We start from the raw sequence: 144,179 nt of genomic DNA, 5'->3' as shown, positions 1-144,179 counted from the left end.
AAGGTCTCTCTGTTTGTATGCATATTTTGTTCAAGGTGTTAGGTGTATGTATGTGTCTTCAGATTCATCCAATGTATGCCAGATACTAGCAGGCTGTGCACTAGTGAATGGAATCATATACATGAGGACCGGAGTAGAACTGTAGAAGTGCTCCACTCCAAAATATAAAAAGGGCCTACCCAGTGCAGAGACTTGTGTTGATACGCTAGCCAGTAGCCTAGCATCATATCATGCATGTGAGACCAGCTACTGCATTCTTGGGAGAAATTAACAATTATGTTACCACTAGTACAATAGCTGCTACAGCATCCTATTGCAAGCTTGCAATCGATCCATCTCTCCCCCCTTGACCAGAGAGCTACCTATACCTTGAAGAAACTACTGCAAGGGAGTATCGTATCGATCATTGGGTGAGAGAAACATGTGAATGCAAGCTCCGGCTATGGTATACTTGTAATAAAACTATATATATATATATATATATATATATATATATATATATATATATATATATATATATATATATATATATATATATATATATATATATATATATATGATACTAGAGCACATTTGCCAATCCGCCGATAACTGGTGTCTTTGTCTCTTTTAATGTGTTTCCTCTTATGCCTCTCCATGAATTAAAATCTCATGTTCTTTTTTATTATTGTTTTCATGCACTCTGTTGGACCTTAACAGTCGATGAAACAACAACAACATCATCATCATCAACAACAACATAGCCTTTCAGTCCCAAGCAAGTTAGGGTAGGCTAGAGTTGAAACCTAGCTGAAAGCTCTAGTTTATTTTTGGTGAATTGATGAAACTCTAAGTGCTAACCTAGTTTATCAAGTGATTATGATATAGGTAGCACACTCCAAGTGGTGAAGCAAATGAAGATCATAACATGATGATGGTGATGCCATGGTGATGATCAAGTGCTCGGACTTGAAAAGAAGAAAGAGAAAAACAAAGGCTCAAGGCAAAGGTATAAATTGTAGAAGCCATTTTGTTTTGGTGATCAAGACACTTAGTGAGTGTGATCACATTTAGGATCGATAGCCGTACTATTAAGAGGGGGTGAAACTTGTATCGGAATGCGGTTATCAAAGTGCCACTAGATGCTCTAACTCATTGCATATGCATTTAGGATCTAGTGGAGTGCTAACACCCTTGAAAATGTTTGTGAAAATATGCTAACACATGTGCACAAGGTGATACACTTGGTGGTTGGCACATTTGATCAAGGGTGGTGAAGTTTGGGTGCAAGGGTAAGAAACTCCACCGACGGAGTGTCTGCCCGTAGAGTGCGGACAGTCCGACGGTACCACCGGCGCCATAGACAGAAAAGACGGAGGTCACTGTAAGTGACCGGACGCTGGTCTCGGTTGGACCGGCGCGTCCGGTCAGTGGCAGCAGAGGGCGTGCGTTTCGGTCTCATGACCGGACGCTGGGTCGCTCAGCGACCGGACGCTGGCGGGGTGCGTCCGTTCAGTGCTGACGTACGCTGACGTAGGGCGTACAGAGGAGACGCTGGCTATGTCCGGTCAAGCATGACCGGACGCGTCCGGTCGGAAAAAATCACGTTTGGAACCTTACTGAAAACGACCGGACGCTGAAGTCCAGCGTCCAGTCACTTTCTAACTGACACGTCCGGTCAGCAGACGACCGTTGAAATCTGATGAACAACATTTGAAGCAGGGGACACGTGGCGTGAATCATGTGACCGGACGCTGAGGGCCAGCGTCCGGTCGATCGGACCGGAGCGTCCAGTCACCCCGCGTTGTACCCAGTGAAGGGGTACAACGGCTCTATTTCGTGGGGGCTTCTATTTAAGCCCCATGGCCGGCTCAAGCTCACCCTCTTGACCATTTGCATTGACATAGCAACCTTATGAGCTTAGCCAAAGCCCTCTCATTCATTTCCATCATAGATTAAACATCTTTGTGAGATTGGGAGAGAATCCAAGTGCATTACTTGAGTGTTTGCATCTAGAGGCACTTGGTGTTCATGTTTCGCTGTGGATTTCGCTTGTTACTCTTGGTGGTTGCCGCCACCTAGACAGCTTGGAGCAGCGAGGATCATTGAGCGGAGGGTGGTGATTGTCTCCGGCTCCGATCGTGGTGATTGTGAGAGGTTCTTGACCTTCCCCGGCGGAGTGCCAAAAGGTACTCTAGTGGATTGCTCGTGGCTTGTGATCCTTATCTTGTGTTGGTTGTGCGGCACCCTATTGAGAGTTTGGCGTGTGATGCCAATTAGCGCGTGAACCTCCAAGTGAGTGTATCGCCACAATGACGACTAGCTTGCCGGCAAGCAAGTGAACCTCGGTAAAAAATCATTGTGTTCATTATTGATTCCGAGGTGATTGGTCTTCATTCTTATCCACACTTGTGATTGATTGGTTCATACATCTATACGGCGGTATAACCTTCTTGCCTACTATTTATATTACCGCAAACTAGTTATCAAGCTCTTTAGTGTAACTAGTCGTGAGAGCTTGTTAGTTTGGTTAGTGTGGTTCTTTAGTTAGCCTTTGAGAACACACTAACTTAGTGTAGTGATATAGCTATTGTGTGGATATACTCCTATCTAAACTAGATTTGTGGTAGGTGGCTTGCATTTTGGTAGGCTAGCGCAAAACTCGCTTCGCCTCATAATTGTCTAATCCTTTTGTTAAGTGTTGTTGTAGAAATTTTATTAGGCTATTCACCCCCCCTCTAGCCATTAGGACCTTTCACCAGCAAGAACCCTAAGTCATGGTTCAGTCACTTCAATAGCTGATTTCCAAGCACTCCTATTCAAACATAGATCTCTAGGTATATCCCAAGCTTTCAAATCTCTTTTTATTGCCTCCCCCCATGTCAATTTCGGTCTTCCTCTACCTCTCCTCATATTATTAGCTTGGCTTAGGACTCTACATTGCACTGGTGCCTCTGGAGGTCTCCTTTGGACATGGCCAAACCACCTCAACCGATGTTGGATAAGTTTTTCTTCAATTGGTGCTACCCCTAGGCGATCACGTATATCATCGTTCCGAACTCGGTCCATTCTTGTGAGACCACAAATCCATCGCAACATACGCATTTCTACAACACTCAGTTGTTGATCATGTCGAATCTTTGTATGCCAATATTCTGCTCCATACAATATAGCCGGTCTAATCGTCGTTCTATAAAACTTGCCTTTTAGCTTTTGTGGTACCCTCTTATCACAGAGAATGCCACAAGCTTGTTGCCACTTGATCCACCCTGCTTTGATTATATGGCTAACGTCCGCATCAATATCTCCATCCCTTTATAGGATCGATCCCAGATATCAAAAGGTATCCTTCTTAGGCACTACTTGACCTTCCAAACTCACATCTCCCTCTTCCTGTGCAGCTCCGCCAAAGTCGCATCTCATGTATTCTGTTTTAGTTCTGCTCAATCTAAAACCTTTAGACTCAAGAGTCTGCCACCATAACTCTAGTTTCCTATTTACTCCCGCCTGGCTTTCGTCCACTAACACTACATCATCAGCGAACAACATACACCAAGGCAAAGAGATACGGGCATAAGGCTGACCTTTGATGAAGTCTAATTTTAATCGGGAAGTAATCTGTGTTACCATCGTTTGTTCGAACCCTAGTCACAACATTGTTGTACATGTCCTTGATGAGGGTCACGTACTTTGATGGGACTTTATGTTTGTCCAAAGTCCACCACATAACATTTCTTGGTATCTTGTCATAAGCTTTCTCCAAGTCAATGAAAACCATGTGGAGGTCCTTCTTCTGCTCTCTAAACTGCTCCATAACTTGTCTTATTAAGAAGATTGCTTCTGTGGTTGACCTTCCGGGCATGAAATCAAATTGGTTTGTTGATATCTGCGTCGTTCCTCACAGGCGCCGCTCGATGACTCTCTCCCATAGCTTCATAGTGTGCCTCATCAACTTAATTCCCTGATAATTAGTACAACTTTGGATATCTCCCTTGTTCTTGTAGATTGGTACCAATATGCTTCTTCTCCACTCCTTAGGCATCTTGTTCGAACGAAAGATATTGTTGAACATCTTGGTTAGCCATACTATAGCTATATCCCGAGACATCTCCACACCTTGATTGGGATACCATCAGGGTCCATTGCTTTGCCCCTTTTCATCCTCTTCAAGGCTTCTCTGACCTCCGATTCTTGAATCCTCTGCACAAAGCGCCTGTTAGTGTCATCAAACGAGTCGTCTAACTGAACGGTGGTGTCCTCATTCTCACCATTGAATAATTTATCAAAATACTCTTGCCATCTATGTCTGATCTCATCCTCCTTCACCAAGAGCTGCTCCCTCTCATCCTTTATGCATTTGACTTGGTTGAAGTCCCTTGTCATCCTATCGCGAGCCCTAGCCATCATATAAATATCCTTCTCTCCTTCCTTCGTACTCAAACGTTGGTAAAGGTCCTCATAGGCCTGCCCCTTTGCCTCACTCACCGCTCGTTTTGCAGTCTTCTTTGTCATCTTGTACTTCTCTATGTTGTCTGCACACCTGTCATGATACAAGCGCTTATAGCACTCCTTCTTTTCCTTAATAGCCTTTTGCACACCTTCATTCCACCACCAAGTGTCTTTCGAGTCGCATCCGCTCCCTTTGGTCACTCCAAGCACCTCTGAAGCAACCTTCCTAACACATGTTGCTATCTTCTCCCACATGTTGTTTGCATCACCTTCATCCTTCCAAGGGTCCTCTTCAATGACCTTTTCCTTAAAGACCTTTGATGCCTCCCCTTCTAATTTCCACCACTTCGTTCTAGCAACCCTAGCTTGTTTGTTCCCACGAGCTTGCACCAGAAAGCGAAAGTCAGCCACCATCAGCTTGTGTTGAGCGAACACACATTCTCTAGGTATCACCTTACAGTCCACGCAAGTTCGTTTATCTCTCCTTCTAGTAAGGACAAAGTCGATTTGACTAGAGTACTAGCCGCTACTATAGGTCACTAAATGGGACTGTCTCTTACAAAAGAAAGTGTTAGCTATCATCAGATCAAAAGCTATGGTGAAGTCTAAGACTTTCTCTCCCTCCTGGTTGCTACTACCATATCTGAAACCCCCATGAACCGCCTCGAAACCTGCACTTGATGTACATACATGACCATTAAGATCACCTCCTATAAAAAGCTTCTCACTACTAGGGACAGCTCTAACCAAGCGATCTAAGTCTTCCCAGAAAAGCCGCTTAGCACTCTCATCATGGCCTACTTGGGGGGCATATGCACTAATTACGTTTAAGACCATATTGTTAATGACAAGTTTAACTAAGATGATCCTATCCCCTTGCCTTCTCACCTCCACCATGCCATCCTTGAGGCTCTTATCAATCAAAACTCCTACTCCATTTTAGTTTGAAGTTGTCCCTGTGTGCCAGAGCTTGAAGCCGGTATTGTCTACCTCCTTCGCCTTCTGCTCCTTCCATTTAGTCTCTTGGACGCATAAGATATTTACACGCGCTCCTAACCGTCGTGTCCACTAACTCTCCTCCTACTCCATTTTTATTTGAAGTTGTCCCTGTGTACCAGAGCTTGAAGCCGGTATTGTCCACCTCCTTCGCCTTCTGCCCCTTCCATTTAGTCTCTTGGACGCATACGATATTTACACGCCTCCTAACCACTGTGTCTACTAACTCTCTTAACTTACCCGTAAGGGGCCCTACATTCCAGCTACCTAAACGGATCCTAGTTGGCTCGACTAGCTTCCTTACCCTTCGCACCCACCGAGGTAGGTGTGAAGACCCTTGCTCATTTTGTACCACACCCGGGCGCTGATGTGGTGTGCCACTAAGGATGCGACGACCCGATCCTTGCTCACTTGACACCGTGCCCAGATCGCGACACGGCGTGTCACGGGGGTGACGACCCGGCCCTTGTACATTTAACACCATACCCGGGTTCCGACATGGCGCGTCGCTAAGAGGGTTACGCCCCAACGGGATTCTTTTGGGTTTCATCTCTATAAAAGTGGCTAAGTTTTTATATTGGCTCGCCACGCCTAACACAACCCTCCTCCTTTACCAGGGCTTGGGACCTGCTATGCTGAGACACCAAAGGCGCCCCACTATAGACGGAGTTTAACAGTTGATGAAACAAACATGCATAATCTATTAAGATGTTTGGTTTGAGGAAAGGAAATCTGGATGATGTGAAGCATGATCATCTCTCAAATTCAGTGAAATGACCTCATTTCTGGTACCTATACTGTCAAATAAGTTATGCTGGATCAACTCATTTCTTCTCACAAGTGAAAAAAATAAGTGAGAAGATGATAGACTACTTCATGTCTCCATTCCTTAAACCAAACAACCCCATATGTTCTTCCCTCCCATCTCTGCCAGAACCTGAGCCTGACACCATCACACCAATGATTGTTCGGCTGCTCGTATAAGCCAGCTTATAAGCCGGCTTTTTCAGCCATGGTACAATATTTTTCTCTCCCAACAAATCAGCACAAGCGGCTTATAGACCAGCCGAACTGTTCATCCCTCCTCCCATGTCCGTTGCTGCTACCTAAGCGGGCAGTTAGAAGTCTAGTTGGATCTAAGGGCAGCGGCGGTGGCAAGTTGTACACCATCATCAGCCTCGACTCCTTTCTCTTGTGCTAGTGTTGACGGTTATCGATGGTGCTTGCATATGTGAGATGGCTAGCTTGGCCATAGGCTTGGTAATGTTTAAATCCATTGCCCTGTCAGTCGGACCTAATCTCACTCATAGTTGGTTGGACGGATCTATACCGTAATGGGTAGAGAGACCTCACTCCTGAAATTGTTAAAGAACTCTGATTTCTCTTTTTAATCTCTGACTAAAACTTGTAACTAGTCTTTCTCCCTTATACTAACTTCAAATTTAATGATTTTTTCAAAAAAAATTCTAAAATCATGCTATATCAAATTATTGTGTTTTTACATCTATTATTTTATTCATCTTTTCATGTGTGTTTTATCTGTTTGAATTTTGAATTTTAAAAAATGGCAACTTCAAACGTCATTTTGAAATATTAAATGATTTTAGCTGAAAAAGTCATGAACATAAAAGTTGTAGGACTCAGTCAAGATCTACAACTTTTATTTTGATCATTTCTTCATATGATAAAGTGGTACTAACATTATTCACATACAAATCAGCGATTTGTAGCCACCCCTTCGTAGGGGCGGCTGGCAAAACCGCCCCTACAAATAGTGGCTAGACGTAGTGTCTGTGTATAATGTGTGGCTGACTAGGCTGCTAGGTCAGCTACGTGTGACATAAGTGTGTCGGTCATGCTTGGCCATTGCCCTTTCTCATGCCGCGCAGGGGTGGTGCGGCTATGGTGGCACCACATAGGGTTGTTGTGACTATCAGTTCAATGCTACACTTCGTTGTGGCATGGTAGCTAAGCGATGGCTATGTGCGCCTACTTTGGGTGTGGCTTGGCTAGCGACAAGGAAGTTGGTTGTGAGTTGTGTGTATTCTTTTGGACATGGTTTTCACTAACAAAGTGGATCCTTACTTATTTATATTCTTCTTCTCTTATGAAAACTTATACAAAAAATAAAATCTCTTCTTCTCAAGGAGATTGAGATGTAACAGATCATTCTAGAGAAAAAAACATAACTTGTGGATTTGTGTATTCACAGTACCAACAAGGTCACATACATATTTTGTTAAATGAAATGTAAAAGATATAAAACAACAAAGTCATCGAGAAGGAAATAAACTGCAGATGCAGGCACTTTTATGTTTAAATCATGTATGTAGAAGACTAGTACACAAATGTTGTCTTGTGTGCATCAGACTCATGGATAGATACGCACATCGATTGATCAGGAAATAAACAACGAGCAGAGGAAATATATAAAAGAAAAGTTATATATAAATTAAAGCGAAAGGCAATATCAAATTTCTTTCTAGTAAAAGAAAATCCCGTGCAGAGATGTATATAATGTTAACTAGCAGAAAGGAAAAAAGCAATGATATATATAATAATATAAATTAAAGCGAGCAGCATCTACTCATGCATCTATCTATCTATCTATCTATGGCTGGCAGCTGTAGTGATGATCAGCTATACTGATGGAGGAGACTCCAAGGTATGCGGCCAGCATCTCGTGGTCGTCGGCACAGAGCTCTGCTAGGTTGATGCCCTCCTGCACTGCCGGCCACCACTCTGGTGCGGCTGTTGTTGCCGGCGACTCTGACTCTGACTCTGACTGATGTGCTGCTGCTGGGACATGGACATGGTGGTCTGCAACTGCATCCGCCTCCGTGTAGTCGCCGCCGTTGCGCGCGAAGCGTCCCTTCACCCGTGGACGACTGTCTGCGAGTGTCTTCCTGCACGCGTACTGCGCCACCTATTCATTTGCATATGTTAGAGGAAGCAGCTATAGCTAGCTGAAACCAACCAAACCAATATGCATGGATATATATGTTGCAGCAGGGCAGACCGTGATCTTCTTTTGGAAGTTGCGTTGGTTGCGCTTGCTCCGGTACTTGTCAATGCGCTCCCGCCGCTCCTCCGCGCTGTACCTAGTTGCCTGCTGCCGCCCCCACCCTCTGCTCCTCCTCCCGGTCCCGGACGATGAGATCTCCTGTGCTCAGCGCCCGGCGAAACGGGGAGGACAGTTGCTGCAGCCATGCCGGACGACGACGTCGTCGGGGACAGGTGGGGGGTGGCGTGCAGCTGGCTGGCCATGGGTGGAGGAACAATGGCAGGGGCAGGCTGCGAATAGTAACGAGACATGTAGCTCGACTGCGGTGGCAGCGGCGATGGAGAAGGCAGGAATGCTCCTCCACTGGCAAGTAAGGCGTCTGGCCGAGAGGAAAGGATGGCATCACTACCTTTGATCTCACCATCAACGCAATAACAAGAGGAATTGGCCCAGTGATGGTGTTGCTGATACATGGCTGTGGCCTATGGGTGCTGCTAATGTATGTCTCGATCGGTAGTATGTGGTGACAGCTGACAGGCAGGCAGGCCCTCTTGGGTTTTATAGACTTGAACAAACACATGCAACAGGAGATGGAGACCAACATACATACATACACAATGAGCCATGTACAGGTGCTAGTGCTGCATCCACGGCTAGCTGCCACAACCTAACAAAAGTAAGCTGGTGCGCATACAAGCACAGCAGCTTTACTGAATTTTGGGCGTGCACTGCACAACCACAATGCAGGCAGGAATTCTCCATGTTATGCACCAAGGAATTGGATCAATGCAGCTAGCACCAAAACCACAATGCATGTGTACGTTCTGACAATGAGAATCTCAATAGATTGTGAGCACAGCACATGAGCAACACCAAAGCTGGACAATGATTAAGGAAAATGGTGGTCATGATTCTATCTAAATTTCTATTCAAGGAGAAATGAGTAAGTTGGAGATATCGCTTATACCTTTTTGGTTCCACTTGATATCTTTAAAATGGTACTCCCATCCCATATGTCCTGTGCTGCTGTTAAACCAGGACAGACACATGCTCAACTTGCAGTTGACCACACCGCAACTAAGGGGAAGGGCCTACCAATACCACTCCATGTATGGGTCCAGGTTCTGGGGAGGGAATCAACATGCAAAATATTAGCCTGATTCTAGCATCCCCCATCATTCCCTAATCAGAGTAATGTGATGCATGGACACATGCAAAGGTAAGCAACCCATGCAGTTAGTTCATTTACATCCAGATTTGGAGAAACAAAGATCATTACAAAGGAAGCTCACCGAATGATGATCGCAATTAAATGCAAAAGCATCCTTGAAAAGACTTGTGTCCCTACAAAGTCCACCGCACTGGCTCTCATATGACGAGCTTCCAAAATCAGAAGTGACATCTCCCAAGATTTTCCATGCAGTTAGTTCATTTACATCCAGATTTCAAGAAACAAAGGTCATTGCAAAGGAAGCTCACTGAATGATGATCGCAACTAAACGCAAAAGCATCCCTTGAAAAGGCTTTGTCCCTACAAAGTCCACCGCACTGGCTCATATGATGAGCTTTCAAAATCAGAAGTGACATCTCCCAAGATTTTTGGTGGGGTAGGAAGAAATGGTATGATACCACCTTTGAATAATGCAGCCTACAGCAAGGCTGAGCCCACAAGAATCAGTTTTGTTTCGAGCAACTATTGGGCACAAGTTTCCTGCTATTGACCCAGGACGCTGTTTTCAGTTGGCAATTGGTTGGTAAAATCACTGGAGTGTCCTCACACCAATCGCAGCACTCCCTGCTCCTATTATGGCCACAGCTTCTCGTGAATCCCTACAGTAGCCCACTCAAGAATTGTGTATCACGTTGACATAGCCATATGCCCTGACGACTTGAAGTGGCCTTAGCCAACCGACAAGATAAAGTCAAAGGGCACCATAGATCTATTGTCCATTGACATGAGCCAAATTGCTTGTGTGCACCACAATTCTTACGACTTCCTTTTACATGCAACCTGCATCGATTTCAAGACACCAAAGCAACCACACATTAAACTATTGACACTTCACTGCATAGAAAGAGAAATACAAGTATTTCATAAGCCAATGCCTCTTTGTCAAGCAACACATCAACGAATCATTCATGTAAGATAATGAAAACAAGTGGGAGTGATAGGATAGCGCGCAGTTCTCCTAGATTTTCCTTTTCTTCTACTAGGTCAACTATAAGAATAGTCACACCACTATAGCATGAGTGGTGATGCAATGATTGTTTAGTTGATGTGCACGGAGAATTTATTGCAGACTACATAGATACACAACTATTGAAATAATTGGTATTCAAGTACAGAGAAGTTCATTTAACTCCAATAGGATGCCTAATATAAAATTGCAAATCACTATTCAAATGAAATGAAGTTAAGAATAACCAACCGGCCATTTCAAATGTAATAACTTTTAGCTGAAGGAGGCCACATAGATGGAGGCTGATAAGACCTCCTGTTCTGGTGGGATGTGTCATATGGAGGAAAGATTTTGGTCCTGCCCCAAATCTTCCTCCAGGTGCAAGTGTAGGGTATGGCTTTTTACCACGATCATGGCCTCTAGAAACTTTTCACATCAAATAGAAGCATGGTCATTTCATGGTTCATGTGCTATGCTGTAATAGCTAACTAGTTATAGTGGAATCTTATACCATTAAAATAGGATATTGCTGTTTGGCCTCCAAAAATAATGCTATCAACTGTTACTGCATCCAAAATCAGGAAACAAATGCTTTTGAAAAGCCACAGCAATGCTAGCGGAGCTTACTACTTTATCTGCGCTTATCTTCCCTTCCAATACAGTCTATCTTTAAAGAGAAAATTTTTAGTAGTTCATGTTTAATCCCTAAACTACATCCATAGAATACTAAGTAGAAATGAAAGAAAACAAGAAATATGCACATCCAACTCAATATTTCCAGAGGCATTTGAGTACAGCATAGCTGGTTCATCTTGTAGTTGATTTGCTATACTATGGCAACATGGGAGCACCATATGCTACAATGTCTGTTTACAATAATTTATAATTTTGCAGGCTCCGCCGTGCCAGGTACTAAAATGAGATTACATTTTGCATAAATTTTTTTTGTGATGAATCCAGTTTTAGTAACCATTGCTTCATATTATTTCAAGGCAATCACTACAAAACATAACATTTTTACTGCTTCAATATTGTTAGGTATAGAGGATATCAGGATGAGTAGGAATAACATAATGCTACTTCAGAGAGCCTACAAAGCCTAAGAATAACATAATGGCCATACATGGTGGTCACGTGCAGGTTTATTTTCAGTTAAGCAAGGAAGAAGCTGCTAAAATTGAGGTGCTATATGTAAGGTGTTTCAAGGCTAGACATGCAAACACTTTCAAATGGGTTTTCTTTTAGTTACATATGCATACACCAACATTGATGATTATACACATTTGTTAGTGTAGAGCATCCTGTAATAAGGATCTAGCAACAAATGCCAACAATATCTATTTCAACAAGAATATATGAAATCATGTTTCACAGGCAGTGAAGAATTAAGCGTCAGATAGGATTGAGCTAATAGTTTAATATCCTCCTAATTTCAGCATTAGCATGACAGAACATTTCATGAGCAAACATGCAGCCAACTGTTTCTGTTCCATTTACAATAAAGTCAACAATACTTGGTAAGAATGTAAATACCTAATAAGAATAAAATTAATGCAGAATTACTAAGCCTGCTACGTGAAAAAAGATAAATCAGATTGTTACTGCAACTTTGCACATTTGCGAAACAGTAAAACCAACACTAGTTTTCCCTGACCTATATTTCTATTTATTTCCAGAACCATACTATCAGTCAATGGTCAAACCTAAAACATATCTACTGCAATATTCACCAGATTTCATGAGCTTGTGTATTAAAGGTAGTGAGCCAGGTGGAACTGCCAGTCCCATTAGTCATTGATCAGATCAGTATGTATCTTAATTTGTCCAAGGTTAATTTGATCAAAGTCACCAAACATGAAAGTAGGAACCAAAAGGAGAGTTTTACTATACAAAACTTGAAAGTTGAGATTTGTAGTGGCACCGGGGAAAGTTAGACCTAGGTTACATATGGACGAACCAAAAAAGAAAATTTTCCACCTTTCAGGTATGGCTCTGTTTTCCATATGTACAATACAACTGATTGGTAAAAGGATTTGCATTTCAAATCAAAACTTTAAAACGAGATTTCTTGATCTTCCCTTGTTACATAATGATTCAGGGATGGTAATTGACAGCAAACTCCTGTCAGAGTGAAATAAAACCTCATGCACGTTTGATCAGTCCTCTTACTTTGCATATTTTCTTCTTGAAACAAACGGACCGAAGGAAGCCCAAGAAAGGACGATAAGCTGGATGGTGCGGCCTTAGTTTATGTCTTCGCTTTTCTGCAAAAGCAACAATAATTTAGACTTGTTTAGAAGATAGATATAATATGAACTTATTTTTTGTGTTCTACAGAATCAAATCCTTTTCACGAAACAAGATGATAAACCCTTTCGGCCTCTCCAAAAGGAAGTTTATTTTACTCTTTAACAAAATATGTAAATGAGGCAAGGAACAAGGAGTATCCTTCTGATTGCCTTTCCCTTATAAAAGAAAGATGACAGAAACCCCATTGTATCATCTCAAGAAACTAGAGAATTAACAGAGAAAAAAAGGTATGCAACACAAAACGGCAGTATGCACCGTAAATAAATGAAACAATTCTGAATATTAAAGAGTAGAAAGATTAGGAGTGTTCCAAATTAAAAAAAAAGATTAGTCAAGGCATCATATCTTACCTGATCTGACTGTGGACATCCCAGCTTTACCACTTGGATAAGGAAATTTTAGAAGTAGCTCATGCATTTTACAACAACAACAACAACAACAAAGCCTTTAAGTCCCAAACAAGTTGGGGTAGGCTAGAGTTGAAACCCAGCAGAAGCAATCAAGGTTCAGGCACGTGAATAGCTGTCTTCCAAGCACTCCTATCTAAGGCTAAGTCTTTGGGTATATTCCATCCTTTCAAGTCTCCTTTTATTGCCTCTACCCAAGTCAACTTCGGTCTTCCTCTGCCTCTCTTCACGTTACTATCCTGGCTTAGGATTCCACTACGCACCAGTGCCTCTAGAGGTCTCCGTTGCACATGTCCAAACCATCTCAATCGGTGTTGGACAAGCTTTTCTTCAATTGGTGCTACCCCTAATCTATCACGTATATCATCGTTCCGAACTCGATCCCTTCTTGTATGACCGCAAATCCAACGCAACATACGCATTTCCGCAACACTTAACTGTTGAACATGTCGTCTTTTCGTAGGCCAACATTCTGCACCATACAACATAGCAGGTCTAATCGTCGTCCTATAAAACTTGCCTTTTAGCTTCTGTGGTACCCTTTTGTCACATATGACACCAGATGCTTGCCGCCACTTCATCCACCCTGCTTTGATTCTATGGCTAACATCTTCATCAATATCCCCGTCTCTCTGTAGCATTGATCCTAAATATCGAAAGGTATCCTTTCTAGGCACTACTTGACCTTCCAAACTAATATCTTCCTCCTCCCGAGTAGTAGTGCCAAAGTCACATCTCATATACTCAGTTTTAGTTCTACTGAGTCTAAAACCTTTGGACTCCAAAGTCTCCCGCCATAACTCCAGTTTCTGATTCACTCCTGTCCGGCTTTCATCAACTAGTACTACATCGTCCGCGAAAAGCATACACCAAGGGATGTCCCCTTGTATGTCCCTTGTGACCTCATCCATCACTAAGGCAAACAAATAAGGGCTCAAAGCTGACCCTTGATGTAGTCCTATCCTAATCGGAAAGTCATCCGTATCTCCATCACTTGTTCGAACTCTAGTCACAACATTGTTGTACATCAGCCTATTCGCTTGCTCGTAAACGATCGTAAATTTCCAGCCGGGAACATTGTTTTTCTCACACCAAACCAGCCAGCAGTAAATAATCCACGATACGATACGGCCTCCCGAACAGGGTGCATGTCCTTAATGAGTCCGACGTACTTCGTTGGGACTTTATGTTTGTCCAAAGCCCACCACATAACATTCCTTGGTATTTTATCATAAGCCTTCTCCAAGTCAATAAAAACCATGTGTAGGTCCTTCTTCTTCTCCCTATACCGCTCCATAACTTGTCTTATTAAGAAAATGGCCTCCATGGTTGATCTTCCGGGCATGAAACCAAATTAGTTCATAGAGACCCGCGTTATTGCTCTCAAGCGATGCTCGATAACTCTCTCACATAGCTTCATAGTATGGCTCATTAACTTAATTCCTCGGTAATTAGTACAACTTTGAAGATTCCCTTTATTCTTGTAGATCGGTACCAATATACTTCTCCTCCACTCGTCAGGCATCTTGTTCGATCGAAAAATATGGTTGAACAGCTTGGTTAGCCATACTATAGCTATGTCCCCCGAGGCATCTCCACACCTCGATTGGGATACCATCCGGTCCCATCGCCTTACCTCCTTTCATCCTTTTCAACACCTCGCTGACCTCAGATTCTTGGATTCTCCGCACAAAGCGCCTATTGGTGTCATCAAAAGAGCCATCCAACTGAAAGGTATTCTCACCATTAAACAATTTGTCAAAATACTCTTGCCATCGATGTCGGATCTCATCCTCCTTCACCAAGAGATGCTCCCTTTCATTCTTAATGCACTTAACTTGGTTGAAGTCCCTTGTCTTTCTCTCACGAACCCTAGCCATCCTATAAATGTCCTTCTCTCCTTCATTCGTACTCAAATGTTGGTAAAGATCCTCGTACGCTCTACCCTTTGCCACACTTACAGCTCGCTTTGCAGTCTTCTTTGCCACCTTATACTTCTCTATGTTGTCCACACTCCTGTCATGGTACAAGCGTCTATAGCATTCTTTCTTCTCCTTAATAGCCATTTGGACTTGCTCGTTCCACCACCAAGTATCTTTAGCCTTGCCTCCACTTCCTTTGGTTACTCCACACACCTCTGAGGCCACCTTCCAAATGTTGGTTGCCATCTTCTCCCACATGTTGTTTAGCTCATGCATTTTAGCAATACTTTTATCCAAAGAAGCATTTATGTCCTTAGAATTCTGTTCTTTCAGCTCATCACTTTCACAGCTTGCACCAGTGCTTCTTGTATGAATAGTTGAGCTGATCTCCTGACCATGGGACGTAGGTTCCACTCAAATAGATGTTCTTGTTTTTTTGTCAACGGATTCTGCTTCATTTTCCACAGTTTGTACTATGTTTTCATCCCTACTTTGCTCTACTTTTCCCTCCATAACTTTCGTCTGAATTATAACATCCCTGCATAATTCATGACTTGAGTAAAATGAAAGATCAGATGGTGCCTCGTCATCTACCCCACATGGGGGACACTCCAGTGGTTCTGAAGTACCTCTGCAAGCCTCATTATCAGCTTGCATTCCATTAGACCTGTCTGAATCCTTGTCCTCAGGCCAAACATCAGCACCAGAAGAAATTTCATCAACCTCACTCACACCAGAGGTGCAATCAGTGTGATATTTCATATAAGACTTGGCCCCTGATCCTCAAGACTAGTACCAGAAAACTCTATGCCATGGGGAAGAGCATAACATGCTAGCTTCGTACTAGTATCAGAGGTTGAAGGAATATTGTCACTGACAATGAGTTTTGGCCTACATGATTCTATTGTATCTACTTCCATTGCATCCTGCACGAATTCAACATGTTTGGCGATAATTTTTGGGTCAGCAAAACAACCTGTACCAGGCTGCACAAAAGGATTGACAAAAACTTCATTGTTTTCGGCCTTCTCAAGTATAGCATTGTGATAATTGAAAGATGCTGGCAAGATAGATTGGACACAATCTGTCAGGACTTCAGTTCTGTCAACTTGTAGTGTCTCTTCTTGAGTTTCAGATGGGATTTGACCTTGATCACTAGGTTGTTCTGACAGTTTAGCAATGACAGACACATCAGGATTATGAGGTTTTTCGTGTGACCCTTCTATTACACCACATATGGGTGAACCAGGAAGTTCATCAAAGTTGGAAGGAGGTCCCCGCTGATTTGCTCCTACTTCAGATGATACAGAATTCCAACCAATCCAATCAGCAAACTTGAATTTTGTTGAAGTCAACTCTTCATTTGGTATTGGTAATAGTCTGTGTACTCTAATTGTTTCTTTGTAAAAGTGTTTCTTCCTCATAGCCTTCAAAACAAGTGACCTGACAATGGTTAAAATGGCACAAAATCGCATCACAATGCAAGCAACATTTGCTGTCTTTTTAAATGGAAAGTAGGTAGCATAAATTGACAGAATGGCCGGTTCCAGGTTGCAATCAGAGAGCTGAAACTAAATAAAACAAAAGGCTGATATATTTTAACAGCAAAAGATGCTCTTTGCACAGGGGTTACTGCACGAGCCAAAACTAACCCAATCAGTAGCATAAATTGACAGAATGGCTGGCTACCATGCATGATTTCTGAGACAAGGGGCTTGGCAAATGAATAGCTCACCTGCAGTTGGTGGACATAGCAGCTTTTGCTCGGTCGATGGGAATGGCAAGTAAATAAGCAGATAGGTTTATGACATCATAGGGGCCTCTGATCTGGGAAGCAGTATGAGCAGCGCTTGAGATGATGAGATTTTTTCCTTTAGTCCAGTCCACCAAAAGCTGAAAATGGAATGTATTATTATAGATATATAAAAGTTGTATGTACCATATGGTGTCTGAAAATAGGTGATCTTCTCAAAGAGAGAGAGAGGCGTTATCACAAATGGAAAACAATGTTGGGTCTTTGGGTAGGAGTAGAATAACATTGACCTTGACTTCAGCTATCAGGTTGCTCTTGGCATTGACGTCAGTAGAAATGAGTGGGGAGTAGGCAATCTCGAAATGCAGCCCCTTTTGCAGGGCAAGCTTGAGCATTGGGGGCTTGATGCGGAAGGGCAGCTTACCGTGCGAGGAGAAATCGATGGAGATGAGATCAAGGTGTTGAGCTGAGAGGGGTGCCTGACAGAGGTGATCGAATGCGGCCTGGGTGAGGGGGCGGGCTGCGACGAGGTCGTAGTTGCGGAGGAGGCGGGAGGCGGAGGGGGCGAGCGCGGAAGCGGTGGCAGCAGCGGAATCGAGGGAGAGGGTGATTCGGGTGTACTGGCGGAAGGGCTCGGAGGCGGGGGAGGCGAGGCGGCGGCCATGGAGAGCGGCGGAGGATGGGAGCGGGAGCGAGGAGAGGGGCGCGAAAAGCTCGGTGCGGCAGCGGTGGGAGTCGGCAAGGATGCCGCGGTGGGGGTGGTCAAGAGCGACGGCGGCGTAGCCGAGCTCGAGAGCGCGCGCCGTGGCGGCTAAGAGTTGGAGGCGGGAGGAGGAAGAGGAGTTGCCATCGCCTCCGTCACCGGAGGAGGAGGACGGGAGGAGGCTGAGGTCGTAGAAGAGGAGCGGCGCCGCCATCCCCGCCCTAACCAACAACTGCGGCGCGGAAAGGCCAGCCAAGGAGAAGGGACGGAGTGAAGGAAGAAGACGAGACGAGTAGCATGGACTCGTTCGGCCCAGGAGCCCATTAACAACCACTAGGAGGAAGCAGGCCAGGCCCATAATAAAAACATTAGGTGCATTTTGTTTTGGGAAACGACAATAATACCATTAAGAGACCCGGAAGGACGAACGCCTCCCTCCATTTACTTTTGCACGCACCGCTCGTCTAGCGACCCTATCCGCTCGTCCCGTCCACTCACTACACCGATTCCTCCCTGCGTCATCGTGCCCATCCGCCCACCCCACTCCATCTCGTTGTTGCTCGTCCTCCACAGCGTCGCGCCCCATCTCCTACAACCTCCTCTGTTCTGCCTCCCCACATTGCCTCATCCGTGCCGCATTCCTCACCAGGCCCAGTCTACCTCGCTCGCCTTCACCTCGCTGCCTCCTCGCTGCGGCCGACCCACTCACCGCAACCGCCTCCACCGAGCTGGCAAGCCGCGACCGCCTCCATAGCAGACGCTCCAGTAAGCAGGCGAGGGAGACAAAATTTGTGTGACGTCGTGCCCGCCGGCGAGTTGCCCATGCCGCTGTCGTACAGCGAGGTCCATGCGTCGTTGTCAACCTCCGCGTCGGCGTGCCTCTATTCGTCCAAGCAAAGCCCATGTTGCAAGAGTATATTTCAAATATTTTAGATGTTTCATCTAGATGTTGCAAGTGTTTCATCTTGACGTTGCAAAAAGTAGATCGGAATGTTGCACATGTTGTAGTGGCTATACACGTATGTTTCAAGTGTATGTTACAAATATTTCATCTCGTTTTCCAGACGTATGTTTACAAGTGTTTTATCTAGATATTGCATATGCTTTCACACATATGAAGTGTTTTCAGGTGTTTTTTTGCAAGTGTTTCATACACATATGAAGTAGTTATAGTGCTGCAGCAAGTGTTGCATCCGGATGATTCGAAAGTAGATCGGTGTTGCATCTCTATCCTCGCTTTTCTGCTGCCTCACCTTTGCCTCGATGTATCCTCCTCCTCCTCCTAGCACCGGTTGGGCATCCGCCGCCCTTTCCCCTCTTTTCTAGATGCTGGCGTAGCCACCTGATGTAGTCACCTGCTACAGTTGCTGGTCGCGTGCATGCGCGTGAAAAGCAGAGGGACGCGAGCGGGGATTCCTCATGTGCAATCGGGCGCCATGGGCCCTACATAGGCGAGCGTGGGATGCAGGTGCGTGGAGGGAGATAGAGTGCAGGCACAAGTGTTTGGATGTGGGTGCCCGTCCAGACGTCCGAGAGCTAGCACTATCATTTGGGAAAACTCGATCTAATCAACTAATACATGAGTTCAATTTGCCACTTATTTGGAAAACAAGGATGTTTAGACTCCCTAAATCTTAAGACCGTCTGATTTACCTCTACGAGCGGTTTTGAAAACGGTTTCCACTGATGTAGCACAATAGCCTTCTTACGTGGTGCCATGTAAGTGTTGATGAAATATGGCCGATAGTCTACTGAGGGGTATGCCCACAGTAGTAGATGAATAGGTGGAGGTGTGCAAGATATGGACTAGATGGTGACAGAGACAATGATTTAGGCAGGTTCAGGCCGTCAGCTTGACGTAATACCTTACGTCCTGTGTCTTTGGTGGATTGTATATTGTGATCTGATGAAACCCTAGACTAAGTCTAGGATCCCGATGGTCATGCCAACTAGGGAACCTCTGCCCCTTCTTATATACTATGAAGGGGTAAGGTTACAAAAAAAGTATCATAGTCGGTTATATGGTAGGATTACAATATCTGTAAGAGTTCTAGTAAATCATATCTTCTACATGCCTTGCGGTGTACGCCGACCAGTGCCGTGCGCCGTAAGTCTTGATGTCATGGGTTGGACCGTCCCTGATGGTGCGGTCCATGTCTCTTACCATGGGTACCTAGGGTTATACCCCCCATAGCTAGTCCCCGAGCGCCTTGTATCCATTGAGCAACGTCGTCTTGAGCTTGTCCGAGCAGTTCAACTTGTAGCCGATCAACCGGAGCCAAGCGTCCGATCAGTTTAACTGGAAGCTGAGCAGTCAAAACAAGCGTCCGACCAGTTTAACTGGTCGGCTGACCTCGGACTTACTCGAAGCCAAGGTTTGCTAGAAGTATGTAAGGAGCTCAAGTTTAAAATTTAAAAACTCTTCACCTTAGGTGAAGTGTGCTCACTTAGGTTTCGTGTGGTGAAGTTGGATGCTTAGCATCCCTAACTTAGTCAGTGTAGAGGAACTTAGTCCCTTGCAACAGAAGTTGGATGGTGATGATCGATGCCGTAGGCAAAAGAGACTTCTTAGAGCCAAACTGAGGGCTTGGATGATTATCATCCACGACTTAGTCGTTAGGATAAGTAGAGGGTTCTAGAGATAAGTACATTCACCATGAGGTGAAGTGTGCCCACTTAGTCCCTTAAGTCCTAATAGTAGGTGAAGGATTCACGTAGTGCCATGGTCAAAAATAGTAGACTCCAAATGCTAAACCAGTCCCCAGCTTAGCTCAGAAAAACAGTACAGTCATTGCTAGATGACTGTGGACACACGTAGTCCTCGAGCCTCCTAGAAGATGAAAAGAATAAATTTTATAGCAGGATCAAAGAATTTTAATGAAAGCTTGCCAACGTCATCTGTCATGTACTTATCAAGCCTCCGAACAGTGCTGCCCGAGATCAGCACCTTGATCCGAACAGCATGGAGCAACTTGATAGCATAAAGATGAGACGTAGCAAAATCTGACCAGCCAAGGAAGTCTTCAGTTTAGCTGGTGACTCTTGCACTGAAGAATCCGAATGTCGGGGAGTGCCTTAGCTTAGCTGGCGGATGCTTGTACGAAGAATCCGAATGCTGAGGAGTACTCAGCTTAGCTGGCGGATGCTTGTACGAAGAATCTGAATACCGAGGAGTCCAACCAACTGGTCGACAGCAAAGTGAGCAGTCGAGCAGAAGTGAGCATCGAGTAGTCCGACCAACCTGGTCGGCGATGAAGTTCATGAGCCTAACATGTCCGACTGTCTAGGTGGTGCGACCATCCGGATGATGATCCTTTTATTCTTCCCGGGTGATCCAGTCTCCGAGCGTAAAAAATAGCCCATTGACCGAACCAGGCTCCTGTAAAATAAATATGTAGAACGTGTAGTACATGATGTATCTTGCCGAGTAGTTATAGATCAATATTATGTTTGTTTGGAGTTTGTTCATATTTTAAATATGAGTAACTTTCTTCCAAGTTAGTTCTGTATCGCATCACCAGTCCCCGACTTGTCCATACCCCATAGCGTAGAGTGCTTATCACCCGTTTACGCGTAAGAGTACAAGTGCATCGTCGAGGAGCCACTACCGACCACCCATAACGCAGAGGGCTGGCGCTCAGTGCACGTGTAGGTGTGAGATCGAGAACAGGTCTCCTTCTAGATAACACAAATGAGAACATGGCTGGTCGATGAGTTGGTGGAAATATCTTAAAGATATTACGCAGTGATGAACGAGTAGGAGTATCTTAAAGATATTAAATATGAAGATTAACTAGAGAAAAAATCAATTGGAGATGTGTTTATATTTAATATAAACCGTCCTGAGCAGTTAGTTTGTGATTGAGCCCTTAGCCTCGGCTAGCCCATAGACCATAACGCAGAGCACTGGAGCTCAGTGCACGTGTAGGAAGACAAGCGTCACCGAGGAGCCGCTGTTGACCACCCATAACGCAGAGGGACTGACGCTCGTGCAGGTGTATGAAGAAGCCAGGAGACAAGTGTCGTCTCTAGAAAACACAAGCGTAAATGTGGCTGTTCGGGGAGTCATTGAGGCAAAAAACGTATGTCATCTTTAAGATGATATACATGAAAAAAAAGTTGTTTAAAGAATAATCATGGAGAAAACAACATTGAAAAACATCATGGCGAAAACTTTATTAAAAGTTCATATATGCAAGGGTGACTTAGCTTTAGCCATAACGTCGGATCAGCGGCGTATGCCGTTATCTGGTCGGCGTTGATGAAACTACCCGGTCCTCTAGCTTTCCAGCGTATCGTCATGGTAGTGGTCACGGTCGTCATAGCGTCGTTCTTCGCATCAATCATCATTGCGACGCGATAGACGGTCGGAGCGAGTAGTCTGGGCGACGTCGTCCTTATACCGTTGGTCGGCCTTAGGCCGATCAGATTTGGGAGGATCATTGACGTAGCTGCATTCAATGACTCGATCGGCTCGGTTAGCGACTCGCTTGGTGGCTTGGACGGCTCGTTTGAGGGCTCGGGCAGCTTTCGTACCAGAGTCCGATCCCACGTTGAAGACGGGTCAGGAGGACGTTGATCATCGTAATCGTTTTTGGCTAGCTTGCTTGCATCATCTTCACATCATGGTGACGTAGACCAATAATTTGCTTGCTTGCATGTCCGATGCCGGTTAGCATGTCGAGTCGGAGTAGGAACGCCACACAGTCGCGCCGTCGTGTCCTTGGCAGGTCGGCGAAGTCGGAGAAGATGCTGATGTCGAGTCCTTCATCGGTTGCATGTATCGTCTGATAACACAACGCCGCTTTGCATGCAGCCTTGTTGAAATCCATCGGCTTGCACATGGTGCTATCGTCAAGGCCTTGGAAGCGAGTCTTGAACCAAACAACGATCGGGAGTACTAAAGATTTGGAGACTGGCTCCTGCAACGAGGAGCAGCAACCCGAGGATGTCCCAGATTCCATGGAGCCACCATCGGCTTCAGATCGGAAAACGCATCTGAATCTTGCACAAAGCAGGAGCGCCACGGGAGACGCACGCACGGACACCGCGCTGAACACGATCCGGCACGTGATCGTGGTGAAGCCTTCCCCAGCGGCAGCACGTACGAGCAGTTTGGAGGCACGGGGCCGTCGGCCATCGCGGAGAAAGTCCTGAGGCACGCCATACGGTTCGTCATGGATCAGCATGCACATCTTCTACCTAACGCGTCACAGTTGATGAAATATGGCCAGCAGAGTACCGAGGGGTATGTCCACAGTAGTAGATGAATCGATGAAGATGTGCGAGATACGAACTAGATGGTGACACATGACGCAGAGACAGTGATTTAGGTGGATTCAGGCCGTCAGCTTAACGTAATACTTTACGTCCTGTGCCTTTGGTGGATTATATATTGTGATAGGCAAATTTTGCTACAGGACATGCAAAGTGACCCCTCTTTGCTAGCGGACATGCAAAATTTGACGATTTGCTGGTGGACACTCTGGTTCCTTACAAATTTGCTGGTGGACACCCCATCCAATAAAATATTAATTTCTAGCTGCCGTGGAGAGAGAAGGACGGTAAAATGTCCAATTTGCCCCTGCCCTTTCTTCTACACCTCTTTCTTCTTCCCCGTCTGCTCCGAGCAGCACCGCGTCCTCCCTTCTCCCTCTCTGAGCAGCACCTCGGCCCCACAGCGCCACCGTCGACGGCGGCTGCGCCCCTCCTCCGAGCCGCACCGCGTCCTCCCTCCTCCCTCCTCCCTCCCCCTCCGAGCAACACCATGGCCAAGCAGGGCCACCACCGGCTTGGCCACCGTGGCTGCTGCTGCTGGGGCGGCGCGGCCACCCAGGCTTCCTCCCCGCGTCCACCGCACCCGTGTGGACCGAGCCTACACCCGCCAGCCGCACCCGCCCTCGCTCGATCTGTTCATCCCGCACGCGTCGTGTCAGAGTTGCGGCGCCATTGACGGCCTGCACGTGAAGCTCGCGACCCGGCTCTCTCCTCCTCTCCTCCGCCCCTATAAAGAGCGCCCTCGGACTCCTCTCTGCTTGCTGCGTCTACCTCGCCCTCCCGAGCTCCCTTCCGCACCGCAGCGACCACACGTGCCACCACGGCCGCCATTGATGACCGGCTTTTAAGTTCCGCGACCCGGCCATCCTTCCCCTCCCCGCCCTATTTAAGGGAAGCACCGGCACCGCGATCGCACGCCGCCACCACTCCTTCCCTCCTCGAGCCTCCTCTCTTGCTCCAGTGCCTCGAATCGCCGCCGCCGCCATGGCCGACCACAGCTCGAGATCATCGATCTCCCCGTGCACACCTCCTTTCGCCACCCTGTTTCCTCCATTGGAACCGCAGTGGCATGGCACGTCCGCCCAACCCCTCAAAGGCCTTGATTCAAAGCCGCAACACCTTCCCCTGTCCTCGCCGGAGCTCCAAGCCGAACCATCGCCGTTGCTTCTGTCTTCCTGGACACGAAGGCAGCGAACCACGACCGTCCGATCTGAGATGGGCAGTTCAGATCCTATGTTGACCACCGGTCAACCAGTCAAAGGTGAAGCCACATCACCTATATGAGCCAATCCTATCGCGCCACGTAGCCGTCAAATGCCACATCAGCTGAAGTCAAGCCCAGTGATCACAGTTTTACCGTGCGTGGGCCCCGCGCCGCCGTGGCCAGAGGAAGGAGACCAAGGTAGAAGAAACAGCCAGGGGTAGAAAGGACATTTTCCGTGCTTCTCTCTCCTCGAAAGCCCGGAAATGAATATTTTATTCGGTCCGGTGTCCACCAGCAAATTTGTAAGGAACTAGAGTGTCCACCAGCAAATCGTCAAATTTTGCATGTCCGCTAGCAAAGAGGGGTCACTTGGCATGTCCTGTAGCAAAATTTGCCATTGTGATATGATGAAATCCTGGACTAAGTCTAGGATCCCGATGATCATGCCGATTAGGGAACATCTGTCCTTCCTTATATACTCTGAAGGTGTAAGGTTATAAGTAAAGTATCATAATCGGTTATATAGTAGGATTACAATATCTGTAAGAGTTCTAGTAAATTATATCTTCTACATGTCTTGCGGTGTACGCCGACCAGTGTCGTACACCACAAGTTTTGATGGCGTGGGCTGGACCGTCGGTGTGACCCATGTCTCTTGCCGTGGGTACCTGGGGTTATACCCCCATAGTAAGTGACAAGGAAGATAAATTGGATTTACACAATAGTTCAAGGAGATCAATTAGATTTTTTTAAAAAAAATATATAGAAAATATTTTTTAAGAAATATCTAAAAAATAAATATGCATCTAATAATATAAATCTAATTTAATGCTAGAAAATTAAAAAAAACTATTTCCATGAGGAGGCCCATTTTTTGTGGGTAATAATTAAAGTGGGGATCCCCTAGTTTACTTCAAAAGGAAAACATCCCAGGAACATGGAATTTGTTAATCGGTTAATTACATGTTGATACCCCATCTTCGTACACACAGCTCATTGAAATTAGTTTTGTCTGAAAAATCAAATCGACATATTTTTTCTCGACCATAGCCGTACCATGACGCATACACAATCAAACCGACATATCTATCTCGCTAAAGAACAAGCGAGCTCAACTAACTAGAAGTGGGGTTTGATTGCTAACAAAATGATCACAGAACCCTTGCATTGCATAGATAGTCCCCACCCAAATCAACACACAACCCTGTCCCACTACTGATTGCTGAACCTCTCTCTCTTCCACCTTCAACTTCTATGTCCAATTGACGGAGGGAGCCTCCTTTTGTTGTCTCATGGGGCAATTCTTTGCAAAGACAACTGTTGTACATTAGACCTTTTCTTTAGAAAATGTATATTTGTTTTACTTTTCTGCTTGAAGCCAGATGTTAACAAATTGATTGTTGATTAATCTCTCAACTCACAAATTTATCCTTTGACGGCTAAGGTACTATTCCTAGAATATTCTAACACTAGTACAAATCTTCAGGGGCATCCCAGGTCTTATCCACCTGCACCCCCTTTGCTTCTTGGGCCTTAGCCTTAGGCCCATGGAAGGCCCGTCTACGATCTTGGGCCACAGTGCTCTGAAGCCCCCTTTCTCTCGGGCGAAGATAACATAGCCTCCGCCCAAGCCGTCGGGGCCTCTGCCTTCGCTCCCGAGTCTCCGCCTGTGAACTCCTTCGGACATCTTCAGGGTCGTGCTCGGGCCTCCGTCCTACCAACGGCCAGTGGCGGAGGCCTTCTTGCTGCTGGCAGGAGGCCTTCTGGGTTTCTTCCTGAAGTGTTCACGACCTCCGCTTGAATTGCTGGGGTCTTTGCTCCATCGCAGGCCCCACGCGAAGGCTTCGCCTAGCATCCTTGCAAAACACTTACACAAATGTTCCAATGTTATTAGCTTATGTTTGCACTGGCCTTCGCTACTCGTGTATTGGTGTTCCAACTAGTTCCCCCTTGAGGGTGCGGTCCGATGTGAGCGGGCCGTGAGCCTCAAGCGCGAACACTAATACTGAGTGGCGGAGGCTTGCCCTCTTCCCTCAGTGGGTCGCTCGTATCGGACCGTTGAAGGGGCGATGTGTCGCCATTTGACTCGTTGCGGTGGCCCAGTGCCCGATACGCTCGTGAACAGTCGCGACCTGTTGGTGTTTTGAATTCGAAGCATCCCCCCGTGGCCTAGGGCGGGTTGGTGGGGAGGACCCCCTATGCCACCCGAGCCATCGCTTCTCTCCTAGTAGCTTTCCAAGCCCCGCCAATGCTGCTCTGCTGTCTTGTCTTTGTGCCTTAGAATTTTCCTTGCGCTACTGCTCCTTTTAGTTGTGCTGCCTTCGAAAGTGGCTTCGCCTACTTGCTCTGATCTTCGCTGGCCTAGCTTTAGCGGTCCTTATTCCCACTTGCTTGGTGTGAGGTCTGAGGGTTGGTCAAAGAGGTATGAAGAGTGTATGTCTACATCTACGGAGGCTCAAGATGATTTAGAGAATATTGAAGCTTCTGTCGGAGACCTGATTCATGTTTCCTCGGTTAAGAAGGCGAAGGTTCAAATGGCCAAGTCTTGGGATTTTGGGCCTTCGCTCATGACAGAAGATGCGATAAAGGCTCTGGAGTATGAGGGCTACTTCCTAGCAGGGAAGGGTCGTCCTCCGTGCGGTGAGACTGTGCCTCAGCCGGAGGTTGATGAAGTTGTTGTCTTCAAGGATTTTTTTGCTTGTGGCCTTCACATACCTCTGGTTTATTTCCTCCACTTGGTTCTCGAGACTTTTATGGTACAGCTCCATCATCTTACTCCCAACAACGTTCTTACGCTGAGTAAGTTTTGTTACGCCTATGAGACATATGGTGCTCCCTCGGATTTGGATACATTTTGAGCGTATTATGAACTTGAACGTTAGCCTAAGAAGGCAAAGGTTGACGGCATGGAAGTTGAGTATCAATTGGCCTAGTCATGCCTTCATGGCGAAGAGGACTCAGAAAGATGGTGGTTTGGAGATTTCCTTCGCGCAAAAGAATAAGTGGGAGAAGGACTGGACTCGCTACTGGTTCTATGTGAAAACTCCTGGGGTTGTTCCCAAGACGGGGCTGAGGTTCAAGAAGTATCCTTTTACTTCTACAATGGGAGACATGAAACCTTCGACTCATGTGAGGCCTCCTACGGAGGTGGATGTGGAGTGGGCGGCGTGTGATGCAGCCTTCGGCAAGGCCTACCGCTTCTCTAGGGGTCATGACCTTGTCGAAGAGATGGTAGTATCCAATTTCTGGCCTTTGGGGAAACATAGGCCACTAATGACCTTAGTGAAGATGAAGCTCCCTGTCTTTGGCATCGCGGAGGGAGAGTTATGTTCGTGTTTCTATCTTACCCGCAGCGAAAGACGAGACTGACAAGGAGTTTGTTAGTGAAGTGGAGCAGTCCGCCTCTAAGATCCTTAGGGAAGATTTATGAAAGGGAATATTTGTCTCGTCGCACCATCGGTGGCACCATGCCCTGGTTAAACTAGGGTATTTGAAGAGATGAAGGTAAAGTACGAGGATCATAGGGTTCCTGAGAAGGTTTTGAAGTCAATCGAGGATAAGGCGGCGAAGGCCTCTAAGTCCGCTATGGACCCTGTTGCAAGAAGAGAAAGATGGCGAAGAACGTCATGGATGCCATTGAAGAGGTGGCGGAGAGTGCCCATGATGAGTCAGAAGCTATGTGTCCCATTGTTGATGCTAGTTAGCTGGAGGCTTTCATTGCTTGCCCTGACGAAGACCTGATGGCTTCATCCGTTAAGGCGGCTGGCTGTTGTTCCTGGGCGGGAGCCTCCAGTGTGGAGCCATTGCCCTAATTCCTTGGTGATGACTCATCTGAGTCAGAGGGTGATGCTGCGGGGGCTAGTTCTACCTTTGCTTCCGCTAGTGAGGAAACCACTTCTATCAAAACTAGACGCTCTATGAAGGCCCAACATTTGGAGGAGTCTAAGGCCGAGTCCTGATGAGCGTCTGTCTTCGGTTTTGCCCCAAGGTCCGGAGTTTGTGCCAACCTTGCCCCATGCTATGGGTACCAGAGCATCGAGTTTTATTATTGAACCCTTGCACCTAGGTAAATCTATCTTAAGTGCTTTTTGTATTTTACTTGTTTTCGTAGCTCCTCTAATATGTTCTTTCACTTCTTAGCTGGTTTGACCAAGGCATTAGAGATGCCAATTCCTAGGTAAAAACCTGCTCCTGTTAGCTTGGATCTTGCTCGAGTGGGGTTGCGTGCTCCTCCGAAGGACTCGCTATAGTTTGGAGCTGGTCCTTTGGAGCATGCGTCCCCTAGCGATGGAGGTTTGATTGGCTTAGCTCTTGTATTTTTCTTTGACCTTGCCATTGTTTAGTTCTTATTGTTCACTTTTGCTTCAGGCAAAGGTTCTACCGATACACTAAGTGGGTGGGCGGAAACCCTGCATGCTCTTTACAACGAGATAGGAGGTTGCATTTCATATTTTTCCTATTTAGTTTTGCCTTACTTTCTCTTATATTTTGTCTTTTTGCTAGATCGTGTCCGCCGTCATTTTAAGAAGGTGGATTTCAACAAGCTGTCATGTTACAATCTTGAGCATAACTGTGTGGTTAGTGCATTGTATTTTCACCTTATCAGTCTCAGGTTTTCTGTACTTTTGTTAATGTTTGTTGTTTTTAGGGATATCATATGTTGGAAATCCTTAAGGAGCAGCGCGTTCTGAAGAAGTTATCAAGCAGGACTGAGGCTATTGAGGTCCTTCAGAATGAGATGGATAGGGTTGAGGATGAAAAGAAATGGCTTGCTATAGAAGTGGCTAACCTTCGTGTTGCCCATTAGACTATTGAGGATTTGAAGATCCAGCTGAGGGCCCTGGAGAAGGACATTGCTGGCTCGAAGGCCGTTGAGGAACTTGCCCTTGCCCTGATTATAGAAAGCGGTTGATGCGAATGAGGGCCTTCGAAAGGAGATTGATGCGGGGAAGATCTTCGAGCCAGGCACTAAGTGCGCAAGTTGATCTGCTACATAAGTGTTTAGAAGAGGCACGGGTTGCTGGTGTCTCGACCACTGAGCTATATTGGGCGGCTCGGGCTATTTTTGGCAGTTCAACTTTACCTTTGTCAGCTAATGCCTCTGCCTATGGCATACTTGCCTAGTTCAAGGAAAATGTTGCTAAACTACCAGAGTTTATCAGAGGTCACTATAGATTTTGGTGTGCTTTCGTGTGCCACAAATCTCTACAACACCCTTGGGAAGCTAGGTTGCACGCATTTTATTGGGCTCAAAGGGTGGAAGGGAGTTTGAAGGGCCTTCGAAACTTGGTGAAACTTCGGGGGAACTTACCAAGTCGGTCAGAAATTTTATGAAGTACTTTTGGCTCAAATTTGGTCGTGCTGATGCTCGCTCCTTGGCGGAGGCTTGTCGTGCCACGGTTAGTATCTTATCTATTTGTGTATCCGTCATGATTTTTCTGTCTTTTTGTTGTTCTCTTTTTGTCTTTTGTTCTTATTGATTTTTCTTGGGCATGTGTAGGATTTGCAGAAGGTTGGGGTTCAACATGCCACTAAGGAGGTACAAACATTGAAGACGGATGAGGCGACGAGCCAGAAGTCCCCTATTGTTGCTTATGACGCCCAAAAGCCTAGGGAAACTACCTCTGCACCTACGACGCTGGAGGTGTAATTTCTAGGTTCTTTAGACATCGCTTTAGGCTTAGTGAATGGAGGTCTTCGCATGCTGCCTTGCATACTTGTAAGCTTAATGTAAATTTGATCTACGTAGGTTACCCCTCAGGGGCCTGCGTGAGACGTTGTTCCTTTAACTATGATGCAAGATGGTATTTATGTCAGCAGAGAGTTGTGGGAGTATTGGTGTGACACTTTCCCCCGTCCTTTAGTTCGTGATATGTTTAGTTTCGTGGTGCGTGATATAGATGATGACCATGTAGAATTTACTTGGTTGTTAGCTTGGTGAGGGCCTTGGCCATCGGTTTAGCTTTAAACCTATGCCAAATTGTTTGGCTGGCCTTTGCGGCTTTGTAATGTTTGCTTTGGAAAGCCTCAACGCTTTTAACGTTTGTGTTGTTACTGTCTTTGGGCTCTTTATTCTCTCTCTTTTTTTCTTTTCATTTTGTAAGGCTAGTGTCTGCAGTTTGTGTCATTTGTGCTTGTAATGCACTCTATTGTAATATGTTTGCTTTCTTTGAATAAAGTTAGTTTGAAATAATTGGCTGGGTACTTGTTTCATTGAAGAATATGGTTACAATTGCTACATGTGCTAAAAGGCTTTGTCAAGGTTACAGGCTAATTTAGCCAGTGGAGGTCGTTCCTTGCTTTTGAGCCTTCGACTAAAGCAAAGGAAGGGCCTCTTTGTTGTGTTGTCGAATGCTGTGCTCCGTTGCTAGCCACTTTCGACCATCACTTTTCATGGTGTTCTTAGGGGAATTCCTCTTTATTTTTTTAGAGCTTTTTACATGGGTCCTGCCTCATTAAAAACCTCACCTCCGTTAGGAGCCCCCTTTTGTGAGGAAAAGAGTGCAGGCACTTTTGCATGAAATGTAAAGAAAATATGAAAGTTGGGAGAGGTGCCACCTTTTTACATTTTTAGATATAGAACCTACGCAAGCTGTCGATGTTCCATGTATGAGGTGTTGTTTTACCTTCGCTATCTATCAAGAAGAATGGCCCTGGTCTCCTGGCGGACTTCGCCATGTATGGACCTTCCCTTTTTGGTTGGAGCTTTCCCGTATTGGCTGCATTGGGCTTCCTTCTTAAGACTAGGTCTCCATCTCGTATGGGCTTTCTGACTACCTGGCTATCTCTCCACTTTTTGGTTTGCTCTTGGTATTTTGTGATGTCTTCCACTACTTCCAATCTTGTGCCTTCGATCGTCTCCTTAGACCTTGGAGTACTCTTCATCTTCTACCAGGGCTTGTTTTATGACACGGAGGCTCTGAATGCTTGGCTTCCTCAGGCAACATTACTTCTTCACCGTATAAGAGTTTTAACGGTGTAAATCCTATTGTTCTAGAGGCTGTGGTGTTATGGGATCATACAACCTTTGGCAATTCCTCTACCCATTTGCCCTTACGAAGGTTGAATAGAGTCATTGATATTGCTTGAGAATATTACTCTATTAGCTCTTTCAACTGCTCCATTTGACTCTGGGTGGTAGATTGAAGCGAAGGCTATCTTGGTGCCTATGCTTCTACAAAATTCTTTGAATTTGTCTGAGTCAAATTGTTTCCCATTGTCAACTGTTAAGGTTCTTGGCACTTCGAACCTGTAAATTATGTTTTGCTAGAACTTTTTTATTATCTCAGATGTGATTGTTACAAGTGACTTGGCCTCGATCCATCTTGTGAAATATTCTATGGCCACTATTGCAAACTTGTTCCCCCCTTACTGATGGTGGTAATGGGCCAACAAGGTCCATGTCCCATCTTTGCAGGGGCCAAGTGGGTAGGATGAGTTGTACAGTAGCTGAAGGTTTTGACTAGTGTGGGGAGGTGCTCTGGCATGTCTAACATGTCTTGACAATCTCTTTTACGTCTTTGATGTGCGTAGGCCAATAAAATCCTTGTCTGATGGCCTTCGCGGATAGTGCCCTCGGACCAATGTGTGAGCCACATATCCCTGAGTGGATTTCTTGTAGAAGGTTTTTGCCTTCGCTCTGAGGTACGTACTTGAGCAGCAGTTGGATAACCCCCTTCTCGTACAATATTATATCTCCTAGTGTATAGCTTCTTGCTCTTGTTGTCATTCTTGCAGAACTTGACTCATCTTCTGTGTGATGTACGTTGTTTAGGTAGTCTATGATCAACTGCCTCCAGTCTTCAAACTTAGTAACTAAAACTATTTTGAATGCCTTCATTGTTGCCTTGTGTTGCCGGTGCTTGTAATACTTGGTAAAAGGCTCCATTTTGTGTGGGCAAGTTGTTTGTTGCTGCCTTCGCCAGCTCACCTGCTTCTGCATTTTCTGCTCTTGGTATATACTGTAGGGTGAATCTCTAGAACCTCTGCTCAAGATCCCTTACTAGTGGCTAGATATTTGACCAATTCTGGTTCTCGTGCCATGTATTCTTTTTTGACTTGTCCTGCTATGACTTGGGAGTCTATTTTTGCCAGTAACGTTTTTGCTCCGAGTGCCTTTGACTTGTTGAGGCCTAATATGAGGCCTTCGTATTCTGCTATATTATTTGTTGCCTTGAATTCTAACCTTCCTGCATACTTTGTATGGAGGCCAGATGGTGCTATCAAAATGGCAGAGGCCTCAGCTTCTAGATGTCCCCAAGCTCCATCTGTGTAGAGTGTCCAGATTTGAGGCTAAGGCTATGGGGTTTGGTGTGTCGAAGGTGTCCAATCTGCCATAAATTTTGCTAGCACTTGAGATTTGATTGCTGTTCTTAATACATAGTTGAGCTCGAACTGGGATAGTTCTGTTGCCCATTTTCCTATTCTTCCGGAGGCTTCTTTGTTGCTAAGTATGTCCCCGAGTGGTTGCAAAGAGGGTACTGTGATTTCATGTGCCTGGAAGTAGTGCTTCTGTTTTCTTAAGGAGATCAATACTGCATATGCAATTTTTTCTGTCCCTATATAGTTCAATTTTGCTCCTAACAGGGCTTCTAAAATGTAATAGATAGGTTGTCGAATGACCTTCGACTCTTCTTCCTTCTCTTGGACAAGCACACCACTAACCGCATGGTCGAAGGCTGCAACATATAACAGCAATGGAGCCTCTAGATCTAGCACAGTCACCAAGAATCTTGTAGCCAAATAATTTTTGAGCTGTTGGAAGGCCTTCGATTGATCTACCCCCCATTCCACCTTGTCTTCGCCTCTCAAAGCTTTAAGAATGGGAGGCTACGTTCTATTGACTTTGAAATGAATCTGTTTAGCGCTGCTATTCTTCCGGTGAGTTTTTGGACTTCCTTTTTGGTTGATGGTTCCACCATTGAGATTATGGCCTTCATTTTGTCTGGGTTGGCCCTTATACATTTGGGTCCTATTGAAAGCTCTAGTTTGGTTTTGGTGAATTGATGAAACCCTAAGTGCTAACCTAGTTTATCAAGTGATCATGAGATAGGTAGCACACTTCAAGTAGCGGAGCAAAAGAAGATCATAGCATGACGATGACAATGCAATGGTGATGTTCAAGTGCTTCGACTTGAGAAGAAGAAAGAGAAAAACAAAAAGCTTAAGGCAAAGGTATAATTTGTAGGAGCTATTTTGTTTTGGTGATCAAGACACTTAGAGAGTGTAATCACATTTAGGATTGATAGCCGTACTATGAAGATGGGTGAAACTCGTATCGAAATGCGGTTGTCAAAGTGCCACTAGATGTTCTAACTCATTGCATATGCATTTAGGATCTAGTGGAATGCTAACACCCTTGAAAATGTTTGTGAAAATATGCTAACACATGTGCACAAGATGATACACTTGGTGGTTGGCACATTTGAGCAAGGGTGAAGAAGTTAGAAGTGAAATGGAGTTGGTCAGCAATGATGCTAGTGTCGGTGTACAGAACGGACGCTGGGTCACTTAGCGACCGAACGCTGAAGAGGTGCGTCCGGTCGAGCTGTCGGACGACACAGAAAATAGGGTTAAGCGCCGGACGCTGGGCTATGTCCGGTCAAGCATGACGGACGTGTCCGGTCGGCAAAAATAGGTTTTGGACCCTTACTATAAACGACCGAACGCTGAGGGTCCAGCGTCCGGTCAGCTCTGTCAGAGCATCCAGTCAATATTTTGACCATTGAGATCAAACGTTCACTATTGAACATAGTTGACACGTGGCCGCCATCGGGCGACCGAACGCTGAGAAGCAGCGTCCGGTTAGTTCGTCCGGAGCGTCCGGTCAGCCCGATCAGTACCCAGTGAAGGGGTACAACGGCTCTATTTCATGGGGGCTTCTATTTAAGCCCCATGGCCGGTTCAAGCTCACCCTCTTGGCCATTTTGCATTGACATAGCAACCTTGTGAGCTTAGCCAAAGCCCTCCCACTCATCTCCATCATTGATTCATCATCATAAGTGAGATTGGGAGTGAATCCAAGTGCATTGCTTGAGTGATTGCATCTTGAGGCACTTGGTGATTGTGTTTCGCTGTGGATTTCGCTTGTTACTCTTGGTGGTTGCCGCCACCTAGATGGCTTGGAGCAGCAAGGATCGTTGAGCGGAGGGTGGTGATTGTCTCCGGCTCCGATCGTGGTGATTGTGAGGGGTTCTTGACCTTTCCCCAACAGAGAGCCAAAAGGTACTCTAGTGGATTGCTCGTGGCTTGTGTGATCCTCATCCTGTGTTAGTTGTGCGGCACCCTATTGAGGGTTTGGCGTGTGAAGCCAATTAGCGCGTGAACCTCCAAGTGAGTGAATCGCCACAACGAGGACTAGCTTGCCGGCAAGCAAGTGAACCTTAGTAAAAAATCATTGTGTTCATCATTTTGATTCTGAGGTGATTGGTCTTCATTGATATTCATCTTTATGATTGATTGGCTCCTTCCTCGACACGGCGGTATAACCTTCTTGATCACTCTATTTACATTACCGCAAACTAGTTGTCAAGCTCTTTAGTGTAGCCTAGCTGTGAGAGCTTGTTTGCTTGGTTGGTGTGGCTCTTTAGTTAGCTTTTGAGAGCACACTAACATAGTGTAGTGTTATAGCTATTGGGTGGATAAATACTATCTCAACTAGAATTGTGGTAGGTGGCTTGCATTTTAAGTAGGCTAGCGCAACACTTGATTTGCCTCATAATTGTCTAACCATTTTGTTAAGTGTTGTTGTAGAAATTTTTATTAGGCTATTCACCCCCCTCTATCCATTAGGACCTTTCAAGTGGTATCGGAGCCGAGGTCACCGTTATTTGAGGCTTAATATCCTTCGGTGTTAAAATGACTCAAATCAACAACACCAAGAAGCCACCCCAATTTGATGGCTCCAACTATCCCTATTGGAAAGCTAAGATGACAACATATATCAAATCAATCAATAGGAAGTTTTGGAAGGTGGTAGAAACAAAAATTGAGATAAGAGATGAAGAGGCTCCCACCGCCGCCGAAGAATTGGTACTCCAAAACAATGAGATTTCTCTTAGTGCCATCCATGATGCTTTGGATGAAAGAACATTTAGACAAATCAAGAACATTGAGAGAGCTCATGAGGCATCGAAAAAATTAGAAGAATCATTTGAGGGCACCAAGGCAATCAAGGGTGCAAAGGCATACATCCTCAAGGACAAATTTGCTAGTTTCAAGATGAAGGAAGATGAGAGTGTGCCGGACATGTTTCATTGGATGGAAGTCATTGTAAATGATCTCAAGGCACTTGGTGAGAAGATAGAGGACAAGGAGTTCTCAAACAAGTTCTTGAGATGCTTACCCTCAAGATTTGGTACATTGGTCACTATTCTAGTTAGGAGTGGTTTGGACACCATGACACCAAACCAAGTCTTAGGAGATATCATGACCGATGATGCCTATAGAAATGATGATGAGAAGGAAGAAAAGCGGGAGAAGAAAGATGAGAAGAAGGAAGACAAGAAGAAGAGTATGGCATTCAAGGCCACATCATCCAAGGGCAAAGCCAAGCAAGAAACATCAAGTGAAGATGATGAATCATGGGATGATGATGATGATGAGAAGATGGCTCTATTTGTCAAGAGATTTGGCAAGTTCATGGTGAAGAAGGGCTACCGTGCAAGAAGAAAGAAGTCTTCATCCAAGAACAAAGATGAGTCAAGAAGATGCTTTAAGTGTGGAAGCAAAGATCATCTTGTTGCCCAATGTCCATACAATAGTGACAATGATAATGACAACAAGAAGAACAAGAAGAAGGACAAGAAGGAGAAGAGGGACAAAACAATCTTCAAGAAGAAGAAAGGTGGTTCATATGTAGTCACTTGGGATAGTGATGCATCCTCTAATGATGATGATGATAGTGATGATGACAAGACCACCAAGAAGAAGGTGTTTGCAAGCATTACAATCAATGAGAAGCCTTCTCTCTTCGACTCTCCATCATGCTTCATGGCTAAGGCCACAAAGGTACAATCTTGTGATGATGGAAGTGATAAGGAACATGATAATGAAAGTGATCATGATAGTGATAGTGACAATGATGAACCTACTAAGGATGAATTATTTGACATGCTAGAAGATGCTAGAGAACACTTTGACATCAAGAGAAGGGAATGCAAAAGCTTGCGTAAGGAGATAAAAGCCCTTAAGCAAGCCTTTGATGAGCTCAATGCATCTCATGAGAGGCTAGAGGACTCCAATGAGAAGCTTGGCAAGGCTCACAAGAAGCTTGAAAAAGCTCATTCCTCTTTGCTTGATGAGCAAACTAAAAAGAAGCATGTTGAAACTTGCAATGTAGGTTTAACTTGTGATTTAATGGATGCATCACTATCTATGCCTATCATTGTTCCTCCCACTAACCCTTCTTGTAGCACCTCTACTTTCACCTCATCTAGTAGTGATGGTCTCACTTGTGACTCCTCACTAATGGTTGAGAACAAGAATCTCAAGAAGGAGGTAACTAAGCTCACTACACCTTAGCTAAGGCTTATGGTGGCGAGGACCGCTTGCTTATGGCCTTGGGTAGCCAAAGAGCTTCTCTTATAAAGAGGGATTGGGCTATACCCCCAAGAAAGGCAAGGCAGGCCTTTGCTCCTCACAAGACTAGTTTTGTGAAGAACAATGGTCAGTTTTGCATTAGTTGCAAGCAAGTTGGTCATAAAGAGCAAGAATGCACCAACAAAAGCAAAAATGCAAATGTATCCTCCATTAAGCTTAATTCATGCTATATGCTTATTAAGGGTACAAATGGTGTAAAGGCTAAGTTTATTAGCAAACCATGGATGCACTCAAAGAAGAAAGCTATTTAGGGTGCCAAAGAGCTTGGCTACTAACCTTCAAGGACCCAAGCAAGTTTGGGTACCTAAAAAGAATTGATCTTCTTTTATAGATCAATTACAAAGCCGGAGGAAGGCATTGGGTTCTTGATAGTGGGTGCACTCAACACATGACCGGTGATGCAAGAATGTTCAACTCAATCAACACCAATGGCAATGATGGATATGATAGTATCACATTTGGTGACAATGGCAAACGCAAGGTTAAAGGGCTTGGTAAGATTGCAATATCCAATGATATGAGTATTTCCAATGTGTTGCTAGTAGAAAGCTTAAACTTCAATTTGCTATCCGTAGCTCAATTGTGTGATCTTGGATTTAAGTGCATATTTGGGGTAGATGATGTAGAGATCATAAGTGTAGATGGCTCTAATTTGATCTTCAAAGGCTTTAGATATGAGAATCTATACTTGGTTGATTTCAATGCTAGTGAAGCTAGATTATCCACATGCTTATTCATAAAGTCAAGTATGGGTTGGTTATGGCATAGAAGGCTTGGTCATGTTGGAATGAAACAATTGAATAGATTGGTAAAGCATGATCTAGTTAAAGGCTTGAAAGATGTTGTGTTTGAAAAGAATAAGCTTTGTAGCTCTTGTCAAGCCAGCAAACAAGTTGGAAATACCCATCCTAAGAAAAGCATGATGAGCACTAGTAAAGCATTTGAGTTATTGCACATGGATTTGTTTGGGCCAACACAATACACTAGTATTGATGGAAACAAATATGGATTTGTGATAGTGGATGACTACACTAGATACATATGGATATTCTTTCTAGTGGACAAAAGTGATGTATTTGCAACATTCAAATCATTTGTCAAAGGCATTCACAATGAATTTGAAACAACCATCAAGAGAGTTAGAAGTGACAATGGTAGTGAGTTCAAGAACACTAGAATTGATGAGTTGTGTGATGAATTTGGAATTAGACATCAATTCTCGGCCAAGTACACACCTTGTCGAGAGAAAGAATAGAACACTCATTGATATGGCAAGGTCTATGCTTAGTGAGTACAATGTGAGTCAATCTTTTTGGGCCGAAGCTATCAACACGGTTTGCTATTGTAGCAATCGCCTTTATTGTCACAAATTGAAAGAGAAGACACCATATGAACTCTTGAATGGTAGAAAGCCCAACATTGCATATTTTAGAGTCTTTGGTTGCAAATGCTATATCTTGAAGAAAGGCACTAGATTGGGCAAGTTTGACAAGAAATGTGATGAAGGATTCCTACTTGGTTATTCCACTACAAGCAAAGCATATATAGTTTGGAATTTGGATAGTGGTACTCTTGAGGAAATACATGATGTTGAATTTGATGAAACCAAGGGTTCACAAGTAGAGAATGAGAACTTGGAAGATGTTAGAGGTATCCAACTTTCAAATGCCATGAAAAACATGGATATTGGTGAATTGAGGCCCTAGTACCAAGGGTTTCACAAGTGAATGATGATGAAGATGATCAAGTGCAAGTGCTCTCCAACTCAAATGTACAAGAAGATACAAATCAAGTTAGTGCAAGTGACTCTCATGACAATGATCAAGATCAAGTGGCTAGTACATCATCTCAACCTAATGATCAAGCAAATGCAAGCAATCAAGTTCTGGTGCTTCAACCAACAAATATTGCAAGAGATCATCCTTTGGACACTATAATTGGTGATATTTCAAGAGGTGTGCAAACTAGATCAAGATTGGCATCATTTTGTGAACACTTCTCATTTGTGTCATCCATTGAACCAAAGAAGATAGATGAAAGCCTTGATGGATGTTGATTGGGTGAATGCTATGCATGAAGAGTTGAATAACTTCACAAGAAATCAAGTATGGGAATTGGTAGAAAGACCAAAGGGACACAATGTGATTGGAATCAAATGGGTCTTTAGAAACAAGCAAGATCAAGATGGAATAGTAGTAAGGAACAAAGCAAGATTAGTAGCACAAGGCTATTCACAAGTTGAAAGGTCTTGACTTTAGGAGAAACATATGCCCCTGGTTGCTAGATTAGAAGCAATTAGAATCTTGCTAGCCTATGCTTGTGCTCATAACATCAAGCTCTATCAAATGGATGTCAAGAGTGCATTTCTCAATGGCTACATCAATGAAGAAGTATATGTTGAGCAACATCCTGATTTTGAAGATGATAAGAAGCCCAACCATGTGTACAAGTTGAAGAAGGCTTTATATGGCTTAAAGCAAGCACCTAGAGCATGGTATGAAAGATTGAGGGACTTCCTCCTCTCTAAAGGGTTCACAATGGGCAAGGTTGACACTACTCTTTTCATTAAGAAGATTGGAAAAGATCTATTTGTGTTGTAAATCTATGTTGATGATATCATATTTGGATCAACCAATCAAGATTTTTGTGATGAGTTTGGAAAGATGATGGCCAATGAGTTTGAGATGTCTATGATTGGAGAATTGAGTTACTTCCTTGGTCTTCAAATCAAGCAATTGAAGCATGGTACATTCAAGCTTAGCTTTCCCTTTGCTGAAATCAACTAGGTAAAGCTTGTTCTTGAGGTGACCCGTAAAGATAATAGAGGAATCCTTCCTCTTAGAGACTTTCACACCCTTATTCGTGAAGAGACAATTGTAGCTCATCTCACATAATTGAGAAACAGACAGCAGATTGTACTTTAAGGAATCAACATGTAAGACATTTGTAATTGAATGATCAAGTATAACAGCTACTTTACCAAGTCCAATCACCCCCTTTTGAATTGTCACCAAATATGATATTTTCATCTGAATTTGTAGTTGGGGAGTATGATGAGAACTATCGGATACCATGAAAAGGGGTACCCTAAGCAAGAACCGAAAAAATTGCTTAGACCTAGGTAAACATCGAAGCTAGAGTACCAAGACAAGGCCTCTACCAAAACTGTGACTCGCCTGAGGCCCCCCACGCTAGTCCTCGGACGAGGCGCCAAATCTCTAACTCGCCCTGAGGCCCCCTGTGCTAGTCCTCGGACAAGGCACCAAATCTCCAACTCACCCGAGGCCCCCCGCGCTAAGCCTCAGATGAGATACCAAATCTCTGACTCGCTCGAGGCCCCCCGTGCTAAGCCTCGGACGAGATGCCAAATCTCTGACTCACCCAAGGCCCAATCCCGCAAGGCCTCGGAAGAGCACCCGGTTCTCTGACTCGCTCGAGGACGGCTCGGCATCAGCCCCATCACCGCCGCTCTCACCAAACTATGCTGACAAAACATCGCTTCCCATTAAAAAGCACCCAACCACTCCCGCAACGTCAGCTGCGCGTCGGCACAGTACAGCGGAGTGGCCGATATGGGAGTCGCATCAGCGCCCTGCCATCTGGGATAGGACTGATGTCCATACTGCACTGTGCTTCCCATGCTGCACTATGCCACCTAACCCCTGCTCCAGAACAGTGCGGCATGAAGAGTCATATCCGAGTCCCCATAGCTTCGGAATCAGCATAAAGGACCCCCGGCTGGGCCTCGGGACGCACTGCTCATTCTCCGCCTCGCCCGAGACCCCTGGCTGGGCCTCGGACGCACTGCTCATTCTCTGCCTCGCCTGAGACCCCCGGCTAGGCCTCAGACGCACTGCTCATTCTCTGCCTCGCCCGAGGCTGGCCTCGCCCGAGGCCGGCCTCGCCCGAGGCTGGCCTCGCCCGAGGCCGGCCTCGCCACCATCCTCGACGTCTCCGCCTCAACCGTCCCCTGACAAGCTGTCCCATCCATTTAATGTGTCCGGTCGCAACCGCTACGTCAACCATGATCGATAGGGTATGACAATAGGGACGATGTGACAATGGTCAAATCTCCTCTTTGCAATCCCTACTGACAATATAGGGGAATGACCCCGCAACAGGGATGCACTGCTTATTCTCCGCCTCGCCCAAGACAACCAGGGCCCCACCGACCAATGACGATGTCATGCACCAGCAGCCCGCGCGTAGGCGGTGCTCGGGCCGCCGCTCTCGCCGCACTCGACAAGCACAGCGCGGGCGGGACCGCCTCAACGTCACGCAGGACTAGGGTGGCGCTCCACGCCCTGCTGGTTCCCCCCACCCAGTTGTTGGTACAGAGTCCCTAGCTGGGGACCTGTCTAGCTTAAGCCTGGGCGGGGGAGAGACGCCGGTAACGTGCAGCAATGCCCCATCATCAAGCTCTGCCCCGCCGCCTCCTGAGGAACCGACTCCGGCAGAGCAGAACCCGGTGGTGGCTCCATCCCTGTACCCCTTTGGGTTGAGCAATGCCGCCGCCACCTATGCTTCCGTCTATGCCTCCGCTCATGCGGAGCCCTCAGGACACTACCAACATTTCACCCTCGACCCCTCCGCCACAACCTCAGCCCACACCCATGCTGAGTCCTCAGAGGAGGACAAGGCGTGGGCTAGAGCAGACTTCTCTGGCCTTTGCGACCCTGAAGCCATGTATCGCTTCATTGCCGCAAGCGACTACTACTTCGGCTACTCCGATTCTGATGACGAAGGCACTTACGATCCCACTCGTGAATGTTTCCACATCAGGCTCGGGATGCCGAGAGTGGGCAATGAGGACGAAGGGATAGGAAGCTGCTCCCCACCCCGTGAGGGGGCAGGCAGTGCCATGCCTTAGCACATCGGATCCCCAGCAGCGCGGAACGAGAACCCCGCCCCCAAGGAACTCTAATGCCTTGACTTGGAGTAGCTCCGTGAGCTTCAAGCCAAGGTGGAACAAGACTAACTCCTTCTGCAACAGCTCCGAGACACTCTCGAGTGAGAGCAGCGGGGCCACGGTGATGGCGGAGCAGCCCAACGGAGGGCTCGCGACGTCTACCAACGCATCAACAACGATGAAGGGGGCGATCAACCCCCTATCTTCAATCGCGCTAGCCAGAACATTGCGGCAGTAGCGATGCTAATCCGAACAATGCCCGAGCCATCCACCTTCGAGGGGCAGCGGGTCCACGATGCACTCCGAGGCCTTATCGAGACCGCTGCGGTGCAGTAGGCTGAAAGCTCTGCGTCTTGATGGCGCAGGGACACCTCAAAACAGCCTACGGTGCACGACCACCTCAGGGCCCCCTCGGTGCACGACCGCCTCAGGGCCCCCTCTGTGCACGACCGCCTCGACGAACGATGCGAGGTGCAAGGCGACCACAATGTGGTCATCAGATGACGGTGCCACGACCACGATGGGGCCACCTGAGGCTACCAACCGCACCGAGGCGGCCGCTACGACAGCGGTGAGGACCGCAGTCCTTCTCCTAGGCCACCTAGCCCTCGAGTCTTCAGTAAGGCCATCCGCAGCGCCCACTTCCTGGCTCGATTTCGACAACCGACCAACCTCTTGAAATACAGTGGCGAGACCAACCCCGAACTGTGGCTAGCCAACTACCGCCTGGCCTATCAGCTAGGCGGTGCGGACGATGACCTGCTTATCATCCGCAACCTCCCCTTATTCCTATCAGACTCGGTGCGAGCCTGGCTCGAACACCTTCCTCCCATGCAGATCCACAACTAGCGCGACTTGGTAAAGGTCTTCATCGGGAATTTCCAGGGCACATACGTGTGCCCTAGGAACTCCTAGGACCTCAAGAGTTGTCGCTAGAAGCCGAACGAGTCTCTTTGAGACTTTATCCGATGATTCTCCAAACAATGCACCGAGCTGCCTAGCATCGGCGACTTAGAGATTGTCCAAGCGTTCCTCTCTGGCACCACCTGCCAAGACCTAGTCTGAGAGTTAGGCCAGAGCATACCAACCACGGCATCTGCACTCCTCAACATCGCCACCAGTTTCGCCTCGGGTGAAGAGGCCGTCGGGGCCATCTTCCCCAACAACAACGCCAAGGGGAAGCGGAGTGACGAGACCCTCGAGGCCTCGACCTCCCACCTCCCCTAGAAGAAGAAAAAAGGTCGCCAGGGGAAGCGGGAGGTCCTCGAGGCCGGTCTCATCGTGGCCACGGATCGCAAGAATCCCCGAGGCCCAGGACTCTTCGAGGACATGCTTAAGAAGCCCTACCCTTACCATTAGGGCCTGGTGAAGCACACCCTCGAGGAATGCACCATGCTCCGGTGTTACTATGCCAAGCTCGGACTCCCTAACGACGACGCCAAGAGAAGGGGCGCGGACGACAGAGGCAGCGACAAGGATGATGGGTTCCCCGAGGTGCACAATGTCTTCATAATTTTCGGTGGGCCTTCAGCGTGCCTCACGACATGCCAGCAGAAGAAGGAACACCAAGAGGTCTTCTTGGTCAAGGTGGCCACTCCCCAGTACCTCAACTGGTCTTGGGAAGCAATCACCTTCGATCAGGATGACCACCCTGATCATATCCCAAACCCTGGGCAGTACCCGCTCGTCATCGACCCGATCGTCGGCAACACCCACCTCTCCAAGGTGCTCATGGACGGAGGCAGCGGCCTCAACATCCTCTACGCCAACACCCTGGAGCTCCTGGAGCTCGACCGGTCACAACTCCAAGGCGATGCCGCGCCCTTCCATGACATCGTGCCGAGGATGCGCATGCGACCCCTCGGGCGCATTGACTTGCCCGTCTGCTTTGGCTCCTCCTCCAACTACCACAAGGAGGTCCTTACCTTTGAGGTGGTTGGGTTCAAGGGGACCTACCATGCCATCCTGGGGTGCCTATGCTACAACAAATTCATGGCAATCCCCAACTACACCTACCTGAAGCTCAAGATGCCGGGCCCCAATGGCGTCATCACTATTGAGTCCACGTATGAGCATGCATACGACTACGACGTCGAATGCGTCGAGTATGCTAAGGCCCTCATTGAGGACGAGACCCTCATCATCAACCTCGACTGGCTCGATAGTGAGGCACCCGACTCCAAGCGTTGTGCTGGGACCTTCGAGCCAACAGAGGCCGTCAAGCTCATCCTGGTTGACCCCACCTACTCCAACGACCGAGCACTGAGGATCAGCGCCACCCTCGATAGCAAATAGGAAGCCATGCTCGTCGACTTTCTCCACGCGAACATTGATATTTTCGCGTGGAGTCCCTCGGACATGCCAGGCATACCGAGGGAGGTCGCCGAGCATGCCTTGGACATCTGGGCTAGCTCCAGACCGGTGAAGCAGCATCTATACCGATTCGACAAGGAGAAGCGCAGGGCCATCGGCGAGGAGGTGTAGAAGCTTTTAGCGGCCGGATTCATCAAGGAAGTGTCCCACCCAGAGTGGTTAGCTAATCCTGTATTAGTTATGAAGAAAAATGGAAAGTGGAGGATGTGTGTAGACTACACCGGTCTAAATAAAGCATGTCCAAAAGTTCCATTTCCATTATCCACTGCGGGATGCGAGACCCTATCTTTCCTTGATGCATATTCTGGTTACCATCAAATCAAGATGAAAGAGTCCAACCAGCTCACTACTTCTTTCATCACCCCATTTGGCCTATACTGCTATACGACTATGTTGTTCGGTCTCAGAAATGCGAGGGCCACGTACCAGCGGTGTATGACCCAGGCCTTTGGCGAGCACATCGGGCGAATCGTCGAGGCCTATGTGGACGACATCATGGTCAAGTCCAGGTAGGGCAGTGACCTTGCCAATGACCTGGAGGTAGCCTTCACATGCCTCAGGGAGAAGGGCATCAAGCTCAACCCTGAGAAGTGTGTCTTTGGGGTCCCCCAAGGCATGCTCTTGGGGTTCATAGTCTCAGAGCGCGGCATCGAGGCCAACCCGGAGAAGGTCTCGGCCGTGACCAAAATACGACCAATCCGGGACCTCAAGGGAGTGCAGAGGGTTATGGGATGCCTTGCGGCCCTGAGCCGCTTCATCTCGCGCCTTGGCGAAAAAGGTCTGACTCTGTACCATCTCTTGAGAAAATCCAAACGCTTTCTTTGGACCCCCGAGGCCAAAGAATCCCTCACAAAGCTCAAGGCACTGCTCACCAATCCTCCCGTCCTGGTACCGCCAACCTGAGGGCGAGGCCCTCTTACTCTACGTCGCTGTGACAACCCAAGTGGTCAGCGCGGCCGTAGTGGTCGAGAGGCTAGAAGAAGGGTATGCTCTACCCGTCCAACGACCTGTTTACTTCATTAGCGAGGTACTCTCCGAGACCAAGACACGCTACCCCCACATCCAGAAGCTGATCTACGCCATAGTCTTGGCTCGGCGCAAGCTGCGTCACTACTTTGAGTCTCACCCAGTGACCGTGGTGTCGTCTTTCCCCTTGGGAGAGATAATCCAGAACCAGGAGGCCTCGGGTAGAATAGCCAAGTGGGGTGTCGAGCTCATGGGGGAAGCCCTGTCTTTTGCACCTCGGAAAGCGATTAAATCCCAGGTCTTGGTCAATTTTGTAGCTGAGTGGACTGACACCCAGCTACCCCCTGCTCAAATCTAGGCGGAATGCTGGACCATGTACTTCGACGGGTCTCTGATGAAGACCGGGGCAGGCGCGGGTCTGCTCTTCATCTCGCCCCTCGGAGTGCACATGCGCTACATGATCTGGTTTCACTTTGCCACCTCCAACAACGTCGCCGAGTACGAGGCTCTCGTCAATGGCTTGCAGATCGCTATCGAACTTGGAGTGCGGTGTCTCAACATTCGAGGCGATTCCCAGCTCGTCATCGATCAAGTGATGAAGGAGTCAAGCTGCCATGACCCCAAGATGGAGGCGTACTGCAAGATGGTACGCCGCCTTGAAGACAGGTTCGATGGCCTCGAGCTCAACCACATTGTGTGGAGATTCAACAAGGACGTGGACAAACTAGCAAAGATGGCGTCGGCATGAGCCCTGGTCCCTCCGAACATCTTCGCTAGAGACCTCCACGAACCCTCCATCAACTACTCCTCGGCAGCAGAAGAGGACCCACCGATCGGGCCCACCGAAGGGCCCAGGGCTCCCTCTGTCACCGAGACCTCTGCGGCTGAGCATGAGGTCATGGAAACCAACATGGAGCCTCCTGAGGCCAACCAGGGTATGGACTGGCGAGTCCCATTCCTTGATCGCCTCATCCGAGGAGAGCTTCCCTCAGACAGAACTGAGGCCCGATGACTCACACGGCGAGCCAAAGCCTATGTCCTTAGCAACGATGAGTTGTACAGGCGAAGCCCATCTGGTGTCCTTCAGTGGTGCATCACCACTAAGGCAGGCCAAGCCCTACTCTAGGACTTGCACATGGGAGCCTGCAGGCACCATGCAGCGCCTCAGACGCTCATCAAAAACGCCTTCCACCAAGGATTCTACTGGCCAATGGCGGTGGCTGATGCCACTAAGCTAGTACGCTCCTACGAGGGATGCTAGTACTATGCACGACAGACACACCTCCCAGCCCAAGCCCTCCAAACCATCCCCGTCACATGGCCATTCACCGTGTGGGGGCTGGACATGGTTGGGCCTCTGTAGAAAGCCCTCGGGGGCTACACCCACTTATTGGTAGCAATTGACAAGTTCTCCAAATGGATCGAGGCTTGTCCGATCACCCAGATCAAATCCGAGCAAGTGGTGTTGTTCTTCACTGATATCGTCCACAGGTTCGGGGTTCCAAACACCATCATCATTGACAATGGGACACAGTTCACCGGCCACAAGTTCCTGATGTTCTACGACGACCACCACATCTGTGTGGTCTAGTCGGCCGTAGGACACCCTAGGACAAACGGCCAAGTAGAACGTGCCAACGGCATGATCCTACAAGGTCTCAAGCCAAGAATATACAACCGGTTGAAGAAGTTCGGCAAGAAATGGCTTGCCGAACTACCATCGGTCATCTGGAGCCTGAGGAACACACCGAGCCGAGCCACGGGGTTCACACCGTTCTTCCTAGTCTATGGTGCCGAGGCCATCCTCCCCACTGACTTAGAGTACAGATCCCCAAGGCTATAGGCCTACAACGAGCAAAGCAACCGCACTGCCCACGAGGACGCCCTCGACCAACTGGAGGAAGCCCAAGATGTGGCGCTGCTACATTTGGCCAAGTACCAGCAAGCCCTATGATGCTATCAAGCTCGACGCATTCGAAGCCGAGACCTGAAGGTGGGTGACCTGGTGCTGAGACTGAGGCAGAGCAACAAGGGACGCCACAAGCTGACCCCGCCATGGGAAGGACCGTACATCATCGCCTAAGTGCTAAAGCCTAGGACCTACAAGCTAGCCAACGAGAAGGGCGGAATCTTCACCAACGCTTGGAACATAGAGCAGCTACGTCGCTTCTACCCTTAAATTTTCAAGCATTGTATACATTGTTTCTCAAAATACATTAAAGAAGCGTTCTTTAGTTGTTCTAATTTTTCGAGGAACCACCCGAGCCCATCGATGTGGGTTCGGTGTTATGGCAACACTATAAGGGAGACTCGGCTCTGCCTCTACAGAACTGAGCCTCCCTCGGGGGCTAGAAGGGGGGAAACCCCCTAAGTCCCAGACACCATTTTTAATCGGTTTTCGAATAAATTTCCACGCCAAACCCTCTTGCGTACTCTAACAAGTCGATTGTAGAAAACCTAAGGACCGAAAGCCCGCCTCGAGGCCACGGCAACTCCCTCGCCACCTTTCACCCGAAGGGCAGCTTAGGCTCCAAGGAAGTTTTTTGCAAAGGACTTGTCTAGAAACAAAGTAGAGGGCAGAGGCCCGGAAATACAGTAGAAAATGATTAAAAAACGAACACACACAAGTACTTTATAAAAAAGCCTCGACGACCACAAATGTCACGATACGACAATAATCCTAATATGTTTACATGGCCCCTTTGGCCCAGGTCAAAACATAGGATCGCCAGCGTCGACGGACGGCATGGGAGGCACCACCTCCTCTTCAAACAAACTGGCCAACACCGTGCCAGGTGCCTCAGCCACCTCCTCGAACTTCGCGACCTCCTTCTTAGCCTCCTCGTCATCATCAGTTGCCTCATTGATGCCGGAGGAGATGATGGCCAGGGCACGCTTGACGCTCATATGCAGCGCCCCCTGAAGCTTCTCGCGGACATGGCCGCTCAACGTAGTCAAGCGGCTCCTAAGGGAGCTACTCGACTCGCCCCCCTCAACCTCCAGGGCCTCACAGACGGTACAAGCGGCAGTCTGCAGCGCGGTATGCTCCTCAATCTCGGCCTCGAGCGCCGCCTGCACTACGACAGAGGCCTTAGCCCCCTGGGAGACCTCCTTCTCCAACCCTACGCCAAAACAAGCAAGATAGGGTTAAGCATAAAAGAAAATAAGCCAAATAGGGGCGAAGTCTTTACAGGACTCACCCGCGGACTTCTTCTTCCAGGATAAGGCCTCGACCTGGTTGGCCTCGGCCACCTTGAGGGCCTCTATCAGGGCACCCTTCATTAGCTAATGAGCGCCAAGGGGTGAACGAAAGATGCTAAGAGCGCCACAAAAAACACTTACCTCGAATAGGGACACAACCGCTTCGGCACCACGCCCACATCCTCAGCAATGGCGGTGCTGGCGGTGGCAGTGCCACCTCCATGGCTGCCGATGCTGGCCGGCCCTCGCCAGACTTCGACGCCACCTTGTCCCTCTGCGGAGGTGGTTGAATCGCCCCCGCCGTCGCCTGCTCCACCTCCATCGTCGAGCCTGTTGGACTGACGGCTCGCTTCGTCAACACCCGTGCCTTGGGCGTGTTGGCCTTGGTCCCAGAGCAGGTGATCGCCGGCTCCAAGGCATCCTCTCCTCCTCCTAGAGACATCATGCCGCTTGCCGGCACCCTAGGCGCTGCTTCCCCGATGTTAGGGAGATCTTCAATGGGGGCCCTCCCCGTCTCGCTCTCATCATCGTCGCTCGAGGCATCCGACAACGATGGCGATAGAGACGGCTCCACCGGGAGACCATCAAGCTTCTGCCGGTGGCGGCGTTTCTCCAGCTCTTCACGCTCGAGGGTCTTCCTCTTGCGCCTCGCCTCCTCGGCATCCTTCTGCTTCTTCTGTGCCTCGACATGCGCCCTGTTCACCACCTGCCGATCTGCATCCTCTAGAACGGGCGGCGGGGAGGCTCGCACATCCCTCATCCCCTGCTAGAATGGCAAATGCAAATAAGGGAACAAGAAGACACGAGAGAACAAGAAGGCCTCGGGGGCCACAGCGGCGCGAGACTCACCAGAGAGATGTACCCCCTCGACGGGCGCATTGGGAAGGGGCGTAGACCGCCGATCTTCAGGTGCCCATCCACTGTGTCTTTCACCCAACATAGAATCTCCTCATCGAAGAGGGCAATAGCGGACAACCGGATGCCATCAATCGGCTCGTCCGGTACCATCTCGAACAAGCGTCGCCACCGAGCCATCAGCGGCAGCACCCTTCGGCGATGGAAGGCCGCCACGACCACGACCGCCGTAAGGCCACGGTCGCGTAGCCTCTCCAGCGCCTCCAGGAGTGGCTACAGCTTGTGCTGATCGTCCCTCGCGACGCCATACCTCCACCTATCTGGCGCACTCTCCATAATCCACCCGGTGTAGGGCGGAAACCCACCGTCATCATTGCGGAGGTAGAACCAGCTATTGTGCCAGCCGTGATTAGACGACGCAAGCTGAGCCGGGATGTAGAGGGACTGCCGGTCCTGGTGTACTTGGAGAGTGCAGCCGCTGGCCCTCATCGCCTTTCTCGTGCCTGCCGTGCCCGCCAGCTTGGTGGTGTGCCCTGCCCGAAAGAGGTGGAGCCATAGCTCCCAGTGGGGGGCAATGTCGAGGTATCCCTCGTAGACGGCGACGAAGATGGCCGCCTACGCGATGGAGTTGGGGTTGAAGTTATGAAGCTCCATGCCATAGTAATGCGGGAGTGCCCGCATGAACCGGTTCGCCGGCACACCGAGGCAATGCTCGTGGAATGATATGAAGCTCACGATGTAGCCATCGTGAGGCCTCGGCTCTAGCTCGCTCCCCAGAGCAATCCACTCCGGCCTGTTGGGGTCGATCACCGGGCGGAGGAGGCCGTCGTCGATGAGCGACCACAGCGTCTCCACAGATACATCGGAGCGACCCCAAGGATCCGCCTAAAGGATGATGGTGCCACCAGCCATGGATGCGGCGGAGAGCGTGACTACAGCAGTAACCGACTCTCTCCCTCGCCTTTCCTCCCCCTTCTCCTCCCTTCTCCCCAGCGCTCTCTTCCTCTGTTCTTGGCAACCGCTTGAGGGCAGAAAAGGTCGAACGTATACAGGCAAGGTAAGGAGGGGAGGGGCGAGGCTCGTTACGTAGTTTATGAGGGAGGGAAGGGGATGTAACGGATAGGCGATGAAACCAGGGAAGATTTCCCTCAGATCTAGCGTGATTAATACCTGGTCCGACTAAACCGCCCACGCGTCCTACTTTTTCTCTCGCTAACTGCACACGTACAGCGTAACATCCCATCTGTAGACTCCACTGTCATGTCCGCCCGTGGCGAAACCTAGGAGCCAGTTACGACCCCTGAGGAACCGGCCCGAAAGGCGCACTAGCCGTTGTTAGCCGATGGAAAGGGAATATTCCCCGAACTGATTTCTTCCCAACGAAGGATCTGGGCACCGAGCCCTGTTACGGTCCAGGGGTTCGAAGGCTGGGCCTCCTGAAGGTCTCAACAGCTGCCCCAGGACAAATAGAGCTAGGGACAACTATGGGCGAGCCCATACATGTTCGAGGCCCAAGCAAGTGATCGCTTGGGATGCCCTAAGTCGTGTCCGAGACCGGCAGGGAGGTCTCTAAAGGGGATCCCATCGAGGGAGGCACCGAGCCCCCAGGGCCAATCGAACAGCCCTGGCACCCGCTAGAGAAGCCCTCTAGTACTTTTTGGAGTGCGTCTCTTGACCACTAGCTGACCCCTAATGAATGGGGCACGGGCCTCCACTTGGACTTACCCGATAATAGCTCACCGGAGGTGTCACCGCTCACACCCACCGAGGGTAGCCTAGCATACTCCACCCCTCCTTCCGAATGAAAAGGATGCGTGAGGACCGCACAAAAAAAGATAGGGAAGCTTCTGACCGCCCTCCTGCTCTAAGCAGAGGCTCAGGGGCTCTTCCTACGACAAAGCCAAGTCCCCGTGACCAGAACTCGCACTCGGGGGCTCAGCAAATTTATGCTGAGGGAAACCTGGCAAACTTACGCCGAGGGAAACCTAGCAAACTTACGTAGAGGGACAACCTGGCAAATTTACTCAGAGGGCAACCTGGCAAATTTACGCAGAGGGAAACCTGGCAAATTTATGCCGAGGGAAACCTAGCAAACTTATGCTGAGGGAAACCTGACAAACTTACGCAGAGGGCAACCTGGCAAATTTACATAGAGGGCAACCTGACAAATTTACGCAGAGGGCAACCTGGCAAATTTACGCTGAGGGAAACCTAGGCAAAACCTACCCCACCGGGGGCACCCTAGCAAACTCACCCTTCTCCCCGAGCGAAAGGGATGTGCAAGGGCCGCACGAGAAAGACAGGAGAACTCACTGACCACCCTCTTGTTCGAGCAGAGGCTCAGGGGACTCTTCCTACGACCAGGGCAGGGGCCCAGCGACCCGAACTCGCACTCGGGAGCTCCGCGAATGCGAATAGACACCTCACTCGATAGGGAAAAAGGCCCTTGGAGGAGAAAATCCACTCCTCTAGGGCCTCAGGGGGCTACACCCAGGCGGGTGTGCTCGCACGCACCCACCGAGGCCTCAAACACAAAACACAATCCCGAATGGGAGAGTGCTACAAGACAAGTCTCGTCAAAACCTCAGGAGAAAGTGCTCGCACTCCCCCTGAGGCTCGGGGGCTACTGTCAGATACCATGAAAAGGGGTACCCTAAGCAAGAACCGAAAAAATTGCTTAGACCTGGTAAACATCGAAGCCAGAGTACCAAGACAATGCCTCTGCCTAAAACTGCGACTCGACCAAGGCCCCCCGCGCTAGTCATCGGACTGAGGCGCCAAATCTCCGACTCGCCCGAGGCCCCCCGCGCTAGTCCTCGGATGAGGCGCCAAATCTCCGACTTGCCCAAGGCCCCCCGCGCTAAGCCTTGAATGAGATACCAAATCTCCGACTCGCCCGAGGCCCCCCGCGCTAAGCCTCGGATGAGATGCCAAATCTCTGACTCACCTGAGGCCCAATCCCGCAAGGCCTCGGAAGAGCACCCGATTCTCCGACTCGCTCGAGGATGGCTCGGCATCAGCCCCATCACCGCCTGCTCTCACCAAACTATGCTGACGGAACGTCGCTTCCCATTAAAAAGCACCCAACCACTCCCACAATGTGAGCTGCGCGTCGGCACAGTACAACGGAGTGGCCGATATGGGAGTCGCATCAGCGCCCTGCCATCTAGGATAGGACTGATGTCCATACTGCACTGTGCTTCCCATGCTACACTATGCCACCTAACCCCTGCTCCAGAATAGTGTGGCATGAAGAGTCATGTCCGAGTCCCCATAGCTTCGAAATCAGCGTAAAGGACCCTCGGCTGGGCCGCAGACGCACTGCTCATTCTCCGCCTCGCCCGAGACCCCCGGCTGGGCCTCGGACGCACTGCTCATTCTCCGCCTCGCCCGAGACCCCCCGGCTGGGCCTCGGACGCACTGCTCATTCTCCGCCTCGCCTGAGGCTGGCCTCGCCCCGCATCCTTGATGTCTCCGCCTCAACCGTCCCCTCACAAGCTGTCCCATCCATTTAATGCGTCCGGTCGCAACCGCTACGTCAACCATGATCGATAGGGTACGGCAACAGGGATGATGTGACAATGGTCAAATCTCCTCTTTGCCATCCCTACTAACAATATAGGGGTGCCATGCCCTGTACACGCACGCCCTGCACTGTCCCGCCCAAATCAAATACGACGCTGACTACCGAGACCCCCGCGTCGAACACAGGTCATCTCTAAGGCCTCGGCAAAGCAGGCCTCAGCAAAGCAGGCCTCGGCGAAATAGGCCTCGGCGTGACTAGCTGCAGTACCCGCTAAGCCTTGCCACTCGACCAAGACAGAAATCACACGAGGCTCGACATGTCTCCTACAGTGGAGGCCATACTAACTAGACGTCAACAGGGACTCCCACAACCTCAAATGGGCTTATCAATCACCATTCTTAACACTGTGCTGCTACAGGAATATGCTACAGTACTAGATCTCCTTTCCTCGCTAAGACTCCACGTGTAGCTCTCTCATGTACTCCTGGCTCCCTCCTTGCAACTATAAAAGGAAGCAGTCAGGACCATTTCTGGGAGGCGGACACAGGCAGACTCATCGAATCAACATCTCAAGCAACCCATGTCACTCCGCGTAGAGACCTAGGACAAGCTCCCTCTCTCGCCCAGCTTGTAACCCCCTACTACGAGCACCTCGGTGCAAGGAATACAAGATCACTCTCTCAGACTGGACGTATGGCACATCTTGCCTGAACCAGTATAAACCTTGTGTCTCTTAGCATCACCATCCAGGATTAGGAACACGCAGTGCATTTTACTCATTAGTTGAGGACCCCCCCGGTCCAAAACACCAACAAGAACATACTCCTTTCTTCGGTCATATGATTTGTACATCCGCTGTCAAGCACCCAACTTGACCCACCGGAGAAGTATGCCTGCAACACAAGTTTAGTTCCTAGTTTTAGGTCCCCAAATATTCTTGGGGCCTTGCATGTTAGTCACAAGAACTTTAGGAACCCAAATGAAAGTATTATGATAAACATTTCGACCATTGCCAACAAACTTGGCAAACACCTCCTCCTTGCTGTTGTGCTGCAAAAAAAGTTAGAATCCAAACATTGAGGGGGTGTTTTTGCCTTTGGTTAATAAACATATCTATTTGGAGTGACCCAGATAGATTTCTTTGGTTTCTGGACAACCTGCTCTGGATGAGATACCTTCTTCTTAGGCTTGACATGAGCAGAGGAGGAGGAGGTGGTCTTCCCTTTTCTGTGGGGGGCAGCACTGCCGCCCTTCACAATGGCACTGCCACCCATAGGCCGCGGTGCTGCTCTGGGCTGGCCTTGTGCCACCTTCTATTCAGACCTATCTGTACCTTCCTACCCTTTGCTCATGAACTGAACACACTCATATCCATTGATTACCTTTCTTCCATTGGTTTTACCTCCATGAGTGTGCCCAAGCCCATCTTTGATGCGTGGATTCCTTCCATCTTTGTATTGTGGCCTCTTTGGTTTTTCACCTTTGCCACCAGCAGGTTTCTTACCTTCCATGCACCTTTTTCCTAACATAGCATTGAGCCTAGCAATCTCCTTTTTCATAACCTCCAAGTTTGCAAGGTTAGTGGAATAAATATTTAAGTCAAGATCATAGCATTTTCCACATCCTTGGCTAGTGGAGGAAATAGAAATATCATTTGTGTTGGAGGAAAGTGGGGTGCTCTCGCATAGAAGATTATATTGCTTCTCAAATTTGTTGTGCTTTTCAACTATGACACAATACTTGTCATTGAGTGCAATATTTGCCTTCTTTGTGAGAGCATGTTCTCTTTGTTCTTTGGGTAAGGCCTTGTTCAAAGAGTCCGCCTCACTTCTCTCTAACTCAAGAGCTTCCTTGCAGCCAATATATATATTTTCGATTTCCTCAAGATAATCATCTCTATCGGCTAGCTCGGCTTTGACTTTTTCTAATTCCTCCATTAGATTCAAGATGAAGAGCTTGGTTTTAGAATCTAACTTTTTAGTTAATTTAGCATATTTCTCAACATCACTAGTATCATCATCACTAGAATCACTAAGTTCACTACTAGAGATGTCACTAGGAGGTGGAGGAGATTTAGCTTTTCGTTTTACCTTCTCACCCTTTGCCATAAGACAAACGTGAGTGGAGCGGTGGTCATCATCATCGGACATGTTGTTGAAAAGCCTTGGTGTAGAGGATGACTTTTGAATAGCCACGGTTGCAATCTTCACATCCTCTTCACTTGACTCTTTAGTTGAGTCCCACTCATGCCCAATGTGTGCCTCTCCCATTTGCTTGTATCTCTTTTTGTGCTCATCCTTGCCCTCATTGTTGTCCCTCTTGTATTTGTTTTCTTTCTTGTCATAGGGACACTTAGCGATGAAGTGCTCCATGCTGCCATAATTGTAGCAAGTCCTTTTCTTCTTGTTTGGAAACCTTCTTTGCACTATTTTATATCCATTCTTTTTCAGCCCCTTGTGATAGCTCTTCATGAGCAAAGCTATGTCATCAATCTTCATGTATTCAGCCCCATCATCTTCATCTTCACTTGAGGATGAACTTGGATCATCATTTTGTGGAGTTGACTTGATTTCCTTGGGCTGATTTGTTGATGCTTGCTTGCTGCCCTTCGCTTTGTTGGAGATGCCTTGATTGCTTGATTTATTGGCCTTGAGAGCTACTTCCTTGATCTTCATGTCTTCTAGCTTGGCTTGCAACTCACCAAGTCTTCTCCTCTCATTGGCCTCTTCTCTTTGCATGTCAAATGTCAACAATCTTCCAAGCACATCATTTGGTGTGAAGTGCTCAAACTTCTTTTTATCTCTAATCAAGGTAACCACGGTCTCATTTCTTGGTGAGTAAGCTTTCAACATAACCTTCACCACTTTATGATCATCAAGCTCATCACATCCAAAGCCTCTAATTTTGTCCACCAAGGTCATCAACCTATCAAACATCTCTTGTGGCCGCTCTCCATCAACTATCACGAACCTATTAAGCTTAGCCATCAATAAATCAATTTTTGCTTTCCTCACTTTATCAACACCTTCATGTGCTAGATGCAAAGTGTCCCAAATCTGTTTTGCAACATTGACATTCATCACACGGTTGTACTCATTTCCATCCAAGGCACTAAGAAGAATGCTTGTGGCTTGGCCATTGAGATGGACAGCAGCTAGCTCTTCATTTGTTGGTGCTTCGGGATCTTCCGGTGGCTGCAATCCATTCACTATAATCTCCCAAAGACCGGGGTGAAGACCTACAAGATAGGCACTCATCAAGTGCTTCCACTTGGCAAAATTTGTCCCATCGAAATGAGGCAACTTGCCCGCGGGTACATTGACAAAGGACCTTTTGTTATGGTTAGACAAGTAAGAATAATTAAAGGATACAGCAACATATTTGTTCTTGTTGTTGTTGCTGCCCTTGTCCTTGCTATCCTTCTTTTTGTCCTTGCTCTTCACCTCCTTGCTATCTTTGGAAGCATGGTATGACACATCATCATCTCTATCGTCTGAGCTACTAGAGAGCTCACTAGATGATGCATCATACTCATTCTTCTCTTGCTCTTGAGCTCTTGCTGCCCTTCTCTTAGCTCTTGCCTCTCTTGTGATTCTTCTAGCTTCTTTTCTCTTCTTCTTGTCTTTGAGCCGCTGCTCTTCCTTCTTCTTTTCTCTAGCTTCTCTTGTTGCGATCTTTGCGGCTTTTCTTTCTTTTCTTGCCTTTCTTCTTTCGGCATTAGTGGTCTTGGGTTCTTTGATGGTGGCATCACTTGCTGTTGACATGGATAGCTCGCTGCAGCTGCCGACATCCTCAACGTGCACACCACTTGCGTCCGCAACACGAACGTTCTTCGAACCTTCTCCTTCTTCCATACTTCATGCGGTGAAGCGTATACGAAGCAACCTTGCTCTGATACCACTTGTAAGATGTATTGGAAGATAAAGAAGGCCTAGAGGGGGGGGTGAATAGGCCTATAAAAATTCAACTCAAAATTCTGTTAGAATAGAGGGCGACACTGTCGGCCTTACAGGGCGGCACTGCCGCTCTACAAAAATTAATCTAACACAGTTGATATTTAACAGATATGAACATGAACCTCACTAGTTGCTTAATCCTGCAATATAGAGCCAAGATCCAGTTCGAAGACTAGGATACCACAGAAACTTCATAGAACAATAAATCGAGCAACTAAACCCTAGCAATAGCTAGCAATAAGGTAAACAACAAGTATAGTAAAGATGAAGCATGCAAGACTCAAGATTTATCCCGTGGTTCAGCTCACCACTAAGATTTGCCTAAGTCCACGTTGTTGAGGAAGCCACAAAAGGCTTGAGCTTACCACCAAGGCTTGCTTTACCCTCATTCTCAAATCAAGAGAGTGAACTCTTGAAGTGAGGGATGATTTCTTAGCTTTTGAATGAGGTTACAAACCTCCCAAGGCTGCCACACGAGTTGGCAAGCACAAGGGCGATGCCTAGCCGGCAAAGAGCAAGCTTCAAGAGTAACAAACCCTAGAACCGCTGACCAAACGTGAACCAAATGCTCTTAGACTTTGGGAATCAGTAGGATCTACTCTCCAATCGAGTTTTGCTGCCTTTTCTCCTAAGTTTTGATGGTTGAAATCAAGGATTAGCTTGAGGGATGGAGGAGCAACAATGGAGGAGAGAGGGTGAGCTTTGGTTCTGTTTTTCTCGAGCAGAATGATTCAGTAAAGAAGATGATCGTTGTGGGCCGGGTCTGAAGGGTATAAATACTCCTCGAGCCCAATGGTCAGTTAAGGGCGGCACTGCCGCCCTAGCCAAAACAAGTAATATGATATGAAATTTGGCTGGCTGTTTTGACTAGGTGAGATGATGTAGATCTGTGAATTTGAGCATCTGGTTCAACAGTTGACCAATTGTCCTAAAATCCCTCTTAATAGTACGGCTTTCCCTAAACTCAATTTTAAAACATAAAAGAATTTAAACCTCCTTTGAGCTAGGTCTAGCCACCTTTTGTAATTAGGACACCTGCAACTTGTACATCATCCTCATTTTTTGATTCCCTGCTTGTCATCTCGATAAACCTCATTAGTCCTCTAATTTGGTGGTCATCAATACCAAAACCCACAATATGGCTTGATTTGCACTTACAGGTACGAAAGACCATCGCCCAGTCGTGTGCTCTGAGCGAAGGTATGTGAAATGAAAGGTGGGCCCAAGCTCAATCATGGTTTCATTAATGTATTCACCAACCTTCCTTTACATAGCATCCGGCTTCCCCTTTTATAGGGCACTGCTTGCTACTACTTCATGGTACAAATTAGCCCTTTGGCAACTAAGGTACATTCCTAGAATATCCTAATACCAGTACAAATCTTGAGGGGTATCCCGGGTCTTGTCCACCTTGTACCAGCCTTTGCTTCTTGGGTCTTATCCTCAGGCCCATGGAAGGTCCCGTCTCCGATCTTGGGCCGTGGTGCTCTGAAGCCCCTTTCTCTCGGGCGAAGACAATATAGCCTCCACCTGAGCCGCCAGGGGCCTCCGCCTTCGCTCCCGAGCCTCTGCCTGTGAACTCCTCCGGACATCTTCAGGGCCGTGCTAGGGCCTCCAGTCCTACCGACAGCCAGTGGCGGAGGCCTTCTTGCTGCCGGTGAAGGCCTTCTGGGTTTCTTCCCGAAACGTGCGTAGCCTCCGCTTGAATCGCTTGGGGTCATCGCTCCATCGCAGGCCCCACGCGAAGGCTTCGCCTCGCATCCCTGCAAAACACTTACATAAATGTTCCAATGTTATTAGCTTATGTTTGCACTGGACTCCGCTACTCGTGTATTGGTGTTCCAACAACTACCCTAAGACAGTGGAATATTGCTTAAAATATCACAATATTTTCAGAAAATAAATATGTATTTAATATTACTAAAATAATTTAATGCTAGAAAATTCATAAAAAAACTATTTTAACTACCCTTTGGGCCCCTCCCGTTTAGCTCTCTTCAACAAACATATCGCCCAGAGTAAAATGGGAAATTGGAGGATCGCGAGCCGTTTTATTTTTCCAGAGAGTTCCTGCAGTTGGTTTGGCAACGTAACATCAGCTTACCTGAATTTAAATAGACTATACAACAACTAATAAGAATTATTAAGTGGAGAGGAATCTGACTAGGTCATTAAGGGCAGCCTAGCTTAGCACAGGCAGACGTTGACAAAGGCACGTACTTACGTACGGTGTACGTCGTCTTAACGGGATGTGGGTCCATGGTGTGGGGCCCACGTCTCAGTCGACGGCCTTACTACGTCATCATAGCAAGGGGAATACGAAGGGAACGAGAGAGGCCGGCCAAGCCAAGATAGAACTTCCCCTTCTTCCCCTCTGACCCGAGCGGCGGCGGCGGCGGCGGGTCCTCCTCTCTCGCCGGACCGGAGGCCGGGCGCGCCATGCCTGCGCCTGAGATCTCACGATTGGCATGCCTCCTGACCTCTCGCTCTTCGTCTCTTCTCTTCTCTCGTCCTGTGCTGTCGTCGGATGAATTCTCATAGATCTTGCAAATTTCTTCCACCAGGTTCATGAATCTTCATGTCTGCGGCCTCCTTGGGACCGAAAGGCGGCACCTTTAGCCGAGATGCGGTGAGTTTTCAGTTTCCCTCTCGGTCCTTGCCGTCTGACAGAACGCCATGTGAAATCCCCTTGAGTTTTCAGTTTCCCTCTCGGTTCTTACCGTCTGACATGAAATCCCCTTGAACGCCATGTGAAATCCCATTAGACGCTATGTCAAATCCGTTGATTTACGTGCCCCAGGTCCGTGAGGTGCAAATCAACATCTGTTCGGAGCCATGGAGCACCACTGCTGTTTCATGGCTCTTCTCATCGGATCTGAATGAAAGAGACTCCTCCTAACAGGTGATTTTTTTTTGGCTCCTCGTTTTGTTACATGTGACGTATATAGATTCGATCATGTTTGTTCATTCGTTGTAGTCTTGTGAGAAATACAAACATGGTTTCACAGAATATGCATGGACAGCTATGCCGTTTTTGTGTTTAACTAGCCTGTAATTTTGGAAACCATCATACTGTATGTATGTAGGTCCTCTGCGTGACAAGTAACAACCAAGACAGTGATGAGCAGGAGGTCTATAGCTTGGATTGACAAGTGAGCCTACAAGCCATGGGACCCAGATGGAACACACACCAACTTTTTTATAACTACCAAGGACAGAATGAAAGGGCAAATCGATCAGATAATTGGAAACCAAAGACATTGCCCTCTTCCTCATGGAGGGGCAATCTGGTTGCTGTTAAAATCTACACTATGATCTAATCGTGGATGGCAACAAAGTAGTGGGTAATTTCCATTAAATTATTTCATTTGTTTCTGGTCTTTCTTGGCTTTATTTTACTGAATTTTACCATTCTCGCGGTCTCCCCGCATTGTACAGGCGAGGGTAAGGCTTGCCACTAACACCCTTCCCCAGACTCCCGCACAGAGCGGGAGCTCTCTGCACTGGGTACGCCCTCTTCAAGCTATATTATCCTGAATGTGCTGCAACTTATATGCGATCCAAATGCTATGCGATTTTTGGGTGCTGTGACACAAAGCAGTTCAATAGGGTATAATTTTGAACTGTAAATTCATGTTTGTCGCCACCTTCCACCTCTCATCTGCCCATTTATCGTCTAAAGCAGGAACAAAAAGAAGACTCGAAGATCAAGAAGTCATCAAATTTCAAAACCAGAGAGCTAAAAGGTAAATACACAAATACCCTGATTTGCACGATCACCATTTTCACTGGCGCATTTGAAATGATGATTCATCTTTAGAATTTTTTTTATGGCCATCTTTACATCAAATGTTTATACTGTCTCATTTATTAAAAAAGATAAATGGTCAATTGACTATCAAAAACTACCTATCATAATCACTTTTGCCTTTACAAAAAAGGGTCTCTTCTGTTTGTGCCCCTACTTTCAAGGCTAATGATGATTTTGGCTCCCATTTTTTCAATTCTGTTATTTACCCCTGCTTTTTGAACCGAAGGTTCAGATTGCCCCTATTCCGTCAATGGTACCTAATGGTGTCAAACTGAGCTATGATCAATGAAAAGACAAATACACCCTTTAAAATTTGCCCCTGCTTTTGATAAGGCCATGGTTTTTTAGGCGCTGTGGTGAGGCGCAGCGCCCGACCCCCCTCACAACGCCTAGGCGTTTATGGCGGACGCCTAGGCGACGCCATACACACATTTTAAGCGCCATGAAGGCGTTGTGTAGGCTAGAATTTTATATACTAGCGCAGCACATGCATACCTTGTTCGTTCCCAATTCTTGAACCCAGCACATACTAGTGCAGCTAAGAGCAGAGTACACGCACCAGTCCAGCTAAGAGCAGAGTACCCACATCAGTCCATGAGCAAAGGGAGAGCAAAGGCAGAGCAAAGAAATACAAAAAGCGGTAGGTGGCTGGGAGATTTGGGGGACCAGAACAGAGGAGGCAGCACGGTTTAACACAGCGGGCACATAAAAGTATATACCCAATTAATTCAGAAGTGTACATCTCAATCAAGTACCAAAGCAATAGTATCATATTATCATTATGCAGGCAAAGAATAAACAAGTGTAGCTTTGTGTGAAGAATTTTGAATGTAGATCTTGAGTTCTAAATTTGATGCCCACTTGGACCTCAACAACAACAACAACAAAGCCTTTAAGTCCCAAACAAGTTGGGTTAGGCTAGAGTTGAAACCCAGCAGAAGCAATCAAGGTTCAGGCACATGAATAGCTGTCTTCCAAGCACTCCTATCTAAGGTTAAGTCTTTGGGTATATTCCATTCTTTCAAGTCTTCTTTTATTGACTCTACCCAAGTCAATTTCGGTCTTCCTCTGCCTCTCTTCACGTTACTATCCTGGCTTAGGATTCCACTACGCACCTTGTGCCTCTGGAGGTCTCCGTTGGACATGTCCAAACCATCTCAACCGGTGTTGGACAAGCTTTTCTTCAATTGGTGCTACCCCTAATCTATCACGTATATCATCGTTCCGAACTCGATCCCTTCTTGTATGACCGCAAATCCAACGCAACATACGCATTTCCGCGACACTTATCTGTTGAACATGTCGTCTTTTCGTAGGCCAACATTCTGCATCCATACAACATAGCAGGTCTAATCGCCGTCCTATAAAACTTGCCTTTTAGCTTCTGTGGTGCCCTTTTGTCACATAGGACACTAGATGCTTGCCGCCACTTCATCCACCCTGCTTTGATTCTATGGCTAACATCTTCATCAATATCCCCGTCTCTTTGTAGCATTGATCCTAAATATCGATTGGTGTCCTTCCTAGGCACTACTTGACCTTCCAAACTAATATCTTCCTCCTCCCGAATAGTAGTGCCGAAGTCACATCTCATATACTCAGTTTTAGTTCTACTGAGTCTAAAACCTTTGGACTCCAAAGTCTTCCGCCATAACTCCAGTTTCTGATTCACTCCTGTTCGGCTTTCATCAACTAGCACTACATCGTCCGCGAAAAGCATACACCAAGGGATGTCCCCTTGTATGTCCCTTGTGACCTCATCCATCACTAAGGCAAACAAATAAGGGCTCAAAGCTGACTCTTGATGTAGTCCTATCCTAATCGGGAAGTCATCCGTGTCTCCATCACTTGTTCGAACTCTAGTCACAACATTGTTGTACATGTCCTTAATGATCCCGACGTACTTCGTTGGGACTTTATGTTTGTCCAAAGCCCACCACATAACATTCCTTGGTTTTTTATCGTAAGCCTTCTCCAAGTCAATAAAAACCATGTGTAGGTCCTTCTTTTTCTCCCTATACCGCTCCATAACTTGTCTTATTAAGAAAATGGCTTCTATGGTTGACCTTCCGGGCATGAAACCAAATTGGTTCATAGAGACCCGCGTTATTGCTCTCAAGCGATGCTCGATAACTCTCTCCCATAGCTTCATAGTATGGCTCATCAACTTAATTTCCCGGTAATTAGTACAACTTTGAATATCCCCTTTATTCTTGTAGATCGGTACCAATATACTTCTCCTCTACTCATCAGGCATCTTGTTCGATCGAAAAATATGGTTGAACAGCTTGGTTAGCCATACTATAGCTATGTCCCCGAGGCATCTCCACACTTCGATTGGGATACCATCCGGTCCCATCGCCTTACCTCCTTTCATCATTTTCAACGCCTCTCTAACCTCAGATTCTTGGATTCTCTGCACAAAGCGCCTATTGGTGTCATCAAAAGAGTCATCCAACTGAAAGGTTGTGTCCGTATTCTCACCATTGAACAATTTATCAAAATACTCTTGCCATCGATGTCAAATCTCATCCTCCTTCACCAAGAGATACTCCTTTTCATCCTTAATGCACTTAACTTGGTGGAAGTCCCTTGTCTTTCTCTCACGAACCCTAGCCATCCTATAGATGTCCTTCTCTCCTTCCTTCGTACTCAAACGTTGGTAAAGATCCTCGTACGCTCTACCCTTTGCCACACTTACAGCTCGCTTTGCAGTCTTCTTTGCCACCTTGTACTTCTCTATGTCACATGTTTTCAAATTAGAGACAAACGCCATATTCAGAAATCATAACCAACCAATTGAGTTTGCTGCTTGCTGCAGAGACATTAGCCCCCCACTTTGTGACCTTTCCAGTTTCCACACTACTCTACCATTCATGTTAGAACACAACTTCCAAACAATCGAACCGTTGCTGTAAGTGAACCTCGTCTTCAGTAATTTACTGCCCAACTATTAAAAGCTCTTAATCAGAGCTAACAATTTACATAGCCATTGCTTAGTGCATACCAACAGACATGTCGCAGATCACATTTGGGCTATCCTAACTTTCTCTAGGTTCCAGTCTTTGTTATATCTACTGTGAATGCAAAACTGTCTTTCCTTCAGGTACATTGAGGAGTTTTCTAATTGTGCTTTTAGCTTAGTGTTTAAGTCAGTTAGGTTCTGTTTCATAGAGCTCTTAAAGCTGTTTCTAGGCTTAATTTATAAGCTCTGCCAAGCAACTTTTTTTATTAAGAAATGGTTCTATGCTGATTATGTCAAGTATTGCTTTAAAATAAACTAGGAGCTGAAAAAGATAGGTTCTCATGAATCATTCCATGCACAGAATTATTTTATGCATATCCTAGAGATTCATTTAAATAATGTGCTGTGCTGTTGTGCCATGCCTATTTTCGTTTCTCTTCCTGATCATTAGTGCACATTACCAGCGCAACATTGTCGAATAGAAACATGTCCCTACAGAGCTATGGCTCAAACCGATGTACGTCTTAAGCAAAATAGTTCCTCCTTGCTTACGAAATCAGACATTTTCAAACGACCTGACTTCCTTACCTTCCCTTTTCCTTTAACATTGCAAATGTGCATCTATGCATATAATCTGGAAAATCTGGTCTCTGGTATTGCTTCAGTGGCACAAGCCTGCAGCGATCAGAACGTGGCAGTGCACAACGAGAGAGAAATTCTCTCTTAGGAAGCATGTGCCATCACCTAATCTTGTGCACTACTATGCCAGCTGACAGTGCTTGCCATATGTATGCAAAATCCAGCCGCTGCTGAATGTTGTCGCAAACAAAAAAAATTGTTAGATCAGCACCGTCTGGCTTGGAGAGGTACTAATTCTCCAGCTTTCAGTACAATAGACACATTAGAAATTATACTCTAACAGTAAATTTAGGCTCCGGGATTTCTGAGTTCAGTTTGCTAGGAGTAACAATCTATTGGTAAGGCGGGCCTGTTGCTTGCATAGTACGTTTTTTCACACATGCGCTTCTTTGGTCTGGCGCTTTCAGATAAAGTATCATGGTTTATTTGCTGTTGTTCCTAACAAAGGTTTCACATGCAGTGTGTGGGCATCTGTCGCTCCAGCGTTAGGTTCTGGCCAGCCTTTCCACTTCTGCACTATTGTGTAAGCTCTTAGCTGCATATATAATTCTACCTACAGACAACCCTACATGTTCTAGGAGACAGCAAACAAAAATGAACTCTTAGCGTTTACTCAGATTGTAGCAAAAATTTCCACCTAACGCAGGAATTTTCTTTTCCCACTCAGTTTTTCTCAAATTTTATTAATTAAGCGAGGCGCCTGTGTTGACTTCGTGAATCTTGAGACGTGCAGTGAACAATGTCTGTGGGTCACATCAGCCTCATTTCATTTTGAGGGTGATGCAGCCCCGCTGGCTTCAGGTACTCAATCCGCCCCAAATTATAAGACGTTTTGGCTTTTCTAGATACGTAGCTTTTGCTATGCACATAGATATACACTATGTCTAGATACATACTAAAAGCAGTGTATCAAGAAAAGCCAAAACGTCTTGTAATTTGGAATGGAGGGAGTACATAAGAAGCAAAATCCTAATCAACAGTTGTTTGTTCATGCCGTGGAGCCTCACTTTGGTCTATATGACTATCGAACTGCTCTTGCTAAGTTGTTAGAACTGTGACAAGATTCTAGTGTGGAAGAATATGCAAACACATTCCAGACCTTGCAATATGAGATATTAATGCACAACAGTGGATTTGATGAGCTTTATTTTGTGTCTCAGTTCATTAAAGGTTTGAAACCTGATCTCAGAGCTTTAGTGCAAACACAAGAGTCTGATACTATGCATAGAGCCATTATGTTAGCCAAGCTTTAGCAACAAGTACTGGAAACTTCCAAATATCGACCAGCCAAAATGCTCACCATGGGCAGGACACCAGTAAATGCAGCGAAAGTTGACTCACAAAAGGGGTTCCTCAAAGTGCTCTTGGGAAGGAGAAAGGCTGTGTGGGGTTTGAAGATGTTGCCCACAGGGTGTTCGAGGGAATGGCTCAAGTGGAGTAGTGGACACACAACAACTAGTTGAGCAGGTTGTGTTTGGGGTTGCTGTGGTATCCAATGGACCTGCACATGTATTGTTCGATGAAATATCTCTCAAAGAAATGGACGCAACACATCTAGAGCAGGCTGTCTTCATGACACCGGGGGTGTCTGATGGTTGGTGATGCAACTGTGTTGGTTGAAATTTTTGGGCAGGTTGTGGGATGAAATGGCTGCTGCTATTGGCGCGCACCACGGTTTACTTAAGCACTCTCAGTGGATTTACTTTGGTGAGGAGAAGAAAGTTGAGTCTGTGGATCCTTTGACATCACAGGGAGCCTCAACTGTGATGTTTCATGCAATGCCTTGTACAGACGTGGTTTGGGATGATGACTTGCTGCATGGCTATGAATATCAGGAGCAAGTGGTGTCTACAACTGCAGCCATGAGCAGGATATGTGCTATGAATATCAGGAGCAAGTGGTGTCTACAACTGCAGCCATGAGCAGGATATGTGCTAATCTGGACAAGCAGAAAATGTATGGATTGAGCAAGTGCAAGAAACTGCAGCCAAGGAGAGAGAGCTTTCACAATCTGTGCCTTCCCTGCACATGCAAGGCCGCCACCTTTTGCACACGGTAATTTCAATTTATGTGCCTATTCAGAATTTCAATACTATTACTGTCGGCGTTTCGGACTGGGGGTCCTCAACCAACTAGTGAATTTGAACTGCGTGCCCCTAATCCCGGATGGTGATGCAAGGAGACACAAGGTTTATACTGGTTCAGGCAATCGATGCCCTACGTCCAGTTTGAGAGATCGATCTTGTATTCCTTGCACCGAAGTGCTTGTAGTAGGGGGTTACAAGCTGAGTGAGAGAGGGAGCTGATCCCCAGTCTTGGAGCGGTGTCGTGTGGGCTGCTTGAGACGTGCTCTCAGGCGACCGGGATGTGTGCGTGTGTCCTTTTTCCTCTTTTGGAATGGCCCTAGCTGCCCCCTTTTATAGCTGTAAGGAGGGAGCTAGGAATACACGGAAGAGCTACACGTGGAGCCTAAGAAGGAAGATCTATGTACTCTATCCCTGTAGCAGCACAGTGTCGGGAATGGCAATCGATACTTGATCACTTGGTGCGTCGTGCCGGCCATGCCCGAGGCTGTTGAAGTCGTAGGGGTCCTTGTTGACGTCTAGTCAGTATGGCCTCTACTGTAGGTGACATGCCATGACTTGTGGATTTGTTGACTTGTGAAGTGCCGAGGCTTGGCGGCCGCTGTAGCTGGTCGCGCCGAGGCCCGCTGTGCAGAGGCCTTTAGAAGCGGCAATGCGGGGGTCTCGGCGGCCATTATCGTAGTTGATTTAGGCGGAACAGTGCGGGACGTGCGTCCGCAGGGTATGGTAAAAAGGAGATTTGACCGTTGTCCCGTCGCTCCTGTAGTAGTGCACTGCCGATCATGGCTTACGTAGGGGGCGCAGCTGGGCGCATTAATTGGATGCGACAACTTGCTAGAGTGACGTCTGAGGCGGAGACGACGAGGTCGCGTGACGAGCCTAGCCTCGGGCGAGGTGGAGCACGAACAGTTTGTCCGAGGCCCCTCTGGAGGGTCTCGGGCGAGGTGGAGCGAGATCAGTGGGTCCGAGGCCCTACCGAGGGGTCTCGGGCGAGATGGAGCGATTGGTGCGCTGATTCCAAAGTTACAGGGACCCAGCCCTGACTCCCCACGTCGCGTTATCCTTGGTGCAGGAGTTTAGGCAGCACAGTGGTCGGTAACCCCTGCTCCGTCCCGTCGCAGGTGGCAGGGGGTTGACACGACCGACGTGCAGCCAGTCATTTCGCTGTACTGTGCCGTCGTGCGGTTGTCGGAGCAGCTTGAGCGCTTTGATTGAATGTGAGGTTCGGCCAGAGCAGTTTGGTTAAAGCGACGCTCGCGGAGCTGGTGCCGAGCCGGCCTCGGGCGAATCGGAGATTCGTTGCTTCCTCCGAGGCCTCGGCGAAGGGGCCTCGGCGAGGGAGTCTCAGGCGAATCGGAGATTCGGCACCTCTACTGAGGCCTCGGCGAGGGGGGCCTCGGGCGAATCGGAGATTCGGTACTTCTTCTGAGGCCTTGCTTGTTCAACTGGTTCTTGCTTTTTAGGGTCTAAGCAGTTTTTCGGTCTTTGCCTGGGGTACCCCTTTTTCTGGTATCCGACAGTAGCCCCCGAGCCTCGGGTGGGAGTGTGAGGCACTCTCCCTGAGGTTTTTTCGAGATTTTGTTTCTCAGTGGCTTTTGTCGGGTTTGTTTCGTACTCGTGATTCTGGTGGGTGCGCGCGAGCGCACCCGCCGGGTGTAGCCCCCGAGGCCCTGGAGGGGTGAGTTCAATTCGTTAGTTTTTCGTCTGGGGCGAAGGAGTTTCCGAGCCTGCCGAGCCCTCGCGTGCGAGCCTAGGTCGCCGGGTCTCGGCATTATTGCATGAAGAGACCCCGAGCCTCTGTACGGAGCGAGAGGGCGGTCAGGAGTTCCCTCGGCTTTTTGTACGACCCTCGCGCATCCTTTTCGTTCGGATGGAGGGGTTGTTTGCCGAGCCCTCGCGTGCGAGCCTAGGTCGCTGGGTCTCGGCAAGGTTGCAGGAAGAGCCCCCGAGCCTCCGCACGGAGCGAGAGGGCGGTCAGGAGTTCCCCTGGCTTTTTGTACGACCCTCGCGTATCCTTTTCGTTCGGAAGGAGGGGTTGTTTGTTGTAACAGAACCGACCAATTTATAAGAGCACAAGTACAAAAGCAATCACCGGAGTGATCAAACCGTCATACTTGAACCCATATAAACCCGGTAGTCAACTGAAACCACGAAGGATTTCAAACCAACTTGCATACAACCAAGATCACAGTAATTCAACATAACAAGCCACATGTTACATCCATTTCACAAGTAGTTCATAAGTACCACATACATCAGAGTACACATAGTTATTACAAAACGAGTTCACAAATAACGGAAGCAAAGTAGTTTAACACCATCACACACACTTAGTTCAAATACAAGCTAGTACCATAGTCATATCCAGCAAAAGCAGTAAGATAAGATAACCTAGATGATCATGCCCATGATCTAGTCTTCATCTCCCGCAGGGTGGAGACAATACTTGCAGTAGCCGTTATATAGCACGTCATCTGCAACAAGGGGGAAATAAACCCTGAGTACGAGAAGGTACTCAGCTAGACTTACCCGTCGTAAACCAGAAATAAATGACACCAAGGATTATGCAAGGCTTTATCGGTGGACCTAGCTTGACAATCATTTTGCAAAAACGCTTAAGTGATACGAGAGCATAATTAGGTTTATGAGTAAGCAGCAATTTAACAATATTAACCTATCAACTAGATTAGCACCTGTACTAGAGCAAGCAATTAATTAACTCCAAACATTAGTAACCATGTCCGGTATAATGTTGTATCATCATCATCATTGATTTAACCATCAAGTTCAATTAAGTGCATCTACGTTGCCGCTGCTCAGTCAAGTTCTCACTATCCGAGAGAGACGGCGATTCGAATCGATTCCTATCCAGCTGGAGGGGTATTCCTAACACAAACCCAGGCATACCTCGCGAAGGCAGCCTTAGGTCACCTTTGGTACATCTCAGGAATCGCGGCTCCGAGCAGCGCCGCACCCTCAGGGAGTCCACTCTGCCAGGTGGTCAATCTCACCTCGGACTTACGCCAATAGCTCCCCACACATCCTTACTACCGCCAGGGTGCGCACTTTCACTTCTCGGTCTTCCGGCCTGAGTTGAGCTACTCGGCTTCGCGGTCGGAACGAGTTATCCGGCCAACTAAGTGATAGGCATGCGTTCAACATGACATGAGGACGTACAGCGAATCGGTCCTTAACCGACACAGACGGGGATAGATCCACAACCAAGACCTCCTTTCCTTGCTGCTTCTCTATCGACCTCCCGCCCGGTCACAATTCATTATTAACACATAGTTATTCTCCACGATAGCAATTATAGCCAACCGTGACCAGACATTTTTCTAATATGCAGGTGACAGGAAATCACCTGACTTTTACCGGTCTAAGCATGGCTAAGCTTTGATTCGCTCCTGGACCTAAATAGGATTCAGGGTACGTATACTGGCCAAGGAATAGGTATATATGCAACAAGTGTTCGCATCCAATTCCTATCACTTAATGCATCAATAAATAAAGATACTCAAAGTAACCATTTTGAAAACATAGGAGTCTTAGAATGCTCCGGGGCTTGCCTTTCAGAAAAGATAAAGGTTGGTGATCGGGGCACTCAAGAACTTCTTCGTTGACTCCTTCTTCGGGGGCCCGCACCTCCTGCTCCTGAGCTTGCTGCTGCTCCTCCGGAAGTACTGGCTCGAATTCCAGAAGCGTAACTCCCTCCGGAACACCTATTGCATGCATATGCATAGTAAGAATCGTGCATGCACAAGAGATAGAAGATAATGATGAAATGTATAGCCATGTATGAATGGATCGTAGTAAGTGTTTACGAACGCATTACTGAACACTCGTTTACCGAGTAAGACTAGCCCTATTCAAATCACTTTAAGCATATTTCTAACTTAACTGAAAGAACAAGATTAACTTACCTAACTTGCATAACCTAAGATAAAGATGCTCATCTTCAGTTAAGGGCCTAACACCTAGGAACAGTACCATGAACTTAGAATAGTAAAGACATACTTAAAATAACAGTTAAAGTTTCATATGCAACAAGTAGTCACTTAATTCAATCATAACCAGAGTTCTATAAATCCAAATGACTTGCAAGAGGACATTCTGGAAAGCTCATGAAATTCTCTACAATTCATTTGTAAACATCACAGCATGATTCTTACGTTAACCAAACTGAATTCCAGTAAATCTAGAATCTGTCCAGAATTGACAGGGTTACTAACTTAATTATTTAATGATGATGCAAAAGCCTAATTTGACCAAACAAAGTTTATCAACTTGTTTCACACACCAGAGGAACACTAGAAAGTATAGTGCCAACTTCTAAATAAATTATTTATTACCCTTTTCTAATTTATTTAATTAATTAGGTGATTAAAGCAATATATAGTAAAACTATTCATAAAAATCTACAAAAATTACAGTAGCTATCTCATGCTGCACATAGACCATCATAAAAATTTCAAAGCCATAGGACCAACATAACTTGCTGTATCCAAAATAACAGATGACATGTCTAATTTGAGCGTAATTAGGAAACCCTAATGAAAAGTGTCAAGCCACAGATTTCACATTTTTCCTAACATCATTCTAGCATAAGAACCTTACTCACCAAATTTTACCTTCACTAGATCTATATAAAAATTATGAAAATTCACACAAGATCCACCCATTAATAAAAGGAAATTCTATAACTTAAAAACTACACATGCACTAGCTCTGAAATTTTAACCAGAGACTCTACTACACCAAAATAGAGGACCCACAAAATTTCATAATTTTTGGACCACAGAAACTCAAGATAAAATTCAAACAAGTTTGCATGTACCCAAAAACACATTTCAAAGTCCTATTTAAATCATCAAAAATTTCTAAAACAAGTGCTCATATAATATTTTTGTTAAATACTAGACATGACCAGGAACTTAACAAAATTAGAACCACAGCATTTGGATCTATATACTAGGAGATACACATTTTTGAATCTATATGCCAAACTGTGAAATAAAACAAACAAACAAATAAGAAAACAGTCTACTGCTGTTGGGCCGGCCCGAAGGACACGGCGGCCCGCGAGCGACGCTTACGCGGCCCAGACATTGGAGCGGCCCACGCTGGGCTCCCGCCTCAGCCACGGCGGCTGACAAGGCGGACCCACGCGACAGAGAGAGAGGAGCAGGGGAAGGAAGAAGACGACGGCGGGACTCGCCGTCGGTGGCTTCTCCGGGGAAACCAACGGCGTTACGGTGCTCCCTACAGCAATGCGCAACTAGCCGTGCCCACGATTGAAGCTTTTGGCACGGCTACAGGGTCGGCGACGAGCAATGGCGGCGCACGGCCGCGGCAGGGCCGGCTCCGACGATGCTACGGCGTCAAGGTTCCTAACGGTGACCCTACGGGCTCCGGTGGTACTCCTATGACCTAACGTGAGCCAGAGGAGGGAATGGAAGGACGCGAGGAGCGCTGGCTGCGAGAAGCGCTACTCCGGCGAGGTCCGACAAGGCGGTGGCGGGGAAAAGATCGGCGATTGACCCTTACCGATGCACGATCGACACGCGAACACGGTGGAAAAGGAAGATGGGATCACGGCGGGGCTCTGGGTAAGCTGGGCAACGCGTTTTTGCCAAGATGCGGGAGCTAGGCGAGGGCAAAGCTCCGGCGGCAATGGCGGGCGGCTTCGGTGCTGCGCTGCGGGAGGCGAGAAATGCAACTGGGGCTGGCGACTCGGTCGGGCAGGCGTGGGGTGGCTTCAAGACGCGGCTGGGCATGCCAGGGTTCCCACGGCGCGTGTCCAGCGCGCTCAGGCGAGCGGCGACGAGTGGCGCCACGCGGCCAGCGGATTCTGAACCGGTCGGCCATGACGGTCACTGACCGTTTTCTGAAAACGGCGATTCAGAGATCATCGATGGAGCCTGACAGCGAGTTTTTGACGATCATTAATTCTTAAACGGTGCCGATCTAGCTCTAGGTTAAGTTGACAAAGTTGGAGATTGAGGTGAGAACTACAACTTTTCTAATTGGCACACGAGCTGATTCGGTTAGGTTAGGGAGATACAAGGCTCCAAACAATGGTACAAGAAACTGAAATTCAGCTTTTGGACTTAGAAAATTCTAAGTGTAGCATTCAACCCCAAAACTGACTTGTGGGCCATGTTTGAGAATGTTCCACACATTTTCATGACTTGACCTCTAAACAAAGTTTGTTCCATATAAAATTTGCTACAACTCTGCTTTAGGTTGCTCAGACATGCAAACACTCTACGTTGTACTTTTTAAACAGTCAAAGATAAGAGCTCTAGGGTCAACACAAGTCAAACTATTACTTAGAAGTGTAATTAGGTAAGATGGTCAACATGAACATTGTTGCTAAAGACATTCTAAGTGTAGCTAAGTTGTTTAAGAGGACATTTGGCACACATTTGCATAGACCACACATGAGCACACACAATTGCTAGCATAAACCAAGCAATTCAAATAGAAACACACATGAAATGATAATATTCATAATGATATGATGCTTATGAATGAGATGATGATGCTCATGCTCATGTGATGCAAGTGTTTTAGTACAACCATAACACTGGGGTGTTACAGCCCTCCCCCCTTATAAAAATCTCGCCCCGAGATTTGAAAAGCGTACCATTTTGAATAAAAGGTAGGGTATACATCCTTTAAATAATCTTCCTGCTCCCACGTTGCATCGCTCTCACTACCCTGGTTACTCCACATAACCTTGTAGAACTTAACCACACGATTCCGGGTGACTCTTTCTCTCGTGTCGATAACCCGCACTGGTCTTTCTTCATAGGATAGATCTGATTTCAACTTGACGTCTCGAAGTGAAACTCTTTCTTCGGGGATACGGAGACATTTCTTCAATTGAGATACATGAAAAACATTGAAGATAGCTCTCATCTCGTAAGGTAACTCTATCTTGTAAGCTACATTCCCACTCTTCTCTATGATCGGATATGGACCTACATACCTAGGTGCAAGCTTTCTCTTTACTCCGAATCGCTGCACACCTTTCATCGGTGATACCTTCAGATAAACGTGATCACCCACTTCAAACTCAATTGGCTTCCTTCTTTTATCCGCATAACTTTTCTGCCTAGCTTGAGCGGCTTTCATATGCTTTTGGATAGTACGGACTTGTTGTTCAGCCTCTTCGACAAAATCAATACCGTAGTATCTCCTTTCTCCAGATTCAACCCAGTTCAAAGGAGTTCTACACTTGCGACCATACAACGCTTCGAACGGGGCCATCTTGATGCTTTCTTGATAACTATTATTATAGGAAAATTCAGCCAAGGGTAACCACTTATCCCATGAACCTTTGGATGATATGACACAAGCTCTTAACATGTCTTCCAATATTTGATTTACCCGCTCCGTCTGTCCGGAGGTTTGGGGATGATAAGCAGAACTTCTAACTAAGTTGGTCCCTATCATCTTATGCAGTTGTTCCCAAAAACGAGCGGTGAACTGAGGTCCTCTGTCAGATACAATGGTTCTAGGAACACCATGGAGACGTACTATCTGGTTAAAATATAGCTCAGCATAGTCACTCGGCCGATAGTCAACCCTAACTGGTATGAAATGAGCAGACTTTGTTAAACGATCCACAATCACCCATATGGAATTAAAATTCTTTTGGGTAGGGGGAAGTCCAACAATAAAATCCATAGTAATCTCTTCCCACTTCCATCCTGGTATAGACAATGGTTGGAGAAGTCCAGCAGGCTTCATATGAATTGCTTTGACTCTACAACAATTGTCGCACCTTGCAACATAAGCTGCGATTTCTTTCTTCATCTTTGTCCACCAAAAGCGAGATTTCAAATCTTGATACATTTTACTACTTCCTGGGTGGATAGATAACTTGGATGAGTGAGCTTCTTCTAAGATTTGGTTTCTAAGCTCTTTGTCCTTCGGTACTACCAGTCTATCCTTAAACCATAGAACACCCTTCTCATCAATGCGAAAGTGTTTTGTCTCTTGTTCCTTCATCTTTCTTTTGATGTGGAACACACCCACATCGGTTTTCTGAAGCTCGATGATCTTACTTTCTAGAGAGCAACTAAGGGTAATACTGTGCAACACAGCAGGATGTAATAGATGCGCCAAATGATAATCTGCCTCCAAGAGAGAATTACAGTGAGATTTCCTACTCAAAGCATCGGCAACAACAATTGCTTTACCCGGATGATAGTGAACTTCTAAGTTATAATCTTTAATCAACTCTAGCCATCTTCTTTGTCTCATGTTCAATTCTGGTTGAGTGAATATATACTTGAGACTTTTATGATCGGTATAAATATGGCACACGTTACCGAGCAAGTAATGCCTCCAAATCTTCAAAGCATGCACAACCGCAGCTAACTCAAGATCATGAGTTGGATAATTAGCTTCATGCTTCCTTAGCTGACGCGAGGCATAGGCGATAACTCGACCTTCCTGCATAAGGACACATCCTAAATCGGTACCTGATGCGTCACAAAACACATCAAAAGGTTTCTCGATGTCAGGTTGTGCCAACACAGGAGCTGATGTCAACAAGGTCCTCAAAGTGCAGAAAGCAGTCTCACACTCTGGAGTCCAAACAAACTTTACATCTTTTTGCAGCAACCTGGTCATGGGCTTGGCTACCTTAGAGAAATCTGGGATGAATCGACGATAATACCCAGCCAAACCAAGGAAACTTCTTATCTCATGTACTGAAGTTGGTGCTTTCCAATTCATGACTTCTTGCACCTTGGACGGATCAACCGAAATCCCTTCATCGGACAACACATGACCTAAGAAAGGTACTTTCTTAAGCCAAAACTCACATTTACTGAACTTGGCATAAAGCTTATGCTCTCGTAGCCTGGATAAAACAACTCTCAGATGCTCGGCATGTTCTTCAGCATTTACAGAAAAGATTAAGATGTCATCAATGAAGACAACTACAAATTTGTCCAGTTCTTCCATGAACACAGAATTCATCAGATATACGAAGTATGCAGGAGCATTGGTCAGGCCGAAAGACATAACCAGATACTCATACAACCCGTATCTGGTGGAGAAAGCGGTCTTAGGCACATCCTCCGGTCTAATCTTTATCTGATGATAACCAGATCTCAAATCAATTTTTGAGAATACCTTTGCCTTAGACAACTGATCAAACAAAATATCAATGCGGGGCAATGGGTACTTGTTCTTGATTGTCACCGCATTGAGTGGACGATAATCCACACACATGCGCAATGACTTGTCCTTCTTCTTCACAAATATAGCAGGACAACTCCAGGGAGAAGCACTAGGTCGGATAAGACCTTTCTCTAACAGATCTTGTAACTGTACTTTAAGCTCTGCTAACTCATTGGGTGGCATCCTATAAGACCTTCTAGAAATAGGTGCAGTGCCCGGCACTAACTCGATCTTGAATTCAATATCTCGATCCGGCGGTAAACCAGGTAGATCATCAGGAAAAACATCTGGAAATTCACACACTACTGGGACGTCCTCAATTCTCGGGGTCTGGATAGCATTAGCAGTGTTGTGGAGTTCTAGCTCTCTGGGAAGTGGCACAAGGAAGGCTTCATTGCTGATAGGATCCCTCAACATAACGACCCTAGTGGAAGTATCAATGAGCACTCCATGACCGCTCATCCACTTCATTCCCAAGATTACATCTATCCCTAATCCCGGTAGGACTACCACATCGGCCATAAACACTCGTCCCTCTATTTCAATCCTTACCCCTAGCACTATTTGATTGGTCGAAATATTACTTCCAGCTGCACTAATGCAATAACTACCTGTGGATACTGTAATTACCTTCTGATTGTATTTTGATGCAAAAGCTGGACTCATAAATGAATGCGAAGCACCAGAATCAAATAGTACAACTGTCGGATGGTGATTCACAAGAAACTTACCCGCGGTGACCACCTCTCCTGAGGGTATCTCGGTCACGTTGGTGTAGTTAACATGTCCTTGACGAGCACCAGAATTCCCTTGCTTCTGATTGTTCTTCTGAGGATACGGACAATTCTTGGACCAATGACCTGTCCTGCCACAATTCCAGCAGGGCCTATTAGCTGGCGGAACAAAAGAATTTCCAGGTCCTGTGGTACCCTTTGGAAGAGGTACAGTGAATGCCTTCTTGAACCCAGTCTTTGCCTGATTTTTCTTTTGTGGCGGCCGGTACCGAACGGCTGTAGTCGGTGGGCGAAACTGAGTCTTCGCTACTGGAGCTCTAGCCTGAGAGACACCTGCCTCAAAGACCCTCTTGCGACTTTTGGAAGCAGCATAGACATTATCGTTATTCTCTTGAGTAAGAGCATCACTTACGAACTCATTGAAAGTGATACTTTTGTTGTTCCCCATGGACTTCATCAGTTTGGGACTAAGCCCTCTTTTAAAGCTGGCGATTTTCTTCGCTTCTGAATCAACGAATTCTGGAGCATACCTTGCCAGATGGTTGAAGGCATGAAGATATTCAGTGAGTGTCTTGGTGCCCTGCACCAACTTTATAAACTCATTATGCTTTATGGCCATCAACCCGGGAGGAATATAATGACTCTTGAAAGCCTCCTGGAATCGATTCCAAGTGATCTGGGCATTCTTTGGTAGGGTGGACCGGTAATGTCGCCACCATATACCTGCTGGTCCTTGTAGTTGATGCGAAGCATACTCCGCCTTCATCTGCTCTGTCACCCTGAGCAAACGGAACTTGTGCTCAAGTGTGTTTAGCCACTCTTCTGCTTGGAGCGGCTCTTCAGCTTCCTTGAAGACGGGTGGCTTGGTATCTTGGAATTCCTTGAAATCGCTAAACTGGTTGGGCTCTGGTCCCTGTCGTTGATTACGGCCTTGGGCTTGATGCTGGGCCATGGTACGCATAGCATCACCCAACGCACGCTGGCCTTCCACGAGCATAGCCAACAGATCAGACGGTGTGGGCGATGGTGGCGGTGGAAGATCGTCATCACCACTACCCCCACCACGGCCTGAACGCAGATTGCGCGACATCTGCAGAAGCGCATTTGTGAGTAATGACGGACGATGTCAGATATAATGCAGACGGATTGTAGAATTATGCCAAACTGAACTTATTGGAGAGATTAATTTCATACAATAAACAGAGGCACAATAATTCATCCTCATAACATCGCCATACTTTACTCCGCACATTCATGCGATGCAGCCACTCATATGCCAAATTTTTGATCAACCTCAAGTTTCAGAAATTTCATCTAAGTATAACGAGACTGCTCTAGGGCGGTAGTGCTAGTGCAGCCATCAGTAGTAGCATGGCAACTTGGGTGTGAGAGGATTACCTTACAGGATGAGAAACTATAACGGAATAATTAGATAAGGGAGGGAGTGATGCAAAAATGGAATGGCAGGAGTAAACATGATGCATGCACGTTCCGTACGTCCTCACGAATCTTAAGAAAATTTAACATTCTAGCGACATAGACGGTGGCATACATACGTTCTCTCATATACGTATCTAGTCGAGCTACGCGTTGCGTTGTTAGTGTTCCTGCAGAAAATTTCATTGCAGCCCATCCCAACAAAAGAAATAAGTATGCAATGAAAGCAGTAAACTAAGATACTTTCCATATATACATCCCCGGATATATATACTTCTGTATCCAAAGCTACCCGATTGATACACCCACAATTAAGTACCTTCACATGTACATGTGTGCAACATGTAAACATTCCGGTAACCAAAACTAACTCTCCCCTAGACCGACAATTGGACGATCATGCTCTCACAACTCACTTTACCTGGGCGTAGAGGCAATTGATCCATACATTACCACCCAAACGGATGGCATCCATACAATAGCACGCCGTATGGACGACGAAATAAAATGAAAGCAATTACCCCCCAAAAGTCATTACTTAAATAAGCCACCTGAAAGTCCTTATTTGGGCATAGAGGATATGACAACTGGCACACCTAGATAAAATTTCAGATTTAGAACACCTATATATGTAGCTATAAGTTGTCAAAACTGATTTTTACCAACAAAAGCTTTTGTTTTAAATACACATATGACATGTTTAATGTTGAATCTAGCTCTGATGCCAGCTGTAACAGAACCGACCAATTTATAAGAGCACAAGTACAAAAGCAATCACCGGAGTGATCAAACCGTTATACTTGAACCCATATAAACCCGGTAGTCAACTGAAACCACGAAGGATTTCAAACCAACTTGCATACAACCAAGATCACAGTAATTCAACATAACAAGCCACATGTTACATCCATTTCACAAGTAGTTCATAAGTACCACATACATCAGAGTACACATAGTTATTACAAAACGAGTTCACAAATAGCGGAAGCAAAGTAGTTTAACACCATCACACACACTTAGTTCAAATACAAGCCAGTACCATAGTCATATCCAGCAAAAGCAGTAAGATAAGATAACCTAGATGATCATGCCCATGATCTAGTCTTCATCTCCCGCAGGGTGGAGACAATACTTGCAGTAGTCGTTATATAGCACGTCATCTGCAACAAGGGGGAAATAAACCCTGAGTACGAGAAGGTACTCAGCTAGACTTATCCGTCGTAAACCAGAAATAAATGACACCAAGGATTATGCAAGGCTTTATCGGTGGACCTAGCTTGACAATCATTTTGCAAAAACGCTTAAGTGATACGAGAGCATAATTAGGTTTATGAGTAAGCAGCAATTTAACAATATTAACCTATCAACTAGATTAGCACCTGTACTAGAGCAAGCAATTGATTAACTCCAAACATTAGTAACCATATCCGGTATAATGTTGTATCATCATCATCATTGATTTAACCATCAAGTTCAATTAAGTGCATCTACGTTGCCGCTGCTCAGTCAAGTTCTCACTATCCGGGAGAGACGGCGATTCGAATCGATTCCTATCCAGCTGGAGGGGTATTCCTAACACAAACCCAGGCATACCTCGCGAAGGCAGCCTTAGGTCACCTTTGGTACATCTCAGGAATCGCGGCTCCGAGCAGCGCCGCACCCTCAGGGAGTCCACTCTGCCAGGTGGTCAATCTCACCTCGGACTTACGCCAATAGCTCCCCACATATCCTTACTACCGCCAGGGTGCGCACTTTCACTTCTCGGTCTTCCGGCCTGAGTTGAGCTACTCGGCTTCGCGGTCGGAACGAGTTATCCGGCCAACTAAGTGATAGGCATGCGTTCAACATGACATGAGGACGTACAGCGAATTGGTCCTTAACCGACACAGACGGGGATAGATCCACAACCAAGACCTCCTTGCCTTGCTGCTTCTCTATCGACCTCCCGCCCGGTCACAATTCATTATTAACACATGGTTATTCTCCACGATAGCAATTATAGCCAACCGTGACCAGACATTTTTCTAATATGCAGGTGACAGGAAATCACCTGACTTTTACCGGTCTAAGCATGGCTAAGCTTTGATTCGCTCCTGGACCTAAATAGGATTCAGGGTACGTATACTGGCCAAGGAATAGGTATATATGCAACAAGTGTTCGCATCCAATTCCTATCACTTAATGCATCAATAAATAAAGATACTCAAAGTAACCATTTTGAAAACATAGGAGTCTTAGAATGCTCCGGGGCTTGCCTTTCAGAAAAGATGAAGGTTGGTGATCGGGGCACTCAAGAACTTCTTCGTTGACTCCTTCTTCGGGGGCCCGCACCTCCTGCTCCTGAGCTTGCTGCTGCTCCTCCGGAAGTACTGGCTCGAATTCCAGAAGCGTAACTCCCTCCGGAACACCTATTGCATGCATATGCATAGTAAGAATCGTGCATGCACAAGAGATGGAAGATAATGATGAAATGTATAGCCATGTATGAATGGATCGTAGTAAGTGTTTACGAACGCATTACTGAACACTCGTTTACCGAGTAACACTAGCCCTATTCAAATCACTTTAAGCATATTTCTAACTTAACTGAAAGAACAAGATTAACTTACCTAACTTGCATAACCTAAGATAAAGATGCTCATCTTCAGTTAAGGGCCTAACACCTAGGAACAGTACCATGAACTTAGAATAGTAAAGACATACTTAAAATAACAGTTAAAGTTTCATATGCAACAAGTAGTCACTTAATTCAATCATAACCAGAGTTCTATAAATCCAAATGACTTGTAAGAGGACATTCTGGAAAGCTCATGAAATTCTCTACAATTCATTTGTAAACATCACAGCATGATTCTTACGTTAACCAAACTGAATTCCAGTAAATCTAGAATCTGTCCAGAATTGACAGGGTTACTAACTTAATTATTTAATGATGATGCAAAAGCCTAATTTGACCAAACAAAGTTTATCAACTTGTTTCACACACCAAAGGAACACTAGAAAGTATAGTGCCAACTTCTAAATAAATTATTTATTACCCCTTTCTAATTTATTTAATTAATTAGGTGATTAAAGCAATATATAGTAAAACTATTCATAAAAATCTACAAAAATTACAGTAGCTATCTCATGCTGCACATAGACCATCATAAAAATTTCAAAGCCATAGGACCAACATAACTTGCTGTATCCAAAATAACAGATGACATGTCTAATTTGAGCGTAATTAGGAAACCCTAATGAAAAGTGTCAAGCCACAGATTTCACATTTTTTCTAACATCATTCTAGCATAAGAACCTTACTCACCAAATTTTACCTTCACTAGATCTATATAAAAATTATGAAAATTCACACAAGATCAACCCATTAATAAAAGGAAATTCTATAACTTAAAAACTACACATGCACTAGCTCTGAAATTTTAACCAGAGACTCTACTACACCAAAATAGAGGACCCACAAAATTTCATAATTTTTGGACCACAGAAACTCAAGATAAAATTCAAACAAGTTTGCATGTACCCAAAAACACATTTCAAAGTCCTATTTAAATCATAAAAAATTTCTAAAACAAGTGCTCATATAATATTTTTGTTAAATACTAGACATGACCAGGAACTTAACAAAATTAGAACCACAGCATTTGGATCTATATACTAGGAGATACACATTTTTGAATCTATATGCCAAACTGTGAAATAAAACAAACAAACAAATAAGAAAACAGTCTACTGCTGTTGGGCCGGCCCGAAGGACACGGCGGCCCGCGAGCGACGCTTACGCGGCCCAGACATTGGAGCGGCCCACGCTGGGCTCCCGCCTCAGCCACGGCGGCTGACAAGGCGGACCCACGCGACAGAGAGAGAGGAGCAGGGGAAGGAAGAAGACGACGGCGGGACTCGCCGTCGGTGGCTTCTCCGGGGAAACCAACGGCGTTACGGTGCTCCCTACAGCAATGCGCAACTAGCCGTGCCCACGATTGAAGCTTTTGGCACGGCTACAGGGTCGGCGACGAGCAATGGCGGCGCACGGCCGCGGCAGGGCCGGCTCCGACGACGCTACGGCGTCAAGGTTCCTAACGGTGACCCTACGGGCTCCGGTGGTACTCCTATGACCTAACGTGAGCCAGAGGAGGGAATGGAAGGACGCGAGGAGCGCTGGCTGCGAGAAGCGCTACTCCGGCGAGGTCCGACAAGGCGGTGGCGGGGAAAAGATCGGCGATTGACCCTTACCGATGCACGATCGACACGCGAACACGGTGGAAAAGGAAGATGGGATCACGGCGGGGCTCTGGGTAAGCTGGGCAACGCGTTTTTGCCAAGATGCGGGAGCTAGGCGAGGGCAAAGCTCCGGCGGCAATGGCGGGCGGCTTCGGTGCTGCGCTGCGGGAGGCGAGAAATGCAACTGGGGCTGGCGACTCGGTCGGGCAGGCGTGGGGTGGCTTCAAGACGCGGCTGGGCATGCCAGGGTTCCCACGGCGCGTGTCCAGCGCGCTCAGGCGAGCGGCGACGAGTGGCGCCACGCGGCCAGCGGATTCTGAACCGGTCGGCCATGACGGTCACTGACCGTTTTCTGAAAACGGCGATTCAGAGATCATCGATGGAGCCTGACAGCGAGTTTTTGACGATCATTAATTCTTAAACGGTGCCGATCTAGCTCTAGGTTAAGTTGACAAAGTTGGAGATTGAGGTGAGAACTACAACTTTTCTAATTGGCACACGAGCTGATTCGGTTAGGTTAGGGAGATACAAGGCTCCAAACAATGGTACAAGAAACTGAAATTCAGCTTTTGGACTTAGAAAATTCTAAGTGTAGCATTCAACCCCAAAACTGACTTGTGGGCCATGTTTGAGAATGTTCCACACATTTTCATGACTTGACCTCTAAACAAAGTTTGTTCCATATAAAATTTGCTACAACTCTGCTTTAGGTTGCTCAGACATGCAAACACTCTACGTTGTACTTTTTAAACAGTCAAAGATAAGAGCTCTAGGGTCAACACAAGTCAAACTATTACTTAGAAGTGTAATTAGGTAAGATGGTCAACATGAACATTGTTGCTAAAGACATTCTAAGTGTAGCTAAGTTGTTTAAGAGGACATTTGGCACACATTTGCATAGACCACACATGAGCACACACAATTGCTAGCATAAACCAAGCAATTCAAATAGAAACACACATGAAATGATAATATTCATAATGATATGATGCTTATGAATGAGATGATGATGCTCATGCTCATGTGATGCAAGTGTTTTAGTACAACCATAACACTGGGGTGTTACATTTGTCGAGCCCTCGCGTGCGAGCCTAGGTCGCTGGGTCTCGGCAAGGTTGCAGGAAGAGCCCCCGAGCCTCCGCACGGAGCGAGAGGGCGGTCAGGAGTTCCCCTGGCTTTTTGTACGACCCTCGCGCATCCTTTTCGTTCGGATGGAGGGGTTGTTTGCTGAGCCCTCGCGTTCGAGCCTAGGTCGTTGGGTCTCGGCAAGGTTGCAGGAAGAGCCCTCGAGCCTCCGCACGGAGCGAGAGGGCGGTCAGGAGTTCCCCTGGCTTTTTGTACGACCCTTGCGCATCCTTTTCGTTCGGAAGGAGGGGTTGTTTGCCGAGCCCTCGCGTGCGAGCCTAGGTCGCTGGGTCTCGGCATGGTTGCAGGAAGAGCCCCCGAGCCTCCGCACGGAGCGAGAGGGCGGTCAGGAGTTCCCCTGGCTTTTTGTACGACCCTCGCGCATCCTTTTCGTTCGGAAGGAGGGGTTGTTTGCCGAGCCCTCGCGTGCGAGCCTAGGTCGCTGGGTCTCGGCATGGTTGCAGGAAGAGCCCCCGAGCCTCCGCACGGAGCGAGAGGGCGGTCAGGAGTTCCCCTGGCTTTTTGTACGACCCTCGCGCATCCTTTTCGTTCGGAAGGAGGGGTGGAATATGCCAGGCTATCCTTGGTGGGTGCGAGCGGCGACACTTCCGGTGAGCTGTTATCGGGTAAGTCCGAGTGGAGGCCCGTGCCCCATTCGATAGGGGTCGGCTAGTGATCCAGAGACGCACTCCAACAACGGTGCCAGAGGGCTCCTCTAGCGGGTGCCAGGGCCGTTCGATTGGCCCTAGGGGCTCGGTGCCTCCCTACGATGGGGTCCCCTTTAGAGAACCCCTACTGGTCTCGGACACGACATAGGGCATCCCAGGCGATCGCTTGCCTGGGCCTCGGCCATGTACGGGCTCGCCCATAGTCGTCCCTGACTCTGTCGTCCTGAGGCGGCTGTCGAGACCCTCAGGGGCCCAGTCTTCGAACCTCTGGACCGTAATGGGCTCGGTGCCCAGTTCCTTAGTCTGGAGGGAATCGCGTGGGGATATTCCCTTTCCATTGGCTGGCAACGGCAGGCGCGCCCTTCACGGTGGTTTCTCGGGGGGCGAAAAAGGCGCCTGCCGTTGCTGCGGATAGACACTGTCGTGCCGTCTGCGGGCGGGACGTTACTCCGTGCAGTTAGCGAAAAGCGGACGCGTGGGTGGTTTTACCGAATCTGCATTGATTGCTCTAGATCTAGAAAATTACCACCCCGATTTCGTCGCTCGCCCGTTTCCGATTTCACCGTTCGCCCTTTCCCCTATAAATACGCGACGAGCCGTGGCTCCGCCTCTCCTAACCTTTTTCGCTCGTAATCGCTTTCTCCGCCTTCGAGCCTTCGCTAAGAGTAGAGGAGAGCGCCGGGAAGAAGTGGGTAGAGGGGAAAAGAGAGAGAGGGAGCGCGTGGTCGAGGGTTCGTCTTACCGTTGCGGTTGTGCTCTCCACTGTGCCGATGGCGGGCGTCAGAATCCTCCAGGCAGATCCTTGGGGCCGCTCCGACGTGTCGGTGGAGATGCTGCAGGCGCTCGTCAACGCTGGTCTTCTCCGCCCGATCACCGACCCCGATAGGCCGGAGTGGATTGCTCCGGGGAGCGAGTCGGAGCCGAGGCCGCGTGACGGCTACGTGGTGAGCTTCGTCGTTTTCCACGAGCGAGGCCTCGGCTCGTCGGCGGACCAGTTCATGCGGGCGCTTCCGCACTACTACGGTGTGGAGCTTCACAACTTCAGCCCCAATTCCATCGCGCAGGCGGCCATCTTCGTCGCCGTCTGCGAGGGGTATCTGGGGATCGCTCCCCACTGGGAGCTGTGGCTCCACTTGTTTCGGGCGGTTTTCACCTCCAAGCCGGCGGGCGTGAAGGGCGCTCGAAAGGCGTCGAGGGCCGGCGGCTGCACTCTCCAAGTGCGGCAAGATCGGCAGTCCCTTTATATCCCGGCTCAGCTCGCATCGTCCAACCGTGGCTGGCATAACGGATGGTTCTACCTCCGCAATGACGGTGGCGAGTTTCCCCCCTATACTGGGCGGGTCGTGGAGAGTCAGCCGGAGAAATGGGGCTACGGCGTTGTCAAGGTCGACCAGCCTAAGCTAGAACCGCTCCTAAGGGCCCTGGGGAAGCTGCGTGACTGCGGCCTTACGGCGGCCGTGGTCGTGGCGGCTTTTCATCGCAGGAGGGTGCTGCCGCTGATGGCTCGGCGGCGGCGCCTGTTTGAGATGACCCCGAGAGATCCGGTCGAAGGTATCAAGATGTCCGCCTTCGCCATCTCGGACGACGAGACCCTGCGTCGGGTGAGAGAGGCGGTGGATGGGAAGGTAAAGTTTGACGATTTGATGGCTTTCCCGATGCGCCCGTCGCGGGGGTACATCCCACTGGTAAGTTGGCCGTTGCCGAGGCCTTCGCGGCCTTCTTGCTCCTTTCCTTTCTTGTCCGTTGCCTTATTCCGTCGTTCCTGCAGGGGATGAGAGACGTGCGAGCCTCCCCGCCACCTGTTCCTGCGGACGCGGTTCGACGGGCGGCGAACCGGACGCGTGCCGAGGCGCAAAAGAAGCGGAAGGATGCCGAGGAGGCAAAGCGCACGAGGAAGATCCTCGAGCGCGAAAAGCTGGACGAGCGTCGCCGGCGTCAAAAGCTTGAGGGTCTCCCGGTGGAGTCCTCGCCGACGCCGCCGTCGTCGGAATCCTCGGGCGATGACGACGAGAGCGAGGTGGGAAAGGGTACCCTGGACTACCTCCCCGACGTTAGGGAGGTGGCGCCCGGGGTGTCTCTGGGAGACGTTCGTCTTGTCGTCGAGGACGATATGCCCGAGGCGCGGGCGTTGGGGAAGCGGGCTGTCAGCCCGCTGAGCTCGGCGGCGGAGGTAGAGCGAGCGACGGCGGGGCTCCTCAACCGTCTCTGCCGGCGATTGAGGGGGTGCCGGGGTCCGGCGGTGACTAGCCGGTACCGGTGGATACAGAGGCCGTGCCACCGCCGCCACCGCCGTCGTTGAAGAGGAGGGAGGTCGTACACAAGCGGCTGTGTCCCCGTTCGCGGTAAGTATATTTTGGCAGAGTCCGCAGCATTCCCAGTTTGCCCCTTGGTTGTACGCTGATCTTGGGAGCGTCGTTGCGTGCAGCCTGAAGCGTCGGGTGGAGGAACCTGCCTTGGCGCCCCATATGGCACTCAAGGTGAACATCAGCTCCACCGCCCATCAGGCAGAGGGGGCGCAGGGTGGCGCGGCGTCAGGCGAGGCCGTCCTAGAGGAGCCGGCTGCCCAAGAAAAGGGCGTCGAGGCGGCCACGGAACGAGTGGGGGAGGAGGAGCCCACGCTCCGTGGTGTCGTGGGTCCTGGGGAGAACGAGGCCGAGGCAGCCGCCCCTGCCGAGGCCATCGAGGGCGAGGCCAAAACTCCCCAGACCTCCGAGGCCATGGCGCTGGATGCGGGGGTCGTCGAGGTGGAGATGGCCGAGGCCTGGGCTCCCGGTTCCGTCGAGGCCGAGGCGGTGGATCGGGCGGAGACGGGGCAAATTTTGGCACTGCCCCTGGTTCAGTCGATCTCGTCTGATGATTCCTCCCATAGGAAGGAGGCGGTGGACGTCGAGGCGGCCAGTACCGCGGAACTGCCAGTCCCGGTTCCCGCAGAGGGGAGTTCGGTCCTTGTCCGGGTCCGACCTGAGCCCCGCGGGTGGAACTTCCCGCGTGTTTTCTGGCGGGACCGGGCCGACCCTGAGGGGGAGCCCGTGTTCGCCCTTGAAGATGCTGCGGAGGGGGGGCGATGGGACACCCTCGAGCAGTACCGCCAACTGGCGGTGCGGTCGCTGCGGACAGCGATGTCTATTATGGAGAGGGACTTGCCTGGTGTTACCCAGGTAGGTACTTTCCTTTCTCGTGCCGCGTTGCTTTCTCTCCGAGCCCCGTTGCAGCATCTGACGTGCGTTTTTGCCTTTTCAGGAGCTCGAGACCCGGTCCCTTGGGAAATCGGTGTTCCTACGTAGGGAGAGGGACATCTGGGACCAGCTCCGGCGGCAGAAGGGCCTGCTTGCCGATGCCCAGGGGCTCCTGTCGGCGCGGAGTGCGGAAGTGGAGGACCTCCGCCTTCGCTGCGCTGACCTTCAGGCCGAGGTGGCCACGGCTAGGGAGCAGTCTGCCCCCTTGGTGGCAAAGATCAAGGAGCTGGAGGAGGAGAGGGACTCCTTTAGGTCCTAGGCCCAAGAGGCGACGGCCTCCGCCAAGGCCACCGCCGGGCAGCTGGGCGCTGAGCAGAGCGAACACCGGCAGACGAAAGTCGCTTTGGCAGAGGCTACCAAGGCGGTCGAGGCCTCACGAGTCGAGGCTTTAGACTGGAAGAAGAAGGCCGAGGGTAAGTTCTGCGGAGCCGCGCCCCTTGTTCCCTTTGCTCTGGTTTGCGTTTGACTCCTGACTCTTTGTTGTGTCATAGATTTGGAGACGGAGTTCTCCCGGGCGACCGAGGCCTCCGTCGCAATGCAAGCGGTGCTGGACGCTGAGGTCCGGGAGCACGAGGCACTGCGCAGCGCCGCCCGTGCCGCCTGTGAGGCTCTAGAGGCTGAGGGGGTCGGATCGGCCGACTCCCTTGGTAGCCGCCTGACTACGTTGAGCGGCCGCGTCGACGAGCGACTCCGGGGGGCGTTGCACACGGGTGTCAAGCGTTCCCTAGCCATCGTCTCTTCGCACTACGCCGTCAACCTCGAGGCAGTCAGCGATGGCTATGTATTGCCAGAAGATGACGAGGAGGCCGATGCAGAGGTCGCGAAGCTGATGGAGGCGGCCGAGGAGCCTGGCACGGCGCTCGCCCGTTTATTTGAAGAAGAGGTGGTCCCTCTCGCGCCAGGCGCCGGTCCTTGAGGTTTGACCTGGTCCAAAAGTGTTCATGTAACCGGATTGGGTTAGTTGTCATATCATGACATTTTGTGGTCGTCGAGGCCTTTAAAGTACTTTCGTGTGTGCGTTTTTTAACCGTTTTCTGTTCTATTTCCGAGCCTGTACCCTCTGTCTCGTTCGTGGACATACGCAAAGAACTACTTCGGAGCGTAAGCCGTTCCTTGGCGAAGGGTGGCGAGGGAGTTGCCGTAGCCCAGAGGCGTAGGCCGTTCTCATGGCTCGACCGGCCCTTTGGCCTCGAGACAAGCTTTTGGTCCTTAGGTTTTTTGCGATGGTCTTGTCGGAGCACGAGAGGGTTTGGCGTAGAAATTTTCAAAAGATGGTTAAAAAAAATGGTGTCCGGGACTTAGGGGGGGTTTCCCCCATATAGCCCCCGAGGGGGGCTCGGCTTTGCAGAGGCAGAGCCGGGTCTCCCTTATAGCGTTATTGTGACGTCGAGCCCCTATCGATAGACAGCTCTTTTGTAAACAACTTCCTCAGAGCCTAAGCTGTCCCTTGGATGAAGAGGTGGTGAGGGAGTTGCCGTAGCCCGGGGGCGTAGGCCGTTCTCACGGCTCGGCCGGCCTTTTGCCTTTGGGACAAACTTTTGGTCCTTAGGTTCCATACAATCGACTTGTCTATAAGGGGGTTCCTCGAAAGACTATAACGACTAAAGAACGCTTCTTTATTGTATTTCGAGAAACAATGTAAACAACATTTGGAAATTTAAGGGTAGAACCGACGTAGCTGTTCTATGTTCCAAGCGTTGTTGAAGATTTCGCCCTTCTCGTTGGCTAGTTTGTAGGTTCCGGGCTTCAATACTTGGGCGACGATGTACGGTCCTTCCCATGGCGGGGTCAGCTTGTGGTGGCCCTTACTCCTCTGCCTTAGCCTCAACACCAGGTCGCCCACCTTCAGGTCTCGGCCCCGAATGCGTTGGGCTTGGTAGCGCCGTAGGGCCTGCTGGTATTTGGCTGAGTGCAGTAATGCGACGTCTCGGGCTTCCTCCAGTTGGTCGAGGGCGTCCTCACGGGTAGTGCGACTGCTTTGCTCGCTGTAGGTCTGTAGCCTCGGGGAACCGTACTCCAAGTCGGTGGGGAGGATAGCCTCGGCACCATAGACCAGGAAGAACGGTGTGAATCCCGTGGCTCGGCTTGGTGTATTCCTTAGGCTCCAGATGACCGACGGGAGTTCAGCAAACCATTTCTTGCCGAATTTCTTCAACCGGTTGTATATTCTAGGTTTGAGACCTTGTAGGATCATGCCGTTTGCACGTTCTACTTGGCCGTTTGTCCTGGGATGTCCTACGGCCGACCAGGCCACACGGATGTGGTGGTCGTCGCAGAACGTCAAGAATTTGTGGCCGGTGAATTGCGTCCCATTGTCGGTGATGATGGTATTCGGGATTCCGAACCTGTGGATGATATCCGTAAAGAACAGCACTGCTTGCTCGGATTTGATTTGGGTGATAGGACGGGCCTCGATCCACTTGGAGAATTTGTCGATGGCTACCAGCAGATGGGTATAGCCCCCGGGTGCCTTTTGCAGAGGCCCAACCATGTCCAGCCCCCACACGGCGAATGGCCATGTAATGGGGATGGTTTGGAGGGCTTGGGCCGGGAGGTGTGTCTGTCGAGCGTAGTACTGGCATCCCTCGCAGGAGCGTACTAGCTTCGTGGCATCGGCCAACGCTGTTGGCCAGTAGAAACCTTGGCGGAAGGCGTTTCCCACGAGCGCCCGAGGCGCCGCGTGGTGCCCGCAGGCTCCCGCATGCAAGTCCCAAAGTAGGGACTGGCCAGCCTCTGTGGTGATGCATCGTTGGAGAATGCCGGACGAACTACGCCTATACAACTCGCCGTTGTAGAGGACGTAGGACTTGGCTCGTCGCGCAAGTCGTTGGGCCTCGGTCCTGTCAGCAGGAAGCTCTCCTCGAACGAGGCGATCAAGGAACGGGACCCGCCAGTCCGCGCCTTGGTCACCCTTGGGAGGTTCCGCATCGATTGCCATGGCCTCGGGCTCGGCGGCAGAGGTCTTGGCGATAGAGGGGTCCCCGAGCCCTGCGGTGGGCTCGGCCAGGGGGCCCGCCTCTGCCGTTGAGACGTAGTTGATGGACGGCTTGTGGAGGTCTCTGGCGAAGACGTTCGGGGGGACCGGAGTCCGTGCCGACGCCATCTTTGCCAGCTCGTCCGCGGCCTCGTTGAACTTTCGTGCGACGTGGTTGAGTTCGAGGCCATCGAACTTGTCCTCTAGGCTGCGTACCATCGTGCAGTATGCCTCCATCTTGAGGTCGCGGCAGCTTGACTCCTTCATCACTTGGTTAATGACGAGCTGCGAATCTCCTCGAACGTCGAGACGTCGTGCCCCAAGTTCAATGGCGATCTGTAGGCCGTTGACGAGGGCCTCGTATTCGGCCACGTTGTTGGAGGCGGCGAAGTAGAGTCGGATTATGTAGCGCATATGTACTCCGAGGGGTGAGATGAAGAGCAGACCCGCGCCTGCCTCGGTCTTCATCAGAGACCCGTCGAAGTACATGGTCTAGTATTCTGCCTGGGTTTGCGTGGGTGGTAGTTGGGTATCGGTCCATTCTGCCACAAAATCGGCTAGGACCTGAGACTTAATGGCTTTTTGGGGTGCAAAAGACAGGGCTTCCCCCATGAGTTCCACGACCCACTTGGCAATCCTACCCGAGGCCTCCCGGTTATGGACTATCTCTCCCAAGGGGAAAGATGTCACTACGGTAACCGGGTGGGACTCGAAGTAGTGACGCAGCTTGTGTCGAGCCAAGATTATGGCGTAGATTAGCTTCTGGATGTGGGGGTAGCACGTCTTGGTCTCGGAGAGCACCTCGCTGATGAAGTAAACATGTCGTTGGACGGGTAGAGCGTGCCCTTCTTCTTGCCTCTCGACCACTACGGCCGCGCTGACTGCTTGGGTCGTTGCGGCTGCGTAGAGTAAGAGGGCCTCGCCTTCAGTTGGTGGCACTAGGACGGGAGGATTGGTGAGCAGTGCCTTGAGTTTAGTGAGGGATTCTTCGGCCTCGGGGGTCTAGGAAAAGCGTTCGGACTTTCTCAAGAGGCGGTACAGGGGCAGACCTTTTTCGCCAAGGCGTGAGATGAAGCGACTCAGGGCCGCAAGGCATCCCATAACCCTCTGCACTCCCTTGATGTCCCGGATCGGTCCCATGTTGGTCACGGCCGAGACCTTCTCAGGGTTAGCCTCGATGCCGCGCTCCGAGACTATGAACCCCAAGAGCATGCCTCGAGGGACCCCAAAGACACACTTCTCGGGGTTGAGCTTGATGCCATTTTTCCTGAGGCATTCGAAGGCTATCTCTAGGTCCTTGACGAGGTCGCCGGCCTGCCTGGACTTGACTATGATGTCGTCCACGTAGGCCTCGACAGTTCGCCCGATGTGCTCGCCAAAGGCCTGGGTCATGCACCGCTGGTACGTGGCCCCTGCGTTTCTGAGGCCGAATGGCATAGTCGTATAGCAGTATAGGCCAAATGGGGTGATGAAAGAAGTCGCGAGCTGGTCGGACTCCTTCATCTTGATCTGATGGTAACCGGAATACGCATCAAGGAAAGACAGGGTTTCGCATCCCGCGGTGGAGTCGACAATTTGGTCGATTCGAGGCAATGGAAACGGAACTTTTGGGCATGCCTTGTTTAGACTGGTGTAGTCTACACACATCCTCCACTTTCCATTTTTCTTTTTGACTAATACAGGATTAGCTAACCACTCTGGGTGGGACACTTCCTTGATGAATTCGGCCGCCAAAAGTTTATGTACCTCCTCGCCGATGGCCCTGCGCTTTTCCTCATCGAATCGGCGCAGGCGCTGTTTCACCGATCTGGAGCCGGCCCGAATGTTCAAGGCGTGCTCGGCGACCTCCCTCGGTATGCCCGGCATGTCCGAGGGGCTCCACGCGAAAATATCGACGTTTGCGCGGAGAAAGTCGATGAGCACGGCCTCCTATTTGTTGTCGAGGGTGGCGCTGATCCTTAGTGCTCGGTCGCTGGAGCAGGTGGGGTCGACCGGGACGAGCTTGACGGCTTCTGCTGGCTCGAATGTCCCGGCTCGACGCTTGGAGTGGGGTGCTTCACTATCGAGCTATTCGAGGTTGACGATGAGGGCCTCGCCCTCAATGACAGCCTCGGCGTACTCGACGCACTCGACATCGCAGTCGTATGCATGCTCGTACGTGGACCCGACAGTGATGACGCCGTTTGGGCCCGGCATCTTGAGCTTGAGGTAGGTGTAGTTGGGGATCGCCATGAACTTGGCGTAGCACGGGCGCCCCAGAATGGCGTGGTATGTTCCCTTGAACTCAACCACCTCGAAGGTAAGAACCTCCTTGCGGTAGTTGGAGGGGGTGCCGAAGCAGACGGTCAAGTCGATGCGTCCGAGGGGTCGTGTGCGCTTCCCTGGCACGATGCCGTGGAAGGGTGCGGCGTCGCCTCGGAGCCGTGACCGGTCGATCTCCAGGAGTTCTAAGGTGTTGGCGTAGAGGATGTTGAGGCCGCTGCCTCCGTCCATCAGCACCTTGGTAAGCCGGGTGTCGCCAATGATTAGGTCGACGACAAGTGGGTACCGCCCGGGGTTCGGGACATAATCGGGGTGGTCCTTTCGGTCGAAGGTGATTGCTTCCCGGGACCAGTGGAGGTACTGGGGGGTGGCTACCTCGACCGAGAAGACCTCTCGGCGTTCCTTCTTTCGCTGGCGCGCCGTGAGGCACGCTGAAGGTCCGCCGAAGATCATGAAGGCATTTCGAACCTCAGGGAACCCATCGTCCTTGTCGTCTTCCCTGTCGTCTGCGCCCCTTTTCCTGGCGTCGTCGTTGGGGAGTCCGAGCTTGGCGTAGTAGCGCCGGAGCATGGTGCACTCCTCGAGGGTGTGCTTTACCGGGCCCTGATGGTAAGGGCAGGGTTTCTTGAGCATGTCGTCGAAGAGTCCTGGGCCTCGGGGGTTCTTGCGGTCCGCGGCCGCGACAAGACCAGCCTCGAGGGCCTCCCGCCTTCCCTGACGGCCTTTTTTCTTTTTCTGGGCGGGGCGAGATGTCGAGGCCTCGGGGGTCTCGTCGCTCTGCTTCCCTTTGGCGTTGTTGTTGGGGAAGATGGCTCCAACGGCCTCTTCGCCAGAGGCGAAGCTGGTGGCGATATCGAGGAGTGCCGATGCCGTGGTTGGCACGCTCCGGCCCAACTCCCGGACCAGGTCTCGGCAGGTGGTGCCAGAGAGGAACGCCTGGACAATCTCCGAGTCGCCGACGCTAGGCAACTCGGTGCATTGTTTGGAGAATCGCCGGATAAAGTCTCGGAGAGGCTCATCTGGCTTCTGGCGACAACTTTTTAGGTCCCAGGAATTCCCGGGGCGCGTGTACGTGCCCTGGAAATTCCCGACGAAGACCTTTACCAAGTCTCACCAGTCGTGGATCTGCATGGGGGGAAGGTGTTCGAGCCAGGCTCGCGCTGAGTCTAACAGGAACAAGGGAAGGTTGCGGATGATGAGCAGGTCATCGTCCGCGCCGCCTAGCTGACACGCCAGGCGGTAGTCGGCCAGCCACAGCTCTGGGTTGGTCTCGCCGCTGTATTTTGAGAGGTTGGCCGGTTGTCGAAACCGGGCCGGGAAGTCGGCGCTGCGGATGGCCTTGCTGAAGACCCGAGGGCCAGGTGGCCCGGGAGAAGGACTGCGGTCTTCCCCGCTGTCGTAGCGGCCGCCGCGGTGCACCTGGTAGCCTCGGGCGGCCCCATCACGATCGTGGCGACGTCGCCTTTTGACCTCGTTGTGATCATCTTGCGCCTCGCGTCGGTCGTCAAGGCGGTCGTGAATGGAGGAACCCCTGAGACGGTCGTGCACCGAGGGAGCCCTGAGGCGGTCGTGGACCGAGGGCCGTTTTGGGGTGTCCCCGCGCCGTCGAGATGCGGAGCTTTCGGCTTGTTGTACCGCGGCGGTCTCAAGAAGCTCCTGGAGCTCGCCGCGGACCCGTCGTCCCTCCGTAGTAGAGGGTTCGGGCATCGCTCTAACTAGCATTGCCGCTGCCGCGACGTTCTGGCTAGCGCGGTGGAAGACTGGGGGCTGCTCACTCCCTTCGTCGTTAATGATGCGGCGGTGGACGTCATGAGCCCTCCGTCGGGCCACTCCGCCGTCACCGCGACCCTGCTGCTCTTGCTCGAGGGTGGCTCGGAGCTGCTGCAGGAGTCGGTCTTGCTCGACCTTGGCCTGAAGCTCACGGAGCTGCTCCAGGTCTAGGCGTCGAAGTTCGTCGGGGGTGGGGACACCCGCTAGCGCTGGCGGGGACCCTCTGCGTGGCGGCGTGGCGTTGGCTGCCGCCCCGCCCTCGTTGCCCGTGCTCGGCATTCCGAGCTCGACTTGGAAACACTCACGAGCCGGGTCGTGAGCGTCCTCATCGTCAGAGTCGGAGTAGCCGAAGCAGTAGTCACTTGCGATCATGAAGCGGCGCGTCGCCTCGGGGTCGCGAAGCCCGGTGAAATCTGCTCTGACCCATGCTTCGTCCTCCTCCGAGGAGTCAGTGTGAGCGTGGATCGGAGTTGTGGTAATGGGGTCAAAGGCATGACGTTGATGAATGGAGATGAGAGCGGTGGCGTAGGAGGCGGCGGCGTTGGTCAGCCCGAAAGGGTACGGGGACGGTGCCGTCGCCGGGCCCTGCTCCGCCGGAGCTGGCTCCTTGGGAGGAGACGGGACAGAACCCGATGATGGGGTGACGCCGTGCGCCACCGGTGTCTTCCCCCCGTCGAGGCTTAGTCCGGACAGGTCCCCGCGCAGGGACTCTGCACCAGTAGCCGGGCGTGGGGTATCGGCGGAGCGCGGAGCGTTGCCCTGAACTCTGCTCACATCGCGCATGGAGAGCTTGACCGGAGCGGTGGCCCGGGCGCTGTTCGCGCGTGGGCTGCCGGCGCGCGACGTCGTCGTCGGCCGACGGTGCTCTGGGTGAGAGGAGTACCAGGTCGTACTCGTGCCCTAGAGACATGAACTCTAGGCTCCCGAACCAGACGATTGTCCCGAGACGGAGCGGTCGCACGGGATCTGCCATCCGGAATCTGCTGGAATGACTAAGTTGACACGCAGAGGCCCCTACCTGGCGCGCCAACTGTCGGCGTTTCGGACTGGGGGTCCTCAACCAACTAGTGAATTTGAACTGCGTGCCCCTAATCCCGGATGGTGATGCAAGGAGACACAAGGTTTATACTGGTTCAGGCAATCGATGCCCTATGTCCAGTTTGAGAGATCGATCTTGTATTCCTTGCACCGAAGTGCTTGTAGTAGGGGGTTACAAGCTGAGTGAGAGAGGGAGCTGATCCCAGTCTTGGAGCGGTGTCGTGTGGGCTGCTTGAGACGTGCTCTCAGGCGGCCGGGATGTGTGTGTCCTTTTTCCTCTTTTGGAATGGCCATGGCTGCCCCCTTTTATAGCTGTAAGGAGGGAGCCAGGAATACACGGAAGAGCTACACGTGGAGCCTAAGAAGGAAGATCTATGTACTCTATCCCTGTAGCAGCACAGTGTCGGGAATGGCAATCGATACTTGATCACTTGGTGCGTCGTGCCGGCCATGCCCGAGGCTGTTGAAGTCGTAGGGGTCCTTGTTGACGTCTAGTCAGTATGGCCTCTACTGTAGGTGACATGCCATGACTTGTGGATTTGTTGACTTGTGAAGTGCCGAGGCTTGGCGGCCGCTGTAGCTGGTCGCGCCGAGGCCCGCTGTGCAGAGGCCTTTAGAAGCGGCAATGCGGGGGTCTCGGCGGCCATTATCGTAGTTGATTTAGGCGGAACAGTGCGGGACGTGCGTCCGCAGGGTATGGTAAAAAGGAGATTTGACCGTTGTCCCGTCGCTCCTGTAGTAGTGCACTGCCGATCATGGCTTACGTAGGGGGCGCAGCTGGGCGCATTAATTGGATGCGACAACTTGCCAGAGTGACGTCTGAGGCGGAGACGACGAGGTCGCGTGACGAGCCCAGCCTCGGGCGAGGCGGAGCACGAACAGTTTGTCCGAGGCCCCTCTGGAGGGTCTCGGGCGAGGTGGAGCGAGATCAGTGGGTCCGAGGCCCTACCGAGGGGTCTCGGGCGAGATGGAGCGATTGGTGCGCTGATTCCAAAGTTACAGGGACCCAGCCCTGACTCCCCACGTCGCGTTATCCTTGGTGCAGGAGTTTAGGCAGCACAGTGGTCGGTAACCCCTGCTCCGTCCCGTCGCAGGTGGCAGGGGGTTGACACGACCGACGTGCAGCCAGTCATTTCGCTGTACTGTGCCGTCGTGCGGTTGTCGGAGCAGCTTGAGCGCTTTGATTGAATGTGAGGTTCGGCCAGAGCAGTTTGGTTAAAGCGACGCTCGCGGAGCTGGTGCCGAGCCGGCCTCGGGCGAATCGGAGATTCGTTGCTTCCTCCGAGGCCTCGGCGAAGGGGCCTCGGCGAGGGAGTCTCAGGCGAATCGGAGATTCGGCACCTCTACTGAGGCCTCGGCGAGGGGGGCCTCGGGCGAATCGGAGATTCGGTACTTCTTCTGAGGCCTTGCTTGTTCAACTGGTTCTTGCTTTTTAGGGTCTAAGCAGTTTTTCGGTCTTTGCCTGGGGTACCCCTTTTTCTGGTATCCGACAATTACCATTCATCAAATTCAGTAACCAAACCTGGTCACACAATCGTTTTCACCAACATTTAACCAACAACATTTACTCAGCTCACTTCACAATGCATTAGGTTTGCCTCAGTGCTTTGCAGAACTATAAGAAAATATCTCACCTCAAGTCTCACATGCTTTGCAGAACTATAAGAACAATATCTCACCTCAAGTCTCTCATGCAGTAGTATAGTTCTAACAAGATCAGTTGATTTTTAGTACTGTATTTATTACTTAACCATATCATTCAAGCCTCCCATGTCTTACTTCACTGTTGGTACTTCTTCTCTGTGTTACCTGCAGGGTGGAGAGAAATGCGATGTAACTTGCGTGTATTTTATATTTGCAACATTTTAATATTTGTTTGGATGCTGTATCCTTACTGGGGCGGGGTTTGCCTGTGTTCAGTACCGCTTGGGCCCACGTTTCTGGCTCTTCTCCTTCTCGGCGGCTGTCTCTTGGTTCTTCTTAGCAAGGGCGCACCACAGCTTGTGCTCAAGCATCGCTGTCAGGGTGAAGCGATCGTCGGTGCCGCACTCTTTGCAGTTGACGGGGCAGCCGATGGTTTTCTTGATTCCCTTAACGGGCTTGGGGACTGTTTTGTACACCGTCTTCTTTTTGGTCGGCATGACGTCTCCTGCAAGTACAGACTTTATTATGGCACAATTGTGTAGGTGGGATCAAATGACAGAAGACTGGGGCCTGATATTAAGAACTGCCGAAATTACAGATGAATAGTTGAATGTGATCTAATGGAGATCAAATGACGCAACAAGACTGACGCGATCCATTTAAGTTGGGTTAAACGACGCAGATTGAAGTATCTGACAACAATTTGTATCCGAACTATGTGGATCCCAAACGAGCGAATAATCTCTCGGTAATCGAACTCTGGATCCGAAACCCTTTGTAGATCTCCCGATTAATCGAGTGGGTGGAGTTCGAAACCCTCGATCTCCCGATTAATCGAGTTGTATTTCCTGAAATGGCATAGACGTGGTTTTCCTGAACTGGCATGGATCTGTGGATCCGATCATGTCGGTGGATGGTGGATTCGTGTATATCTAATCTAATAATCGGATGAAATAAATCAATCGCTGCAGGCGAAATCAGCTATTGTGAGAAGTAGCGACGTGGCATTCCGACCAAGCATCTCTAAGAGGGTTTAGGGTTCGGATCAATCAAACAAACAAGTCACGCAACGGGGGATGAAAGAGCGGGGACGCGGATCAATCAAACAAACAAGTCTCCGATCAAACAACCAGATCCTCCGGTCTCCAATCAAACAACAAGAGCGTAGGGGGCACGAACCCGGTCGAGGGAATGGGGTCGGCGAGGGAGATGGCTCGGCTCTTCTCGTGCTCCTCGGAAGTCTTGCACCGGACTCGGAGTCGGAGACGAAAGCCCGAAAACACTTTGCCGCAAGCGGTGAAAGCGGAAAGCGGTGAAGTATTTATATTATTTATTTGTATAAGCTGGCATAGGCTTTATTTAGTTCCTCCCCTAAAGTTTACTTCCTATCCCATCGGATGTTTGGACACATAAGTATTAAATATAGACTAAAAAATAACTAATGGCACAGATTGCGACTAATTTACGAGATGAATTTTTAAGCCTAATTAGTTCATGATTTGACAATATGGTGCTACAGTAAACATGTGCTAATGACAGATTAATTAGACTTAATAAATTCGTCTCGCGGATTACTGAGGACTTCTATAATTTATTTTATTATTATTATCCGAACACTCCCATATAACATCCTCAAGTTTACTTTCTGGATTTAAACACCACCTTAGTTTTCTTTTTTTTTTATCTGGGCTGGGCTGGCCCTGGCCCTGGCCCACTAGGGCCTGGACTCCAACGCAGATCGACTCCACAGCGCAGATCATCCGACGTGTTCCTCCGGGTGGTACAACGCGAAAGATTCACTGCCCCCCCACCCCCACCCACACACACACACCCACCCCACGGTGCAGTGCCTTCAGGTATTCTGTCCTTCCGTCCTGTCCCCTGTCATGGCTACCTAGTTATTAGCTTGGGCATGCTCTGACAATTCTGGCTTACCTATGACATGCTCTGATGAACACAGACAGAAGGATAAACACTTAAGCTGGATGTTTCCATAATTCAGGTATGCAAAGAAAAACACACTGTATTTGGTTGGCTGACTCATCATTATTTGTGAGTTGTGAAATGTATTGAACTTGCCCTGGCACTTTTCCATTAGAAAGATTGAAACTGTGTATTTCATTGTTGATTGACTCATTTCACCAAGAGATCTATTGAGCAACCCTACACATCAGTATGAATAACTGAATAATCTGTAATTCTTTGTATTTTTCAGGTTTTGACATACTAAGAAACACCATATTTACATTCAGTTACACTAACCTAGGTGTTTTCTATTTTTTTGATACTTAAACAAGGAAACTCGCATGTAATTAAGCATTGCTATGGCTCTGAGAAGTAAATTGTCCATCCTTTTTCCTTTCTGTCGGTTACTTCTTACATGATCAAAATTTGAAAAAGAATGTAATTTTGCAACTTATATTTGGTTACCTCTGCTAAGCCTTGCATGCTTGGGATCACTGCAATTTTTTTTCAGCCAAATAATTTCAGGGGTGGTCTGACTGCTACTCTGTAAGTTTGTGTCGCATTCTTTTCCAGCCTGAGCTACAGGCTCGATTCAACTAGAAAGTCATAGGTTGTACCAAAATCATTCCATGACTCTGTATTATGGTGGACTAATAGAACATGGTGTCATATTTCTTAAATATAAAAAACTCAACCATGGGATTATGGGAAGAAGACATCACCTAGCTTGTTCATATTGCTTAAACTTTACTGCATTCTAATATTTGGTTGAGTTCATTTTGACTATTGATATTTTCCCTTTGTCATGCTCTATACTCGTCGTCCCTTGTTTCTTTCCCAAGAAATGATCCTTATAGTGCTGGGAAGCTCATACATTTGCATAGTAATCATGTACTGCCAAACGCTTAGCTAATAGTTTTGCTTCTATTCCTAAATACAGGTGCTATTTTCCCTGAAGGTATTTGATTTGACAGATTAATATACACAACATGGCATGCTGGTGTTTACGTGCCTTCGATTTTATACTATATCTTAGTTTCTGAGATGCTCTCTCATCAAAAACTGTTTCCCCATTTTGTAAACATGTTTGTGCTCCTTGCAAAATTTGATTACAGGAACAGGGATAGAGTTTTCATGTTCCTCATAAAATTGATGTTTGTTTTATTTATGGTCTCAAAAGTTTGATTGCAAATTATCTGTAATTTGAGGGTAATCCTGTATGTAGATGAGTCAAAATGTTTTTTTTTTGTATTTTTCTCTCTTTGCCTCCATGTATATTATCTGCCAAATTGTTTTCTATTTGGAGATGTTATCTGCGCTATATTCTTACAATCGAGGAATTTCATTAAGGAGCTTATCCACAGTGGTGCAGCCACAGAAGGCGCCACCAATCTGAAATGCTAAGGAAATTATCTATCTATCCACAGTAACAACAATATCAAAGATAGAAAATTGAAAAATTAATATTTCTTTCTTTGCTTAGTTTATGACCATCACAATGTTCTGCCCATATTCTGCTTACAAGTTCAGATTAATTAAAAACAAAGGTTCATCCCACGTATGTATCCTATGTGCATAATTACATATCAGTACACAATCACCAGCATTCCAGCATTGAAGCAAAAATACACCACCTTTTTTTTTTTGCCTCTGGTCCATTTGTTATGTATATGGTTTTTTAACAGCAGTGCTCCTGGTACATGAAAGGATGATCTTATTCTGTCCATGATACAAGTTCATTTCTAATTCTTTGTATTTTCAGGTTTCATTACGCTGAGGAAAGTCCCAGCTTAAATTCAATTAGACCAGTCTAGGTAGGAGGCAAATGGAAACATGTTAATTTTCTCAAGCTGTTTGGTTTGTTAAGTATCTCAGCAAGGAAGAATGTAAGGAAATCCAGTGGTATTCAGTGCTGGTTTGGTGGGTAATTGAGATATGATGTCCTTGCTAGCTTGGGCTTCCTTGTGTTTCTTGTGGTGACAATGGCTTTCACAGATCGAGGTGAGAGCCTCTTCCTCCCTAACCTTCATACATTCTAAAGTTGCAGAGAGTGTATATATGCTCTTCAGTGCTGCGAGGATTTTGCCCTTATATAAACCATAATGTTTTACAAGAGTTAGGAACTTAGGATGCATGTCATATCCAAATAGAAATCTGCCACAATTACATCCTCATTAGCAGCTGCAATCTCATCTGTCAGACAAATGTATGAGGATATCTTTCCCTATATAGTGACTTAGTGACTGACTACGGAATGCTGCTGTCGTAGATTGTGCTTTCTTGTTGGTGTTGCTGGTCAAAACAATCTCAGAATTGGGTCACAACATCTTGGTGAGTTTGTTGTATGTCTCTTTTTCTTCTTATTCCACTGTTTAGAGGCTTATCGACTGACTATGAGATGCTATCATTCTTAGGTTACTATGCTGTTGTTGACCAGTACAATATCTCATAATCGGACCACGACAATTTGGTGAGTTTCCTGTTTGCTTATGTTTTGCTTATGTTTTACCTCAATATTTAGTTATGTGTTATATACATACTGTGACACCCTTCTTGCTGCGTAGTGATGTAGTTTTACCTCATCCTCCTTTATACTATTATTAGTGATTATATTTACTAAACTCCAAAGTGGGCGATAGCAGTGGCGGAGGGTGGTGCCAAACAAAGACAGGGCAGTCTGACAGTTTGAGTCTACTACATGCAACAAAGTAGCGCTACTTCTGCACGTGTGGCACAGTCGCTGAGAAGCATAGATGAAGACTTGCAGTGTGTGTGTGTGTGTGTGGTGGGGAGTGGGGAGCACCCAGTTTTGCCTCCACTGCCCTCTGCCAGTGGACGATAGATTAATCTCTCTATCGTCTATTTATCACGCTTGCTTGCAAGCAATAGATGCTTGATATTTCTCTGTGCTTTCCCCTTTCCATTCATTTTTACTCTGTTCTCTTCCACATTTTTATTTTATTTTTTATTGATCAGAGGCCTCAGATGTTTATTGTCAATGCCTCGTATGTCTCACTGTTGCAAGCTAATATGGCTCGATGCTCTTTGTTTTATGTATCCATGGTTCATGAGGTGGCTGCTAATAATACATAATTTTGTGGAGTAGAGATGGAAGTATATCTAGGTGCTGATAGTCATACACAGCCAATTTTCTTTGAGTCCTTTGGAGTTTGGACATGTGCCGGCCGAATCACTCATCTACTTATGCACAGGCAGTTTCAGTTTTGTAAATTATATGTGGAGTCCTTGTGGTAGACTACAGTTTGAGGGATTTGCTCTCTCTCTCTCTCTCTCTTTATTATATATATATAGAACTTCTCTGCAGCCCCTTCCAGCTAAGGCTGATGAGTTGGGAAATGGTTTCTCATTTTCTGAAAGCATACATGTTCTTCCTTGAGGGAAGCCATTCTTTAGTTTGTTTAGGGCTTTAGGCATCCTTTTAGCATTGAGATATGCTTTATGAATTCCTCTTATGTGCTTTGTACAAAACAAAATGAGCTGCCTCTATGTGGCGTCTTTGTATTGCTAATTGGCTTTTGTTCTCGCTCATTCTCTGTGGTTTGATCCATTTGCCTCCTGTGCTCTCTTTCTCCCATCAGGTTTGATCCTCTGATGCTTAAAGTTTTGACTCAGTAATGGTCTCTCAAGAACCGAGTACCAGTGAAAACTGCTGAGTCAAAGCTGCTTCATCATCAGCTGACTTCAGTTTACATGAGTAATTATGTATTGTATCTGTTTTATATGAACAAAATATTCTATATTTAGGCTCTGAAACTATAACCTATGCACTTATGACATATAATGCCATTGGTTGCCGCAGGATTATATGTAAATGTAGCTCTTAATTAAATTATATGCATGTCGATTGATCCAACATATTGTAACAACGGAAGTCCTGGCCACCTGCTGTCCTGCTCTGTGCTTCATACTATTCTAATCTAAACGAAAACGTCATGATGATACATTTGAATTAGTTTATAAAAAAACAAAATATTAAATTTATTTTTCAGCATACCATACCAAGTGCGGGCATATGAAGACAAGATCTGGCAGATCAAACTTACCACAACGAGAATGGTACAACCAACGGATCAAAAACAGCGCTACAAAAAATAGTGAACGAAACTGACTCCAGTCGTTGCTCTATGTTACTATATATAATGACTTCTAAATTGAATTGCCTTTAACAATGTTCGTCGCCTATGAACCTTCCTATTATACTAATATAGTATCAGATTTCTAACGGTATAATTGCAAACATATACTAATATATATCAGATTTCTAACGTTTTAACTGCAATGACAGAACATCGCATTTGTTCTTTGTTCTATTTTTTCGTAAAGATCAAACTCAGAATTATGCAATCAAACACATGTTTCTTACATGCGCATGGCCGCACTTCCGTCACAAATAGTGGGATGTGGCTCCAACCTCCAACGGAGCCGCTGCAGCACAGCTGCACATCTGAATATCTGACGGGGATGTGTATTTGATCATAGGGGTTTTCAGACCCCTAGTGACCACCCTATTTTAGTGAAGTTATGAAGCCTCTGTATTGGTAAATAAGGTTAGTATTCAAGTTTCTGTTCCTTTTTCTTTTCCAATAGAGGGCTCATGGCACATCTGAAAACACAGGCAATGCTCATCTATTTACACCATGGTGCCATATTGAGCTGAATGCATTATCCAGATGAGCTAAATAGCCTAATGAGCTGATTGGGAAATATAAACAAATTCCTTATATTTTAACAAAAATCCAATGACAAGAAGATATAGTATAGTACCCTACCATAACACATGAAACCAGGAATGTATATATACTAACTTACATAATTGTTCCTATATGGTGTTTCTTCACATAAGACGAAGTAAATAATAGATAATAGCAAGAAGTAATGTGTATTTAGAGGTACGTAGCTAGCTTAGCTAGGTGGCACAATCCAGAAAGGTTTGCGGCAGAGAATCAAGTCGTCGTGATGGTGGACCTGGGTAATCTCTTGAGTGTTTGTTTCCAAGTCAAAAATGCACAAGTCAGCATCATCATCGATGATATTCTTCATGAAGAATATCTGGTTTGCTTTCAGTCCCAAAATGCTCGCCGAGCAAGAAGCCGCCGTGTTTGCATCCTCCAAGAGAAACACAACATCTCCAATGTCATGCACCCTGCGCCAACGGTCTTGTGTTGACGAGGAGGAATCCATCCTATACACCTCTATGGCGCCAATATTGTTTGGATTGAAGGCAATGAAGCCCATGGCGACTGCAAAGAGTTGATCTTGCGACTCAACCAACCACTTATTGCCTGAGGACAATTCTTTGGGGAGGTCGACGAAAGGGAAGTTGAACTTTTGGAACCTAGGGCGGTTGTGATTTGTCGTGGAAGTGCAGGATGAGAAATCTATGGCACACATATTGTCTTTAGACGACGATTGGCTGAAGTAGATTTTTCCTTGGAAGGAAGCCATTACGGAGATGACTCTCTTGATAGGACGGATACTACGACGTGCCTTCTTTCCCTTTGGTGGCTTGGGGACAGAAGCACAGTTACCGATGTCGTAGGAGTGATGTCTCCAACTGATGCTGTTGTTCTCGCCGCCGTCACCAGCGGTGTGACAATGCCAGAAATCAGGCGTTTCATAACTGAAGAGCACGACGACACATCCTGGATGAGTTGGGTCCTTGTGGGAGAGCATGCACCTGTTGTGGTATGGGATTTCATGCTCCTCTGTGATGATATCTGGTAACGGAAGCTTGTCGCCGGTGCTAGGGTTCCATAGGCAAGCTGAAGAGACCGCCGCGTCATGGTCCCGGGCGCGGGCCAGGAGTATCCAGCCTTGTGGAGTGGTCCAGCACATGCTGCTGTTGCCTACGGCTAGAAGGCCATGCTCCATGTTCTTGTGCAGGCTTTGCTTGGATATGCTGAACATTAGCATCTCGTTGTCAACGTCCTCTTGGCCGTGATGACGGTGTTGGAAGACGAGCAAGGGCAAGCAGGACGACATGGATGATCCCAATTTAGTAGCGTCTGCGTGTTCCTCCATGGTTCCTCTTCCTGGTCGACGATAAGAAGATTCGCAAGACAAGGAGGGATCCACCTCTTGGCTGTTTGGTGGATTATTGCCTCGTACCCTTGGTCAGCTATATATATACAGGAGGAAAGATAAAGAGTTTGATCGGCCACGGTGATATCAGGATTTTGGAATCGGCCCGGACGGTCCGGAGCAGGACACCATGTTGGATTAAGCTTCCATGTCGGATTAGAATTAGTGTACTTTATGAGGAAGCAGAAGACGGGAGACATTGATTATGGCTGTCTTCGCGAAGTTCGGCTGGAACTTCATGAATCATATTGAAGCCTAGTGTTTTGCTTTGTTCGCTGCACCCACTAGTTGGGCTGAACTTTGTTTCTTTTCCTTGGACTTGTAAGCCTCATGGCTTTTGTGTTTTTCTGTGACTGTCAGCCGTGTATCATCCACTGATGGTAGAGGCTGGAACTTTGTTCCATTATCTAAAAAAACGAGGAAGCAGACAACAAGTCCAAAAGTCGTCCAAACTTCATGGCACACAAATCCAGTTTTTTTTTGGGAGAATAACACACAAATCGAGTTAGTAGTAATAATAATATATTATAATAAGTATTATACGTATAGACCTTTATATGGACCGTTAAATTTAGGCCCAACACCTAACACCTGGTGGAATAGATTATTAGATTTAATTTTCTTCTTTCTTGAATTTTTGAATTGTTCTCGAGTTTAAAATTATTTTTTAATTGTTCAAACAACCTTGATGTTGACGTAGTCATATCAAAGCTAAAACTCTACATGAGATCTACAACTTTGTACTCGACACATTTTTATATAATGGGATCATTTGGAGACCCAAATATTCATCTTTTAATTCTCATATTTAATTGTTTTTTTTTCAAATGACCTCGAACATTTATATGGTCCATAGCAAAGTCATAGATCTCAATGGGATCTAAAACATTTGTGGATGAAAAATCTTTTTACTTGAGATGCTTCAAGGTCCAAATGTTTGTTTTATGTTGTGTGATTATGAAATTCATTTTTTGAATTTTTAAATGATTTTTGACGAAGACACACATCAAATTTGTAGTGTTTCAAGAGACCAAATTTTGTAGTTGATTTTTTTTTCCATGTGAATCATTTATGAGACCAATTATATATCAATAAAAATAGCAAGACATGTGGGGCTCACATGCTAAATCATTCTGTTTACACCAAAATTTGGGAGAAGAGTGCGGGAACTAGCAGGCTTCCGAGATTATGCCAATCAAGGAATCGATTGAATGAGGATCGGCGTCAGCTGATTTAGATATGACTCTGGAATCGGATCTCTTGGGATGACGTTAGCAGATAGCAATGATGAACTACGGTTGGCGCCAGAAAACTACATATTAGACTCTGCAAGAAGGGAAAGATTAGAGTCCAAGTAACCTTAAATTAGGAATGTTTCGTTTATGCTTAAGATTGTAACGAATTGTGATCGAGTAGGATTCATGTTTCGACTCCGGGTATAAATACCAAACCTCGGCTATTGTAAAAGAACAACAATCAATCCAATACAAGTCAATTACTTTTTTCGGCTCCGACCACCCCTTAGGAGTAGGAGTAGAGTAGATCTCGGCGAGTTTTTCAGCAAGTACGGCTGCATCGATCCGGTCGACCTCCACTGCTTGTTATAAGTACCGTCATGGCTTATACCTCTATTCGTACGGCTGCATCAATCCGGTCGACCCCCACTGCATGAACTAGATCAAGGTCAAGTTATCGGCTCTACCTTAGAATGACAAGTCTCTGGTAGATTCATTAAGTTATCGATATTGCTTGTTGTTTTCATTATTTGTCTAAATTACAGCAATATCACTCTGTCCGATTGGGATTGATCTAGATCGGCCTTATATCTTGTTTAGCCCATCGTTTGTTAATCTGAACTAATCTAATCTACACATTAAATGATGAGTTACGTTTTATCGGCTGTTTTACTTCAATCTTGATCGTGCATTGTGTGCGGTTGTAGCATAGTTTGCGTCTTGAGTAGATTTATTGGCTAGCGAAAACCGTTCCATGGCCCGTTATCACAGGCCTGTGTGATTCTGCCTCACACCCCACTGTTAGCACCATGGAGTGGGGATCATTATTTGATAGATCTATTCCTGATAAGGCATGACTTCAACTGTGCGCTATGCCTGAATCGACTGTTTTAGCCGATATCAAGTGCTTTCACGAACAGTTCGCATCACGAGACCGTTGAAGTAAAGATAGATTAAAAGATGTGTTAGCCCTATGATCTCATTATTGTATTACGGCTTGCATGATTCTGCCTCATGCCCCACTGATATTGGTAATGAGTTAGGGTCATAGAGTCTATTGTTATTTCTATGACCTGCATGATTCTGCCTCATGCCCCACTGGTCATAGCGATAGATAAGATCTAACATGTTCATTAGATTTATCTTTACCAAACTGGTTAAGTGGTGTTGAGTTGTTTCTTTATATGGAAAAGGGGTTCGGTCACTTGTAATCATTGGCTTAGCATGAACCAATCATCGTTGACATCTTATTACCATTGATTAATATTTGTTCAATTAATGATATTTATTCTGAATGATGAACGATTCTTCTGGTACAAACCAATGAGCTTTAACTGATTCATTCTTACGAATATGCTGGAATCGACTGTTTAGTCGATTTCCTTTCATATCGGCTCTCAGAGTCGCACATTCGAGACTGTCTGGCAACATCGGCATGTTCCGCCCTTAATTACTGATAAACTTTCTCTCCTTGCCAATTAAAGGGTCAAATTGACTGGCACAGTCTCGGGAGGAGTGCGCAGGATTGACCATCCCTGCGTTGAAGCTAGATGGATCTACAACTCTATCGAGCAGACCCTTCCGGCTTGCTGCGTGTGTCCTCAGCACGGGACGAAAATTCTGTGTCGACACACTGTTTCTGGCACGCCTAGTGGGACCCCACAATCATTATGGCGGTTCACAACAATAATGACATCCTTATGCTACATTATGAAGATCTACCTGATGGGGATAAGGGTATCATCAGCAAAGCTATAGAAGAGTTTCAAAACAAGTGTCTATTGTCCTACACCAAAACATGTGACAACACAAATATTCAGAAATTTCCACTACCAAGAGTTCTATTACATGGGCAGACATATACGACTGAGGATAAAGATAGGCGTTTATTTAAAGAAGTTGTAGACAAATCTGTTCGTGATGCCATATCAAGCCATAATGAAGCTTTCGTAGACATATTCCACAACGCCATGAGAGAGGCGATTCATGGAGTTCGGTTGGTCAAGGCGAACCGGCCTATTACAACATCCTAGATCCGTTGACCCAAGGGACTAATCAAGTCGGTACCAGCCATCAAGAAGTAGCACCAGCTGGTGGTGGTAGTGTCCAGACAGCTCAGGGTTCATCTGAACATGCTCAAGGGGCTTGCTGCAAATCAGACATATTACAATCCTAGACCGTCAATACAACATGTGCAACAGCCGGCGGGGCAAAATTAGAACCAGATAGTCAATTTTGGCACATCAGGCCACACACCGTCGTCGGCTCAAAAAATAGCACCATCAATTCAAAAGATCCATAGTGATATAGATCCTTATGTCTACAATCAGAGACTTTAAGCAGCAAGCCAGCAAAGAACCCAGTAGATTGAGATTCCACTAAGGGTATCACTATGGCATGGATTATAACGCCATTCACATGATGCCAAATCTAGGATACCAAGGCACAAGGGATTTCAATGCACTAGATGGGTCAACAGGTGTAGAGAACTCCAAATTCAAATGCTGATGAATTACTGCTGAGGGTGACCGAGATGATGAAGAATCAGTTCGGTATGAAGCTAAAAGGGCTGACCTTTTCATACAAACTGCCCATATCCAGAATGGTATGATTTGGTCTCACTTCCCACAAATTATAGGCTTCCTAGAATTCGCTAAGTTCACTGGCCAAGACAGTACGAGCACGATAGAACATGTTAGTCGGTATCTTACACAATTGGGCGAAGCATCAGTTGAGGACGTCCATTGGGTTCATTTCTTCTCTCTGTCCTTATTAGGGCCAGCCTTCACTTTGTTTTCATCATTGCCAGTCAATTCCATTGCCAATTAGGCTGACATGGAGAAGAAGTTTCATACATATTTTACACTAGGACTGGAGAAAAGAAGATTACCGATCTGACAACTATGAGATAGAAGACTAATGAATCGGGCACTGAATTTCTTCAGAGATTTTGAGAAACCAGGAACTTGTGCTTCTCCTTAAACTTGACCGATGACCAACTAGCTGCTTTAGCTGTTCAAGAAATGCTGCCTATGTGGAAAGAAAAGTTGCTGGGACAAGAATTTGACAACCTAGGTCAATTGGCTCAACGAGTGGCAGTGCTCAATAGCCAATTCCAGAATATGCGCAGAGATTCACAGTTCCAGAAGAGTACAACAGTAGCCGAAGCTTACGATCCATACTCAGTCGATGACGGCTATGAAGATGAAGAAGAAGAGGTTGCTATAGCTAAATGGAACTGGGGCAAGAAAGCAGTGATGGTGCCAAATCCTTGGGGAATAGGAGTTGAGGAGAGCTATGACTTCGATATCACCAAATCAGATAAGCTCTTCGATTTCTTGCTTGAGAAAGGACAGATCAAGTTGCCCGATGGTCATGTCATGTTGCCCCCCGATCAGTTAAAGAATAAGAAGTTCTGCAAGTTCCATAATGCTACTTCTCATTCCACTAATGAATGCAGAATCTTTAGGCAGCATATACAGAAAGTTATTCAGTAGGGGAGGCTCAAATTTGATACGCCTCGGAAAATGAAAGTTGATGATAATCCTTTCCCATGAGATCAAAACATGGTTGATGCTAGGTTACTCAAAGGAAAAACTAAGGTCCTAACATCAACCAAATCAAAAGAAGCTAGAGCAGTCGATCCCAATATGCAAGTATCAGTTGACGAGTACAGAGAAATTATAAGACGTCGTGCTGAGCAAAAGAGCCGATACGAGCAAGGGGAAACGTCAAAAGCAGGGATGACAAAGCCGCGGGTCACATCTCGGATTCTGTTGAATAAATGGCAGCAGCAGAAGCAAAAGGATTATCAGCATTGGCTAAAAGATCAAGCGTACCGGCATCAACTAGAAGAAGAGAGGTATGAAAGAGAACAAGCCGAATTACATTGGAATTGTCCTTTCTTCAGACATTGCTGGAATGAAGGTTTGAAGTTGCCTACCAGACATAACGGTCCAGAATGTAGCAATCAATATCGGTAGTATAGAGAGTCTCAAACCAGCCGCCGATCTATCCATGCTCAAGATGCATATCATCAGAATAACATGGATCGACGCTTAAAAAATAAAAGTGTTCATGATCGGCTCGGAAAAAGGGTTGTTGACCAAGACTGGACTGATCGTGGAAAGGAAGACAACAAAAGAAAATATGTGTGGTAGGAAGGCCAATGGTGTCCAAGAGGATTAACAAGATGCCAGAAGGGAAGGGTGCAACGCCTAAGAAATAAAGAGATGGAACAGGCTCAGGCATCCGATAAAACTCAAGTGTGGCAGTACCAAGCAAATAGCCGATAGAAAGCAACCATCGGCTAATATCCAAATGGCTTTTTTGTTGCCATCTGAATTCAGAGCCCCGGTAGATCAAGAAGTTTATTCGGATTTCGATGAAACAGAGTATGGGGAGATAGTTGCCAAGTTGATGGTTGTACAACAAGCAATATTTGACAAACAGTCAAACATCGGCACTTAAAAGCTTTATATATGAAAGGTCTTATTGATGGAAAGCCGATGAACAAGATGTTGGTGGATGGGGGTGCTTCTAGTCAATCTCATGCCTCACACTACTTTTTGTAAACTTGGCAAAGGGCCAAAAAATCTGATGGAGACTGACATGATGCTTAATGTCTTTGGAGGTAATATGTCTAAGACCTCGGGGGCAATAAACGTCGAAACTAACAATCAGAAGCAAGACTCTGCTCACCACGTTCTTCGTCATCGATGGAAAAGGGTCGTACAGTTTGCTCCTCGATCGTGATTAGATTCATGAGAACTAATGTATACCATCGACCATGCATTAATGTTTGATTCAATGGCATAGAGATGATGTCGAACTGGTTCGTGATGACGAGTCTGTGAGCACCGCAATAGCCGATCTAGTCTTTTAGGAACTAGGAGATTTCGAATGTTTTTCTGGCAAGACATGGGAATGAGGCTTCATTAAAATCAGCAATGAAAGCCAACAGTCGATGCAAGCGATCGGCTCTGAGAGTTTGTTTTAGTAGAAGAATCGTGACTTCACACCGGCTATCGGAATAAAGGAGATGAGCATTAGTTCTGAGTACGGGTTTAGGCCGATGTATGGGAATGCTGGGTCAGATTGTAAGCGCGATTCTGAGTTAATGGATTCCTTGAAGAAGTTCTGTTTCGCTTAATAGGATGCTTGACCTGGGTTGATTAATCATTCAACCTTTGATATGAAAAGTTCTGTGGTGCGTTATTTTGACACCCGGTCAACATTTGATAGCCGATTCGTTCTCGGCTCTAATAGCCAGGTACCAGGAGGGTATCGCCTCTAGTTCAAAAAAGTGAAAATCTTCAAAGACAATAGAAGCTGATACGATATGTATCGCCTATAAAGCAAAAACAAAAGCAAAAATAGTCATACGCAAGGACATTGCACTGAGGCGCATAACAGGAAAAGGATAGGAATCTTTGTTCATCATATTACCCTAAGTGCAATCTAATCGAAGATCTTGTCCACAACATCCTGGGTGGAAATAATGTCTACTATGGCCTCCGCTGCCATAACAAATTCTTCGAGCAAGTCCTCATGTTCCTCAGGGCCATCGCCTATTGGGAAGCCAGTCTCCATGGCATGGAGCTCGTACCCTGTTTGGACTTGTGCCATGGTCAGCGCAACCGCCGTGCCATGACGAACGCCGTGGAGGGCAATCTCCTGAACACGGGCTGGGACGTCTTGGAGACGAATGTCGATAAGGGAACCCCGGGCATTAACGACATCTACAGCCACATTCACCGCTAGTTGAAGGGATTCCAACTGTGCTGTCAGGGCTAACAATTACGGGAACAAGAAGACTATCAAGATGAAGACAATGGAAGTCAGCGTAAAAAGCATTCATGGAGTTCATCTTACCCACCACCGTGGCATCAGATTCGGCCAGCCGTGCCCGAACGGCATGGGTCTCCTCTTCGGTGGCATGAAGGGCCGCTTGAGAGACCCCGAGACGAATCTCAAGCTGGCCATTTTCTCGAGTCGCTTCGGAATAGCGGTTCTGGGCCGCCCTCCACTCTCGAAGAAAACATCGAGCATCGTCACCGTTATACGAATCGGAGGAGTCCGATGACAAAGCCGGCGTGGAAGACACAGCATCAAAGGGCCCGCTAGCCCTAGGAAGAGGACGAAGACTATCATTCACAATGAACCTGTAGGCAAGTCAGAACAGTTCATCATCATAGACGGGAAATGTCAACCTCACCTCATGCGTCGGAGACGCTGGTTCATTAGCATATTCCCCTTCGGGATCTCCGCCGCCGCTCGCTTGCCACGGTTATCTTTGCCGGCCATGGATTTGATTGGATCTACAAGAAGGGAAGGAAACCGCTATAGGGTTTTGGAAGGCAGAGAAGCACAAAGGAACAATTGCGAGTGGAGATGTGTTCGAGGCTGAAACCATCGGCTGGTATTTGAAGCCACGAAGCGAAGAGGTGAACGCCTTGGGAAGTGTGGTAGATAACTACAATTAATGGAAGGCGAATCATCACCTCACTAACGCCGAAGAGAATACAACGTTGGGTGACTGAAGGCAAAAGATCAAAGGATTCTCTTAATGAAGGCCGTGTTTTCAGACTCAATTGAATTGAGATCAGAAGTCTGGGATCGACTGTTTTAAGTTGGCTCTTTAGCCGAAACAAGAGACACTACAGGACAGCAGGAAAGTATGGTCATCATCGGTTGTACACAAGATACATGTGTTAACCTACAGACTACAAGTTCAAAACATCCTAGATAATTTTCAATATTTCTAGCCGGACCACGTCAGCTTCTGCAATTTTTTTCTCGGCTGTTCCAGGAGTGTTCTCAAGACTACTACGGATGGCTTTGCTTTCTTTCACTTTGGCCAACAGTTCCTGTTTCTTCTGTTTGATGGCTTTAGGTATTTGGACCTAGAGTAGACTTGCAACGATCAATAGCAGCCTTCACATTTTCCAGTTCCTTCTCAAGTTTGGCACGTCTGATTTCCAGTTGGGAAAGCTCTAGATTAGTCCTAAGGGAAGAATTTTTCAAATCATCAATCAGCCGCATCAACTCCTTAGCCTCTTGCCTGTTGGAGTTATCCTTAGCCATCAAAGCTTCATGATTGGATAGGTTCCTTAGAGTCTTTTTCACCTTCAGGGCTTGGTCTTCAAAAGCAGACAAATATGACAAGACTCTGGAGAGGGCTGGAGATGGATTGCCCTTTATGGCCAAGAAGACTCTCTGCATTGAATCAGTATCTTGGACCAAATCGGCTATGTTCTTCTCAAGCATTGGCAATATGTGTCTTAGCCGATTTCTGGTCTCTTCCGACAGAGCTTCGCTGGAGGAAGTAGTTGACGATCCAATTTCATCTTCATCAAAATACTCCTCAAGATTGAAAGAACAGCTCCGGGCTAGAAGATTGAGCGCCTGTGTGTAAGGGAAATCTTGGTCAGGAGGTTTAAGTCGGTTTATCATGAAGTAGATGGTGAAGAAGACGCAGTACCTTCTCTGTAATAGCCTCTATTAGAAGAGGGGGAACAACTGATGATGCATCGATGACATCTGGTTAGATCGGCTCTGAGCTTCCAGCATTGGTGTCTGCAATAACAAGGAAGGATTTTTTAATTCATGTTTGTTGTAGAGAAGCGGATGGAGCAAGTAACTCCCTCACCATCAGTTGTTTGCCGAGCTGGGGAATCAACCGCTTGAGTATGGACGACAACAAGGCCATCTTCAGCGCCGGCAAGGTCGCTAAGCGGACTGTCAGGTGTTTCCTCGAGAAGTATATGGCACAAGTAAAAAGTCAGGTGAATACTAAAAGACTAAGTAAGTCAAAAAGTTAAAGAAAATGCTTCGACAAGCATCAAGAAAGAAATTCACATTTTCTGCCGTTGTAGAAGCATCGGTTACTTCCACCGAGATCGGCTCCTGTTGAGGATCGGACGACAAAGGGTTGGTTGGTGTTGAATCAAACACCTAAGATAGCAGTCCCGCACCCAAAGCGGACTGGGACTGCAATACTCGATAACTGTGAAAAAATAGGATCAGAAAGTTGAACATCAGTTTGAGGAAAGTATAAATCGTTCACCTAAATAGCTGATGGTCTTGTCCTACTGGAGTCTTTTTCCAGTAGTGGCCTTCTGAGTTACCCCTAGAACCGCCTTGCGCTTCAGGGATTGGCATGTCACGATCATGGGAGCAGCAGGGGTTCTCATCAACTTCTTCAAAGAAGGTGTGGTTGATCCCATCCTTGAAACTAGGCACGACGGCTGGTAATCTATGGGATGCCCTCTCCTATCCAGGCTTGGAGGATCGAATTCAATGTCCTGAAAAGATCAGTGAAAATAGTTGGCAAGAGAATACACCAAGTAATCCCTCTGAAAAGGGAATGAAAGATTACCTCACTGTCAGAAGCAAATTCCTCATCTAGAGCTATACATAGAGGGTGGACTGACCCGTAGAAGAGATGGGAATGCCATTCTTGCCACCAGGAGTCAAAGAGGTTGGAAGAACTAGCTCTAACCCAGTCATGCAAGGAAAATGAAGGAAGGTCTGATCTCAATTGAAAGACTCTAGAAGCTTCCAGCACATCACTAATATCTTCTCTCGGCTTTAGGATGTTCTCAAAGAACAGGTGAGGGGGAAGTTGACCAAGACCAAACTGATGGGCCACAAAAGAAGGGTTGTAAAACTCATATGTTGGAGGATTGCCTAGGGATGGAGGAACCTTTAACCATTTTGCTACGTCCGTGACAAAATTTGGCTGGGAAAACACAGGGCTTAATAAAGGATTTGAAGATTACAGCCGCTGTCTCATCCGAACAGCCGGATTCAAATCGGAATTTGAATAGAAAAGTCAGTTCATCATCCTCATTATAAGGTAGCCAAGTCAAGACGGCCGCATCAAACCCTCTGTAAAGCTTTTTGAAGAGGTGGCCAACATCAAAGTTAATTACTATGGCTGATGCAGCCTCGCCATAGCTCGTACACTGTCGAGTTCTTCCTTCTTCACCTCTATATTCCTCATCAAAATTAGAACAAGGAAAGCTCAGGTCTCTGAGATCAGGCCTTACAATCTTGTGCATGTACAAATTGAGCCACAGTTGTATCAGCCACCAAGGGCCAGTTGATGGTCTGCATTGGTTCGTTCTTCAGTAATTGGGCAGCCACCTGGTACATCAGATGATAAGCAGCTCCTAGCAGATATTTTCCAAGAGGGATGTCCTTGCCTAATGCTAGGTGCTCCGCCATGAGTTTGTGATTGTAAGTCAGACCACAAGATGACCCACAAAAGATGAATCTCTCCAACCACATATTCAGAAAGGCCACATATTCTTGTTCGCTGACAGATGATTCATCTCCGACATGATTCAGAATGTAACTTGCCCATCTGGTGCAGTCTGCTATCTTGGCCAATCTTTTGGAGCCGACATTCAAGTACTCATAGGGAAAGCCTTGCCGACCAGCGTTCTCGAGGCTGCGTGGTTGCCGTAGGAACCAGAGTGGATTTGGTCCAGGAGATGTTCGTCATCCTCCCGGGTTATACACTTCATCAAGATTTCCTCCTTTGCGTTCTTGCGCCATTACTTGTCATCGACGAGCAGATACTGCTTACTACAACGCATCAGACGCTTGTTTTCTGTCCGATCAGTGTAACCGCTGCCATCTGTCAAGTACTTGATGAAAGGTTTTCTCTAGTCGGGCTCATGCGTGGTCGAAGGTGGCTCAGTGGTGCTCAACGCCGGAACCGTGGCCACCAGTTGCTTGTCTTGAGGCTTGTCGACCGTGGGATCTTCCTCCTCGATGGACAGCGTGAGCAGGTCTTGGACGAATACACCATGTGGGACTTTGGCTCAGGATGATCCTAACTTTGACAGCGCATCTGCTGCTTGATTTTTGTCCCAGACCACGTGTGTGTACTCGATGCCATAAAACCTGCCTTCCAGCTTTCTGATCGATTTGTAGTATGCATCCATCCTTTCACTGGTCGTGTCCTAGTCCTTGTTGAGTTGGTTGATTACCTAGAGCCGAGTCTCCGTAGACATAGAGACGTTTAACACCGAGCTCGACCAGCAATGCGCAAACCATGTAGGCATGCTTCGTATTCGGCGACATTATTAGATGCTGGGAAATAAATCCTGAGGACTATACCGAAGCTGCTCCTTGGATGGTGACACTGAAAAGGACTCCTACTCCTGCACCAGTCGATGTTGAGAGAACCAGTCAAAGTACATCTTCCAATACTCATTCGGGCCCCTGAGAGGTAGGCGTGCTTAAGTCTGTCCACTCGATGATGAAATCGACGAGTGCCTGAGACTTGATTGTAGCGCAGGCTTGCGAATTCCAAGGAGAAGGGGCACAACTCCATTGCCCACTTGACGATGTGCCCGTTTGCATCCTTGTTGCTAATGATGTCTCGCAGAGGGTACTCAGTCATGACCACCACACAATATCCGTCGAAGTAATGTCTTAACTTTCGAGATGTTATCAGTATGGCATAGATCAATTTCTGGATTTGTGGGTACCTGGTCTTGGATTCATTGAGCACCTCACTGATGAAATAGATTGGTCGCTGTACCTTGTAGACGTGGCCGAGCTCGTCATGCTCGACCACCATGGCAGTGGAGACCACTCGATTAGTCACCGCAATGTAAAGCAGGAGTGTTTCGTCTTCTCTGGGAGCAGTGAGGACCAGAGGTGACGTAAGGTATTGTTTCAGCTGTGTGAAGGCAGCGTCCGCTTCCTCTGACCACTCAAACTTCTCGGATGCTTTAAGCAGTTTAAAGAACAGTAATCCCTTTTTGCCTAATCTTGATATGAAACGGCTGAGAGCGGCCATGCATCCGGTAAGCTTCTGAACATCCTTCACCTTTTTGGGCGGCTTCATGTCCAAGATAGCCTTGACTTTCTCCAGGTTAGGGCATATGATGTCGTGACTGACGACGTTGCCAAGTAGTATGCCAGAAGGAACACCAAAGATACACTTCTTTGGGTTTAATTTCCATCGGAATGTGTTAAGGGTTGCAAAGGTGCGTTCCAGGTTGTCAACAAGGGTATGTGCTTCCTTGGTTTTGACAACTACATCATCAACGTAAGCCTCGATGAGGTCGTCTTTTATCTCGTCTTTGAGGTAGGCCTGTATAGCGCGTTGGTAGGTAGCCCCGACGTTTTTGAGCCCGAACGACATGGTCATGTAGCAGTAGGCGCCGAAAGGCATGATGAAAGACGTCTTGATCTGGTCGTCCTTTTTGAGAGCGATCTGGTGATAACCAGAGTAGCAATCGAGAAATAAAAGCAACTCGCAACCGGCGGTTGAATCTATGACCTCGTCTATGCGAGGTAAGCTGAAGGGGTCCTTAGGGCAGTGTTTGTTGAGATCAGTGTAATCAACGCACATTCTCCATTCATTATTCTTTTTGCGTATAAGAACCGGGTTAGCTAACCACTCCGGATGATACACTTCTTTGATAAATCTGGCTACCAAACGCCGTGTAACTTCTACCCTAATCGTCTCCTTTTTGCCGCGAGCGAACCATCGTAGCTTCTGCTTAATAGGTTTAGCCTTGCCGTTGACATTCAAGGAGTGCTCGATCAAGTTCCGAGGTACACCGGGCATGTTGGCAGGTTTCCATGAAAACACATCCATGTTGCTCCTTAAGAACCTGACGAGCATGTCTTCCTATTTGGGATCTAGGTTGGCCCCGATAAGGGCCGTTTTGCTAGGATCACCGTCGACCAGCTAGATCGCCTTGTGCTCCTTGGACTTGACGTTCTTGCGTGGAGGCTTGAGCTCTAGGATCTCTAGGTGGTCAACGGAGGTCTCCTTGGCATCGAGGATGGTCTCGGCCATGCGAATAGAGAGCCTCTGCTATTTTAAAGCTATCGTCTTCACAGGTATAAGCTGCGTACATGTTACCCCTGAGGGTTAGAACTCCTTTCTCGGTAGGCATCTTGAGCACTAGATACCTGTAATGAGGTATGGCCATGAACTTGGTGAGTGATGGACGACCAAGGATAGCATGGTAGGTGCCATCGAAGTCAGCGACCACGAAGTTGACGTAGTCGGTGCGGAAGTGGTCTGGGGTCCCAAACTGCACAGGTAACGTGATCTGCCCGAGAGGTGTAGAGCTCTGTCCGGGGAGAACACCCCAGAACTGTGCCTCGTATGGCTTGAGATCCACCTGGGTTATCTTCAGGGATGGCAGACTATTCTTGAAAAGTATATTGATGGAGCTGCCACCGTCAATAAGCACTCTGTCGAATTGAACTTTGTTGATACAAGGATCGAGGACTAGGGGAAAACATCCTGGTTCAGGTATTACAGCCCATTGGTCTTTTCTGTTGAAGGAGATCTCACGGTGAGACCAAGGAGGGAGCCATGGATCAGCGATGAGGTTGTCGGTGTTGGCCACGTTCAAGCAAGCACGGGCGAGCAGCTTGCGTTCTCATTTGGTCTCGATGGACACTTTGCCTCCAATGATGGTGTGCATGCGATCGGTTGGCTTGACATACTTGTGACGGGGATCTATGTCTTCATCGTTGTTGTCCTTGTTGCGCTGTTCCCTTGCGTCGTTAGGCTTGTCGGACATATCCGGAGCCTGTTGATGCATGTAGATAGACTTGAGAATATGGCAATTCTCCATGGTGTGGTTTGACTTGGGATGGAGCTGGCAGGGCCCTTTCAATGCTTTGGTGTAGTACTCTTCGTAGTTACGATGCCCGCCACCTTTTTTGACGGTGTTGACCTCACCGTCGTCTTCTCGAGCACGCTTGCCCCTGTAATCGTCACGGCAGTTACGCCACTGATTACATTGGTCACGGTGGTCGCGGGAGTCATTGCGCTGGTTGCGGCGATCAAAATTGTCGCTCTGACCATGGTTGCCGCGATAGTCGTCACGGTGTGGGGGTGGTTGGAGCGCAGAACCCTTGCTGCTTCTTCGATAATTATCTTTTTAGCATCGTCGGCGTCCACATATTTCTTAGCAGTGGCCAGGAGCGCTGTAACTGATTCAGGTCTCTTGCGGAGGAGCTTATCCCTTAGGGCGTCGTGGAAGCATAGGCCAGTGATGAAAGCCTCGATTGCCTCATTGTCAGAGATTGATGGGACATTGATGCGCATCTCCAAGAAACGCCAGATGTACTCTCGTAATGGCTCATCCTTCCGATCTTAGATCCGTTGTAGATCATATTTGTTGCCGGGTTGCTCGCAAGTAGCAATGAAGTTGTCGATGAAGGCTTGCTTGAGCTCTTGCCAAGAATCAAAATAGTTTGTCGACAAGCTGACCAACCATTAGTGACCTACATGGCCAACAGCGACTGGGAAATAGTTAGACATGATGTGCTTATCAGCCATGGCTGATCTGCATGCAGTTTTGTAGAGCATGACCCATAATTCGGGGTTCTCCTTGCCGTTGTACTTCTGAAGCTTTTCGAGCTTGAAATTCTTGGGCCATATGACTTGGCGAAGGTGTGGAGTAAACTGCTTCAAACCCGGTGGGCCATGGGTAGTATCATATTCCATACGGCGATAGCTTTCATGGGACGAACAATCATTGGCTCTCTGGTTGATGCGATTGCGCAGATCACGTCCTCCAAGGTAATGGCGGAGATCGTTATTGCCATCGCGCCGATCTCGATTGCCATCCAGATTAGCCCTACGACCATGGTTATCACGGTGATTATCACGGTTGTCTCGGTGGTTGTTGTCTCGGGTGTTGCGGTGGTCATCCTCTCGACGATGGTTGTCATCTCGACCACCATCATGGCCACCGTTTCTGCCTTGATGGTTGTCTGATGAGTCGTTGTTGCGCGAGCCACGTTGGTTGGGTGGCTGTGAGCGACTTGAGTACTGGCGGCTGGGGCTTGACTCAACTAAGATAGATGGAGCCCAGGCTTGATTTACAATCTCTGCGGTCTGGGCCATAGCAGCCGTCAGATAGGCTTGTATTTCATCGTGAACTGCCTGAGTTTCCGGAGTATTGGGTAGCCGTTGCATTGTCGCCATAGCAACGGCTACGTTGGCGCTTGGAGTCCTGAAGACCTGTTTGTCCCCCACTCTGTCGAAGGCATTGTTGAGGTCGCGTGGCTGGACCCTTATGCGTCGTGCCTCCTCTTCTGCTCTGGCTTCGATTTGTCGGCGATTAAACCGGTCAATATTGCAGTGCTTCGCGTGCAATCCTTTCTTGTTCCGTTTCGCCGACTGCTGGTGATTCATCATTACTAACAACATTGAATCAAATCTCCCTCGCCTTGGTGGAAAAGACTGGGAATTGTGGGAACCCCAGGGGCGTGGTCTGGGATATCCAGATAGTATTCGACTGCCTTCATCGTCGTGATGCTGGAGCTCCGTGTGGATGGAGGCATTAGATGCGATGCCGGACTGAGGAGCTGGAGTCACCCTCTTGGACCTATGTGGACTGGATCCTTCTTGATAGTCCTCAATCTGGATCATGTTGACGAAGTTGCGTGGCTTCGGCCGAGGTCGACGTATAAAACACAGATCTGAGCGGCGTTGTATATTATACGCGTAGTTGGAGGCAGCGTTTCACAGGCCATAGGGCTAAGCCTGGTAGTTCTCCGTTGATGCTTCATACTAGGAGAGTCAGAGACTCGTTGCAGAGGCTGGCCGGCGATGAGTGGAGCACCCTTCAGGAGTAGATATGACCACAAGATCTGTACCAAGTTGTGCAGGATGACTGGCCCAAGCTGGTTGGGTAGATCTATTGTGGTAAGGGGTTACCTGCTCATTAGGTTGACTTTGAATTGAACTTACCAGAGCTAGGGTTTCAGTGAGTTTGGTGCCAACCTGACCAATGGAGTTGAGCAGGGCGGTGTTGTCGATCTGCTTCCCTTTGTAGCTGGGAAGCGGACGACGGGTGGTCGGCGTGGCTGAAGACAACGCAGGCGTGGTCAGAGTCAGATATGCTATGGTCAGAGCCATATCCACCGTGGTCGGAGCCGTATCCTCCGTGGTCGGAGACGTAGCCAATGCCAGTGAAGCAGTGGTCGACGCAGATTGAATCCGTGCCTCCTCCGTGGTCATGGCGATGAAGTCGTCGGAGCCGGTGGTCCAGGTGATCTGACCGACGGTGAACGTGAGGCCGTTCGGTGTAGCCATGGAGCCGTTCAATTGAATGAGGATCGGTGTCAGCTGATTCAGATACAACTCTAGGAATCGGATCTCTTAGGATGACGTCAGCAGATAGCAATGATGAACTATGGTTGGCACCAGGAAACGACATATCGGACTCTGCAAGAAGGGAAAGATTAGAGTCCAAGTTACCTTAAATTAGGAATGTTTTGTTTAAGCCTAAGATTGTAACGAATCATGATCGAGTAGGATTCATGTTTAGACTCCGGGTATAAATACCAAACCCCTGACTATTGTAAAAGAACAACAATCAATCCAATACAAGTCAATTACTTTTTTGGCTCTGGTCACCCCTTAGGAGTAGGAGTAGAGTAGATCTCGGCAAATTCTTCAGCAAGTATGGCTGCATCAATCCAGTTGACCTCCACTGCTTGTTATAAGTACCGTCATGACTTATACCTCTGTTCGTACGGCTGCATCGATTCGATCGACCTCCACTGCGACTCTGGTATAAGTTAGTGATCGATTCTTGCCTAGTTCAAGTATGGCTGCATCGATCCGGTCGACCCCCACTACATGAACTAGATCAAGGTCAAGTTATTGGCTCTACCTTAGAATGACAGTCTCTGGTAGATTCATTAAGTTACCGATATTGCTTGTTGCTTTCATTATTTGTCTAAATTACAGCAATTTCACTCTGCTTGATTGGGATTGATCTAGATCGGCCTTATATCTTGTTTAGTCTATCGTTTGTTAATTTGAACTGATCTAATCTACACATTAAACGATGAGTTACGTTTTATCGGCTGTTTTACTTCAATCTTGATCGTGCATAGTGTGCGGTTGTAGCATGTTTGCGTCTTGAGTATATTTCTTGGCTAGCGAAAACCATTCCATGGCCTATTATCATGGCCTATGTGATTCTACCTCACACCCCACTGTTAGCACCGTGGAGTGGGAATCGTTATTTGATAGATCTATTCCTGATAAGGCATGACTTCAACTGTGCGCTATGCCTAAATCGGTTGTTTTAGCCGATATCGAGTGCTTTCACGAACAGTTCGCATCACGAGACCGTTGAAGTAAAGATAGATTGAAAGATGTGTCAGCCCCATGATCTCATTATTGTATTATGGCCTGCATGATTCTGCCTCATGCCCTACTGATATTGGTAATGAGTTAGGGTCGTTGAGTCTGTTGTTATTTCTATAGCCTGCATAATTCTACCTCATGCCCCATTGGTCATAGCTATAGATGAGATCTAACATGTTCATTAGATTTATCTTTACCAAACGGTTAAGTGGTGTTGAGTTGTTTCTTTATATGGAAAAGGGGTTCGGTCACTTGTAATTATTGGCTTAGCATGAACCAATCATCGTTGACATCTTATCACTGTTCGCCTAAATGGTCATTTAGCCCGTTTACACACCGTGTAAACGCTACACAGTGGTGCGCCGTTTCTGTTTAATCACCCGTTTACTCCGTTTAATTGGCTGTTTAGCCCGTATAATTGGATATTTTGCCCGAATAATGGCTAAACGATAGGTGACCGACTGTTTACGTTTACCGTTTAGGAAAACATTGCATCTTATTGCCATTGATTAATATTTGTTCAATTGATGATATTTATTCTGAATGATGACCGATTCTTCTAGTACAACCCAATGAGCTTTAACTGATTCGTTCTTACGAATATGCTGGAATCGACTGTTTAGTCGATTTCCTTTCATATCGGCTCTCCGAGCCGCACATTCGGGACTGTCTGGCAACACCGGCACGTTCCACCCTTAATTACTGATAAGCTTTCTCTCCTTGTCAATTACATGGTCAAATTGACTGGCATGTCTCAGGAGGAGTGCGCAGGATCGACCATCCCCGCGTTGAAGCTAGGCGGATCTACAACTCCATCGAGCAGACCCTTCCGACTTGCTGCGTGTGTCCTCGGCACAGGACGAAAATTCTGTGTCGACACATTCTCTATCTTATGGTGCCTAAATTGGAATTAATTGAATCTTATATGGATTCTTTTTCGTTGCTTAGATATAATTAGTCTGCATTGATGACCTAGAGACGTTGATGATAACACTAGTGTCATATAACCACAATATACTTAATACTATTTAGTAGGAAAATAAGTGTCATTCAATCATGTTCGTGCCATTCGATCATATCTATACAAACACCAAGTCTCGTGTGCTACCATGCATCTAGATTTTCCTACCATAATACGCTCCATAATTCATTTTATTGAAACTTAATTAAATGTAATAGTTTGTAAAATTTAATTAATTTAAATAAATATATTAAATACAAGGTGCATGCATTCGTATGGTACATGAAGCTACGCAAACTAAGGGTGGCTCCAACAATCAATTTCTGAGCTAGCTCTAATCAATTTTTATATTTTAATAGAGGAGGGACAAGCTAGCTCTTGATATAAGAGTTAAGCTCTTGTACACATTTCAAGATTACGTGAGAGTGTCACGTGGGGCTATTCATGTTATATGCTATGTGCTAAAAGTTAGCATTATTGGAGAAGTTATCTTAGAGCTAGTACCTAGCTCTTCCTAGCCCTAACATGCATATATTAAATACATGGCCAACTCAGACCCTAGGCGAGCAACCAGCGGCGACGTGTGAGAAGCTTGGTGGTGGTCTCTGTTGAATCCTGTAAGAAGCTTGTGCGGTGCTCTAGAGAAGAGCTTTGTGAGGGGCATTGTGCTCGCCCCATGGAAGCCACGAAGAACAACTCTAGTAGAGCGTGTCATTGAGCTAACCTCACTTTTAGGGTAGGTTCTTGTAGTGCCCGATGTGCGGGCTTGGCAGGTGATGTCAATTAGCCACGAAGAACAACTCTAGTAGAGCGTGTCAATTAGCTTGCGGTTCTTGCGGTACCTTTGTGTGGAGGATTCTTCTGGTGGGCTCAGACATATCCTCGTTCCTTATCGCTAGATGTTTATTTTTAGATTCCGCTGTTTATTATTCCACACTCTGACATTTGGTAATGTAATAATGTAATTTCTAAGAACGTCTGATGTATGAAATGGACAAGTATAGTGAAAGCATCTAGGCCCCTAGTTGGGTTTCAGTGATTAATGACAATACAAGATTACTATAACTAACGTGTGTTTTGCAGAGGCAATTAAGTTAGGTCATGGTAATGGAGATCGATTGGGCAATCATGGTAGTCATGCCCCTACGATGAAAATCGTTTCGATTTTCAAAGGATGGACGACAAGGTTAAGGATGGACTAGTTCTAAGTGTCGTTTGGTGTTGAAGAGACACTTAGAGTAGTTTAGGACTTTGTTTTTCCTTTGGCTATACTATTAAGGGGGGTATGGATGGGTAGCTTGACCTAGGTGAGTCTAGTGAGTTAGGTGTGGTGCACACTTGCTAAATCTAGCACTAGGTAGCTCCAAAATAACCCTTAGATCCATTGGAGCAAACTTCATTCATGTATGATTGACAGTTGGAAGTGAATGGAGGGTCAAATACTGACCGGACGCTGGCTCCGGTGTGACCGGACACTGGCTCAGAGTCCGGTCAGTTCATTTGACCGAGGTGTTTGCGTCTGGCATGACCGGATGCTGAAAGTGACTGGATGGACGCTGGGGGTCCAGCGTCCGGTCGACTCTAGTAAGGTTCCGGAGAGGGAAAATCGTGACCGAACGTGTCCGGTCGGTGCTGACCGGACGCCCAACGTCCGGTCACTTGTATAAAACTGGATTTCGGGGAGAACTGACCGGAGCGTCCGGTCACCCCGTAGAGGCACATAATAGTTCGTTTTTTAGCTGGTGTTATAAATACTTCCTCCATTCATGTGTGGGGGTACTTTTGCTCATTCCAACAGCTGAGAAACACCTTAGAGAGTGCCAAGAAGAGCAAGGTCCTAGTGAGGTGATTGAGATTTGACAATCCAAGAGTGAGACCTCATTAGTGAAAGCAAGAGTAGCAAAGTGTGCATCCACCCTTCTCATTAGGCTTGTCGTGGTCAAGTGATAGTTCGTGCTTGTTACTCTTGGTGATCGCCATCACCTAGATGGCTTGGTGGTGATTGGGAGTTTGGGGATCATTTGATGGAGCTTGTGGATGTCCTAACTCAAGTTGTGAGCGGTTGTGGGTGATTCACCGCAATGGAGTGTCAAAGAATCAACCCGTAGAGAGCACTTGATCCTTGCGTGGATCAAGGGGGAGCTACACCCTTGCGTGGGTGCTCCAACGAGGACTAGTGGGGAGTGGCGACTCTCTGATACCTCAGGAAAACATCGCCGCGTTCCTCCTCTCTTTACTTTGAGTATTTACTTTGAGCAATTTAATTCTTGTCATTTACATTCATAGAATTGCCATGCTAGAGTAGGATTGGAACTTAGGTTGCTAAACTTTTGTGCGTTAGATCAATAGAAACACTTTCTAGGCACAAGGGGTTAATTGGGCTAACCATAGGACTTAATTATTGCAAAGAAATTTAGAATTAGCCCAATTCCCCCCTCTTGGGCATCTTAATCATTTCAATTGGTATCAGAGCCTCGTGCTCACGTATTTAGGCTTAACCGCCAAGAGAAAGATGTCTCATGGGGATGGACCTCCTCCTATCTTTGAGGAGGATGATTTTCCTTATTGGAAAATCCGCATGGAGGCATATCTAGAAGCTCTAGATGTTCGGATACTTAGAGCCGTCTCACAAGGCTTCCCAAAACCTCGGGATGCTACACACCTACAAGGCGATGAGGTAAATTACAAAAAAATGGAATGCAAAGGCTCAAAACACTATCTTTAGAGGCCTTTGCAAAGATGTGTTCAATCGGGTGAGGAACCACAAAGACGCCCATGCACTATGGTCGGACGTTTGTGCACTCCATGAGGGAACAAAGAGTGAGCATGAGGAACTCTATCATCTTGTCATGAAAAAGCTTAACTCTTTTGAGATGCTTCCCAAAGAATGTGCTAATGAGATGTATTCACGTTTAAATGTTCTTGTAGAGGAAGTCAATGGGCTTGGACTTACTCAAATGCAACCATCCGATGTTGTAAGAAAGATTTTGAGTGTCCTCCCCATTGACAAATATGGGCATATTGTGACCGTGCTTCATCAAGGTGATCTTTTCACCTCTACACCGACACAAATCTTGGGAAAGATCAATGCTCATGAGATGCACATGCACATCACACCACAAGATGGCTCATCCTCTACTAAGAAGAAAGAAAAAGACTTAGCATTCAAAGCCACTCAAGAGAAAGGCAAGACAAGACTTGAGTATGAGAGCTCAAGTGAGGATGAAGTCGATGATGCAAGTCTTGCTCTCATGGTGAGAAAACCCACCAAGATGCTAAAGAAGCTCAACAAGAGTGGTATCAAGTTCGATGGCAAGAAGAAGAAGTTCTTCACTAGCTCTAGAAGGAAGCCAATCTCTGAGATGGATTGCTTCAATTGTGGAGAACTTGGTCATCTAGCACACTAATGCACCAAGCCTAAGAAAGACAAGTTCAAGAACAAATATAAGGGCAAGAAAGATGACTCAAGTAATGAAGAAGAAGAAGAGAAGAAGAAAAACAAGCCATATAAGAAGAGAGATGGCAAGAAGAGGGACTTCCACAAGAAGAAGAATAGTGGAAAGGCATATATTGTCGGTGATTGGCTCACGGACATTGATTCATCAAGTTGTTCATCTGATGATGATAGTGATAATGAGAAGGTGGCCGCCATTGTGATTGACTCTTCATCATCTTCACCGCCACCACCGCCATCATCCTCTACACACCTATGCCTTATGGCTAAAGGTGAATGCAAGGTATCAAATAATGATGATAGTAGTGATGATGAATGTGCTAGCAATGATGATAGCGATAGTGATGAGGATGAATATGAATCACCTTCTTATGATGATCTTGCTAGATTGCTTAAACAATACACTAAGATCATTATAAAGACTAGGGCTAAGAATGAAAAGCTAGAAGTAAAAAATGATTCTCTTTTAGCAAAATGTGATATAGCCGAAAAGGCTAATGTTGAGCTTAGAGAAGCAAATGATGCTATGTCATCCAAACTCAAGGAGCTCAAATCTTCTAAGAAAGAGCTCAAAGATAAACATGATAAACTTAAGAGGATATACAATGAGCTCATCACTAGCCACAATAAGCTAAAAGAAGAATACACAACTATAAAGATCAATCATGATAATCTTGTTATTGCTCAAGAATTCTTATCCAATGAGCCACATGATGCTACTAACGATGTTGTTAAGATTGATATAGCTACATCATGTGATAATTGATCATTGAGAGCATTGAGCAAAGTTCTAGTAGCAAGGGCAAGCAAGTGGTTGAGGCCGATGATTATGATGAGTTTGTCAAGCTCAAGAATGACAATGAAAAGCTTAAGAAAGATCTTGAAGAGCTCAAAACAACCAAGCTATAGTGCTAGAAACTCTTGTCCATGATGATGGTTTGATCCTTGAGAATGAGAAGCTCAAAGAAGAGAACAAGAAGCTCAAAGAAGAGAAAAACAATGATGCTCTCAAGGAAGAAAATAAGAAGCTCAAGTTGGAGAAAGAGCATCTTAAGATTGGATTGAGCAAGTTCACAAGGGGCAAGCATCTTCAAAGTGAGCTACTTATGAACACCGTCATGAAGATGGATAGAAGTGGCATTGGGTACTTGGCAAATCAAGAGAAGAAGGCTAAAGCTCAACAACAACACAAGTCAAAGCCAAAGCCAAAGAGATGCTTTGAGTGTGGACAAGAAGGCCACTTTGCTCATGAGTGCCAAACTCCACCACCACAACCCTTGCCCAAGCATGCTAGACCTTTTGCCTTCAATGCTCATTACATGCTTAGAAAGGATTCTAGTGGGAAGATGAAAGTGATGTTCTTAGGACCTCCCAACAAGAATAGGCCTAAGAAAATTTGTGTAGCAAAGTCACTTGTTGAGAAGGTGAAGGGCCCTCAATAAGTTTGGGTTCCTAAAGCTTGATCTCTTGTGTGTAGGTGAACTACAAGACCGGTGGAAGTCATTGTGTTATTGATAGTGGTTGCACACAACATATGATCGGTGATCCTCGTATGTTCACCTCACTAGATGAAGAAGTAGATGGACAAGAAAGAATCACATTTGGAGATAATTCAAAGGGCAAGGTTAAAGGATTGGGCAAAGTGGCAATATCAAATGATCAATCTATCTCAAATGTGTTATATGTTGCTTCATTGAGCTTCAACTTGCTATCTGTTGGACAATTGTGTGATCTTGGCTTCCAATGCTTGTTTACCGAGAAGGAAGTTGTTGTATCCAAGAAGGATGATGATCAAGTGATATTCAAAGGATTTAGATACAACAACCTATATCTAGTGGACTTCACCTCTAAAGATGCAATCTTGAAGACTTGCCTATTCACCAAAACAACACTTGGGTGGCTATGGCATAGAAGACTTGCTCATGTTGGTATGAGCTCACTCAAGAAGCTAATGAAGAATGATTTGGTGAGAGGGTTGAAGGATGTGAAGTCTGAGAAGGACAAGCTTTGTAGTGCATGTCAAGCTGGCAAGCAAGTTGCAAATATCCATCCAACAAAAGCTTTCATGTCAACCACAAGAGTGCTAGAACTCCTTCACATGGACTTATTTGGACCAACAACATACAAGAGTTTGGGAGGAAATCTTTATTGTCTTGTGATTGTTGATGACTATTCAAGGTATACTTGGGTATTCTTCCTTCATGACAAATCTGAAGTTGCATCATGCTTCAAGAAGTTTGCCAAGAGAGCACAAAATGAATTTGAAGTGAAGCTCAAGAAGATTAGAAGTGACAATGGGAAGAAATTTGACAAAACAAACATAGAAGCCTATTGTGATGAAGTTGGGATTAAGCATGAGGTCTCCACAACATATACTCCTCAACAAAATGGTGTAGTTGAGAGAAAGAACCAGACATTGATCACTCTTGCAAGAACAATGCTTGATGAGTACAACACTCCCGAAGCTCTATGGGCGGAAGCTATCAACACCGCATGCTATGCATCCAACCGCCTATTCCTTCAAAAGTTTCTTGGCAAGACACCTTATGAGTTGCTCAATAGGAAGAAGCCGTAAGTCTCCTTCTTTAGGGTGTTTGGTTGCAAACGCTACATCTACAAGAAGCGACAACACCTAGGGAAGTTTCAAAGACATTGTGATATTGGTTTTCTTATTGGTTACTCATCAAAGTCCAAAGCATATAGAGTATTTTATCATGCCACCGGCTTGGTTGAAGAAACATATATGATATGGAATTTGATGAATCTAACGGCTCCAAAGGAGCACATGAGAATCTTGATGATGTAGGTGATGAACTATTGAGGGAGGCTATGAAGAACATTCCGGTTGGAGACATCAAGCCTAAAGATGATGAAGATGATGTACAAGTGATTGATCCACCTTCTTCATCAAATGCGCCACAAGATAGTGATAAAGATGGGAGAGTAGAAAATGAAGATACTCATGTCTCCCATGAGCAAATGGTGGTATAAGCATAAGATGTTGATGCTCCACAACCTCCCCCTCAAGTGGTCAATAGAAGAAATACACCTCTACTACAAGATCAACCTCAAGACCTCATCATAGGGAGTCCATCAATGGGAGTAATGACTCGATCACAAAAACTTGATTCATTTATTGCACATCACTCTTTTGTCTCTTGTTTTGAGCCTACCAAGGTAGAAGAAGCTCTTCAAGATCCGGATTGGATAAATGCCATGCATGAAGAGTTGAACAACTTCACCCGCAATGAAGTTTGGACTCTTGAAGAGTGACCAAAAGGTGCAAGAGTCATTGGAACAAAGTGGGTGTTTCACAACAAGTAAGATGATCAAGGCGTTGTTGTGAGGAACAAGGCAAGACTAGTTGCAAAGGGGTTCTCTCAAGTTGAAGGTTTGGATTTTGGAGAGACCTTTGCACCGGTTGCAAGACTAGAAGCCATTTGTATCCTCCTTGCATATGCATCACATCATGAAATGAAACTTTATCAAATGGATGTGAAAAGTGCATTTTTAAATGGCTTTATTAATGAACTAGTCTATGTTGATCAACCTCCCGAGTTTGAAGACCCTAGATATCCTAATCATGTTTATAGGTTGTCCAAGGTGCTATATGGGCTTAAGCAAGCCCCAAGAGCTTGATACGAGCGTCTTCGGGACTTCCTCATTGAGAAGGGCTTCACCATTGGGAAGGTCGACACCCCACTATTCACCAAGAAGCTTGATGGAAATATCTTCATTTGTCAAGTATATGTGGCTGATATCATCTTTGGATCATCAAAAGAAGATTCTTGTAAAGAGTTTGGTGAATTGATGTCGAAGGAGTTTGAGATGTCAATGATTGGAGAGCTTACATTCTTTCTTGGTTTTCAAGTTAAGCAAATAAGAGAAGGGTGTAGCACCCGGTTAAAAAGACAAAACCAGATACACACTATATGTGAGCCCAGGAAGTCAAATCTCACATATAGCCACAAATAAGGGTAATATCAAGATACAATACTTATTACATAACGTATTAGTAAAAAGGAAAATAACCTCAGAGTATAGACAGCGGAAAGGCAATTCCGATCTTTTGGTGAAGACTCCAAATCCACAGGAACGACTGACTGGTTGACCACAAGCCTAACTCCTCCAGACTGGCAATCTGGTACCCATCCAGGATTTTTATCCAATGTATAGAAAAGTAAAGCAAGTGTAAGTACATGTCGTACTTAACAATTATATCATGGGGTTCATGAGGCTCAAAAGGCTGGCACTGGTTTACTGCGATTAGCTTTAATAGGTCATCTTTTTAAGCAATTGAGTGGCAAAGAATTTATCATTCCCTTAAACACATGATCAGGTAAACATGAATAATGTATAGCATAAACAATTAATCATTAGTATCATTATCCATTAGTGATCATCTCTATTCCATAAGGGTCCAAGGCCGCTCGTATCCGTGAGCATGGCTGTTATAACAGTTTTACACTCTGCAGAGGTTGTACACGTTCACTGTGAGTCGTGATTTACCCTTTCGCCCAAGGTAGCTAATCTCTTGACCCACTTCCAAGGAAGGTCGGTAGGGTTCACTATGAAGCCTTTCAAAGGATTCGTCTAACAAGTTAGGGCCGCTAGGCGTATGTGGCCCCTCTCTAGGAGTGGCACGCGTGGGCATCGCAGCACGGTACACACTTCCCAGCAGCAAAGGAAACATACCCTGCGCCTCAAAGGTAACCACTAACAAGCTAGAAAAGATCCTCATACTGAGCTAAAGCCAGAGCCATATGGCCCTCACAGCTGTACTGTAAGTCCCGGATGATCGCTTACAGATAAGTCCTCAGGGAGAGGAATCTGAAGCATATAAACACTCCAGCCCCCTGTTTCCATGTTACTAAAAAGTCATGTTTTAATGTTTATTGCATATACCATTAGTCAAGTTACAAGATCATGGTTTTGATTAAGCACTAGCAAAAACTATCCCATGCAATATCCCAAAGGTTTCAAGGTACAAGATATAAAATACCTAGGATATCCTTAATGGCAACAAGGGAGACACATGCAATATGAATTAAGTGTTTAAATGTGAATAGGTAACAAGGATAATCCCATGCTATACTTGCCTTACACACCGATCCTTCGGTAAGCTTTATTCTTCGATGTCTTTCTTCTTCTTGGATCACCACGTGTATCTCACCGACTGGACAATCGTAGAACACCACACAAACATCCATACACATACATGCATAGCATACAGTTGCATCTATATCAGAACAGTACACCAATCATAGAAAAATTAAGTAAAAGAGATTGATATATGATTCTACGTATCACTACGAACACACAGTCGCGAGAAGCACGCTAATAGAAGCTACGATGAAAAAGATACATCTACCGAAAGATTTGCTTAATACGTGGAAAAGAAAGCTATAGGCTTCGTTTATGTAAACTATATGAATTCATATATAAAAGATATTTTATAAATAATATAGATTATATTAAGTCAACTTTAGATTTGAATTATAAAACAAAAGTAAAACAAATCATATTTTATGTATAAAACCCAGTTGCATAATTATTAATCAAGATATGATTTAAACCACGTTATTTCAGAAATATCAATATAGTAAACACTATTACTAACGCGTAAATCTCGTCACTATGAATCTAATGCAACTTGAACGGACTATTTCATAGTTAGAATGAATAAGTTATGATTTAAACAAGTTTTCCTTTGGTTAATTAATAGATTAAATCTACACATGAATTTTAATTATTGAAAACATGTCTAACAGTTGTATAAACATGTAGAAAATGTAAATACGATCCTAACGCAATTCGAATGGGTCAAATCAGACTTAAAACGCAAAAGTTACGCATGAAATAAGGTTTAGTGGCATTTATGTAATTAACTTGAACTCAAATTTGAATTAAAACAATTAAAAATCTGAATTTAAATGGTTTTGGACTGGGCGTACTATTTATGGGAAACTCAGGGTCTAAAGTGAATAAAATCAGGACTGATATGCATTTATTTTGAATTACACCGGACTGAGGGTTGATTCTACTAAAATAGGAGGGCTTAACTGCAAAACGTGGGGCTTTGATTGCGGGTTGACTCGTGGCTGCTGACTGGTCAGCCACGCGGACGCATGTGATTGGCTCGGTGCACCACGAGGTGGTGGACGCGCTGATGCGTCGCTGTGGACCGTGTCCACGGGTCCACAGTGGACCGGTTACACACCGGACCGGTGTATTCTAATCGTGGCCGTTCATCGCGAAACCGACGGCGTAGGTGTGTGCGAGGGTGATTCTGGCGGCTGCATAGTCCGGCCGGCGAGGGCACCGTGGCCGGCGGTGAGCCGAGCTTGGCGGCGAACGTCGGGGGGGGGGGGGTGTTCCGGACTTCCTCGATCGAATCAAGAAGCACGGGGATGATCTACAGAGCCTAGCAAACACGGTGGAGGCGCTACCGAGGCGAGGGAACGTAGTGGGGTACTGAATCCATGGCGGCGCCATGAACGGCGGCTCCGATGCTCGCTGCTATGGTGTCCTAGTGCGCTAAACAACGAATGGATGGCATGGGAAGGCGGAGGAGCTCACCGCGAGTCCAACGGTGGTGGTCGCGGCGTCCGAGAGGCTTCGATGGGGCGGGTCGATGGTGGCGGCGACGTCTGGAGAGAGAGGGAGGTGCGGGTGAGATGGAACCCGGGCGAATCAAGACCAAAAAGCGAAATCGATGATACATACGGGCGTGTTGGGTCATGGCGGAGCTCGAGGTCACGTCGGCGTCGAGGTTTGCGCTCGGGAGGGGGAGTTCGCCGGCGGTGGATTCTCGGCTACGAGCAGAGGATGGGAGATGAGGTGGGGCTCTGCTCGGGGTTATATAGGGCGGACGACGACTGGAAATAGGAAGGGAAGCAAGTGGATTGGGGCGGAAGGGGTTGCTTTCCTTCTGTGGGCGACAGCGCGGTGGCTTTCCATATGGGAGCGCCATCACCGGAAGCAAGGAAAGGAAAGGGGAGGAGCGCGCCGGGGAAGAAAAGGAAAGGGACGGTGGCGGCTGACGGGTGGGGCCAGGGCGCAGTGAGAGAAGGGAGAGAGCATCGGGCGTGGGCCAAGTGCGTGCGGGTGGTGCAACGTAGGCGCGCGGTGAAGGGCCGAAGCGGAGCAGGCCGAGCGAACGGGGCGCCAGCTGGGCCGCACGGGCGAGTCGTGCGGAGCAGGCCAGCGTGGGATGGGCCACGCGGGAGGAAGGAAGGAAGGGGAGGAGGCTGCTGGGCCGAGCGTGGGAGGGGGAAGAGCGGGCCGAAGGGGAGATGCGCTGGACTGGGCCGCCAGCAGTGGGCCAGGTGGAGCAGGCTGGGCTAAACAGTGAAGAAAAGAAGATTTTCAAGTAAAAATCCTTTTCTATTTTTAGTTTTCAAATCCAAATTCAAATGTAATACCAAATGCAAATTCAAATAGAGATTTGAATATACTTTTCAATTCCAATAAAAGTGAGCAAATTTTAGTAAGTTTACAACTTTTTAAATTCTTTTATTTCCTAATTTCCTTTTCTTTTATTTCAAAGTCACTTTTAATTTCATTTGCAAAAGCAATTTAACCATTTTGACTTTTCAATTAAAACCACTCAACCAATAGAATCAAATGCAATGGCATGTATGCTCAAACATGTTGCTACCTTATGATGTATTTTAATTTAATGAATTCTTTTATTTTTCCTATATTTCATGTGCACAAAATTCGTAAATAAATCATTTTAGCTATATTTCAAAAGAGGCAATTTTAGGGTGTTACAATTCTACCCCCCTTAAGATGAATCTCGTCCTCGAGATTCGGAAGACGTCGACTAAGAAATGGGAATACTCCGTCCTTGGGTTCTTCTTTACTTCCTCGTGCAGTTCCATCGTCTTGATAAAGATCCACTTTACTTTGCATACCTGTTGCCCTTACTCTAAGTAATTTGCCTTACTAATTCCAAAATTTTGATAGGTACCTTGAATTACTCTCAGGTAATCCCTAATCACTTGGCCATAATTCTCTTTTTCTCATATGTTCACCTTTCAACAAGGCTTCCGTATCTTCTTGGTCCAAAAAAGAATCTAGCACCAATTTTCAAAACATTAATGATCCTGGGACCTGTGGGTTATGGGCCCACCACGCTTCCGCTGCGCAAACTAGGACGTAGCAAATTCTTCAACTTGGATACCCCCCTTAAGAAAATATAAACTAGGGGACACCAAAGTATAGCTTGCATCTTCTTGTGATTGAAGTCTACTTTTGTCTAGAATTTCCTCAAGATTTTTGACCGTCCAAAATTAGAGATATGAACCGATAAAGACAGGCAGCTCCGAAGACAGGATAGGAAAAAATAGAAGAAAACCATAACCCAACTATTTATTTCATTAATCCTTATACCTTAGACCTATAAACTAAATGAAATTGCGGGAACACCCAACAAGATCATCGCAATCATTACAAAGATGCAAAACAAGCATAAACATAATGACAGATCAACAAAGCACTTAAAGATGCACAACTCAATCATGGACTCAACTTGCGGCACTATCGTTTTTATTACATAAGGGGCACAATTCCTATCCTTATCTAAGGATCTTGGATAGTCTAGCATAACTTCTTCATTCACCACTCTCACCAATTTCTTCTTTTAGGTTGGGTACCACTGACACTTCCTGGTGGCTGTCCAGTAGTGATCTGACTCTGGCTACTTCCATGGTGTACTTGTTGATTCTTCTGTGGGCAAGATTTAACATAATGTTCTTCTTGCTGGCAATGATTACTCCTTCTCTTAGCTAGGTCTTTTGTGATGTCATACTCTATGGAATTGTTATTTGGTGTTTTGTCAGCTTTCTAACTCTGAAAATTCATCTTGGTTTGACTGATCTATTTTCTAGCTTGCTTGGTCTTTTGAGGTTGAAACTCCTTATAGGTGATAGTCCACCCATCTATGCATACCTCATGTGAAGTAGTTTTAACTTGAGAAGCTTCTAACTCTTTACAGTTTAGATTCATCTGTCTAGGGATTAGAGACAAATCCAAATGTTGATTGCTTCCCAATACTTGCTCTGTTGAGACCTCTTTTCTCTTCTTATCCACATTAGCTTCACATCTCGGGTTCACCTTAACTTTTCCTTGATTTGGCTTGTTTCGAAGACAGGGAAAACCATAGTGCATGCAACATTGACATTAACACTGACTTCCAAGAGTCTTGCTATGAACACCCTCCTTGAACTTCATCTTTTTCTAAGCTTCTGCCACTTGTCTCTTCACTAGTCCCTTTGGTATGTTGGTTTGACCTTACGACAAGCACTGCTGAGAACTTCTAGGCTGATTCATTCCTTCTAGTACTTGCTTTTGCATAGCGAATAGCTTTTCCTTATCAAATGCAATCAAGGGTAGCATAGCTTGGTCTTCCTGTTCTCTGATGTTGGCAGTTATCTCGTTACGATCCATCCAATAGACCAAGAGAGAAGATTCATAATAGAGACAAGGTTTTCATAACAGAACAGAGGCGGAAGTGAGCATAACTTTTCACAAATAACAAGGTTAGAGAGAAAGCATGAAGTAGGCAAGTATGAAAGCATGCTAATACATCTAGTTCTATCTAGGCTTGCGTCCTATAGTCAGCATTGCTCCGATACCACTTTGTAGCACCCAGTTTAAAAGACAAAACCAGATACACACTATATGTGAGATTTGACTTCCTGGGCTCACATATAGTGTGTATCTGGTTTTGTCTTTTAAACCGGGTGCTACAAAGGGATTTTCATCTCTCAAGAGAAATATACCTAGGATCTTCTTAAGAGGTTCAAAATGGATGAATGTAAGCCAATTAAGACACCAATGCCAACTAATGGACATCTCGACCTAGATGAGGGAGGTAACACGGTTGATCAAACTCTCTACTACTCTATGATTGGTAGCTTGTTATATTTAACCGCATCTAGGCCTGACATCATGTTTAGTGTGTGTATGTGTGCTAGATTTCAAGCTAATCATAAGGAAACTCATTTAATTGCCGTAAAAAGAATCCTTAGGTATTTTAAGCACACACCAAGCATTGGCCTTTTGTATCCCAAAGGAGCTATATTTGAATTAGTTGGCTATTCCGATTCGGATTATGCCGGTTGCAAAGTTGATAGAAAAAGCACATCCGGAGGGTGCCATTTGCTTGGTAGATCACTTGTGTCTTGGTCCTCCAAGAAGCAAAATAGTGTGGCTTTGTCCACCGCCGAAGCGGAATACATAGCTGCAGATGCTTGTTGTGCACAAATACTTTATATGAAACAAACTTTACTAGACTATGGTGTAGTTCTAGAAAAAGTACCTCTTTTGTGCGACAATGAAAGTGCAGTAAAACTTGCAAACAATCCGGTTCAACACTCTCGCACCAAGCACATAGATATCCGCCATCACTTTCTTAGAGATCATGTTGCTAAAAATGACATTTCACTAGAAGGTGTAAGGACCGAGGATCAATTGGTGGATATCTTCACTAAACCGCTAGATGAGGCAACATTTTGTAGATTGCGGAATGAGCTCAATATTCTTGATTTTAGTAACTTCACTAAAAGATGAGCTTGTGTTGTCCCTTGCATTGCATTGTAATATACAACATGTTTACTTTATGGTAATGCACATAGGGCTTGTCTAACATGGTTAAGATAACCGCCGAAAAGCGAGTGAAGAAGCTTAACCTTGGATCAAACTTGACAAGCAACTAGATTTAATTTCAAGTATTGCATGTCATATGCATGAGTGTTGCTTTGTCGTTTGTCTTCAATTGCCCTCTTATTGCCTATTTTCTTAAAAAGAATTATAGCCTAAGGCAAAATATTTTTGAAAAATTTGAGGGCTTGAGAGAGGTCACTCACATAAGTCCCAATTGGTGTTTATTTGGATCTAATTGAAGTTGGGAATTGATTGGGAATAGGCAGCACGAAGGACTTTGAAGATTTGCTAGAAAAAGAGTGACCGGACGCTGCACCGGACTCTGAAGTCCAGCGTCCGGTCAGTTCACAGGAGGTGAACTTGCTGCGAAGGAGTGATCGGAAGCTGAAACAGTGTTTTCCTAGCGTCCAGTCAGATGGAGGTCCAGCGTCTGGTCAAGCAAGAAGGCGTTCAAAGCAAGGTGACCGGACTCTGGCTGCGTCCGGTCAATAGATTACGTGCGGGATCCAGATTCTTCTTCCTTTCCTAATCTATTCCGATTGGGGGCCACCATAAAAACCAATCTCCGATTGACCTAGCCCCATACCCGCGCCGATTTCACCATCCCGAGCCGCCGCATCGTGCCCTAGCAGCCGGATTCGCCAGCGTAGCCCCTGCCCGTGCCTTCTTCTCCACCGGGCATCTGTGCCCTAGCCGCTCGCAGCACCGCCTACCGCGCCAGCCTCCACTGCTTGAGCCGCCGCGCCAGCCTCCCCTAATTGCGTCGTCCACGCCACCGAGCTCCACAGCAGCAGTGTCGCCGCCGTGCTCTCTGCTCCCGTGCCCTAGGCCACCAAGCCTGTGCCTCTGCTCCACACACTTGAGCCGCATTGCTCACTGCCAACGCCACCAGCTACATCCAGTGCCGAGTTGCGACGTTGGAACCCTACCCTAGCCGATCCAGTGGTTCCCCGATTCATACCTCTTCTCGTCGTTTTGCCGGTTCATCAAGTATCAAGCCCTCGATTCAATTTCATACCTAATTGCTTGCTTTCTTAGGGTTTCATATCTCTAGATGAATAATTAAAATTATTTGTATATCTTATCTATTCTATCGTGCAGCGAGTCGGTGCCGTTGTGGTCTTATTTGAAGTTGTCAGTCAACTCGGGGCCAAGCTCGTGAGTACGAATCGAGGCCAAGCCTCGGAAGTGATAGATTGATAGTTGATCTATGTCAGCGGCAGTTGTTCTTTTCAGATTCATCAGATGGCTTGTACAAAGAATGTCAGAGGTGGTCCCAGTGATGAGGATCCGAGATATCCGCCTCGCTTGCCTACTGATGCTAAAGGCAAGGCAACAAAGAAGCTAGCAACCAGGAAGCACAAGTACCTAGATGCAGAGACAGCAAGAGCAGCTGTAGTTGCTGAGGCCGTAGAGCGTGTAGAGGCAGGAGGTGCTCGCAGTGGGGTTGTCATTGCAGATCAGCTCTCTCCATCTACGAGGACTGCACTTGAGCAGGTTGAGCGCCATCATGGTGGTCCATTTGGGACACTCATGATTGGAGGACGGCATGTTGCCATTGATGAGAGTCAGTCTCAGGGGGAGCCACAACAGCAGGCACAACCAGCAGAGCAGACCTAAGAGGCCGAGTAGGCCAAGGAGATAGAGCAAGCACCTCAGCCATAGCTACGCCGCTCTAGTCGTACCCGTGCTCTAGTCACACCGAGGCTAGAGACACAGCGGAGGGGTTCACGTCCGCCTCCTAGACCACAGGGTCCGCCTCCAGTGACCCATCTAGATCTAAGGGCCGCCACAACTAAGCAGGTTTAGCAGCTCAGATTTGTGGAGTTTGAGCAGTGGTTCCCACCCAGGAGAGATGATAGAGCATCAGAGGGCTTCTACACACCCCTGCAGGAGGATTTCTATCATGCATATCTTAACAGTGGGGCTGTTTTCATATCTCAGCGGGTGTGCAACATATAGTCTATTGTAGCAGCAGCCAAAGAGCACATTTGCCCTTACCTATCATATTTGCCAGGGCAGACAGACTTACTCGGACAGATATGCCTATATGTTCCATCTTGGGTCCGAGAGTTCTATGCTACACTATGGATTGACCCGCAGCACAGATTTATTCACTTTGCTTTCAGAGGCAGAGACTACAGACTAATGAGCTCGAGGGTCAGGGAGATACTCAGGCTATAGGAGCAGCCCATCAGGCTACATGAGGTTTGCTATGGACAGACTGCACCTCCTAGACGCCCACATGGTGGTATGGTGCCCCCTACTGACTTGGTTCACCATTGCTTCTCAGAGCCATTCGGCGAGGGGTCGAGCAGGACTCCCAGTGATCTCACACCTACTACTCAAGTGCTTGAGGCTATCATGAGGAGGACACTGCTTCCGAGGATGGGCTATCGCGAGGGTTTGACTCACATACAGTTATGGCTTCTCAACTCACTGATGCAGCAGACCGTATTTGACATTTCGGATGTCCTTCTATCAGAGATGAAGGATACTATAGCTAAGGGATCTAGAGGTCACAGGCAGCTGCCATATGCCCATTGGATCACTTTTCTTATTCACAGGGCTATTCCAGTCAGGCCACCTAAGATGCTTGCTGAGTACAATGGTGCTATGATAGAGTTCCCTGCTTACAACATGACACAGATGATCCATCATAGCATGCCACATGCGCCTAGCCAACCACATCGTCGTCTAGATGTGCCAAAGACTGCAGCCTAGCAGGATGAGATCATCAGGGACATAGCAACTATAGAGGAGGAGCAGCTTGAGGCTCAGCAGGAGGGTATGGTGGAGAGCGAGCCCAGTGATAGCTTAGATGATGACTACCAGGCCATCCCTCAGATGCCTCCACGATGACATGATGCTAAGGCCGGTAGCTCCAGTTTAGCTCCACCTGCATGGCTCTACTAGCTATCCTTGAGCGGATGAGGCAGGACCAGGCTAGACAGGCTCAGGAGACAGCTGCTACCTTTGCATAGTTTCAGACTCGTCAAGACGAGTTCTAGCGACAGCAGCAGGCCATACAGCAGCAGCAGTAGCAGTCCATGCATCAACAGTAGTTACTCATGCAGCAATAGCTTCTTGGATTCATGCAGCATGTTGTGACAGCGATTGGGGGTCCACCGCCACAGCCTTCGCCCTAGATAGGCTAGCCTGCTACCACTTCTTTGACTCCAGCGTTATAGCCTAGTGGGTTTTAGAGTTAGGGACAGCCACCAGCATAGTATGCTTCACCTACAGAGCAGGTGTCCCAGTGGTTTGCTTCGCCAGTCCTAGCCCCGCAGTTCACTCCACTTTAGACGAGCTTTACACCAGCTCAGACTTCCTCGCTATTAGCGCCAGATACTTTAGTTTCTAGGAGTCTTGGAGCCACCTTTAGTGAGTTGATAGGGCAGCCTACTCTGCCATATCTGCATATCCCTGGTCCTTCTATAGCTACGCCCATCACTGTGACGATAGAGAGGCTCCCTTCTTCAGTTGCATCATCCAAGCCGCCTGCTACAGTCATACCTACAGATTCACAGGTAGCACCTGTCCCCGCTCTGACCCAGACCACTTCAGCATCACTGCTAGCTACAGAGGGTCAGACAACACAGAGCTCAGGGCTAGATGATGATGGCGCCCAGTTCCAGCTGGCTCCTCGTACCTCAGCGCCCGGCTCGTCCGCTGCAGCCCCGCCGACCGCCCCTTAGGTTTTGGTGTTTGACGCCAAAGGGGGAGAGGGTTCGAGTATGTAGACTTAGGGGGAACAACATACTTAGGGGGAGCTTATTTACTTATTAGCTTATATATTACATTTGGAGTTTTATGTGTGTGATACATTATGCATTCATGTTTACTATTAATTGTGATATTTACATGGTTGTGATATTTGACATGTGTGCTCTCTACTTTGAATTATTTATATGTCATATCACTTGTATTATGCTCATTTGCTTCGCTTCAGCGTTTTACTCCGACGCAAATGAGCTTTATTACTTGTTCTCATGCTTATTTCATATCTTTTGAGTACATTATGTTGGCTTAGGTCATATAAGCTTGTCTAACTCTTTTGTTCTTAATGTCAAAAACTTATACGAACCAAGTATGTTAAAAACCTCAACTCTTTCACATACTCGAGGTGGTATTGTCATCAATCACCAAAAAGGGGGAGATTGAAAGCATCTAGGCCCCTAGTTGGGTTTCGGTGATTAATGATAATACAAGATTACTATGACTAACGTGTGTTTTGCAGAGGCAATTAAGTTAGGTCATGGTAATAGAGATCGATTGGGCAATCATGGTTGTCATGCCCCTATGATGGAAATCGTTTCGGTTTTTAAAGTATGGACGACAAGGTTAAGGATGGACTAGTTCTAAGTGTCGTTTGGTGTTGAAGAGACACTTAGAGTAGTTTAGGACTTTGTTTTTCCTTTGGCCATACTATTAAGGGGGGTATGGATGGGTAGCTTGACCTAGGTGAGTCTAGTGAGTTAGGTGTGGTGCACACTTGCTAAATCTAGCACTAGTTAGCTCCAAAATAACCCCTAGATCCATTGGAGCAAACTTCATTCACGTATGATCGAGAGTTGGAAGTGAATGGAGGGTCAAATACTGACCGGACGCTGGCTCCGGTGTGACCGGACGCTGGCTCAGAGTTTGGTCAGTTCATTTGACCGAGGAGTTTGCGTCTGGCACGACCGGACGCTAAAAGTGAGTGATCGGACGCTGGGGGTCCAGCCTCCGGTCGACTCCAGTAAGGTTCCAGAGAGGGAAAATCGTGATCGGACACGTTCGGTCAGTGCTGACCGGACACTGCCCAGCGTCCAGTCACTTGTTAAAAACTAGATTTCGGGGACAACTGATCGGAGCGTCCGGTCAACATGACCAGAGCATCCGGTCACCCCACAGAGGCACATAACGGTTCGTTTTTCAGCCGGTGTTATAAATACTTCCTCCATTCGTGTGTGGGGGTACTTTTGCTCATTCCAACAGCTGAAAAACACCTTAGAGAGTGCCAAGAAGAGCAAGGTCCTAGTGAGGTGATTGAGATTTGAGAATCCAAGAGTGAGACCTCATTAGTGAAAGCAAGAGTAGCAAAGTGTGCATCCACCCTTCTCATTAGGCTTGTCATGGTCAAGTAAGAGTTTGGGCTTGTTACTCTTGGTGATCGCCATCACCTAGATGGCTTGGTGGTGATTGGGAGTTTGGTGATCATCCGACGGAGCTTGTGGATGACCCAACTCAAGTTGTGAGCGGTTGTGGGTGATTCACCGCGATGGAGTGTCAAAGAATCAACCCGTAGAAAGCACTTGATCTTTGCGCGGATCAAGGGGGAGCTACACCCTTGCGCGGGTGCTCCAACGAGGACTAGTGGGGAGTGGCGACTCTCCGATGCCTCAGCAAAACATCGCCGCATTCCTCCTCTCTTTACTTTGAGCATTTACTTTGAGCAATTCAATTCTTGTCATTTACATTCATAGAATTGCCATGCTAGAGTAGGATTGGAACTTAGGTTGCTAAACTTTTGTGCGTTAGATCAATAGAAACACTTTCTAGGCACAAGAGGTTAATTGGGCTAACCATAGGACTTAACTATTGCAAAGAAATTTAGAATTAGCCCAATTCACCTCCCCTCTTGGGCATTTTGATCCTTTCATATAGTAACTCGTTCTCATTATTGGATCCTTGGGAAAAATGTGGATCTTTCGGGTTCTCCCTTGGGGTGTGCCCGATGGATACCGCCGCTGTAGCTTGTTTTCGGGGTACTTAGAGTCTGGTGGAAGACGAGCACCTCCGTAAGCGTGTTATTTTGGGTGGTTCTGCCACAATTGTCTAGAGCACTTGGGCCGACAGGTGGGTCTGCCGAGCATAGTACTAACACCCTTCACAGGTGCGCACGATATGCTCAACGTCGGCCATCGCGATCGGCCAGTAGAAGCCCTATCGGAATGCATTTCTGACCAGGGTTCAAGGCACGGCATAATGACCATAAACCCCACTGTGGATGTCACTCAGCAACTGCTTCCCTTGTTCGATGGAGATGCAACGCTGTAGGATCCTAGTGTGGCTTCGCTTCTAGAGTTCTCCCTCAATAAGGACTAAAGACTTGGTGCGCCGAGCGGGCCGCCGTGCCTCCGTCTTGTCTGTCGACAGCGCCTCATGGAGGAGGTAGTCGAGGTAAGGTATTCTCTAGTTGACCAGAGGGCCAGGCTCTGTCGTTGGATCCTCGTCAAGCTCCATGACCTCAGGGTCAGATGGAGCCAACGGCTGGTTAGCCCCTGAGCCTAGGGCGGGCGACCTATCACTGGCTTGTTCTAGCTCCTTGTAGCGGACCGAGGGATTGTGCTAATCATTGGCGAAGACACCTGTCGGCACCAGCCCTTGGCCAGACACCGCTTTTGCCAGCACGTCGGCCACCTCGTTGAGACACCTTAGGATGTGGTTGAGCTCGAGGCCATCGAACTTGTCCTCCAGCTGGCGGACTTCTCAGCAGTATGCAGCCATCTTGGTGTTGTGGTAGCTTGACTCCTTCATGACTTGGTCGATGACCAACTGGGAGTCGCCCCGGACATCGAGGCGTTGGATGCCCAACTCAATGGCTACGCGCATGCCATTGATGAGTGGCACATATTCAGCCATATTGTTGGAGGAAGGGAAATGGATGTGAACCATGTACCTCATGCGTACCCCAAGGGGCGAAACAAAGACCAGCCCCACACCGGCACCTTCCTTCATCAGGGATCCATCGAAGTACATCGTCCAGTACTCCTGGTCGATGACTGCTGGTGGCATTTGGACCTCGGTCCATTCTGCAATGAAATCAGCCAACACTTGGAACTTGATAGCCATCCGGGGGCATACGAAATACCTTGACCCATCAGCTCGAGTGCCCACTTCGCGATTCTTCCCGTGGCATCTTGCTTTTGGATGACCTCGCTAAGGGGGAATGACATCACGACCATCATTGGATGTGACTCAAAGTAGTGGCGCAACTTCCTCTTGGCAATGAGGACTTCGTACAGGAGCTTCTGGATTTGGGGGTAGCGGGTCTTGAAATCGGATAAGACCTCGCTAATAAAGTACACGAGATGCTGTACTTTGAGGGCGTGGCCCTCTTCTTCTCGTTCCACCACTAGGGTGGCGCTGGCCACTTGCATGGTGGACGCAACATAGAGCAAAAGTGGTTCTCTGTCGGTTAGAGGAACCAGGATCGGGGCCCTCATCAGGAGTTGCTTGACCATGTCAAGCGCCTCCTGGGCCTC

The 144,179-nt window shown here is 47.3% G+C and overlaps 2 protein-coding genes, 1 long non-coding RNA gene and 1 pseudogene across 20 annotated transcripts; 2 read left to right on the top strand and 2 right to left on the bottom strand.

The window, feature by feature from the left end:
* Positions 1 to 8,200: 8,200 nt before the first annotated feature.
* On the bottom strand, positions 8,201 to 17,976 carry LOC136508054 (uncharacterized; annotated as a pseudogene).
* A 27,429-nt stretch (positions 17,977 to 45,405) lies between these two features.
* On the top strand, positions 45,406 to 45,780 carry LOC136509427 (uncharacterized). The gene has a single exon (XM_066504229.1). The coding sequence runs from the start codon at positions 45,406 to 45,408 to the stop codon at positions 45,778 to 45,780; it is 375 nt and encodes a 124-aa protein (XP_066360326.1).
* Positions 45,781 to 58,880: 13,100 nt separating this feature from the next.
* On the top strand, positions 58,881 to 102,214 carry LOC136506463 (uncharacterized). 18 transcript variants are annotated; one of them, XR_010771607.1, is made up of 11 exons: positions 58,881 to 59,036; positions 59,135 to 59,199; positions 59,371 to 59,472; positions 59,657 to 59,907; positions 60,009 to 60,180; positions 60,256 to 60,316; positions 64,446 to 64,508; positions 98,340 to 100,345; positions 100,614 to 100,675; positions 100,759 to 100,814; positions 101,944 to 102,214. It is a non-coding gene; the product is annotated as an uncharacterized lncRNA (long non-coding RNA). The 18 variants fall into 18 exon arrangements; XR_010771602.1 differs by lacking the exon at positions 101,944 to 102,214 and adding an exon at positions 100,987 to 101,397 and having other exon boundaries at positions 60,009 to 60,077; XR_010771603.1 differs by lacking the exon at positions 101,944 to 102,214 and adding an exon at positions 100,987 to 101,397 and having other exon boundaries at positions 60,009 to 60,077; positions 60,253 to 60,316.
* A 1,015-nt stretch (positions 102,215 to 103,229) lies between these two features.
* LOC136506681 (uncharacterized) lies at positions 103,230 to 104,400 on the bottom strand. The gene has a single exon (XM_066501575.1). The coding sequence runs from the start codon at positions 104,384 to 104,386 to the stop codon at positions 103,268 to 103,270; it is 1,119 nt and encodes a 372-aa protein (XP_066357672.1). The 5' UTR covers positions 104,387 to 104,400; the 3' UTR covers positions 103,230 to 103,267.
* Positions 104,401 to 144,179: the final 39,779 nt, after the last annotated feature.

This window comes from Miscanthus floridulus, chromosome 15 (genome assembly GCF_019320115.1).
Source record: "Miscanthus floridulus cultivar M001 chromosome 15, ASM1932011v1, whole genome shotgun sequence".
Taxonomy (NCBI): Eukaryota; Viridiplantae; Streptophyta; class Magnoliopsida; order Poales; family Poaceae; genus Miscanthus; species Miscanthus floridulus.
Note: the sequence above shows the minus strand (reverse complement) of the source record. Positions and strands in the feature narration are given on the sequence as shown.

Bases quoted from the DNA above. Each gene is read 5' to 3' on its own strand.
- LOC136506681 (XM_066501575.1), bottom strand. From the start codon at position 104,386: ATGGAGGAACACGCAGACGCTACTAAATTGGGATCATCCATGTCGTCC.
- LOC136509427 (XM_066504229.1), top strand. From the start codon at position 45,406: ATGTACTTCGACGGGTCTCTGATGAAGACCGGGGCAGGCGCGGGTCTG.